The 144,179-nt window shown below is 35.8% G+C and overlaps 3 protein-coding genes, 1 non-coding gene and 3 pseudogenes across 4 annotated transcripts; 5 read left to right on the forward strand and 2 right to left on the reverse strand.

Moving 5' to 3' along the window:
• Positions 1-21,008: 21,008 nt before the first annotated feature.
• On the forward strand, positions 21,009-21,114 carry LOC132180144 (small nucleolar RNA R71). The gene has a single exon (XR_009440038.2). It is a non-coding gene; the product is annotated as a small nucleolar RNA R71 (small nucleolar RNA).
• A 20,761-nt stretch (positions 21,115-41,875) lies between these two features.
• Positions 41,876-63,056, forward strand: LOC132177420 (ARM repeat superfamily protein). The gene is made up of 20 exons (XM_059589727.2): positions 41,876-42,245; positions 42,364-42,477; positions 42,802-42,867; positions 45,991-46,080; positions 46,173-46,292; positions 46,442-46,470; positions 46,577-46,719; positions 46,815-46,909; positions 47,161-47,247; positions 47,414-47,521; positions 47,731-47,822; positions 48,025-48,106; positions 55,168-55,233; positions 57,320-57,435; positions 57,574-57,694; positions 57,963-58,124; positions 58,274-58,402; positions 60,119-60,187; positions 61,730-62,026; positions 62,598-63,056. Exons 1-20 carry the CDS (start codon positions 42,156-42,158, stop codon positions 62,700-62,702), a joined length of 2,181 nt encoding a protein of 726 aa, XP_059445710.1. The 5' UTR covers positions 41,876-42,155; the 3' UTR covers positions 62,703-63,056.
• Positions 63,057-63,633: 577 nt separating this feature from the next.
• LOC132178717 (Ankyrin repeat family protein) lies at positions 63,634-68,186 on the reverse strand. The gene is made up of 3 exons (XM_059591235.2): positions 67,672-68,186; positions 66,032-66,441; positions 63,634-64,901 (listed from the first exon to the last, which is right to left on the reverse strand). The coding sequence occupies exons 1-3, from the start codon at positions 67,979-67,981 to the stop codon at positions 64,026-64,028; spliced, it is 1,596 nt and encodes a 531-aa protein (XP_059447218.1). The 5' UTR covers positions 67,982-68,186; the 3' UTR covers positions 63,634-64,025.
• An 8,555-nt stretch (positions 68,187-76,741) lies between these two features.
• On the reverse strand, positions 76,742-77,185 carry LOC132179687 (ubiquitin-conjugating enzyme E2 11 pseudogene; annotated as a pseudogene).
• A 5,831-nt stretch (positions 77,186-83,016) lies between these two features.
• LOC132179590 (putative calcium-binding protein CML25 pseudogene) lies at positions 83,017-83,823 on the forward strand (annotated as a pseudogene).
• A 12,209-nt stretch (positions 83,824-96,032) lies between these two features.
• On the forward strand, positions 96,033-100,239 carry LOC148586401 (uncharacterized; annotated as a pseudogene).
• Positions 100,240-104,757: 4,518 nt separating this feature from the next.
• On the forward strand, positions 104,758-105,663 carry LOC132179523 (putative calcium-binding protein CML25). Its single transcript, XM_059592258.2, has one exon. The coding sequence runs from the start codon at positions 104,913-104,915 to the stop codon at positions 105,492-105,494; it is 582 nt and encodes a 193-aa protein (XP_059448241.1). The 5' UTR covers positions 104,758-104,912; the 3' UTR covers positions 105,495-105,663.
• The last annotated feature ends 38,516 nt before the right edge of the window (positions 105,664-144,179 follow it).

The raw sequence follows: 144,179 nt of genomic DNA on the forward strand, positions 1-144,179 counted from the left end.
CTGAAAACATCACTGAGCATGGCATTCATAATTCTCGACTCGTCAGGTACGGGGGCCGAAAAAGATCCTTCAACTGTTGGTTCCCTATGAGTAACAAGATCACACATCCTTTCTCCATGGAACACCCGTTCTGTGTAACCAGACATAATACCAGTTCCACCTGTTAAATGTGTGTAAACCAACTTTGGACTGAGACTCTTGTTGAATTTACATTTCTTACATGGGCAGATTATGTATTCCTTATTTGTAGACTTGCTAACTGCAAATTCCACAAATTACTTGGCTTCGTTCATATACTCTTTCAAACCCTTAAACTTTGTTATCCAACTCTTGTCCATAGCATGACTACATTATAAGTAAACAACATGTATTTGTAAAGCTATGTATGATACGCTTTTATACGAATTAAGCTATATGTCCCTATTACTTGTACATTAGCATGCACAGAACATATAGTATCTCTAGGGATAGTAATATGACAATGAAAATATTTACATATAACACATCTAGCTAGTTCGTACCAAGAGTGTATAAACGAGTTAACTACTTCAAAGTTTTGACACGTTATAAGCCTCAAAACAAAATTCATGTATGAAACTCATAATAAGGCAAGCAAGGTAAACAAAGCACTTGTAAGATAAAACCTCAAACAACCAATAACTTTAATGATCATTCATATAGCATTAAATAGCCAATGAAATTCAAATCCGATTGTCAAAGTGATAGCACACATTGACAAAATGATGAGCATCACATGAAGGAGAAGATGAGTTAAATTGGTCAAAGCCATTGGAAGCTTCGAAGCTTTCATATATAGGAAAAAAAAAAAAAAAAAAGCAACGTTAAAACTGATGAATGAGAAGCAAATGATCAAATGGGAGTGCTTTGTCCCAAACGCATGACACTTTTATGAATAAAAAATAATCACTTTCATAAATGAAATTGAAAAATGCTACTACCATTTTTACTACAATATCTCTTTGTTATACTCAAAAAATTGTTAGATGCTGCCGCAAATCAACGTTGTTACAAAACAAACCAAAAAAAATCTTTGAATTACCACAACTCCTTTGGCTTCCAAGAAGTGTGTCATTTCTCACCAAAACAAAAAACAAAAAAACAAAACAAAAAAACAAAAAAACAAAACAAAACAAAACAAAGCATGAAAACAATTGACAATCCACCTCAAATATCTCCACCCACTGCAAATGGATTAATACCCTTTTTCTTCCCTTGCTGAGCGGTTATTTATATTTAAAATTCATTTCCTTTTTATTCTAAAAAATTGAATAGTTTGCTTCATGACCATAAACAAATTTTTCAGAGATATCTGCTATTTGTTGCTCACATATGGCAGTCATCGAGTGCAATGAAAAGATGCTCGAGACCAACTTCTTCACCCTCTTTCATGCCACAATAAACAAAAACGACAACAGTAATAAATTTTTACCATGGCAAGGCTTTAAATGAAACCAAACATTCTATAGATATTCAAAACTTTTTCTCTCCTACCCAAAAGCACTTCAGCTGAAGCATAATGGGTGGGTTTGGGTATTGGGTAGGTTTTATATATGTTGAATCATATTAATACATGTTTGTATATATCTTAACCAGCAGACAGTTGACTCATCAATGTAGATTAGCCAAAACAAAACTCAAAAGATTGGAAACCAAGATAAGAAATCCACCATGACCAATCACCAACAAATTTCAACAGAGTTTCTGACAAACTACAATCCACATGCTACAAAAAAAAAGGTACTTTAGTGACATAATGTATCCTGACGATTTTTATAAATGCCAGGAAAAACAATAGTTTGTGGCATATTGAAAGATACGCCACAAACAAGAGAAAAAAAAAAGAAAAAAAAGAAAAAAAAAAAAAGCTGACATATCTTCAAATACGCCAAAAATAATAAAATACGTCAGAAAAATAAACGATAAACGCTACTAAAATTCACTCTTTTTGTGGTGTATACAAATATGCCAAGAAAGAGTATATATATAGATATATATCCACCACGACCAATCTCCAACAAATTTCAAGAGAGTTTCTGACAAACTACAATCCACATGCTACAAAAAAAAAAGGTACTTTAGTGACATAATGTATCCTGACGATTTTTATAAATGCCAGGAAAAACAATAGTTTGTGGCATATTGAAAGATACGCCACAAAAAAGAGAGAGAAAAAAAAAGCTGACATATCTTTAAATACGCCAAAAATAATAAAATACGTCAGAAAAATAAACGATAAACGCTACTAAAATTCACTCTTTTGTGGTGTATACAAATATGCCAAGACAGAGTGTATATATATGTATATATTAAGGGAGCGGGAGAGCACACGGGAACATGAAGAAAAAAAAACCCGCTAATTTATAAACTTCACTTTCCCACGTTCCCATCTCTCTCTCAAACCCTTTTATTTTGTTAAAAGTCATTCTATCTCTATGACTCTACCTCTTCTACCTCTTCTCCTACTTGGTAATCGATCAGTTCTCCTCTTCGGCAATTTGCAGGTAGTTATCCTATTCGGCAACCAGGTTCCTATTCAGCAATCAAGTTCTCTTCTTCTCAAGTGTGTTATTCTTTCCCTCTCTCATATCTTCTAGCCACCATGTATTCTTGATCTTTGAGTGAATGTTTAAGATTTCGATTTAGGCTATGAATTTGTTGGAGGAATACCTGGTTTTGGAATTTTTAGGATGCTCAATTAAAAAACCCAAAATTTTCGTATGGATTGGGTTTTGCTATAATTAACGGGTAGTTTATGAATCTCCTATCCTCTGTTTCTAGCCTATCACATATTGGGGAGACGGATGTTAAGTGCTAAAATATTTATATTTTAGCCCTTAAACTTATATGCGTTAATTCCTTAGTGTTGTTAGTATATGCCATTTTATTCCTTTTCCATATTTTCTGTGTCTTTGTAGGCCTTTGGAAGAAAATGAAGAAAAACTGGAAGTATTGAGCTTAAAAAGAAAATTTGGGAAAAGCTAAAGGCTCTGGTAGTGCGATCAAGCGCACACGGGCTGCGATTGATCGCACCCGTGTGCTGGAGAACAATGAGTTGCAGCCAGAATGCCCTTTCCTTCCATATTAGGGTATTCCAAATTCCACTTGTAATAGAACTAAACCCTACGAATTTTCTAGGTTTACTAGTGTAATAAGGACTTCTAAAACCCTATAAATAAACCTCTAAACCCTGAGAATAATCATCCTTGAATAGACACAACTTTAGGGAGAGGAATTGGAGGCTACTTTTAGTAGCGGTTTTTGGTTCTTTCTTTTCTTTTTCTTTTATTTTAATTATGTATAACTAACTCTTAAGGAGGGTTAGATTGAAGCTCTAATTATGTTTATTTAATATTTCAATATTGGCGCTTTGTGATAATCATATTGTGTTGCTTAACTTGATTAATTCTTGTTTAATTGAATTCCTTATATGTGTGTGATTGGCCATTATATGCATGTTGTATGGATTAGTTAATTAAATTAATTTGGATGACTGAGTCTAGGGTTTAATAAGAGTAACAAAAGAAATCTACACTGGGTTCTTGAGTTAATCAACATGGGGAACCGAGAGTAGACACCCATGCCCTATGCCTTATGTGTTTGTTGATTTTCACTGATTTATGCTTTCTTAAAAAACAACTTAGTAGACACCCATGCTAAATCCTTTAAGAAAGAAAAGAATTAGAGTAGACACCCATGCCTAATTCGTTGCTTAGGGAAATCAATAACTTAAGGAGTAGACACCCATACCCTTAGGTTGGCAAACATTAAGTATTCATAATATGATTGGATCATTGGCATATTGTTATATTATCTAAGTATGATTAGTGGTGGATATCAAAGCCTTGCCTTTACCTTTTCATTTATCTTTATATCTTTTTGGGAAAAGTACACTTTACCCCCCCCCCCCCCAAAGTTTGGGGCGATTTTCAATTCGACCTCCAATGTTTCAATTTTTGCAATGAACCCCCCCAAATTTGCAAATTTTTTTTTTTTTTTTTTTTTTTTTTTTTTCAATTCGACCAATGTTATCCCAAAATTCCCATATTGCCCCAATTTTTTTTAATAAAAAAAAAAATTCAGGGCCATTTTTGCACCCCCAAATTTTCTCTTTTCTCTTTTTTATTTTTATTTTTATTTTTATCTTTTATAAAAAAAAAAAAAAAAAAAAAAAATTAGGGGCAATATGGGAATTTTGGGATAACATTGGTCGAATTGAAAAAAATTTGCAAGTTTGAGAGAGGGGGGGGGGGTGCATTGCAAAAATTGAAACATTGGAGGTCGAATTGAAAATTGCCCCAAACTTTGGAGGGGTAAAGTGTAATTTTTCCTATCTTTTTATTTCTTTTTCACAATATCAATTTAGTGACAATTTGATATTTTTAATCAATTCTAAACAAAATCAACAATCCTCGTGGTATCGATCTCGTACTTGTTGCACTATACTATCGTTTGATCTTGTGCACTTATGAGTAAAACGTACAATTATTTGTCTATTAATTTAGGTAGATATTTGCACTTCAAGTTTTTGGCGCCGTTGCTAGGGATTGTTTGATTTTGTTTGGAATTTTTCCTTAAAGTTTATTTATGTTTTAATTTTTCTATTTTTCTAAAGTTTTTTCGTAGTTCCTGTTCTGCCTTTAGAGGTACGCTCGATCGCCCATCCAGGGCGATCGAGTGCATCAGTGCGAATGAGCGCACCTCATAGGGCGATCGATCGCACATTCGGTCAACAACACAGTTATTGTACGAATTATAGATCTGATTTTTTCTTTTCTTTTCATGCAGGGTCAGTTGAGTCTGCATCTTCATAAGTTTTATTTTTAACTTTGTTTTTATTTTTCCTTTTAATTTTAACTTTTAATTTTATTGTTGATTTCACACATGTGGGGAGGTATTCCGACGCCCCATGGACCATGTTCATTTTGCCATGACCCTTATCACCATGTTAGCGAATGTCCTTCAATAAGACGAATTTCTAGCAATTGTTTTAGGCATATGAACACATCGGGGAACGAAAACAATTTTGATTATTATAACCAGTCATGGAGCCATCAGTCTAATCTCTCGTGGTAACCTCAAGCTTCTGGAATTCATGCTCCACAATTTCATGGACTGCAATGTCAATCATATCCACGGTTCTATGATCAATCATATTCTTCTCCCATTGATTGGCCTTAACAATACCAAGAAGAACCACCTCCTCCAAAAAGACCTACCTTAGAAGAAACACTGCCAGCTTTTCTTAGCCACAGTAAGGCCCATAATCAACGGTTGCAATCCACATATGCCAAGAAGAAGGGCTATTTCAGGCAAATATCAGATATCCTCAAAGAAGAAAAGTGTCAAGGTCAGTTGGTGGCAAATCCTAATGGACAATATATGAAGGAAGAGTGCACTTATTATCATGAGCAAACAACCACCACACTTGGGAATGAAGAAACTGGTGAGGAAATTTTTTGTGAGCCAAGTCTTGAGGATCCAATGGGAAAGCGTTTTGATCAATTTGGAGGTGACCTAGACTTGGACAAGCTACTTGAGCATGCTGAAACTTCTAATGAGCCAAGTCTTGAGGATCTATTGAATGAGCGTTTTGATCAATTTTAATTGGACTTGGATCTTGACAAGTTCCTCAAGCAAGCTGAGACGTCTAGTGAGCCAAGTTTGGAGGATCCGTTGGAAGAGCACTTTGCTCAATATGAATTTGATCTAGACCTTGACATGATACATGAGCAAGCTGAGGCCTTATTGGATTCCACTCCTGAGAACAACAAGGTGGAAGAAGAAGATGAGCAAACTGGGGTTTTAGAGGAGCTACATCGGGAAAAGGAAGAGAGCACTGAAACTTTTTCAACATCAGCTCCTATTCCCGAATTACTAAGAATCTAAGAGAGAAGTCTACTGGGGTTATGTGATGATCAAATTGAGGACATCAAGATAGATGAATTCCCTGAGTATTATCCAGTTCATGATTCCCTCTCAGATGAGAAACTGTTGGAGAAAACTCAAAGTGGTCCTCCCCGATCTATAAACAATTGGAATCACCTTGCAATAGAAAAAAAATGCATTCCCTTTGGTGCAAGAGAAGGAAATACTGGTGCTTCAAGTTTAAAGTGCCCCAGTCTAGCTAAAGACGTTAAACTTAGTGCTCATCGGAGGCACCCCATAGTTTATCCTATTATTTTTCTATTTGTTTTTCAATTTATTTTTATGTTTGTCTTTAGTTTTGTTTTTGTTTCCCTTTTATTTGTTTTAGTGTTTTATTTTGCATGGACAAGTGTGCTTTAGTTCAAGTTTGGGGGTGTGCTATGAGACATGCTATTCCAGACAATTTCGTCCATATGCCGGGTAAATTCTATCCATGTTATAGACACATTTGGGACAATGTGTAATTTAAGTTTGAGGGTATGGGAGACACTGTACGCACACTTTGTCCCAACTTTATTTTATTTTTGTTGTTTGTGAATATATATATATATAATCGTGTTTGTCTTAAAAATTTTGTTGATCTTAAAAAATCTGATTTGATTTCATTGGTGAGCTTAAAATTTTGAACACATGATCTGATAATTGAAATTTTTAGTTTGGTTACTTGCTTAGGATAGTTGAGAATTCACATGTCTGATTTGATCTTATACAAGCACATTAGCACATAATTTGTGGGGTAGGACATGAAGCCTGATGTGTGTGTTTCTATGTCTTGGGTGAAACTGGATGATTTATTAGATGGATACTTTGGCATATATATATGTGATAAAAAAAAAATGATCATTGATAAGTTTTTCACTAAGTAACTAGACCTTTTGCCTCCAAGCATTGAGTGTTCACGTCAAAAGGTGAAGAATTTCATTTGGTTAATGTCATGGTTAGTTTGGTTTCGTAGGCTTTTTGACTCAAGTTAGTAAGTCCTACGGGTGTCTCTACACCTAATGCCCTAAAATCATCTGGTTTGGGAGTCATTGACTTAACACTCGTTACATGGGTCAATTAGAAAGCTTAAGGGAACCAAACATTGCACAATCTCACAAAGAAAAAAAATAAAAGAAAAAAGGAATATATATATGCCATTGTTGTTCATTCTAATAAGGATTTCAGTGAACTTTGAGATATTAAGACATTGCACATTGGAAATAATTGGAAGCTTCATATTTATGTGCTAGTTCACTTTACACTGTTTCGAACTTGTGATGCCTTAGCATATCTTTTGTAAGTGATTAAATTTTAAAATTCTAATTCATTGTGAAGATGAAGTTTATCTTTTCAAGCTTGCTAATGAATGAAAATCATGGTTTTTGAGTGATACCTTAATGTTTGGATAATATGAATTATTGCATGATGTTTGTGGGTAACATTCCTGGAAAACCCTCACGAGACTTTACTTGTCCTCTAAGGAATTCCTAGGGGTTTAAAAAGCTTGTTGCATATGCTAAATGCAATCGTACATCCCACGAAAGATGGATTTATCTTTTTGTTTTCTGTTTTTCATTTTGTTTTTAGTTTTGTATTGCTAAGGGACTAGCAATATGTAAGTTTGGGGGTGTATTAAGTGCCAATATATTCATATTTTAGCCCTTAAACTTTTATGTATTAATTCCTTAATGTTGTTAGTTTATACCATTTTATTCATTTTCTATATTTTCTGTGTCTTTGTAGGCTTTTGGAAGAAAATGAAGAAAACCTGGAAGTATTGAGCTTAAAGAGCAAATTTGAGAAAAGCTAAAGGCTCTGGTAGTGCGATCGATCGCAGGAGACCTGCGATCGAGCGCATACGGGCTGCGATCGATCGCACCCGTGCGCTGGAGAACAATGAGCTGTGGCCAGAATGCCCTTTCCTTTCATATTAGGGTATTCCAAGTCCCACTTGTAATAGGACTAAACCCTACGAATTTTCTAGGTTTACTAGTGTAACTAGGACTTCTAAAGCCCTATAAATATACCTCTAAACCCTGAGAATAATCATCCTTGAATAGATACAACTTTGGGGAGAGGAATTGGAGGCTACTTCTAGTAGCGGTTTTCGGTTCTTTCTTTCCCTTTTCCTTTTCTTTTATTTTAATTATGTATAACTAACTCTTAAGGAGGGTTAGATTGAAGCTCTAATTATGTTTATTTAATATTTCAATATTGGCGCATTTGTGATAATCATATTGTGTTGCTTAACTTGATTAATTCTTGTTTTCTTGAATTCATCATATGTTCGTGATTGGCCATTATATGCATGTGGTATGGATTAGTTAATTAAATCTATTTGGATGACCGAGTCCTGGGTTTAATAAGAATAACAAAAGAAATCGACACCAGGTTCTTGGGTTAATTAACATGGGGAACCGGGAGTAGACACTAGACACCCATGCCCTAGGCTTTATGTGTTTTTCGATTTTCATAAATTTATGCTTTGTTGAAGAACAACTTAGTAGACACCCATGCTAAATCCTTTAAGAAAGAAAAAAATTAGAGTAGACACCCATGCCTAATTCGTTGCTTAGGAAAATCAATAACTTAAGAAGTAGACACCCATACCCTTAAGTTGGCAAACATTAAGTATTCATAATATGATTAGATCATTGACAAATTGTTATATTATCTAAGTATGATTGGTGGTAGATATCAAAGCCCTGTCTTTACCTTTTCATTTATCTTCATATCTTTTTTTCACAATATCAATTTAGTGACAATTTGATATTTTTAATCAATTCTAAATAAAATCAACAATCCTCGTGAGATCGATCTCGTACTTGTTACACTATACTATCGTTTGACCTTGTGTACTTGCGAGTAAAACGTACAATTATTTGCCTATTAATTTAGGTAGATTTTTGTACAACAACGGATACATTTTGGGAACAACTATCGTGTGTTTTGCTTTTCTGGTGTTTTTGTTTAAAAAACTTTTATTTGATTTTAGTTTGTCTATCCCCTTAACATGTTTATATATATATATATATATATATAGACACACACACACACATACGAGCTCTCTGCAGCAAATAGGAGCGCCTTTGTGAGTTTCTCTCCCAGCACGTTTTGTTTTCGTATGGTTTTCTTAGGATTTCAATATATGTGCTCATCTGTCTCACATCGTTCTGGTAATTAATTTGGTGAAGTCGTCACTTCACAGAATTGTGTTTTCAGATATTATGGGAAGTTAATTCAATCCTTTCATTGTGTGTATAAATGAATCTAGTGCTTCTTGTTATCCCACCGAATAGATTGTTTTCTGATGTAGAAGATGTAGGTATCTTTCATGAACATTGAATTTTGGTAACCTGCCAATACAACAGCTTCAATTATCTTTTCTAGGATGAATAATATCAAATCCATCTCTCTTGCTGCAATAAAAATGATATTGCAACTAAAATAAACCATAAAACTATTTCTTTTTTCATGACATTGGTGGTTGTTTATTAAACTGTTGTCAAGGGGTAGAGTTATGTTCATTACTTGTTTGAAGGAAAAACAATCAGTTTAGTCTTTTACCAAGGGCAAATTCTAATGCTTGAATGAGCGAAGTTATATTAATAGGATGAATAGTTAAGAAGACTGGTCACCATTTCATTTATAATTAACTTATCCTTTTACCCTATATTCAAGCAGGGGTCATGCAATACCAGATATAAGATGAGCCTTAACACGTTGGGACTATTGTAAGATTGTGGCCTATGAGTAGGAAGGGATCTTGATTGGCTTATGGTATGGATTAAATACGGTTTAAGACTTCTAAGCTGTGGGAATATGCGTGTAACACCCAAAGAATTTATTAGGATGACTAAGAACACTTTGATATAATTATTGAGATCAAATATATTCAGAAAATAAATTAAATTAATTTTCTTAGTTCAATTTGAGAAATAGTGGGTTTGAACTAGGCTCTGACTAGCATTATGAATGATTTGTTATTCAAGATTTAATTAATTATACTTAAAATAAAAATGGGTTAGTTTAATAAGATATATGAGGTTAGTCCAACTAGTGGACATTAAAATAATAATATAATTTTTAAAAGAGATGGATGGTTCACGCCTATTGCAATGTTGAGCTTCTAAAATATTCTCAAAAGCTTTCCAAGCTGATTTCGACGCCTACAATGGAAAACGGCAGTTTAATCTTTGTTTTACTGTCGTAGCCTTTAGTATTAATACCAACCTTGTCCTTAAAAACTGCCTATAAATAGCTCACGGCAGTGCAGTGTTTTTCATTCAAAAAATAAAATAAAATAAAATAAAATAAGTAGAAAAATATATAGGCTTAGAGCCACTTCAAGTGGGAGTGCTAGGTATAATTCTTTTATTCTTAATTTATGTTAATTCTAGTTAGTAGAATTTAAATTATGTCGTTATGATGTCTAAATTGCTTGGGAAAGTATGGTTGAATATTTTATGGAAGATAAAGTTAGAAGGAAAATTTAGACTTAAGCGCATTTTATCTGCACTTCAGTTTGTAAAATGTCTTAACTTATTTAATTAATGTTTGAATTAGGCAATGCTTTAGATTTTGTTTTAAAATAATTAACATATATAAAGGATTCAAAACCTTGATTACTTTTCGTCCCCAAGGGTAGCTCAATCGGCTGTGGACCACACCTCATGAAGCGGAGGTCACTAGTTCGAATTCTCCCTCCCCCTCTCATTGTGTGAACATGTCAAGAAAAAAAAAAAAAAAAACCTTAATTACTTTCATTTCCCTACATTTTAGAAGCAGTTAAGCGTAATTATGTTTCATTTGTCCCCATTTTTGTATGTTTGGTTGCTTAGATAATTGCTGGAAGGATAGAAATCTGTTTAGAATTTTGTTTTTATTCTTTCTTCTATTCTAGTTCTAAATATCCATACCTGGCCTTTTGCTAAGCCTCAATATAACTTACATCACACTCCTACAATAAGGGCATGAGCTTGATTTTCACATCATCTGCTTGATTTTTATTATACTAATGGGTATTTTCGTTGTAGTTAATATCGTGTGTATTTATTTACAATATGATTGTTTATTTATAATGTAGTTAAGTTATGGACAAGAGTTGGATCACATTACAGAGAAACAATACCAAGTATAGGAATGGTGTTTTGGACTTTATTGATTTTGCATGTGATAACACAAAAACACCAGGGAAAATTGCTTGCCCGTGTACAAAGTGTTATTTTAGGAAGACACTACCTTGTCATGATGTATACAGCCATCTAATGTCGGGAAAAGGAGTGTTTATGCATAATTACACAACATGGTTCATGCATGGGGAAAAAAGGCCAACCATTACTAGTCAAGCCGCTCTGTTCAGTAGTGAGCCAATTAATGAAGGCCCCAGTGGGATTATTATGTCAAATACTACTTAAATTAATAGATAATATTTAGTACGTTTTACTTGCAAGTGTACAAGATCAAACGATAGTATAGTGCAGCAAGTACGGGATCCCACGGAGATTGTTGATTTTATTTAGAATTAATTAAAATATCAAAATTGTCACGATATTGATATTATGAAAAGATAAAAAGATAAATAAAAGGTAGGGCAATGATATCCACCACTAATCATACTTAGATAATATAATAATATGTCAATGATCCAATCATATTATGAATACATAATGTTTGCCAATCTAAGGGTATGAGTGTCTACTCCTTAAGCTATTGATCTCTCTAAGCAACAAATTAAGCATGGATGTTTACTCTAATTCTTTTCTTTCTTAAAGGATTTAGCATGGGTGCCTACTAAGCTGTTATTTAAGAAAGCATATGATGAGAATCAACAAGCACCATTAAAGGATCCATTGCATATTTCAGTTGGGCCTATTACTAGAGCAAGATCCAAGAAGATCAACGAAGCACTTAATGGGCTGATTCAAGAGATTTGGGTTGGTTCTAAAATGGGGCATTCCAAGCTTGGCCCAAAGGAAGATGAAGGCGTAATAAATTTAATCCAAACTATTGATGGGGCCGATCTTGCTTAATTGGGCATAATTTCCTTAGCAATGGCGTGGATTAATGGTTGATTATGACTGATTGACTTTCCAATTACATACCAATTAATTGGCTGATTGACTTTCCAATTACATACCAATGAATTGGCTGATTGACTTACCTATTTCAAGATCTTCCTTAAGCATGATTTCCTTGCCTATTTTAGTCTATTTGTGGCATGGAGGAGCTGCTAATTTCAGACCAAATCAACCTTAATTTTAGGCTTCTATTATTTAGTCCTTTTTTTTTTTTTTTATCTACTTTCTAATGTTGGAACCAATTTAATTTCCTTTCCATAGCAGGCAGGTAGTCTTATTTTCAGTCATGCTTTATAAATAGCATGCACTCATTGTAATGAGGAGATGATGAATGCAAATTAGAAAAAAGTGAGGTTTGCTTCTTCTATTGGTTCTTCAAAGAACTTGTGAACTTATCAAGGATTCTTCCTTGTGGCGTTCAAACTTTATACCTTCGGTTCGTGATTCAGTTATAATCATTGGGTCGAGGGTTGTTACTTTATACCTTTGGTTCGCGTTTCATTTATAAACGTTGGGTCGGGGTTTTCTATCAAAAAATCTGAATTTTAGCTTTTTTGGGTTAGTATTGCAATATTGTTTGTTGGGTCTCAAAAGCGTGTCGATTGAGGTTCGCATAGACATAAATCTGTAGAAATCGACAAACACATGAGGCCTAGGGCATGGGTGTCTACTCCCAGTTCCCTATGTTGATTAACCCAAAAACCCGATGTGAATTTCTTTTGTTACTCTTATTAAACCCAGGACTCGATCATCCAAATTGATTTAATTAATTAGTCCATATCACATGCATATGTTGATCAGATAAACACATATGAGGGATTCAATAAAACAGGAATTAATCAAGTCAAGCAACACAATATGATTATCACAAAGGCGCTAATATTGAAATATTAAATAAACATAATTTGGGCTTCAATCTAGTCATACTATGGAGTTAGTTACACATAATTAAAATAAAACTAAAAAGAAAAATGGAAAGAAAGAACCAAAAACGACTCCTTGAAGTAGCCTCCAATTCCTCTCCCCAAAGTTGTCTCCTTGAAATTGTCTATTGATGGATGATTATTCTAAAGGTTTAGAGGTCTATTTATAGGCTTAGGAATACTCTAGAAAACCTAAAAACCCTAGTAAAATCGTAGGGTTTAGTCCTAGTTGCACTAGGACTAGAAAAACCCTAATATGGAAAGCAAAGGAAGCCTGGCAGCAGCTTCTGGAATTCTCTTGCGCAAGGGTGTGCTCGATCGCAGCCTGTGTGCGCTCGATCACACCTCTGCAATTGATCATATGTCTTCTGCACTCGATCGTAATGCGATCGAGTCTTCTCTTGTGCGCACGAGCACACACCTCGCTCTTCACATTTGGACCTCTTTGGAAGTGCGCTCAATCACAGGTCTCCAGCGATCGATCGCACTGCCAGAATACTTTTGCTTGTTTCAAATCTTCTAGATTTTTTCTAAATTTTGTCCTTTAAGCCCAATACTTCCAGGAAAGCTCTTTTTTTTTTTTTTTTTTTTTTTCTTCCAAAAACCTATAAAACAAAGAAAATACAAAAAGGAAGTAAAATAGCACAAACTAACAACACTAAGGAATTAACACATATAAGTTTAAGGGCTAAAATATGAATATTTTGGCACTTAGCACACCCCCAAACTTACATATTGCTAGTCCCTTAGCAATACGAAACTAAAAACAAAATGATAAACGAAAAATAAAAAGATAAATCCATCTTTCGTGGTATGTACGATTGCATTTAGCGTATACAACAAGCCGTTTAAACCTCTAGGCATTCCCTAAAGGACGAGTGAAGTCTCGTGAGGGTTTTCCAAGAATGTTACCCACAAACATTATGCAAGAGTTCATGTTATCCAAAAATTGAGTGTCACTCAAAACCATGATTTTCATTCATTAGCAAACTTAAAAAGATAAACTCCATCTTCACAATGAATTGGAATTTTAAAGTCTAATAATTTACAAAAGACAAGTTAAGGCATCATAAGTTCGAAGCAGTGTAAAGTGGACTAGCACACAAATATGAAGCTTCCAATTATTTTCAATGTGCACTGCTTCAATATCTCAAAGTTCACTGAAATTATCATTAAAATGAATAACTATGGCATAACTTCTCTTTTTCTTTTTCTCTTTTTCTTTTTGGTCAGGCTGTGCAGGGTTGGGTTCCCTAATTGACACACCCATGTAACAAGTGTTAAGTCAATAACTCTCAAACCAGGTGATTTTAGGGCATTAGGTGTAGAGATACCCCTAGGACTTACTAACTCGAGTCAAAAAGGCAAAGAAACCAAACTAACCATGACATTAACCAAATCAAAATTCTTCACCTTTTGACGTGAACACTCAATGCTTTGAGGCAAGAGGTCTAGTTACTTAATGAAAAACTTATCAATAATTTTTATTTTATTTTATTTTTTTATCACACACACACATATATATATATGCCAAAGTATCCATCTAATAGATCATCCAGTTTCACCCAAGACATAGAAACACACACATCAGATTTTCATGTCATACCCCACAAAATTATGTGCTAACGTGCTTGTGTAAGATTAGATCAAACATGTGAACTCTTAACTGCCTCAAGCAAGTAACCAAACTGCGAAATTCTATCATCAGATCATGTGTTCAAAATTTTAAGCTCACCAATGAGAATCAAACCACAATTTTTAAGATCAATCAAAATTTTAAAACAGCATGATATATATATATATATATATATATATATATATATATATATATATATATATATATATATTTCTTTTCCAAAAATGTGACAAAGTGTGTGTAAAGTGTTCCCATGCCCCAAACTTAAATTATACATTGTCCCTAATGTGTGTATAACATGTAAAGAATTTACGCAAGAAATGGACGAACAGTTTGGAATAGTATGGCTCATAGCACACCCCCAAACTTGAATTAAAGCACATTTGTCCCTGCAAAACACTAAAGTAACAAAGGAAAACAAAAAAAAAAATAAAAAATAAAAATAAAACAAAAAAAAAAGGGATGCTGTGGGGTGCCTCCCATGAGCGCTATTAGCCAAACTGTGGCACTTTAAACTTGAAGCACCAGTCTTTCCTTCTCTTGCACCAAAGGGAATGAATCTTTTCTGTTGCAAGGTGATTCCAAATGTTTATAAATCGGGGAGGACCACTTAGAGTTTTCTCAAACAGCTTATCACCCGGTGGGGAATCATGAACTGGAATAAAGTAGGAAGAAAACTCAGGGAGCTTTTCTATCTTGATATCCTCATTTTGTTCATGTGGTAGCTCTAACAAACTTCTCTCCTGGCCTCTTGGTGTTTCAGGAATAAGAGCTAATGTTGAAGAAATCTCAGTGCTCTCTTTTTTTTCCTGATGTGGCTCCTATGGAACTTCGGTTTGCTCCTCCTTCCCCTCTTCTACTTGATTTTCACCCACCTCTTCACTCCTCAATGTGACAGCTTACTCATGATAGTAGGTGCACCATTCCTCCATGTAGTGCTCATTAGGATTGGCCACCAACTGACTTTGACACTTTTCTTCTTCTTCTTCTTCTTCTTCTTCTTCTTTAAGTGCATCTGATTTTTGCTTGAGGTGGGCCTCCATCCATTCAAATGATTGCTCTCTTTCCTTCGTGCGGCTAAGATGAGCTGCTGCATGTTTTGTAAAGTTAGCATACTATTTTCCTAAGGCAACAACTACTTCTTTTAAGGCAGACATTTTTGGAGAAGGTGGTTCAACCTAATATTACTGTTGTGGAGCTGATTGAGAGGAATATGCATGATGATAGAATTGCTGATATGAGTGATGTTGCAGTCCATGAGATTGTGGAACATGAATTTTGGGAGCTTGAGCCTGCCATGAGAAATTGGACTGTTGGCTCAATGATGGGTTACAGGAATCAAAATAGCGGTCGTTCCCCGATCTAGAGAACGATGTGTTCATGTGCCCATAAAATTTGTTAGAAATTTGTCTCATTGTAGGACATTCTCTAACATGGTGATAAGGGTCATGGCAACATGAACATGGTCTACAGGGTGTCGAAATGCCGCCACACATGTGTAAAAACAAAAATAACAAAAGGTTAAAATAAAAAGGAAATATAAAAAAAAAAAAAAAAAAAATTAAAACTTATGAAGATGTAGATTCAACTGACCCGGCATGAAAAGAAAAGGAAAAAAAAAAATCAGATCTATAATTAGTACAGTAACTGTGCTGCTGTCTGGATGTGCGATCGATTGCACCATGAGGTGCGCTCGATTGCCCTGGTTGGGTGCTCGAGTGCACCTTAAGAGGCAGAACATGAATTGCAGAAAAAACTAGAAAAACAGAAAAATTTAAAACAAAAATAAATTAAAGGAAAAAAATTCCAAACAAAATCAAACAATCCCCGGCAACGGCGCCAAAAACTTGTTGTGCCAAATACTATATAAATTAATAGATAATATTTAGTACGTTTTACTCGCAAGTGCACAAGATCAAACGATAGTATAGTACAACAAGTACGAGATCGATCCCACGGAGATTGTTAATTTTATTTAGAATTAATTAAAATATCAAAATTGTCACGATATTGATATTATGAAAAGATAAAAAGAAAAATAAAAGGTAGGGCATTGATATCCACCCCTAATCATACTTAGATAATATAACAATATGCTAATGATCCAATTATATTATGAATACCAAATGTTTGCCAACCTAAGGGTATGAGTGTCTACTTCTTAAGCTATTGATTTCCTTAAACAACGAATTAGGCATGAATGTCTACTCTAATTCTTTTCTTTCTTAAAGGATTTAGCATGGGTGTCTACTGAGTTGTTCTTTAAGAAAGCATAAATTTGTGAAAATCGACAAACACATAAGGCCTAGTGCATGGGTGTCTACTCCTGGTTTACCATGTTGATTAACCCAAGAACCCGGTGTGAATTTCTTTTGTTACTCTTATTAAACCCAGGACTCGATCATCCAAATTGATTTAATTAACTAGTCCATACCACATGCATATATTGATCAGACAAACACATATGAGGAATTCAATAAAACAGGAATTAATCAAGTCAAGCAACACAATGTGATTATCACAAAGGCGCCAATATTGAAATATTAAATAAACATAATTAGGGCTTCAATCTAGCCCTACCAAAGATTTAGTTACACATAATTAAAATAAAACTAAAAAGAAAAGGGAAAGAAAGAACCAAAAACGACTCCTTGAAGTAGCCTCCAATTCCTCTTCCCAAAGTTGTCTCCTTGAAATTGTCTATTGATGGATGATTATTCTAAAGGTTTAGAGGTCTATTTATAAGCTTAGGAATACTCTAGAAAAACCATGAACCCTAGTAAAATCGTAGGGTTTAGTCCTAATGCAACTAGGACTAGAAAAACCCTAATATGGAAAGCAAAGGAATTCTGGTCGCAGCTTCTAGAATTCTCTAGCGCACAGGTGTGCTCGATCACAGCCCGTGTGTGCTCGATCACACCTCTACGATCGATCATATGTCTTCTACGCTAGATCGCAATGCGATTGAGAAGATTGTGTGCATGAGTGCATGCCTCGCTCTTCACGTATGGACCTCTCTGGAAGTGTGCTCGATCGCAGGTCTCCTGAGATCAATCGCACTACTAGAATACTTTTGTTTGTTTCAAATCTTCTAGCTTTTTCCCAATTTTTGACCTTTTAGCCCGATACTTCCAGGAATGCTTTCTTTTCTTCCAAAAACCAATAAAACAAAGAAAATACATAAAGGAAGTAAAATAGCACAAACTAACAACACTAAGGAATTAACACATATAAGTTTAAGGGCTAAAATATGAATATTTTGGTACTTAACAGGGATGCAAGACCTTCTGCATGACACATTTCCCATGCCCGATATTCAGGTAGATGAAGGTGGGTTTGAAATGGATGTGGACGCTGAAGTTGTTCATGAAAAAGAACAAGCTCATACTAATGAGAATGCCAAAATGTTATATGACTTATTAAAAGAATCAGAGAAGCCACTGTGGTCAAGATGCACTGACCACACCATATTTAGTGCCATGGTTGGGTTATTTAATTTGAAGTGTGAAAGTGGATGGAGTTATACATCGTTTTCAAAGTTGCTTGAATTTCTTAAAGGTATTGTTCCGAAAGATGCAAAGTTTCCTAAAAACACATATGAGGCAAAAAAGTACATGAGGGACTTGGGTTTAGGGTACGAGATGATCCCAACATGTCGTAATAGTTGTATGTTGTTTTGGAAGGACAACAAGAAGTTAGAGATATGCCCAAAATAAAATATGTCGAAGTGGAAGCAGAGCGAGAGTGTGGATGATGGTTCATCACAAAAATCAAAAAGAAAATTGGCAAATGTATTATGGTGGTTTCCTTTGATACCAAGGTTGCAAAGGTTATTTATGTCACGGAAGATCTCTTCACACATGAGATTGCATGCTAATAAGCGCACAAAGGATGGGGTACTAAGGCATTCGGCCAATGGTGAAGCCTGGAAGACATTTGATGAGTGGCACCCAAGTTTTGCCTTTGACCCACGCAATGTCAGGCTTGGCTTAGTGTCAGACGGATTTAATCCTTTCGGCAATATAAGCAATAGTCATAGTACTTGGCCGGTAATGTTGGTCCCGTACAACTTACCACCTTGGATGAGCATGAAACAATCTTCTATGATCTTACCCTTGATTATCCAAGGCCCAAGTTCACCTGGAATAAAGATAGATGTATTCCTAGAGCCCCTAATATCAGAACTGAAGGAATTATGGGATGTTGGAGTCAAGACTTATAACACAACCTCCAAACATTAGTTCACGATGCATGCGGCCTTGATGTGGACAATTAATGATTTTCCTACATATGGTGATTTGTCTGGGTGGGGTACGAAAGGGCGCGCTCCATGTCCGTGTTGTATGCGTAATACTCGGTCTAAATGGTTAAAACATGGAAACAAATTTTCTTTTATGGGGCATAGGTGATGGTTGCCAATGGGACATAGGTTAGAAGATTATTTGATTGTACGCAAGAATTGGATCCTCCACCCATAGTGCCAACTGGCAAAGAGATAATGTTACAATTAGAAGGAGTTGCATCTGTTGCTGATCAGCCTTATGTAGCAAAAAAGCATGGGACTCGTCGAGCGAATACAAATGAGCCAGTAACTTTGGAAGAAGCGGAGTATATTTTTCACCTTTCCCTATTGGTAAGATAATTTGTTGCGACACAATCTAGATGTGATGTACATTGAGAAAAATGTACTTGATGATATTCTAGGGACGATGTTAAAAATTCTATCAGATCATGTGTTCAAAATTTTAAGCTCACCAATGAAATAAAATCACAATTTTTTTCAAATCAACCAAAATTTTAAGACAAACATGAACATGCATTTTTTTCAAAAATTTAGGGACAAAGTGTGTGTAGGTGTCTCCCATAGCCCCAAACTTAAATTACACATTGTCCCCAATGTGTGTATAGCATGAAAAGATCTTACCTGGGAGATGGAGAAAACTGTCTGGACTAGCATGGCTCATAGCACATCCCCGAACTTAAACGCAAGCACACTTGTTCCTGAAAAACAAAACACTAAAATAACAATGAAAAAAACAAAATAAAAAAAATAATAATAATAAGTTAAAGACAAACAAAGAAATAAAAAGTATATGTTGTGGGGTGCCTCCCATGAGCACTAAGTTTAACGTCTTCAGCCAGACTATTGTCCTACTCTTAAAGTTGAAGCACCAGTCTTTTCTTCTCTTGCACCAAAGAGAATGAATTCTTCCTATTGTAGGGTGATTCCAAATGTCTATAGATCGAGGTAGACCGTGCTGAGTTTTCTCAAATAATTTCTCATCCAGAAGGGAATCATGAACTGGAATAAAATAAGAAGAATACTCAGGAAGCTTTTCTATCTTGATGTCCTCAATTTGCTCATCACATAACCCCAGCAAACTTCCCTCTTGGACTCTTGGTAATTCGAGAATAGGAGCTGATGTTGAAGAAGTCTCAGTGCTCTCTTCTTTTTCCTAATGTGGTTCTTGTAGAACCTCAGTTTGCTCCTCTTCTTCTTCCACCTTGTTGTTCTTAGGAGTAGAATCCAATAAGGCCCCAGCTTGCTCATGTATCATGTCAAGGTCTAGATCAAATTCAAATTGAACAAAGCGCTCTTCCAATGGATCCTTCAAACTTGGCTCGCTAAACATCTCAGCTTACTTGAGGAACTTGTCAAGATCTAGGTCACATCCAATTTGATCAAAACACTCTCCCAACGGACCTCAAGACTTGGCTCACAAAAAACTTCTCAACAGTTTCTTCATTCCCAGGTGTGGTGGTTGTTTGCTCATGATAGTAAGTGCACTTTTCTTCCTTGTATTGTCAATTAGGATTGGCAACAAACTGACTTTGACACTCTTCTTCTTGGTATTGTTGAGGTCACTTGACGGAAGGTGGCTCCTCTTCATGAGCTTCTATCTTGGCAGTGGATTGCAGCAGACGGGGCTAAGAAAGGAGTATGATTGACCGTAGAACTACGGAGATGGCTCCTCTTGGTATTGTTGAGGCCAATTGATGGGAGATGACTCCTCTTCATGATAAAGTTAGGACAAATTGATGAGAGGTGACTCTTGATCTGCAATTGAAAACATGGAACAAGTCTTAGTGGTGTGGTCAATATGGGAACATTTGGCACATACCTCGACTTGTGTAACTTGTTGAACAGGAGCACTGCTATGATTAATCATTGCTTTCACAAGCATGTCCAGCTTTTTCTCCATGGCAGCCATTTGAGCCTGAATTCCACAATTGGTGCTCTCTTCATGTATGCCTTTTCCTTTGAGTCATTGTCTCCCTTTAGATGGGAATTGTTGAGAGCTCTCACTTAAGGTCTCGAAGAGTTCTATGGCTTCCTCACCGCTTTTCTCCATCAACATCCCACCACAAGCTAAATCTACAAGACTCTTGTTAGGATCATTTAAACCCTCATAGAATGGCAATACATGATCGTCATAAGATAAATTGTGATGAGGGCATCTGAGAAATAGTTCATTAAAGTGCTCCCATGCCTCGAAGAAAAGGTCTTCGTCTTTTGTTGGAAAGTCAGAATTTCCCTTTCAAAATTGCCTTGTCTTTTGGGCTAGAAAAAACTTCTTTAAGAACTTTGCGGGCATCTCATCCCAAGTACAAATAGAACCTGCGACCAAAGAATTGTACCATATCTTAGCATTATCTTTTAAAGAAAAAGGAAAGAGGATTAACCTGATTTCTTCTGGAGTTAAACCCTGAACATTCTGAGTCCTGTAGAGATCAAAGAATTTTTTAATATACCAATATGGGTTCTCTAAAGGTGTGCCTTTATAGTGTGGACCAATAATGAGTAGCTGTGGAGATAAATTGCAATTGCTCTGCACAATGGGCTGAAAATTAATGCATGATGGCTGGTTGAGGATCTGGGGACTAAATGAACTTTTCATCGGTCTTCGCACCAGATGTGTATTGTCTCTCAACAAGATTAAAACAAAAAGAAAGTTAAATAACAAAACAAAAATAAAATAAATAAATCAGATCCGTAATTAACATAGTTTCAGTGCTGTTGTCCGGATGTTCGATCGATCGCACCGTGAAGAGCGCTCGATCGCACTGGAATGGGCGCTCCAGCGCACCTCCAGAGAACAAAACAGAAACTGTAAAACTAGAGATTAAAACAAAAATAAAATTAACGAAGGAAAATAATTCTAAACAAAATTAAACAATCCCCAGCAATGGCGCCAAAAACTTGTTATGAAAAATACTACCTAAATTAATAGATAATAATTGGTACGTTTTACTCGCAAGTGCACAAGATCAAACAACATTATAGTGTAGCAAGTACGAGATCATTCCCACGAGGATTGTTGATTTTGCATAGAATTTATTAAAATATCAACTTTGTCACAAAATTGATACTATGAAAAATGAATAAAGATAAATGAGAAGGTAGTGCTTTGATATCCACCACTAATCATGCTCAATAATATAACAATATGTCAATGTTCCAGTCATATTATGAATACTTAAAGTTTGCCAACCTAAGGGTATGGGTGTCTACTCCTTAAGCTATTGATCTCCCTAAGCAACGAATTAGGCATGGGTGTCTACTCTAATTATTTTCTTTCTTAAAGGATTTAGCATGGGTGTATACTAAATTGTTCTTTAAGAAAGCATAAATCTATGAAAATCGACAAACACATGAGGCCTAGGGATGGGTGTATACTCCCGATTTCTCATGTTGATTAACCCAAGAACCCATGAGGAGATTCTTTTGTCACTCTATTAAGCCCAGGACTTGATCATCCAAATTGACTTAAATAACTAATTCATACCACATGCATATGTAGGCCAAACACATTCATATGAGGAATTCGATAAAACATGAATTAATCAAGTTAAGCATCACAATATGATTATCACAAAGGCGGTAATATTAAATATTAAATAAACATAATTAGGGCTTCAATCTATCCCTACTAAAGTAATTAGTTGCACATAATTAAAATAAAGCTAAAAGAAAAGGGAAAGAAAGAATCGAAAACAACTCCTTGAAGTAGCCTCCAAATTCTCCTTTCTCCGAAGTTGTGTGTTAAAATTGTGAGGCTTAGAGGTCTATTTATAGGGCTTAGGAGAGTCCTAGAAGCCCTAGTAATCCTAGGAAATTCGGAGTCCAGCCTCCTAGTCCAATTAGGAAGAAATCAGAATACAAATCGGAATAGGATTCGTCCAAATTTGTGTCTTTTATTGCGGAACAATTTTCGCATAGCAGAAGTCCGAATTAGAAAAATAATATTTCACAATGATTTGTTTAATTTTGAGTTAGCTTCCCAATATTACTAGAATCACTTCAATAGGATACATGAGCTAAAAGTTATGATCAAAATACCGAGACATGTGCAGAATCCAAATTTGAATCCAATCCGATTTTGACTCCAATTAGAGAAATTCCAATTTAATCATGTCATTTATTAGATTAAACTTAAACCACATCATATAGGTCCTCTATTATGATTGGTTAAGCTTAACCATATCTTCTAAGTCTTCCCAATTTGCTCTTTAAGCCTAAACTTTTTTGGAAACGCTTTCTTTTCTTCCATAACCTACAAAAACACAAAAAACACAAAAGTGAAATAAAATAGCACAACATAACAAGACTAAGAAGTCAATAAGTGTAAATTAAGGGTTAAAATATGAATATTTTGGCACTTATCTCTCGTGAGAAGGTTGAAACAGATCTGAAGGCTTCCCGGGATAGGTGCAGCCAGTTCCACCAAGGATACCTTTATTGGAAAGCTAAGGCGGCTCGTTACTTTGTGGAGTTGTCTCTTATTCCTTGGCTCTGAGATTTGCTTTGGGCACGAGGCTTTCATTGGGGCTTCGAGAATTGCCGATATTTGACTATTAATCGGGAGCAATTCAATATTGATCCGGACATGGTGAGTTCTGACTTCTTGATCCTCCCGGCAAGTGCTATTGACGAGTTGGTTGATTCCGGCAGAGATCTGATTCCAGATGCTCCGGAAGTCCACGTATATGGGCTCCAACCGGAAGTGAACTTACCCCCCGAGCCTCTTGGTCCCGAGATTGATATTGCTAATGATGATGATGATGCTGAATCCGCCCTTGTAGCTTAGTTTTTTTTTTTTTTTTTTTTGTCTGTATAACGAACATCTTTTCTTTTATACTTGCCTTGATTGATTCGTTTTGTTTTACTCTTTGTTGTGCCTTTTGTGTTCTGTGATCTGTAGTCGGTTATACAATCTTCTGTGCATCCCGGATCTTGGGATATTGCCTCATCTGTTTCGTCTGCCGAGTCTAACCCCCCTGTGCCGAAGAGGAAGGTGGATAGTGGTACGACTCCATTGGGGTAGCCCTCCAAGAAGGCGAAAGTCGACAAGTCCTTAGAGCTTTTGAGCCTGGTGTCATCAATCAGATCTAGTTCTGCCGCAGTGACCTTCGGGGCGCCCCACTCGTTTGATGGCATTCCTAATGATGTCATTCCCGAGGGTGATGTTCTCGACCTATTCCCTTCGAAGGAGACAGAAACTCTACAGGTTACTCCTCTGTGCATTCGGCCTCGGGAGTCTTGGGAGCCAGCTGCTGTTTGGAATGAAACTCATGATATCTCTTCTCCTAAGATTGGCCTTCTGAGACTTCTATTGGGCCCTTAAAACAAGGAACTCGTGTATTGAGGGCAGCTGCTGAGAAGGCATTCCGGGAGGAACTCGCCTTTGATTAGATCGTTGGATAAGGGTTTGAATGGACACCCTCTAACCGCGGTTACCAAGATGTTGCCGGTAGACTATAAACTGTTGGTACATTTTTCGGTATGATGGACCCAAGGGTAGGTTGGTAATTTTGGCTTAGCAGCTTTACTTAACTCCTGCAAAATGAGGGCACACGTTAAGAGGATGCGCCGGGTGGTGGCCGGTCGTTCCTCCTCAAATGCTTAAGTTAGTGTTTGTATAATCTTGATAGTGCATAAGTAAGAGAATCAATCGTACCTTGTCTCCTTTGCGACTAGGTCATGTTGACATAGCCATGATGACCGAGTGGAGAATCCAGGATTTGGTTGTAATAGATGGAGGAGTTAACATTCATGTACCCTGACCATTATGGTCAATATGAAACCATTATCATCATTAGTGGGATTCCGAGGATGGCGTGTAACCATCTGAAACACTTGAGCTGTAACTGCTCAAGTAATTTTGGTGTATTCGAGCTATCAATATAGTCGGTACGTGCCTTGCCCATAATGGCAGTATTTAAGTGGAGAAGATTCGACATGGTTGGTTCACGATACTCTCGAATTGAGTAAACCAGCCTAGCTTTAGGATATGACATTGTATCTATGGGTCACATATTTGGATCGTGACTATGCGGCCCATATGGATATGCTGAGCTTTTCCAGGTTGTAGGGTTCCCGGCCCACAGTCTTCAGTGATAGATTTGGGTGTAACAACACGTATTTGTGTGAGTTTTACCGCCTTGGTTGTGTAAATCTTTTGAACAACCCTCTCAACATTCAATGTCCTCAAAATCTATGAAATGATCTAATATCAATCCCCGATCTAGACAAATATACCTTTAAATATAACCTAAGGGAAAAATGATTATTCTATCTAATCATTGAATGCTCGGTTACCATATTATTTGTTCGATCTCGATCATTCGACCTTTTCCGCGATTGTTCAATAACTTTACCATACGTTCAGTAATCGTACGAAATCTCAATTTTCGACAAAGGTCCAAGCTTTCATAGTCTATCAAAACCTAAGGCTCTTTTAAGGTACTAACCATGGTTCTAACCCACAACAATATCTTCATGCATAATAATGTACGACCAACATTAATGAGAAACTAATACCATTAAACCTATGTTAAAATTCATTTTACAACATCAAACTCACAACCTAGATCTACAAGATAGCTTTGTCTAAACCACGAAAGCAATACTATCGGAAACAAAACAAGTGGATAAGATCAAACCAAACAAGTTTAAATCTAGGATATTACCTCCTTGAAGAAAATAAGACCAAAAGCAAACTTTTTCTCTCTCTAAACCTCTACTCTTTGTCACTTTAGTGTTACTGGGTAAAGAGGGCTGGAAGTATGTGTGAATTTATAGACCTCCTATGATCGTTCAAAAGAGCTAAGGTGTCCATGTCTATAAGACTCTAGAAAATAATTAAGTTTATTATTAATAACTTCATAGTAATCACATTTAATTAATGAGATAAATAGTACATGGGACCAGTTAGAATAATTGATATAATAACAATATTATTTAATGATGATATATTATGTAATGTAAGTTTTAAGTGATAAAGAGATTAACTAATAATAATGTTAGTGTGACAAACGATTAATAAATAAAATAGGTTAATGGTAAGTCGTAGTTAGAATAAATAAAAGTAGTGTGGAGAATAAAAGAGGACAATAAAGATAGAATCAATATGTAGTGGGGTAATCATGCAATTTTAAAAAAACGGGGCTTTAAAATAAAAAGGAGATCTAACTAATGACACGTGTTGGGCTACCATTGGCTATATGGGATATCCCTTATCCCCTTATCCCATATCTTTCTCCCTTCTCCTAAAACTCACACGCTCTTCTCCCCCCCCCCCCCTTCTCCCTTTGTCTCACTTCCCCTTCCCTTTCTTCTCTCCTTTCTCTTCACGCACACACACATGGCCGAGGGAGAGACAGAGAGAGAGAGACAGAGAGAGAACGAGCTAGAGAGAGAAAGAGTTGTAGATTGAGAGAGAGAGAGAGAGAGAGAGGTGCTGCTGGCCGTGAGAAAGAAAGAAGAAGAAGAAGGAGAAGAAGAAAAGAGAAAGTGAGGAAGTTTAAGTGGGTTTCGGCCATGGGTGCTTGTGAGGTAAAAGCATTAGTCTTTTCATGTAATTTTTGTTATGCTTGTGGGGACGGAAGCTATAAATTGTGAGGATTTGTGGGACTTTGATTTTGGTCCAAAAATTAGGGTTCTTGAATGGGATTTTGTTACATTGTTAAAATTTTTAGTTTCTCTTTAAGGTTTTGTTCCACCCATTGAATATCAAGCTTGAAATCATAATAATTTGGGGAATTTCTAATTAGGTCTGAAAGTTGAGAAATTTTAATTAGAAGCCTAATTTCTAAAATTAGCTTGGGGCTTTTATGTGTTATAGATTTCTATGCATTGTACAAGTTCCAGGTTATGGAATTAAAGGGTTGAAACTCTAATTTTACCTATTGGTAAAGTATGAACATAAAGCCTAATTGGTATAGTATGAATTAAATTGGGGCTTTTGGTATGTGAACACTAGGATGGCTAATTCGATGGGTTAATTGCATTTGAAGTGTTAATTAGCCTTAGGCTTTCATGGGTCTAATAGAAATTGATGAATATGGGTTTAGGTTCTAATGTCATATTAGAATCATGGTAATTATCGTAAGTGTTTATGAGTATTATAAATTAGGGTAAACGACAATAAGAATGGATATATACATGTTGCGTATGATAAGGGAGTAAATGATTATTTAATGTGATGAGTAGTAAATAGATAAGTAGATGGGTATAATGGTAAACATGTTGATAAACATAGACTATGATAAGGTTATGTAATAAAATGATTTAAGATGAGATGATTGTATATTATTGGTTGCCCAAATATGACCTTAAGGCATTAGAGTATTATATGTATAAATTGGTTATGTTGTAAAAATGCATAACTAGACTTTGGATTCACTTAGTATTGCAATTAAATATATATGTACAATAAAAGTGACATAAGCGCGTTATTGAAATTGGATTAACTTAATATGCATTTAAATTATATAAGTACCAAATATACTTTCATATCATGAATTAATAAAGTAATAAATTGCTAATGTAAAGATGGAATTCATTAAGTGTGTATTTAGTAATCAAGTTAATACATGGTGTAAGAATATGGTAACCTTGGGTGTCTTAGTGTAAAGCAATTAATTAGAATAAGGCCTTAATTGTGTTGGCTTATTTGGAGGGTCTTTGGTGCTTAGTTAATGTCTAGGAGAGTAACCGATGTAGTGAGAGATGCTTGTGGGATGAAAGTATCTTGGTGAAGTTTGTGTTGTCAGAGCCTATAATAGAGTTTAAGTATGTGTTTATCATGTAAATATATAGGTACTCGCAAGTGGGCCAAGGTTGCTAAGAGAATCCAAACGGATCAAGGTAAGTATTTTACTTACTGGGCAAAAAGATACTACGTTTTAAACTATAAAAGATGTTTTGGATGAATGATTGATAAAAGGTGTTTTGTGATTAGATGACTATTTAATGATGTTCTATGAGATGTGTTGGATGAATGTTTGATGTAATGTTTCTATGAGATTTTATGGATTTTCAAGATAATATGATGATTATGTTGACATGAGTATTTCAATGGTTCGTATGATTCTATGATTTTATGATATGACTTATGATAGCATATGAGTTCAAGGATTTACTGACATAAACATGAACATAGCATGAGCAATGGAATGGAAACAGGGTTCAACTCCGGTAGTGATTGAGTATGGTCTCACTACCGTAAAGCTGGCCCATGCATAACGGAAACGGGGTTCAACTCCGGTGGTGATTGAGTATTGTCTCACTACCGTAGAACTGGCCTCATGTATAACGAAAAACAACAAGACGGCCCCCGGTAGTGATGACAAGTCTCCTACCGCAGAGTTGGCCTCATGATGGAAATGACACAAGATGATGAACATGAGCATAAGCATGCATAGCATATGATTGCATGCAAATGATGATAAAGGCACGGTAACCCGGTCTTACTTTGTAGATGGCACAAGTAGCGGCAAGCAAAGTAAGGTTAAGGACAAATGATGTTAAAGGAAAGGTAATTGGTCTTACTTTGTAGATGGCCCAAGTAGCGGCAAGCAAAGTAAGAACGGTCCTTGTTTTGTAGATGGCACAAGTAGGGGCATGCAAAACAAGGATTGGTCTTTCTCTATAGATAGCACAAGTAGGGGTAAGCAGAGTAAGGACAGGGACAAATGATGTTAAAGAAAAGGTAACTGGTCTTACTTTGTAGATGGCACAAGTAGCGGCAAACAAAATAAGAACGGTCCTTGTTTTGTAGATGGTACAAGTAGGGGCAAGCAAAACAAGGATTGGCCTTACTCTGTAGATGGCACAAGTAGAGGCAAGCTGAGTAAGGACATGGACAAATGGTACACAGAGAAACAAGAATGACAATGATGAGCATGAATTTGCATGGCATATGAATGTTATGATGATGATGATATATGATGCTTGCATGGTTACATATGATGCTTGCATGGTTACATATGATGGTTTTTATGCTAGACGTATCGGTATGCATATGAGACGGGAGATGGAACCGTGTGTATGTATATCATTATGGATAGATGAAGAATGATGACTTTCAATATGTTTTATTGTTAAGCTAATTAAATTGTACGTATGTTTTCAAATGATGACTCTTTTAGATAGCCGGTGAGTGAGCGTCTCTATTTCATGGAGATGGCGGGCTCATGAAATCCGCCTGCATCACAGGTTGTGGTGATTCCCATGGTGGAGACGATGTTGTGGATGCAGGTACAGAGACGATAGATGAGGATCTTGTTGCCATGTATTTGGGCCACGATGTTTGAAGCCTAGATGCGTCGGGGGTTAATTTTGTTGGACTAGTTATTAGTCCTCTTTGTTAGAGCATTTATGTATATGCTTAGATGTTGGTATTTTTTCTTTGGCTCATGTCGCATGTGACACTTTGCTTAGCCATTCTTTTGTATGTAAAGCTCTACTCACATAGATGTATTTGTCAGCTCTAATGTGTTATGTAGGTCTAATGTTATTTATATTCCGCTGCAAAGATATGAACTCTGATGAATCATTAAAGCATATAGCTCTGTGACGCATTTTATACTGTCAATCAGATTAATACATTAGTTTGTGGCATACTGCGGTATCGCCATACTACTGTGACAATCTGCTTTGTTGTGGGTTGTTAGTTTTTAAAAGAAAAATTTTTAATCATGCTTTCATCAAGCGAGTCGTCACAAAATTTGGTATATGCGCGAATGGCACCAAGTTCTTTAAGGAATTTGCTACCATAGCAACTATTATATCATGAGTAGGGCTGACAATTTTGAGACTACCCGACAATCCGACCTGAACATGACACGAAATTACCGGGTTTTAGTTTATCTTAAACGGGTTTGGGTTGTAATCGGGTCGACCTCTTTATTTTGTTCTTAACTGGTCGGATCGCGGGTGACCCGCCATACCTGTTTAACTTTTAAAAAAAAAAAAAAAAAAAAAAAATTGGATGCCAGTTGCCGTTCCTTACCGCATGCCTGCCTGGTTTCCACTAAAAATTGAAAAGCTATTCACCGCTTCAGTAAAATGCTACTAGCCTATGATGTTTATATAAAAAACTAAATAAAAAAATTGATATAAAAAAACTGATATGACTTATAAGAAGCACTTCACATGCTTCAGTAGTACTAGTCTACTAATTTCTACCTTTTGGCCTTTTCAATTCCCAACATTGAATATAAAAAACTAAATTAAAAAAAAAAAAAAAAAAAAATTGATACCCTCTCATCTTCCTCTTCATCTCTTCCATTATCTGCAAACTATACCCATCATCACCATGGTGTCTCCATCTCTCTTGTGCCGCTCCGTATCCATCTCTCTCTCTCGTGCGCCGTCGTCCCTTGCTAGCCTTGCCTATCTCTCTCGTGCTACAGCCGCTCACTAGCCTCACCTCTCTCTCGTGCCACCGCATCCCTCTCACTCTCAGTCTTAGCTCGCCTCTCTTTCTCCCTCTCATTCCATCTCCGAAGACTCCAATATCTCTCTTTCTCTTGTCTCAAGCTGAGGAGTGAGGATTTTTTTTACGGGTTAAATGCGACCCGACCCGACCCGACCCGACCCATTATTTTAAACGGGTCTCATGAGTTGTGTCGGATGACCTCTGAAAATTTTCGTGTCATGTCGGAGTGTCCAACCCGTTTATTAAACGGGTCGTGTTTGGGTATAGTCTAAATGGGTCGCGGATACCCGCGGGTCGTAAACGGGTCGACCAGCAGACCCGTTTTACCAGCCCTAATCATGAGCAACTAGGTTCATAGAGTTGAGTCTAGTATTGGTTCAAGGATAACACTAGAGCTATAAGAAACTTAAAGGCTTCAAGAAAATATAATAAGACGAAACTTTTATGAGATTAGGATTGCGTTAATTGTGTGTGGTGCATCGTAGATTTGCTTTATGAGCATGTCTACGATATGACATTGCCTATGTGGTTTCTTCTGCATTGACATGAGGCTCTTGCAGAGTGATGCCACCGTTCACTTTGTGAATAATTGGAATTGATCTTTTTAGAATCTAGTTTCTCTATGATCTAAGGTACAAAGTTCAGTTTTTACCAGAGCATAGGGTAGTATTGGTCTCGAAAGAGGTGAGTTTCTATGTTTGATAATCTAGGTATTGAGTGACGTAGTCCTTTCTTAAGGGTATAGCAAGTTTGTATTAAGTTACGAAATGTAAAGGAAAATTCCTAGCGAAGATTGTTTAATGATCCTCTCTTCAGAAAATGATCTGGCTTGAAGAAATTAACTGATCTTCGTGTACTTCATTCGGGGGTAACATATCTCTCAAGGGAATAGAGGACTAGCTCATGAATATCCAGAATCCTCTTCACGTTGCGATTTGTCTGATGGAGTGGAAAGTTAACTGTCACTTACGCACTAACAAGAGAAGCAAGACTTTGGTGCCATCATCGAAGGAAGAAGTTTGCAAAGAAATTGGGAAGCGAGAAGGCAATTGCTTGCGCCCGATTCAAGGAAGTGTTTCACATTAGATACATGTTTGGAGGAACATAAATCGGTGTAACACATATGGATGATGAATTAATTAGGACACCCTAGTGATTATTTAAGTACGTATAGGAACAATAAAAATAATTCTTGAATCTTAATGGAGAAAAATGTAGGTATGTATGTGGGTAGTGTTAAAACTTTTTATATTTACTACCTATTTAGATTTTCAATGAATATTAAATGGGTGTTAAAGTGATTATGAGATAGATAAGTGTTAAAGTATATTGTTTTAAGAAATTGCTATGAAGTAGAAAGTTGATTTAAAGAAGTACTTCCTATACAATGTGTTAAAAGAATCATGTTTTGAATGATGATATTTGATGTGGTATTTTTGTGACCAAAAATATCAATTATAAAAATAACAACTCGCAATAGGACGAATCTTTGTAGGATACGGCTATAGAGAGGGTGTCGAACCTCAAGGACTGCAGGGGTTTAATTATCAAAATTTGAAAGATTAAAATTAACTTAATTAAAGATAATGATTTGTTTGTGTGAATTTAAAGTGCATAAAATAAACGGAAATAAATATATGAGAGAGAGAGTAAGGTATTGATTTCACCACTATCCGCACATCAATGGTTAACCATATTTAATTCTAACAATTCTTTCTATGCATGTTATAAATTAAACAAGAAAACATATAAAAATAATTTCATATAATCAACGGAATAGCATAATCCATCTTCGGTTGGCACGGATCGTCTACCTATATTACACTAAACTAGGGTGTAGTACGATCCATCTTTCCTAGGTATGGTCTATCTAACCCTATTGATTACATGCCAATTAAGAACCATTGTATAACCATCATTTTTATAATCACAGAAAATAAGAATGATTTGAATTCAATAATAGTAAAATAATTTCTAAGACAAGATAATAATTTTACTAATATTGAATTGGAATTAAAGAACAATTGCATTTAATATGAAGAGCAGAAATCAATTGTAGCAATCCTCATAGTTATACAATCAACATGCATAAATAGAAAAACTAGAAATTAAATACAATCAAACCATTGTGCTTGGAAAGGGTTATAATACCCCACAATTGGGTTTAGCCACTCATGATCTTCTAAGCTTCACAGACAATTTTACTAAAATTTAACTCTCAAAATCTGTGTGTCTGTTTACAATGTTTAGAGCCCTATTTATAGGGATTAGGAGAACCCTAAAAACCCAAGAAATCCTCAGAAAACCGGAGGTCAGTTTCCCAGTCCAATTAGGAGACTGAAAACCAAGTCCATGCTGGAAAAGGATTGCTGCCGTGCTGTACACACCCGAGCGCTCGATCCGAGATCTTGTGCGCTCGAGCTTAACTGTTGTGCGCACGAGCGTAGGCATGCGCTCGATCCCTGGCCGCAGACGTTCGAGAGTACCTGCGCTCGATCCTAGGAGTGCTGCAATCGATCCTAGATCCAGAATGCTCAACTTGTTGTCCTTTGAAGCCCAATTTCGAATGGTTTGTCAAATGAGACCTAAAACACAAAAAAAAAACAAAATCAAACAAATAACAATGCTAAGGAATTAACATATGTAAATTAAGGGGCTTGAATGTGCAACATTCGGCGCTTATCAATATTGAAATAAATAGTTGGTTTAAGTATGTTTTATAAAATGTGTTAAGAAACCAATGCTTCAAAGTACAACTTTAAACAAGGAATTTTTCCGAATATGAGATTTCAAATATGTTTTATGGTTAAAAAAATAAATAAATAAATTAAATAAAATAATAAAAAGGGTGTATTTCGTTACTCTATCTTTTGAGGATTGTAGTAACTATGCTTAAACAAGAAACAAATCATGGTACTATATAAGGATAGGTACCTAGATATGAATGGAGGAAATAAAAGTTATGGAACTAGTGAAATTGATTGATAAGTATATAGAAGACAATTTAACTATTGAGGTTAGATAAAAGTTAAGTTATAATCAAATTGGATTAAATATAAGGATCTAAGTAGTTTACCTCTTCGAGGGTTGTAGTATCAATATTTGAATAAGGAATAGATCATGGTGTTTTATAAGGTTAGAGAGGCTCAGAATAGTGGAAGATGGAAAGAGTTGCTTGGAAGATATAGATATATTGATTCGTCTTTTCTGTTTTTTTTTTTTTTAGCCAATGAATGTTGAGATATAGATATATTGATTCGTTAATATTGAGGACACTTAGTAAGCCCACGTAAAGAGCTTTAATGTTTTTAAAGTATTAGGTGATAACACAAGGGTATTGATATTCTTGACAAAACATAATGTGAGGCTCATAGGAAATTGATAATCCATATTGATTGATGACAATGTAAATGATCTATTGATGAAAATCAAATATTATTGAGGCTATTTGATGAATGAATGATCAATATTAGAGCCTAGACTAAAGTGTAGAGATCATCTATTGGTGACAGTGTGAGTGATATAATCTGATGTCATTAAGGTTGTTTATGGATAAGTGTACTTATTTAAATTTTGGGGATTAGATTCCTATTGCAACCAAGGATTGATTACTAGAGGTAATGAATAATTGAAGAGATCTATGGGAAATAATATATCAAAATTTACTGAATGAAGAGATTTGGTTTAATCTCCATTAAGTCATAGAATGAATAATGAGCTTCGAGCTAAGGAGGGGAGGCCCATGATAGTGTTTGTTTGGAGTCAACAAAATACTCATGGAATGATAAGTGACTAGTAGGTAGTCCCAATGGGAGTATTAAGGTCAAGTGATCAATGTACTATACCAAATGTTCCCTTGGGATCGAGAGATAGAATCATATTAAGTTTAAAGGATGATAATTAGCATTGACATGCAATACGAAGTATGCTTGGGTTACAAAACTCAAAGAATTCTAGTTGTCAACTATATATTGCATACAAGTTGATAAATTGGAGACCTTAGAAAATAGATGGATATACATTAGGATGATCCAGAATAGTAATTGTAAGAGGGATCAATAGATGTGAGGAGTCACCATAATAATAATGATAGTGGGATATGCGGTATACCAGTAGGCGTTTGATTTACTTTGGGAGTTAGTTGATAGATTTGAAGCTATAATAAATATATGATGACCTTCACAAAGCCATATGTGATATATGATGTGATTCAAGATTATATGTACCATATTAAATACAAATCACTCAAGTATGTAGTGGAATAGACAATATGAGGTATTACAAAAATGAAATGTCAATGGACCAAGTGTAAGGACTAGATATGGCTTTGAGATTAAGGATAGTATGTGTAGTGTTGATGATCTTTAAGGTCTATTGAGGAAGTGATGCGAGCGCAATAAATCAATACAAGGAGTACAAATTTCAAGGACGAAATTTAATAAGGAGGGGAGGATGTAAGACTCGAGAAAGTAATTAAGTTTATTATTAATAACCTCATAGTAATTAGATTTAATTAATGAGATAAATAGCACATGGGACCAGTTAGAATAATTGATATAATAACAATATTATTTAATGATGATATATTATGTAATGTAAGTTTTAAGTGATAAAGAGATTAACTAATAATAATGTTAGTGTGACAAATGATTAATAAATAAAATAGATTAATGGTAAGTTGTAGTTAGAATAAATAAAAGTAGTGTGGGGAATAAAAGAAGACAATAAAGATAGAATCAATATGTAGTGGGGTAATCTTGCAATTTTAAAAAGATAGGGCTTTAAAATACAAAGGAGATCTAACTAATGCCACGTGTCGAGCTACCATTGGCTACCCCCCCCCCCTTCTTCTCCCTTCATCTCACTTTCCCTTCCCTTTCTTCTCTCCTTTCTCTTCAGGCACACACACATGGCCGAGGGAGAGAGAGAGAGAACGAGCTAGAGAGAGAAAGAGCTGCAGATTGAGAAAGAGAGAGAGAGAGAGAGAGAAAGAGGTGCTTCTGGCCATGAGAAAGAAAGAAGAAGAAGGAGAAGAATAAAAGAGAAAGTGAGGAAGTTTAAGTGGGTTTCGGCCATGGGTGCTTGTGAGGTAAAAGCTTTAGTCTTTTCTTGTAATTTTCGTTATGCTTGTGGGGACGGAAGCTATAAATTGTGAGGATTTGTGGGGCTTTGATTTTAGTCCGAAAATTAGGGTTCTTGAATGGGATTTTGTTATATTGTTAAAATCTTTAGTTTCTCTTTAAGGTTTTGTTTTACCCATTGAATATCAAGCTCGAAATCATAATAATTTTGGGAATTTCTAATTAGGTCTGAAAATTGGAAAATTTTAATTAGAAGCCTAATTCTTAAAATTAGCTTGGGGCTTTTATGTGTTATAAATTACTATGCATTGTACAAGTTCCGGGTTATGGAATTAATGGGTTGAAACTCTAATTTTACTTATTGGTAAAGTATGAACATAAACCCTAATTGGTATAGTATGAATTAAATTGGGGCTTTTGGTATGTGAACACTAGGATGGCTAATTGGATGGATTAATTGCATTTGAAGTGTTAATTAGCCCTAGGCTTTCATGGGTTTAATAAAAATTGATGAATATGGGTTTAGGTTCTAATGCCATATTAGAATCATGGTAATTATCGTAAGTGTTTATGAGTATTATAAATTGGGGTAAACGACAATGAGAATGAATATATACATGTTACGTATGATAAGGGAGTAAATGAGTATTTAATGTAATGAGTAGTAAATAGATAAGTAGATGGGTATAATGGTAAACATGTTGATAAACATAGAGTATGATAAGGTTATGTAATAAAATGATTTAAGATGAGATGATTGTATATTATTGGTTGCCCAAATATGACCTTAAGGCATTAGAGTATTATATGTATAAATTGGTTATGTTGTAAAAATGCATAACTAGACTTTGGATTCACTTAGTATTGCAATTAAATATATATGTACAATAAAAGTGACATAAGCGCGTTATTGAAATTGGATTAACTTAATATGCATTTAAATTATATAAGTACCAAATATACTTTCATATCATGAATTAATAAAGTAATAAATTGCTAATGTAAAGATGGAATTCATTAAGTGTGTATATAGTAATCAAGTTAATACATGGTGTAAGAATATGGTAACCTGGGGTGTCTTAGTGTAAAGCAATTAATTAGAATAAGGCCTTAGTTGTGTTGGCTTATTTGGAGGGTTTTTGGTGCTTAATTAATGTCTAGGAGAGTAAGCGATGTAGTGAGAGATGCTGGCGGGATACAAGTATCTTGGTGAAGTTTGTGTTGCTAGAGCTTATAATAGAGTTTAACTATATGCTTATCATGTAAATATATAGGTACTCGCAAGTGGGTCAAGGTTGCTAAGAAAACCCAAGCGGATTAAGGTAAGTATTTTACTTATTGGGCAAAAAGATACTATGTTTTAAACTATAAAAGATGTTTTGGATGAATGATTGATACAAGGTGTTTTGTGATTATATGACTATTTAATGATGTTCTATAAGATGTGTTGGATGAATGTTTGATGTAATGTTTCTATGAGCTTTTATAGATTTTCGAGATAATGTGATGATTATGTTGTCATAAGTATTTCGATGGTTCGTATGGTTTATGACATGATTCTATGATTTTATGATATGAGTTATGATAGCATATGAGTTCAAGGATTTATTGACATAAGCATGAATATAGCATGAGCAATGGACTGGAAACGGGGTTCAACTCCGGTAGTGATTGAGTATGGTCTCACTACCGTAGAGCTGGCCCATGCATAACAAAAACGAGGTTCAACTCCGGTGGTGATTGAGTATTGTCTCACTACCGTATAGCTGGCCTCATGTATAACGAAAAACAACAAGACGGCCCCCGGTAGTGATGACAAGTCTCCTACCGCAGAGTTGGCCTCATGATAGAAATGACACAAGATGATGAACATGAGCATAAGCATGCATAGCATATGATTGCATGGAAATGATGATAAAGGCACAATAACCCGGCCTTACTTTGTAGATGGCACAAGTAGATGTAAGCAAAGTAAGGTTATGAACAAATGATGTTAAAGGAAAGGTAACTGGTCTTACTTTGTAGATGGCCCAAGTAGCGGCAAGCAAAGTAAGAACGTTCCTTGTTTCTTAAATGGCACAAGTAGGGGCAAGCAAAACAAGGATTGGCCTTACTCTGTAGATAGCACAAGTAGGGGGAAGCAAAGTAAGGACAGGGACAAATGATGTTAAAGAAAAGGTAACTAGTCTTACTTTGTAGATGGCACAAGTAGCGGTAAACAAAATAAGAACGGTCCTTGTTTTGTAGATGGCACAAGTAGGGGCAAGCAAAACAAGGATTGGCCTTACTCTGTAGATGGCACAAGTAGAGGTAAGCAGAGTAAAGACATGGACAAATGGTACACAGAGAAACAAGAATGACAATGATGAGCATGAATTTGCATGGCATATGAATGTTATGATGATGATGATATATGATGCTTGGATTGTTGTATATTATGGTTTTTATGCTAGACATATCGGTATGCATATGAGATGGGAGATGGAACCGTGTGTATGTATATCGTTATGGATAGATGATGCATGATGACTTTCAATATGTTTTATTGTTAAGCTAATTAAATTGTAAGTATGTTTTCAAATGATGACTCTTTTAGATATCTCAGTGAGTTCTATACTGCTGAGCGTCTCTATTTCATGGAGACGGGAGGCTCATGAAATCTGCCTGCATCATGGGTGGTGGTGATTCATATAGTGCAGACAGTGTTGTGGTTGTAGGTACAGAGACGATAGATGAGGATCCTGTTGTCATATATTTGGGCCGCGATGTTTGAGGCCTAGATGCGTCTGGGGATAATTTTGTCAAACTAGTTATTAGTCCTCTTTGTTAGAGCATTTATGTATATGCTTAGATGTTGGTATTTTTTCTATAGCTCGTGTCACATGTGACACTTTGTTTAGCCATTCTTTTGTATGTAAAGCTCTACTCACATAGATGTATTTGTCAGCTCTAATGTGTTATGTAGGTCTAATGTTATTTATATTCCACTGCAAAGATATGAACTCTGATGAATCATTGATACATATAGCTCTGTGTGGCATATTATACTGTCAATCAGATTAATACATGGGTTCGTGGCATACTGCAGTATCGTCATGCCACAGTGATAATCCTCTTTGTTGTGGGTTATTTGTTTTTAAAAGAAAAAATTTTAATCATGCTTTTATCAAGCGGGTCGTCACAATGTCTACAAAAAAATTCCAGACTAGTATTGAATGTTTGGCATACAACTTCAAATGTTTGGAATCCAACTTAATTGTTCGAGATCCAATGTCAAACGTTCTAAATTCAACTCAATCGTTTGAGATCTAACGTCGAATGTTTGGCCCATGGCCCATATTCTTAAAAAATTCAAGATCTCACACTTTACAAACTGAGAACCAACCATAACATCTTTAAGTTATAATAGCGTACTTAGCCATAATAATATTTGGAGTATTACAGGTCTAGTTGTCTAGATGACAAACATTCTACTGGTGGTTATTGTATTTTCTTGGGGTCTAATTTAATTACATTGAGCTATCGCAAGCAATTCACTGTCTCTGGATCTAGCATTGACGTTGAGTACCTTACCTTAGCATCAACAACTGTAGAGATTACTTGGCTTCTATTGTTAATGTGTGAACTTCAGATTTTTTAGGAATGTCAAGGTGGTTACGTTTATTGGTTATTGGCAATAACAGCTAACCGTAACCGCCTTAGCGGTTAGTAGATTTCACTAATCGCAACCGCTAACCACTGAGCGGTTAACAGTTAGCGGTTAATGAAATAGATAACCGCCCGCTAACCTCTTTTTCAAAATTGGGCTTTTTTTGGGGCTTTTTTTTGGCTTTTTTGGGCTTTCTTTATGGCTTTTCGGGCCTTTTTGGGCTTTTTTTTACTTTTTTTTTTGTCGTCTTCTTGGGCCTAATTGCTATAAAAAGAGCCCATATTGAAGAATCAAAAATATTTGACCCAAAATTTACATTTACTTTTTTTTTTTTTTTTTTTTGTCGTCTTCTTGGGCCTAATTGCTATAAAAATTGCCCATATTGAAGAATCAAAAATATTTGACCCAAAATTTACATTTACTTGTTTTTTTTTTGGTTAAAAAAAAAATTCAACACAACATATAAAAAAAAGTTTAGAATTCAAACAGCTGTCACAACATATAATGATAATATATTAATACTTAAATTTTATTTATAAGTAATAAATTAATTGGTCATTGTTTAATCCAATGTCAATTACTTAATTTGATATTATACGAATCATATCATCATTGTACATTAATAATATGATTCATTTGAAGTCTTGAATAAAATATTTGAATTGTCATTGAATCATATGATTAAGTATTAATATTATACATTTATATTATTCATATGCATATGTAGACTTATATAGACTTATACGTTTATAACATACATTGGAAAGTCTCTAGATATTTAATTGTTGTATTAGTATGAATTGGTATACTTATGAGTTATGTCATATTACATATGTATAATTTGTTATTATATAATCAAATGATTTAATGATCAATTGATCATGTGATATAATCATATAAATTCTAGTGATAATATATTAATACTCAAATTGTGATTTAATTATTATTATTTTTTTAAATTGTGATTATATGATATAATCATATAAATTATAGTGATAATATATTAATGCTTAAATTGTGATTTAATTATTTTTTAAAAAAATTGTGATTTAATAATCAAGTGATTATGTTATATGTATAAATATTTTTATAATTATAGTTATAAAAATATATTATATAAAAAAGGCGGTTAGCGGTTAGACGGTTAGTAAACTCAATAACCGCTAACCGCTAAGCGGTTATAGCGGTTAGCGGTTAAACGGTTAGCGATTTTTAACCGCCCACATTGACACCCCTAGGATTTTTCTTCCTCATCCACCCACATTATGGTGTGATGATATAAGTACTACTTACATGTCTGCCAATCGTATGTTTCACGTAAGAACAAAGCTTATTGAAATAGATTTTTATTTTGTACACAACAAGGTTGTGTCTAAGCAATTGGTTGTTAAGTTCATCTTTACAAAGAATCAACTTTCTAACCCGTTCACTAAAACACTTCCAGCACCACGATATCTCAATGTCAATTTCCTACTATTGAGCTTGAGGGGGCGTATTATGACTCAAATTCATTAACAATTGTTTTTTTTTTTTTTTGACATGTCTACATAAGGGAAGGTGGAGGAGAGAGTTGAACTAGTGACCTCCGCTTTATAAAATGTAGTTCACAGCTGATTGAGTTACCTCTTGAGGACAAATTCATCAACAGTTGTTGGATACAAATCAACAACAAAACGTGATAAACATAAATATAAAGATGCTTAAGAAGATCATGCAAAAAGATAAATGATAGAGTTTGAGATTACTTAATACTTATAACTTGTAAATAGTAGAAGCAAAATATGTCTATATGTAGTCTTTATAACCTTGTACAAATTCTACAACTTGTATCTATTAATACAACACAAAGTCTACCATCAAAAGTGTAAAGCCAAATATTCTTCCAACGTGTGCTTGTTTACTTCTCCAAGTGGTCATTGCTCAATTGGGAAAATGCTTATCCATCCTTTACGTCTTGGTTACCCTAAACACTTCTTTAATAAGGAAGTAATGATCTCATGATTGTCGTTTGTGTTTGCTAGTCAAGGATTCACACAAATCTTTGAGTGATTATTATTTTCTACGGACACAAAGTTCCACTTGACCTTTCTTGAAAATGAAAGTATACATCATAAAAACATCGCAGAGAGAAACAAATTATTAAATAAGAATAGGAAAGAGATAAAAAAAAGCCAACATTTTTATTTCAAATGAATTAAAGATAAGACTCTACATTGATTTTCATTATCATATTATCAAATTGTATAACAATCATATAGGAATCTCTTAAATAATATTACTCTTAATAATAGTTTCGAATTATCAATCACTCGAACTTCAAATCGTCAAAATTGGCAACATGCATTCACTTGAATTCCAATCAATTTTAAACCAAAAAAAAAAAAAAAAAAGATTACCATATATTAGAGATTTTCTTAGTTTTTTTTTTTTTTTGGTAATTTAATTTTAATTTTCTTATTTTTAATATGTAGATCTAAAATATGTAAGGTTAAAAGTTAATATTAAAAAAAAAAAAAAAATTCACTCCTACTTTTCTTACATAATAGACGATTAGTCTTGGTTACTGTTGAAGAATTCTGATTATTTCTGAGGATGAAAATGCATCGAGTTCCTTGAAAGACTCTTCCCTCATATAATTCGGTTTATTCAGGAGAAGAAGAAGCAAGAAAACAAAAAAACAAAAACGATCATGATGTGTCCCTCGCGAAATACCAGATATGGACATGCTCAATAGACACAAAAATATACAAAGCGAGGACATTTTCGTCAGTACATACCGCTTCCAAGTCCCAACTTCACTTAGCACCTACCTTCGCACAAAGAACTCTGAGAGAGAGAGGGATTAAAAAAAAAAAAAAAAAAAAAGGAAAAAGAAAAAGAAAGCAAAGACTAAAGTTTTAACCAAAATTCGTAGATCTGATTTTTGTCCAAATAATCCAAATTAGGTCAAGTTCCAAGTTCCTGGTCCGATTTCATATTTTCATTACCAGTTACGTCGATTCCGAGATCTTTGGGAAAAGAGAAAAACCCTAGAGAGATGTTCCGACTGGAGCAGGAGAAAGATCCGGAAACGACTTTGATGTTTTGAGTTCTGAGCGGAAATTCATTCAGAGAGAATTCGAAGGGGTTCGCCATGGCCGACGCGCTCTCTGTCATTCCCGCCTCTGTGCTTCGCAATCTCTCCGACAAGCTCTACGAGAAGCGCAAGAATGCCGCTCTTGAGGTCCCTTTTGTTTCCCACTTTGATCGGTTTTGGTTTCTAGGGTTTTGGGTGGGGTTTGTTGGATCTTGAAGGACTTGTGTGTATATCTATCTGTGTGTGTGCGTGTGCGTGTGTATAGGTCGAGGGAATCGTGAAGCAGCTCGCGGCGGCTGGGGATCACGACAAGATTACGGCGGTGATCAATTTGTTGATTATGGAATTTACGCTTTCGGCGCAAGCGAATTACCGGAAGGTATTTCAGTGAATTAGAATCAGTAATTATTGACTGCTCATCTCTGGACAGCTGCTGAATACCATGATTTTCTTGTTCTTCTTGCCCTTACTAGTTAGGTGGCTTTTCTTGTATACTTTTCTTTATACTTTCTTGTTACCTTGATTTTCTTGGTTTTTCATGCCCCTACTAGTTAGTTGGCTTTTCTCGAATACTTTCTACATGGGTGCCTTACGTTTTTAATGATATCTCGATTTGGGGAAATTGTTTGCAAGAGGTTTGTGGAGTTTGGTTTTCTTTGCGGGAAAATTTGAAGTTTGGTTGTATTATTTTTGTTTGATGTAGGGAGGATTGATAGGATTAGCTGCTGCAACAGTTGGATTGACTACTGAAGCGGCTCAACATCTTGACGTAAGGGGTTTGACTCGTGCACATTACTTTATTGATGTCATTCATTTGTGTCAATTTTGGGCCTAGTTAAGTTTAACTTTTACCAGTTGCTCTTCGTGGCCGGGATTACATTTAAGATTGGTGCTGGATCAAAATGACTGAATGTGTCAAATATCACTAGAAACCTATAAGCTTCCTGTGGCAGTATGTTCTAAGAATATAGACACGCTCTTAGTTGAAATGTTAGTAATGTAATTCAGTGGTTCACATGGATCACAACAGTGATTCTGGATGACTAGAATATTGACATTTTGATCTGCAGATAAACTTATTACAATGTGTCCAATAGGTGGAAATTAGTATCGTACATTTGATCTCGTTAGGTGATTCCGTTGTATACTCCCAGTGTACTTTGGGGCGCCTATACGCTTTTAATAAAACTTCTTATTACTTATCAAAAAAAAAAAAAAAAAGTATTGTACATTTGAGGAGGTGTGCTGGTTCTCTTACTGATATTGCTTAAAAGCTTACTAAATTTTTATGCTGGTAATGAATGACCAAGTGCATGTACATAGAAGCCCCTCTTTATAACTTACTCTGAGAGCTGTAGCTCTTATATGGTTGTCAGCTTGCTTTATCAATTATCATTGTCTCATTGATTGCATCGGTCATTTTTAAGTTACATTTCAACTGAACTTGTCAAACTTTGAATTTGTATCACTTAGGGCCACTGCCGCAAATCCCCTTGTACCACCCATATATTCCACTTGAAAATGCTGTAGCATAATATTGCATTTTTCTATAGATTTATTATTCTTGTTTGATCATATGTGGGATGGTAGTTGTTAGATGTTGCTTGGCATCGTAATTAAATCATTAGCATTTTGTTATTTATTTGAGTCCTCTCTCTCTCTTGCAATATATATATATATATATATATATATATATATATACACTGGAGTGAAATATTGCAGTTCTTTTGAGTTTATTGTTTCAATAGTAAACTTGGATTTCCTGTCCTAATTCATTAAAGATTTGGATTCATTACTGTACTCAATGATGAGGCTCACTATGCCAAAAGCTAGAGAAATCCCATCCTTCTCTCATTTTATTTTTTGGTTCATTTTCCTCTCTCCCTTCAAGATGTGAAAGATAAAAAGAGTTTTATTTATTTATTTTAGACCCTTTTTTACTTTAAGTCTTTTGTTTTTCATTTCTTTCTTTTGTTTTTTTTTTGTTTTTTTTTGTTTTTTTTTTGGTGAATATACATTTATTTTTCTGTAAAATGTAGTTTGGAATGTATATTTTTCTGTAAAAGAGGCAACAAATTTGGAACACATTCCATTATGTGTTATGTGTAATATATGGAGAGAACGCACAATTATGCTTTTCTTTTTCTAATATCACAGATCTCCTTAATTTTAGTTTATAAATTTTGGAGATCCTCTTGTACCCCATTTATAATTTTTTTTTTTTTTTTTTTAATTTTAATTTTTTTTATTTAATGAATTTTTTACTAATGAAAGAAGTGTATATGCCTGCTTACAATGGTTTTGGAGGTTGCATGGTCTGCCTTGGTAGGCTGGTTCCGGTCATGAATTAACAAATGGAGGCCTTTCATTGATGTTTCTGTAATTACCTTAGCCAATTTGACTTGTGGCTGCATTTTCCTTTTCCTTTGAGCCAATGTTGCAGTTAGATTGCAACGACATAGGGGATGGTGGCAAAGCACCAAAACCACATTATTTCTTCAACCTTTGTGTCTATTTGAGGTTCACTTGTGTTTGTTACATATGTGCTCAATAGAGAAAATTTGCTTTCATCAGATTTGAAGCAAGATCTGAACTTGCCTTTGGATGCTATGGTTGGATTAATTATCGTGCTTGTAGGAAAGCAATTTTTTGAAATAGTTGTGCTCTTTGTTTTAAGATGATAGGAAGTTGATTACCTTACCAGGGCTAGAAGAAAAATGCAAAATAAAAGAAAAAAAAGAAAGGGGACATGCACAATATCCACCATTAAATCTCCTTGTAGCCTTTTATCTTTTAATTATTTTCTTTATGTATATTGGTATATTAGAGCATTCCCAATGGAGGAGCCATATTTTTATGTAAAATGGCTTCTCAAAACTCCTTTTTATCTAGTTTAGCTAAGCCATTTTTAAATGTCTCTACATCCGATTAGCTACATCTATTCTATTAAAATGTTATTAAAAGTAAGAAAAGTTTTGAGAAAAATAGAACATGTGAGAGGAAAAATGGGAAAATTTTTGGGAAAAAGAGAACATGCAAAGAAAAAGTAGGAAAATATTTGGGAAAAAGAGAAAACAGGTAAGAGAAACAATGAAAAATAAAATAGCTCACTTGAAAAGTGCTGCTATATTAAGCTTTTTTTTTAGCTCTTCCAATCAAATATCTATTTTACATTTTTTTTTTTGTTAATCCAATGTAAGAGCTTTTTTAAACATTTGAAGAGCTATTTTAGATAAAAGTAACATTTGGCTCTTCCATTGGGAATGCTCTTATGGGGTAGGAGTTACATAAGAGTGCTTTCTTCTTGGCCAATTATAGTGATAGGCACTCATTAAAGAAATGGAAACTCCTACTTTCTGAAGCACCATATTTTGACGACAGAAAGTGGGCTACCTAAAATTAGTGGTTCTTGGAATTCATGCTTTCAAATGGTGGCCATACTATTCTTAGCATGCTATAGATGCTGATACTTTAGGGAATATTTTTTCCAGCCATAAGAGCTTACGTTATGATTTTTACTAATTTAATTTGGTAATAAGAAGTGAGACCGACCATAATCATCAACCATATAATGTGTTTGTGAGTTCTATTTTTTCAGAAGGAGAGGATCTATTTTTGTCAGCTGTTTTTAAGTTGTCCTTTGGAAGTTTTTGGCCATGCGTATTAGATTCAAATCATGGGCAAGATTGTACAGTTTAAATACTGAAGAGGACCAGTGTACTGTTATTCATTGTTATGGAATCGAGTTGTAGGGGTGCTAGTCTTCTTAACAAGGACATAACTGTCTGTTATGCATTGCAAAAATTTCTGCACATTTAGTTCTTCTGTTTTACCCATTCTCTCATTGATTTAAAATTCATAATTTGCTTTTGTTTCTGATTCATTATGCCAGCAAATTGTGCCACCTGTGCTTAGTTCTTTTTCTGACCAAGATAGCAGAGTTCGCTATTATGCTTGTGAAGCTCTATATAATATTGCAAAGGTGAGAGTGGATCTGCATAATTATATATTAGCATTCTTCTGGATGTGTAGTGGGCTTTATACATTAACGTTTGTTGATGGCCTGATGCACAGGTTGTAAGAGGGGATTTCATCGTATTCTTTAATCAGATTTTTGATGCCTTATGCAAGCTGTCAGCAGACTCTGATGCCAATGTTCAAAGTGCTGCTCATCTTTTAGATCGGCTTGTGAAGGTAAACAATTATTCTGGGATCCTTCCCTTTCCCCCAATGCATGTACAAACTAAAACACCAACATATTGTTGGCTTGTTCCCTATAGTTGTCTGAAAATAGGCTTTCTCTTTTGTTAAATCAAATCTCAGATTTTACTATAATGAAACAGGACATTGTTACTGAAAGTGATCAATTCAGGTGCGCCATCTTCTAATTCCTGTTTTAGACCTGTAACCTTATTCTTAAAAATTAGAGATAATCAGAAGAGTTTGTGAACTGCTTTACGATGTTCTTTCTTCCTCAGCATTGAAGAGTTCATACCGTTGTTAAGGGAGCGTATGAATGTCCTAAATCCTTATGTCCGGCAGTTTTTGGTTGGATGGATCACTGTATTGGACAGTGTTCCAGATATTGATATGCTGGGTTTCCTTCCCGATTTTCTTGATGGTAAGTTTTCATTATTTGAAAGCCGATAAACTTCTTCTATATCTGATCTTCTCTTTGAATGCATATGAACGTATCACATCCTTGATAAATCTCAGGTTTGTTTAATATGTTAAGCGATTCTAGTCATGAAATACGGCAACAAGCTGATTCAGCTCTTTCAGAGTTCCTACAAGAGATCAAAAACTCTGCAGTAAGGCTTCTGAATGCCAAATTTTGTTGTCTTTTCTACTCTATGCTGTCGTACTTGCCATTTCCAATCTTGTGCCAGGCTTTATCCCTTTTTCTTTTTCTACGACTCTGTTTGAACCATAAGATTGTCTTGTTTTGACTTAGGATTCAAACAAAGAAAGGCTTTGTAATGCACCAGTGCCAAATATTTTGACATAGAAACAAAATTTGTTCATTTGTAATTTTCTGACTCGAGCAGTGCTACTCTTGAAGTCTGTAGATTATGGTCGCATGGCTGAAATACTGGTGCAGAGGGCAGCTTCTCCAGATGAATTTACTCGGTTAACGGCTATTACATGGGTAAGTGGAACCACAACACACAAAGTATTCTGCTATTTATAAACATTGTCACTCTCTGATATAGTTATCCATCTGATTGTAGATTGAGTATTGACATCTTTTCTAGATTTACAGGCAATTCGCTGCCTCATTGTAATCTAATTTTGTTTGAGTCTTGGCTGTACAGATAAATGAGTTTGTAAAACTTGGTGGAGACCAGCTTGTTCCTTATTATGCTGATATTCTTGGAGCCATTTTGCCCTGCATATCTGATAAAGAAGAGAAAATTAGAGTGGTAGGTTGTTTTAGCTTTCCTTTTCTCTTTTCTCTCTCTTTTTTTTTTTTTTTTTTTTTTTTTTGGGGGGGGGGGGGGGGGGTGGGGGGGTTCATTTTCTTGTTATTTTTCTATTATTGTTATTTTTAATATTTACCGTGTTGCTAAATAGTGCATGCAACGAAGTCTTCATTTCTCCTAGTCGTCTAAATACATTATATTTTTATAAGGTTGCTCGTGAAACAAATGAAGAGCTTCGATCAATCAAGGCTGATCCACCTGAAGGATTCGATGTAGGACCAATCCTTACTATTGCAAAAAGGTGTTGTTTTCAAAACCTGGAAAAAAAGCTGCGTTTGAAATGTAACTAGAAATTTGTACTTTTATGGGTATATGCTGTCTCCTCTTGAGGAGCCAGAGAAGTGCTTATAAGAGTCCCTTCTTTAACTGTTACAATGACTGGGATAATCGGTTTACCTTGTAGAATGATATGATGGTGATTACTGGCTATTTTGTCTGATCAGGCAATTATCTAGTGAATGGGAGGCTACTCGAATCGAAGCATTGCACTGGATTTCAGCCCTTCTAAACAGACATCGAACTGAGGTAATTGCATGGCATATGAGTAATATGTATGTCGGGTTGCATGGTTGTTTTCCTGTCATGTGACATGCATGTTAACAGTTGTATTCTGTTCAAGGGATCTGCCAATTGAACCTTTTTCCAAAATATGGTGTTCAATCACAATTGATTCCCCCAAAAGGTCTCTTGTGGATCTAAAGTGATCTAAACCTATTATCTCTGTACCTTTTGGTTTGTCTAATTGCCCATCTATACGCTCCTCTTTTGTATAATCTCATCATATGGTTCTACAGATAATTTACTGTTAAATGCCCACTACCAATTTTGTTGGAGGCGTATGCAAGTTCTACATAGGACTCCTGATTCAGTTGACTGAGGGGGAGTGTTAATTTTGTTGGTGCCTGATGATGGGTGGCCATATAGGTCCCTGCTGGGATCTACCTATGCTTCCCTTTCTACTATATTCATTACCAATTTCTTTCTATTATATGAATTAATGAGAAAGAAATGATAGAAGTTTCGAGAACCACGAGAGGACGGTAGTGGAGCTTAAGTCTTTTTTCTTCAACACTCTTTGCCTTTGGACAGCTGCGTTTATCTTTCCTAATGTGCTTAGCTTTCATGATTTTTTTGTTCTTTTTTCTCCTACTAGCTAGGTGTTTTTCTTGTATACTTCCTTTGTACTTGGGTTGTGCTTTTCATTTTTTAATGATATTTCAATTACTTATAAAAAATGAATTAATGAGAAATTAATAATTTGAATATGGTGACTGTGGAATTTGTGTCTAGATATGAGGATTGTTGAAAATATAAGGGTGGAGGAAAGTGGGCTAGGGCAGGTAGAAAGGGGTTCTGATCTAGCCCAATCTGTCAGGCAAAGATGTGAGCTGAAGGGGAAGGATCGGGCTGCTAGGCAAGGTCCACGGTCGCGGGCCGTGGATTATACCAATCTGCTAAGGAGGGAAGTGTACAAAAGGGGAAGGAGTGGGTTGAAAGAAAAGGCACATGGCCCATGAGAGGCTTCAAGGCTAAAAAGGAAGGTGTTTGTTTATAAGTTAAAATCTGCTGTGGGCTCGGGTGTGGGCCAGGACTGCCAAGGTTATTCTAGAGCAAATGGGAAGAGAACACATTTTTCTCACCCGACACTTACAAGCAGTTCGTTGATGGAATGGAAAGAGGGTTGGACCGGAGACCCAGGGGCATTGTCATCGGAAGGAGGCACGCGCTTAGTGACGAGGTCGCTGACAGCCGCGGATGTCTCTGCCGCCGCTCCTATAAGTCTCGTGAACTTACCTGGAGCTCTTCCCACCGGCGAGGTCTCGAGAGGTGTAATCGGAGCTCCTCAGAGTTCTCCGGCGAATGCTTTGTTGGCCAGGGAAAAGGCAGGTTTGCCCCAAAATTTGACAAAGAAGCCATTGCTGGTAGCTCCCACTGCCGATCTAGAGCTGGCCGTGTCGGGAAAGGATTATGGTGGTGTGGGTTCGTGATTTAAGGCCGGTGAATCCCTGATTTCGCCAGAGATTGTGTCGTTGGTCAATGGGGAGGAAGCTTCGCTTCAGGCAACTTCGGCGATGTCATCTCTAGTGATCGAGGTTAGAGATTTGGTGCCTTGGTCTCACGGTGATGGCAATCAGGAAGGTGTTTAGGTTAGTGAGGGGCTGGGTATTCCTCAGGACCAAGGATTCTTTGTTGGTTATCCTGGTTACTACACCTCACTCAATGGGGTACATACGAGTATTGAACTCGGGTGTTCAAAGGTAATGGAGATGCGTGAAGCTGGTCAATTTGTTGGAGAGGTTGACTGCGGGGTTGAGACACGAGACGAAGTTTAGGTTCCTTATGATGTCAACGTGCCTCCTCCTTTGAATACATATGGTCCTACTGCTGGGGGTGCGTCGGGCTATTCGGACTGGGTTATTCAATGTGCTAATGAGATTTATCTGATTGTAGGGATTTCGTATATGGGTCATAAGTTGCAATTGCTAGCTCTATTGACTTTTTTAGAAGAGGAACGAAGGAATAATGCGATGATTATTAATACGAGTAGCGGCACTAAGGGCAAGAGGGAGGTTAGGAATTTGGAGTGCTCGGTGAATTATGACGCTAGAAGTGCGAGCTCGAGCCATGGCAATAGAAAGGGGAGGGGGCATGTAGGGGCCTTATGAAGCTAAGCATTCAATCTTGGAATGTGAGAGGGTTGAACAAGAAGGACAAACGGTTGAGGGTGGGTAATATGCTCAGAAATTGGAAGACAGATATTGTTTGTCTTCAAGAAACCAAGATTCAGGGTATGTCTTGCAATATTGTCCGTAGCTTATTGGGGCGGAGTCATTTGGATTGGTGTTGTTTGGATTCTAGCAGGGCTTAGGGTGGTATTTTGATTATGTGGGATAACAGGGTGGTGGAGAAGGTTGATGTTTGTGTGGGGGCTTACACCCTAATGGTGTCTTTCAGAAATATTGGGGATCGTTCTGTTTGGGCTTTTGCTGGGGTTTATGGTCCGAACCTCAATAGGGATAGAAGGCTCCTTTGGGAGGAGTTGGCTGGAGTTATTAGTTGGTGGGACATGCCGTGGTGTATTGGGGGTGATTTTAATGTCACTCGGTTCCCTAGCGAAAGATCAGGTGAAGCTTAGTTGGTGGGACATGCCGTGGTGTATTGGGGGTGATTTTAATGTCACTCGGTTCCCTAGCGAAAGATCAGGTGAAGCTCATCTAGATTCGGCCATGATGGAATTTTTTGACTTTATTTCTGAACAAGGGCTAATGGATCTTCCCCTGATTGGGGGTTCGTTTACTTGGTCGATTTCTAATGATCCCCCTTTGTGGTCAAGGATTGATTGGTTTCTTGTTTCCCTAAAGTTGGAGGCCTGGTTTCCAAGGGTTAGGTAGAAGAGGCTTTCCCGCTTGTGCTCGGATCATTTCCCAATCATTCTTGAGCTGAGGGATGTGTCAAGGGGGAAAAGGCCATTCGAATTCTAAAATATGTGGCTTAAAGTGGAAGGGTTTGTGGCCCTAGTGAAACAATGGTGGGACTCCTATGTATTCCATGGTACGCCGAGCTTTGTTCTTGCTTGCAAGCTTAAGGCCCTGAAGTTGAACTTGAAGACATGGAATGAGGAGGTGTTTGGCAACATTGGTAGGAATAAGAGAATGCTTCTTGAAGAGCTTAGGATGTTGGATGTGAACGAAGAAAGTAGGGCCTTCGATGCGGAGGAGGTTATGAGGAAGGCGGAAGTAGTTCGAGAGTTAGAGAATTGCACTCTTTTGGAGGAGGTGAGTTGGAGGCAGAAATTCAGGGTGATGGGGTTGAAGGAAGGCGATAAGTGTACTAAATTCTTTCACTCCATAGCCAACTCTAATAGAAGACACAACTCTATAGATACTCTTATGATTGGAGACAACCCCTCTTCAAATCCTACCAAGATTAGTGAGCACATTGTTGAGTTCTATTAAAAACTTTTTACTGAGCAATGCCGTTGGAGGCCTATGGTAGATGGTATTTCCTTTGATTCCATTTCGGAGGTGGAGGCTAGTTGATTGGAGAGAGACTTTGAAGAGCACGAGGTTAGAAAGGTGGTGTTTAAAATGAATGGCAATAAGGCGTCGGGCCCCCGATGGGTTCTCTATGGCTTTCTTCCAAACTTGCTGTGAGGTTGTGAGGGCGGATATTATGAAGGTGTTTAGTGCATTTCATGCAGGAGGGATGTTCAAGAAGAGCCTCAATGCATCTTTCATTTCGCTTATTCTGAAGGTTACCGGCGCTATTAATCTAAGTGTCTTTCGGCCAATTAGCCTTGTGGGAGGTATCTACAAAATCATAGACAAGGTTTTAGCAAATAGATTGAAGGTAGTTCTGGATAAGATTATTTCCCAGTCCCAAAGTGCTTTTATTAAGGGTAGGCAGATTTTAGATCCTATCTTGATTTCTAATGAATGCCTTGATAGTCGGTTGAGATCTGGGGAGCCAGGGGTTATTTGCAAAATGGATCTGGAAAATGCTTATGATCATGTGAATTGGGATTTCTTGTTATATTTGCTAAAGAGGTGTGGATTTGGTGGGATTGGTGCTCTTGGATAAAACATTGCATTTCTTCAGTGTGGTTCTCGATTTTGATCAATGGTTCTCCTAATGGTTTTTTTAGCAGTTTCAGGGGTTTGAGACAAGGGGGACCCCTTTCTCCTCTGTTGTTTGTTGTTGTGATGGAAGCCTTAAGTATGATGATTTCGGCAGTGGTTAATGGGGGGCTAATAGAAGGTTTCAAGGTCAGTAATATTACGCTCTCTCATCTTCTGTTTGCTGATGATACCTTGATTTTTTGCAATGTTATGCCCACCCAGTTACGCTATTTGCGAAGTTTATTCTTGTTGTTTGAAGTTGCCTCCGGTTTGAAGGTTAACTTGGCCAAGTTGGTGTTAATTCCAGTGGGGAATGTGGAGCAAGTGGGCAGGTTAGCAGGTATTCTAGGGTGTAGGGTTGCTTCTTTGCCAATAAAGTACCTTGGTCTGCTGCTGGGGGCCTCTTATAAGGCTAAGCATATTTGGGATGGAGTTATCGAGAAGATAGAACGTCGGTTAGCCTGTTGGAAAAGGTTGTATTTGTCGAAGGGTGGTAGGATCACGCTTATCAAGAGCACTCTCACCAATTTGCCTACTTACTATTTGTCTTTTTCCCCTATTCCGGTTAGTGTTGCTAAGCGGATTGAGAAGCTGCAGTGGAATTTTTTCTGGGGTGGGCTAGGCGAAGAGTTTAAGTACCACCTGGTGAAGTGGTCGAAGGTTTGCACTCCGGTTAAGGAGGGTGGTTTGGGTATCAGGAACTTAATGGTGTTCAATCGCGCCTTGTTAGGGAAATGGTTGTGGTACTATGGATCAGAGAGAGATACTTTGTGGAGGGTTGTGGTGGATGCAAAGTTTGGAAGTTTATGGGGAGGGTGGTGCTCTATGGAGCCGGGTGGAACTTTTGGGGTGGGTTTATGTAAGAACGTTAGGAAAGGGTGGGACACTTTCAAAGGCTTTACGCAGATTGAGGAGGGGGATGGGACTAGGGCTCGCTTCTGGCATGATTTGTGGTGTGGTGATACGGCTCTTAAGATAGCTTTCCTAGGTTTATTCAGTATTACTTGTGTAAAGGACGCCTCAGTTGCGGCTCATTTGGAGGTACTGGGTGGCTCTATTCAGTGGAAGGTTAGTTTTTCTAGAGAGGCTCATGATTGTGAGGTAGATATATTTGCCTCTTTTTTTCAAGTGTTACATTCTGCCCGAGTGAGACAAGGGTGTGAAGATAGGTTGTGGTGGATCTCCTCTAAAAGAGGCCGTTTCAAGGTCAAGCTCCTCTATGCTTCTTTGGCTTGTACTGAAGGGAGGCGATTCCTTGGAAGAGTGTGTGGCGAATACAAGCTCCTCCAAGGGCGATCTTCTTTGTGTGGTCGGTGGCTTTGGGCAAAATGTTGACCCTAGATAACCTCAGGAAGCGACATGTCATTGTGACGAACATATGTATGTGCAAGAGGAGTGAGGAGACGGTGGATCATCTTCTTCATTGCGAGGTAGCTTATGCTTTGTGGAGTGCATTTTTTGGTCAGTTTGGGCTGTCTTGGGTGATGCCGAGACGGGTTTCTGATTTTATCGCCTTTTGGTGGTCTTTGGGGAGGAGGGGGAGTGCCGCGGTTTGAAAGATGGTGCCTACTTGCTTTTTTTGGTGTTTATGGAGGTAGAGAAATAATAGGTGTTTTGAGGACTTGGAGGGGTCATTGGAAGACATCTTATCCTCTTGCTTTTCTACATTGTACCTTTGGACCGTTGGGCTTGTCTTTCCGGTGTCAATTAGTTGCGATGATTTTCTTGTTCGCTTTTCCCTTTCTAGTTAGGTAATCCTTTTGTATACTCCCAGTGTACTTTGGGGCGCCTTTACATACTTTTATTAAGACTGATTAATACTTATTATTTTTTATTTTTTTTTTGTTACAAGTAAACGAACTTCATTAAAATGCAAAAGGGCGCATTACATATATTAAAAAGAAAAAACACTATTCATCATATATTTACATTGGGAGTTGTGGGGAGGCTTCTCTAGAAAATTTCATTAAAGAGCTCCTATTTCCTATATGCTCTTCCACAAAAATAAGCCGTTTACAATTAGCTAGGGCTTTGCTCGGTAGTTTGTTAAATAAATCAACCTGCGCCTTATTGTGAGGCTTGGTTATGGAAAAGGTGCTGAGCCTGAACTCAACATTCTCTTTCTTGGAAGTTTGTGAGCTGGTTTGTCATGAGTTGACTAAAGGCCTTGTGTCAACTGAGGGAAAGAGGCATGTAAATACCATATTTATCATATATACACCTGGGGTTCCCTTTTTCGAGTAGCTTTTAGTTGGACAACATTTTGCCTCATAATAGTAAATCCCACATTGGAAAAGAGTGCAATTTGAGGTGACATTTGCTGTCTATGAATTACCTTTTCCACCTTTGCAACTTCCTTAGACTTCCATGGAAATGAGGGTGTATCACATGGACTTGTCAGTGACCAGACCAGTGGTTGACATATTAAAGTTTAACTTTTAAGTTTCAAAAAGTCTTACTCAAAACTGTTGCCAGCAACTTCTGTGGCAACTTGCTTGAGATTATATTTAATGGCTTTTGCTAGAGTGAAGCTTCATTTTTCTGATAGAGGCGAGTTTGGGTAATAGGTACTTGGCTCAGGTCATTTGCAACATTAAGCGTAGGCATTTGGCTTAAGCTCAGTTGCAGCTATTGGAATATGTGAATATGAGATTTAAGATGCATACTTCGACCTGAAATATATACAACAATGCGGCCTCTGGCATGGTCATGCTTAAAAGAATACAAATGTATCCCAACCTGGTTATATGGTAATTCATTAATTACCATCTATAATATATATTTTAGGAGAAAAGAGAGAAAAACAAGTGAAGTACCAAATCAAAGAAAGGGATGAAAAGCTGTAATCAGCTCAGTTTTACCAATTAATTTTTGGGCCATTTCTCCTTGTTTACTTGTTTTGCTCTGAATTTCTGTTTGTAGATTTGTCTGTTGAAATGTTTAAATTTATTCTTCTACCTGGAGCAGGTCTTAAGTGTCCTTGATGACATATTTGACACCCTTCTGAAAGTGCTATCAGATCCCTCTGATGAGGTAATCCTTTTATCCTGATTGTACATTTTCATCTTTGATTATTTTATCAAGTTGCATTTTCTAATGAATTTCATTGTCAACATTAGTGCAATTAGAATTACTTTTATTTGTGGCACTGCTGTCGATCTCTGTATATGGACCATGCCACTTTTTCTTTGCTTGGATCTCTGGGCATCAGCTATTAGTTCATAGTGAGATAATGCTGCAAAGATGATAGTTGAAAAAACAAATGTTGTCGAGGGAGAAAAGCGAAGAGGATAGAATATATTATCTGATAGTGAGGAGTACATATACTCGGCTATTATTGAATTCAAGGCACTAACAGTTCTTTGTTTTTAGTTATTCTTTTCCCCTATTGCTGGGCAGACCTTTAAGTGTGAAGAGAAAATGTTGTAAAAAATGAGCAATGGTTTGAAATCGGACCATTGCCTTTTGGTCGCTTCACACTTTGATAGTGTGAAGAGTTTTGAATCAATCTTCCAGCAAAGATGACATTTGGTCTATTTATCTGAGATCCATGCTTTAGTTTTTACAAGAATATTTTGTAAATAACATCTTTGATAGTAGACTTGTGAAACAGTATCAATTGCTGGTATCAGTACCATTTGTAGCCTTAGGGTTAATCCTTAGTCCAAATTCTACTTCAATGAGTACCTGAGACTGCATCTGGTAGCGTTTGTAGTTACCTAGCTATAAGGAAATTTGTTGGCATGAGTATCATGCTTGAGACATTCTTGTTTGGTCGTATCATGTACCGTAATAAGTGGGCTATGATGGACCACCCAGGAGTGTCTATTTGAGTGCTTAGAATGGGTCAAGAGATGAATCTTTGGGGTAGAAAAATTCTTGGGGGTTTCATATGAAGGTTTTGAATAGGAGGTTTCAAAGTTCTCTGCAATTGAATCCTGTCGTAAGGGGCACTAAGGAACATTGGGCTTTTTCATAAAGGAGACTGGGAGTAGGGTTAGAGGAGTTAGGGAACTGCTCAATTTGGCTTGCAGTGAACTATAATTCCAAGAGGAATCTATCCAAATCCTGTCCTCGATATCTTGGCAAGGCTTTAACCCCATTATGAGTCTGAAAATTATTAGCTAGAATGTTTGAGGACTTAACGATGAATGGAAAAGGCTCAACATTAGCAACTTATTGAAAATTAGAAGCCTGATATAGTTTGTTTTTAAGAAACTAAAATGGAGCAGACTTCAGCTAGTATTGTCCAAGGGATTGGGATCTCCTGAAATTTCGAGCAGTCTAATTTCAGGGGTTCCCCATCCTTGTCCAGGGCTTGTGGGGTGATCCTTTCGGGTTTCATGGGCTATGTCAAGACTCAAGGACGGGGACACTAACAAGAGGCTATCTGGAAAGTTATTCTCATGCTTTTAAAGTGGATCATTTGGAGAGAAAAATCGGCACCTCTTTGGGGACTGCAAGTCCAATGTGCTCAGATTAAAATTCTCTTTTATGAGATCTCTCTTAGACTGAGCTATAATCTATGTTCCTAATTTTTCTTCATTGAATCTTGTAGATCTTGTTAACTTTCTAGATTGTAGACACCTTTAGGGTGATTGTCTTTCTTGTATACTTTTTGTGTACGAGGCTTTTCCCTTTTCTCTTAATAAATTATTTTTCATAAAAAATAATAATAAAAAAAAAACTGGAGGAGATTGGTGTCATTTTACTTTTTGGTGTTGCGTATGTTTGGAGGTATGGATATTGAGTTCAGTGGTAAGAGGAGATTTGTTTCAGGACAGCTTGTTTGCCCTTGTTGAAGAAGTCTTTAATGAGTGCTTTTCTGAAGGATTTTAAAGCTAAGAATGGCTCTTTACCTTTCCTTTCCACCTTGATCTCCTTTTCTTTATATACGTTTGTGTGCTTTGTTGTCATATCCTTGTAATAGCCTTCCTTTGAACTACAACTTTTGTGTAAGATAGAAACATAAAAATGAAATTGATTAATTTTGATTTATGTGTTTGTACTCCATTTATTGGTTTAAAGCAAATGAATAATCCTTGCATGTATAGAGTACCAAAAAGCATCAACCTTTGGCTTCTATCTATAATTGTTTGGCAATGATGGATCTCTCCAGGTGGTGCTCCTTGTTCTTGAGGTTCATGCGTGCATAGCAAAAGATCCTCAGCATTTTCGCCAGCTTGTGGTTTTCCTTGTTCATAATTTTCGGGTAGATAATTCTCTTCTGGAGAAGTGAGTTTCTGTCCTTATCTCTTTCATGCTTTCTTATAGCTACTCCTCGTACTGATGCTTTATCAGTAATAATTTAAATGAATTATTTCTTTCTTCTGGGATTAATTCTCTTCTTTTGTTCTTTATTTTATTCCTCAGACGTGGTGCTCTGATAATCCGCCGGCTTTGTGTACTTTTAAATGCTGAAAGGGTCTATCGTGAACTCTCAACCATACTAGAAGGAGAATCTGACCTGGATTTTGCGTCAATTATGGTTCAGGTTCTGTCAGTTATCTAAGAACTTGTTTAACCCTGTTGTGTATGAGTAACCAAAGGAAACAATGCTTTGTTTTATTACAATTTTTTTTTTATAATAAAATGAAGCAATTATAAAACAGACCATATTTTATTAAAATTGTCTCTCTTTTTTTATTATTCTTTTTTTTTTAGCTGTTAATTTTGTTTTCTTTTTGCCTATGTCAAATATTTAGCCACTTAAGTGAGGTGAATTTTTGTTTATCCATTTGATGCTTTTCTTTTTATTTCAGGCGTTGAATTTGATTTTGCTTACGTCGTCTGAATTGTCTGAGCTTCGGGATCTTTTAAAACACTCACTGGTGAATCCTGCTGGGAGAAACTTATTTGTATCTTTGTATGCTTCATGGTGTCATTCACCCATGGCAATTATAAGTCTTTGCTTATTAGCACAGGTGAGTTTTGATTTTTTTAATGGAAAACCATTTCATTTTAAATTTCTTTCTCTCTCTCTTAACCCCACCACCCCCCCTCCTCTGTTTGTAGATTTTTGCTGCATTTGTTTTTGTTTCGTTGAGTGATCATCTTTTATCTTGCTTGACAGACATACCAGCATGCAAGTGTGGTAATACAGTCTCTGGTGGAGGAAGATATTAATGTCAAATTTTTGGTTCAGCTGGATAAGTTGATTCGCTTGCTGGAAACTCCAATCTTTGCTTATCTTAGATTGCAGGTGCATGAATGAAAGACAAAGTTCTACCTCACCTTAAATACTTGGTCCTTGTATTGGCATATATTCATACTTGATCTATTCATACTTTGATCTAATCTGGGGTTTTTCTCTTAGCGACTCCACCAAATATTTCCTGGAGGAGTTATTTCTTATGATGTTTTCACAACTGCTGATGTTTTTCTTTGAAAATGTGGTGAGGAGAATACATTAGGCAAGTGTGTGGAGAACAATTAGGAATAGGATGGCTTGAGTTTGTGGAGTATATTTCCTTTAATGGGGTGAGGAGAATACATTAGGCAAGTGTGTGGAGAACAATTAGGAATAGGCTTGCTTGAGTTTGTGGAGTATATTTCCTTTAAGGGGGTGAGGGGACAAGTATTATTCTCGTAGGATATGTGGTGTGTAGAAGTGTTTTTGAATTAGTTTTTCCTGATTTATTCTCCTGTTCCTTGTGGCTAGCTATATAAGTTGGTCAGGGAGTGTATCATATTGGAATTTGAGGATTGTTTGGCCTGTGCACATTTGGGAAACACGGTCAGTTGGTTCTCTTTGTCTCTTATACCACAGTAGGAGAAAATGTTCTGTTGGAGATCAAGTAGGAGTTGCAAGTCTGAGGTGAGAAGTTTTTATTTGTTTCTGTGCGGTAACAGGGGGGATGGCAGATGAGGTTTCTTGGAGGAGTATTTGGCATGTAAGTGCTCCCACTGAAAGTGGTATCCCTTGTGGAAGCGGAAGAATTTCTTGGAATTATAAGAATTTTGTCTTTAATTGCTGTTACACCGGCAAACAGGGCAAGGAAACAGTAGACCATTTTTTTAATCATTGTTGGGTGGAAAAGGTGCTTTCGACTATGGGGTTTTTTTTCTTCTTCTCTCTTTTTGTATATATTGCGTTATTCCTTGCTCGATGATTGATTGCTGGCTTCTTGGATCTGGAAATTTGATAGTAGAATGCGATTTAGTTGCTTGGAAAGAACTTTTATGTCTTTGATGTGGAATGTCTAGTTGACATTTCAATGAGAGGAACTATTTTTCTGGGAAATAACAATGAGGTTCCTCAATCTTGTTTTCTTTGGTTTCAGTTATCCATCTTATGAAGCCTTGTGTCTCTTTTGGGAGCTTATTAATCACTTGAACTTTAGGATTTGGCTTCTATCTCCTTGGAGAAGGGTTTTATTTTTATACTTCGTGTGCCCCCTTTTGGATTCTTATGAAATTAAGAATATTATTGTTAAATTAGATCTGTAGGTTAGTTCCTGATTTTTTATTTTTTTATTTTTAAAGGGAAAGAGTGTAGCATAAGCAACCTTTTTGCTAGTATCCTTTTAAGAAAAAGGTGATGTTAAAATATACTGTTTAAGTCTGGCTAATATGGGAAGTATGCCTTGTCGATGAACAATTTTTTTTCCCCTTGTCTGTCTTACAATAAAATCCTTTGTACATGGAAAGATTATTTATGCCTTTGATGTACTGGTTGAACACTTGCATGATGCATGACCATCTCTCATATAATATTCTATGTATTTGGTGTTGGATTAAAAATGGGGTTTTTGCATTCTCGATATATTATGTTACTGTTGTACAAAGTGTTTAATGGTGGATCTTTTTTTTGGCAATTAAATGGATATATGTATATATTTTCGTGTTTCCTGTATCTGTCTCTCCAAGTCACAGTTTATATGTTGGTTGTGTCTGACCCATTTTGTGATTCTTGCAGCTTCTTGAACCTGGAAGATATATATGGCTGTTAAAAGCCTTGTATGGCCTTCTAATGTTGCTTCCCCAGGTGCGGTTCTTGAAGAGTCTTATTTTCACTAACATATTTGCCTGCATTAAAACTGACTATACACTCCAATTATGTAAGTGGGTTTGTACTTATCTATGTATATGCACATCAAATTAATCAATCACAAGTCTTTATTTTACTTTTTTTCTCCCTTTATATTTCCTGTATTTTATAATTTTTTTAATAAATTCTTATCCAAAGATCTCTTCTTTATTCAATAATGATGAACAATCACAAACACAGTACATTGGGATTGTCACTCTTGGTGAATTGGAATGTGGAGTGCCACAAATCAGGATGCATGATCCTGTTGCCATTCGTGGGTTTGCTAGGAAATTTTTTTTTTTTTTGATAAGTAATGAAAATTTTATAAAAAAGCGTAAGGTGCCCCTAAGTACACGGACAATATATACAAGAAGCACCTAACAAAAACCCAAAGAAAAAAAACAAAAAACCACAAAACCACAAAACCCAAGAAGCCCTCAAACCCGACAAGCACACCAACCTGAAACCCACAAAACACGAAAATCCTTGACCTGAAACCCACACGAAGCACTCAACGCGATAGCATGAGAGCCTTGCCTTTCCAACACCTAGAGGACGTGCATGCATTGTCATAGGTTATGGAGCATTCTAAGATCAACAGCTCCCTTCTACCTCTATCCTTAGAACACACACCCTTTACCTCCCAAAGATGATCATCTTCAATGGCTGTCAGGAGCATCAAATTTACTAGGAAAATCCGGTACCTCTGTGCTATAGCTGCAAATTTAAGGGACCGAGAACAAAGTTTGTCAAAAAATATATAATTCATCTAGCTATAGTCAGTTTGATGCTCTGTTTAGGCATAAAGCACTTAAAAACTATTGTCCATATCAAATTTGAGCTGCTCTTTTTCCTTGAAATCTGCTTAATATTGTGGATTTTTGACACCCAATTAAAAAAGCGGGATTCACATCATCGTGATTTACCTGATTGTTATCGTAATTGGTCTTTTTGATACTAAAATCTTAAGGTTACCGAGCAGCTGTTGTTTCATTCTCTAATGAAGATGAATCTAGTTGTTTACACTAGTAATAGTCGGGACAAGCAATACTGTTTCTCCTTTTTAGCCTTTTAAATTCCTGGAAGGTCATGCTAGTAGTTAAAGTAAAAACTAGGCAGTGCCCTTGGTTTCCCCCTTCTGTGGCTCTTTATCATTATTTGTTTATAAAGTGTGCAGCTAAGAGAGCTTTTCTGTCAGAGTTTTGGTTGGGAAGGATTGTTCTCAAATTTGTTTTGAAACCTTGTTTTGGCTTCTTTCTGTTTCCTTGTTCCTCTTCAAAATATCAGAAGCATGATGGTTTCTTCTCTTAAGCTCTCTATAATTTGCGATCAGCCTTATTTGCAGTTGGGGTTGTGGTCTTAAAATTCTGAAGGAGATTAATCTTGCTCTTGATGTTAGCTGCTGGCTAGTTTTAATTCCATAGTGCAATATATTTTTTTGTTTCTGCTTTAATTATGTTAGTCATTCATGTTTACCTTGCTGATACTTTAATGCAGCAAAGTGCCGCTTTCAAGATACTACGAACTCGTTTAAAAACAGTACCTTCATATTCCTTCAATGGTGAGCAACTTAGGCGTACATCATCAGGGAACCCCTATCAAATTCTACATCACATGCCAAGTGGGTCACAAATCAACGAGGATGGAGACGGGATCCAGGATGGCGGAAATTCACATAATGGAATTAACTTTGCTTCAAGGCTACAACAGTTTGAGCAAATGCAGCACCAGCATCGTATGCTTGCGAAAGCACAGGCACAGTTGCGCAACAGTTCTACCACTTCATTTTCAAAGGTCCGTGGCCGTGGGGCTTCTCTTTGATATTCAAAATATCATTTTAGCTATATATACATCTGAATTGAGTTTGTTTTAGGTAAAAATATTGAGATGAGTAAATTTAAAGAACTGGAGTGAAAATTTTGAATGTGGTGCCATGTTTGTCATGTTCTTGTGCTTACAACAAAAGGAAAAGTAAAGAAGGGAAAAGGTGAAAAAGAGAAATAATCCACAATGGTCGGGAGGGAGAGCCTCTTTTTAGACCCTTGGGCTATAAAAAAAACTCTGATGGCAATCACAAAATGTGAATTCTAGGGGTTAGAGCAGAAGACTGGACAGAGAAGTGAAGTGCCTGCCTCACTGCCTCAAATATTTGGACAAGGCACTGTTATTTTTATATTTCATCTGCACTATTTAGTTTTCTTTCTTTGCCTCGTAAAGCGGACGTCAAGAGTTTGAATTTCGCTTTCCCCCTCTTGGGGCCCAATTACTTATAAGTTTTCTTCTTATTTCAACTTATACCTTCAGTTTGCATTTAAGGATGCTATTGCTATTCCTGCAATCTCATTGTTGCATTCTGTGTATGCAGGAAATTGAAAGACCCGAAGAACCACGGCACCTGTCTGCATCAGACATGAGTGGGCCTACTTCAAGATCGTTCTCACAGAAAGGCCCAGGACAGTTACAACTATGATTGATTATGTTGCTGCTTCCTGCCCCTAGTCAAACCCAATTGTATACTGGTCTCAGCATGTGTGAGATCTGGCATCATTTGTATAATTGTATATCGTAGTAGTTTGTTTTGTTGTTATAAAGGTTGGGACGGTGAAAAGGGTTTTGGATTAAAGATAAGATAGGGTTTTTCTGAGCTATTCTTTTGACTTTGTAAGCAAGATATACCCATGTGGTTCTGTTGTTTTTTCATTGAAATCCACGTGGGTTAGGGGGAGATATGCAGTTTGTTTCTTTACGTTCATCTGTTACAGAAATCTTATAAAAATAAGAAATCACTAATTCATGTATACAAATTCTACAGAAAAATTATCCATGTCTTGTTTGTTTATTGATTTGTTCACCGTTTCATCCCTCCAATATAGTGTGTGGATGTATAGATAATGCTGTTCTCAGTTCATTCAAGATGCAATAACAATAAATTTGGTCTAGAGAGAGCAAACAACTTTTACGGACATTACTGGATTAAATCTTTCCAATTCTACTCTGGAAAGATTAAATCTTTAGAGCGTTGTGCTAACTTAGCGATGATGTTTCTTTCTATTTCTATGCTCAGTAAAAGCAATTAGTCTCAAATGCTTTAAAACCTTCCACCATGGTATCAGCGAAGAGTATTACGCATCTCAAATTTTTCTTTCAAAAGTAAAACCTCTCACCATGGTATCAGAGAGAAGGACTGCTACGCATCACAAATTTTTTTCCAAAAAGTTAGTCTTCAAATAATGTGTTACCATTTTATAAGGTTTGTTATTTTGAGAAGTGTGTCACCAACTCATGAGATAATAACACATCATTTGATAACTTTTGAGAAGAAAGTCTTGGGATGTCTTAGCAATTCCCATAAGAGAAATAATAATTGGTGATATTACTGATTCACTTAAAAGACTCTAGCAAAAGACGCAATCTAATTGGTTCTATCACAATCAGCAAGCAATTTGCTGGAAACATATACATACTCACATACACTGAACTACATAATACATTTCAGTGCGCCTAAATAAGTAAATATACATCATTCTTTGTCTTTGAACATGAAGAGTCCAACTGGTCCTGTCACAATCAGCAAACAATGTGGTGGAAACATGCAAACTCTCACATGGACTGAACTAACATAATACTACAATGTTTGTGAATATACATCATTCTTGGTTGACCATGATAGGGGCGAAACCAACCATCGATTCCTTGAGCGGCCACAATATCGAAATTGCATACCTCACACTACTTGCATTCAGATGAACATTCAGTGGTATTAGACGTTGTGCAGATAAGATAACTCAACAGTCTAAAGAGCATAGATTTTCTCAAAATCAGAGTTATGGTCATCAAGATCTGATATATTTGCAGAGTACACGGACCATGAGAAAGACTTGCTCCCACTTGCCCTTTTGATGCGTCTCTGGGAGTCACTGCGGAAACTCCCAAAGCGTTGTCGGAAAACAAAGTAGCACATGCTTGCAAGAGTCCCCACAAGAAGCGGTGCTCCCATAAGCGTTATAGTAATAGCCATCCACTTTCGGTTTCCAACAACTACAAAAGCTATTGATAGAAAAGCCCCACAAGTGCAGGCACAGGCAGCCCACATTAGTTTGTTAACAACTGACACAACCTGCTTCTGAGCCCTAGTGTCCCAGGCCACCAAGGTGATTTGAACCACAACAACGGCTAGAGAAATGAAGAGAGATGTAGCATTTAAAAGGCAGAACACTCGGAAAGCAACATTGTCAGCTATTTTAGCCTTCCCCACATTTGATCCATCCGTAAAGTATTGGCCGGGCAAGTTGAATATAGCCAAGAAAGCGATCGAGGCAAAGAGAACAGCAACAACTGTGATAGAATTAGTGGTGTTTTGAACAGCCTCTCTGTGAAGTTTCTTTAACTCCTTGGCAATACCAGAAACTCGGCGGCGGGTTTGTTCATTTTCCTTGAGTTGCGAGTGCACCTCATGCTTTATATCACTCACAGTCCTTTTGAGTTCCATTGCTGCATCCACTTGGCCAACATGCCTAGCAAGCTTGGCACCAGCTTCTTCTAGAAATTCCTTAATTTCCAATGCTGATTCTCCATAATTCAGTTTATTGGCCAAATCCATAGCGGTCTCCTGCTGACTGTTAATTGTGTTGACATGAACAGATTTATAGCTCAGCAAAAGGCCTACTATCTGAAAAATAGAGAACAATATTTAGTACAGGAAAAAAACCAACAAAATTACATCGGGAACAACAAACTCATGTAAAGGCATCAAATTTTCAACATAAAATTATTCTAAGATATGTGATCAAGAACAAACTTAAGAGGGAATGCAGTCACACTCCTAGGATAAAACTTAGATATGTACACATGGTAGTGGAAATAGAGTAGATTTTCAAGAATTAGAGAGATTTAAATAGGCAATTTCGTAGTAAATCTAGCTACTACTTACTACTATGCAAAGCTAATGGATGAAAACCCTTTAAGTTGCTGTAGTCTAATGATGATTGATATTAAAAATTTCCTAATTTCTCATCCTCCAATCCAATTAAATCAAAATTTATTTCTTAACACTGATGTCCCCTTTTTCAACTGATCTCATTCATACAGCAAGATAACAGAGTTCCCAATATCTGTAGCTCAAGCACTGATATGGTTTTCAACAACCAAAAGGTGCACAAGAAACAAGAAAAGATGGTAATGCACCCAACACCATGTGATGCATCTAGTTATTTAAAATCCACTTTCGTGGTTCAACGGTAAATGCTAAATAACGTAAGAGGTACTCTTTTGATTTATGATTTGATGCCTTGTTAGTTGTTGTAGCCACCACCATGCAATCCCAAATATGTTTAAAGCTCCCAATTTTCACATGATGCATCTACTCAGTTAAATCCACTTTCAAGGTCAATAGTATATGCTAATTAACATAAGAGGTATTCTTTTCAGTTATGATATTAATACCCTGCCCCCTTGCAATCCTACATATGTTAAGGAGTGATAACTTTATGCTTTTCCTAATCCTCTTCCTGATCTTAAATTACTACCAGGGCCATACACATCTGAAAGGGGTGATACAGATGTCCTGGTAGGTAAGAGGTGAAACAGACATCCCAAGCAGGTAGTGTGAAAGAGTCCATGGGAAGGTTCCTTGGCAAGTGGCACTGATGCTACAAACTGAATCCTCACAACAATGAAATGGCTCTGATAATGTTAATACTCTTTTAAGGATCATTTTAAATGAAAAGAAAAAAATGGAAGAAAAAATTCTTGGGAAAACAAAAGTGCCGTGTTCTCATCTTAAAGTTTGTAGAAAATTACCTGTGAACGGCCTTTCCTTGTGGCTATGTGCAAAGCTGTATTGCCCTTCTTGTCACGTTCATTAAGTATAGAGCAATCGGCAGACAATATCTCCTCGACAACTGAAGGACACTGACCTTTAACAGCCATATGGAGTGCTGTTTGTCCCTTCTTATCTTTGATGCTGACTATTCCTGGATCGTGGTCTATAAGTGCTTTTACAATACGTAGGTAACCATACCTAGCAGCAGTGTGCAATGCAGTCTTCCCATTTTTCCTTACTATCCTAATTGAGCTGGAATCAGCATCCAAGATGGCATTCACCACTTCCAAATGGTCCTTAACAGCAGCTGAATAGAGGGGGCAAGTGTTTGATGAATCACACAACTTACAAAGCTCCGGCCAAATGCCCAAAAGTTCCTTCACAATCCCTAAAGAAAATAACAGTTAATGCCATACTCCAGAAAAAGAAATCCTTTTTTTCTTCAATGCTATAACAAATGTAAAATGCAATCCTTTAAACACGATCTAGTAAATGTAAATAATTCAAGCAAGATGGACCACTAGGTTACTAATAGTGAAGTCCTAGAAACATGATGCTCAATGTTGATGGCCAAATTGTAGTTACTTTCTAATTGATCATACAAATGTCTACAATTAATCGTAGGTGCTTTAGCAGACTACAACACAATATGCTTTTAAAGTAAACAACCATGAAGATTTGTTGATTGAGTGCAATTTACATCAGTTGCTACCCATGCATAATTCCAAGGAGCACTACAGGCCTTCATTTTCATAATGACTTGGGAAGACTCAAATTTACCATGAGCGACTATTTTCTACTTTCCAATCTCAACCTTCAAAGTCAGAAAAATGCTCAAAGTAAGGGCTCCTTAGAAACCATTAAAAATCATATTTTTCTTTCCTTTCTTTTTTTGTCCCCATGTCTGAAATAAGTCATGCTCTACTTCTCTATTAAAAGGGTAACAAGATCACCAAAATGCAAAGATTAAAGCATTTCACTACAGATAAATAATCTCATTTAACAGTTTAAGTTGAAGCTAGATTAATGAAGTCATTTAACAACGACTTTAATGATTCTATGGTTCATTAAATTCACTCGTATGAAACAAAATATGGAGCTCTTCCCTGCAAAACAAAAGCCAAATTACTACATGAGCTACTTCCTCACACGGTCACACCCAAGTCCAGAATAGATATGCTTCCAATCAATGAAATTTCAATCTCCGAAATTTCCAAATATATGAAAGCAAAAATTTATTAGATCAAGAGCAGCAGTTATAAGCAACGAATATATGCCTGATAAATGAGCATATAATTAGACATCGCTTAGTTAGAATTCTCAAGCACTTTACTTGCTTCGGGAAGCAAAAAATTAATCTGCGTTTAGCCCTTGAAAACAAGAGTAGTACTTCCAATCAGCTGACAAACAGTAACTAAACAAACTATAATTAGATCATCCCTCTTATATTCCCAGAATCAATCATCAATAAATCAAATACAACCATACAAAAAAAAAAAAAATTTAGCTAATTCCCAACAACCCAATTGAAATCAGACAATTCCAAACACAACTACATATTTATTAAAAAAAAAAAAAAAAAAGCAGCTAAAGCCTAGCAACAGTTCGAGAAGAATACCCAGGTGGCCTTGCTTAGCGGCGACGTGAAAAGCGTCCATATCAGACTTGGACCTGATCATTAGAGTCTTCATATCAGAGAACTTGAGCAAGAATCTGAAAAGTTCCAGCAGATTATTCTCAGCAGCCACGTAGAGGGCGGTCTCGCCTGCGTCGTTCTGCAGAGCCATAAGATCGGCGACCGCGGACCCATCTGAGGGGTTGTCTCCGGTCAGCTCATCCACGAGGCGCTTGACGGAGTCGAGGTTGCCGGATCGAAGGGCAGAGAAGAAGGAGTGGTGGGTGATAAAACGCAGAGAGTGAGAGTCCATGATACTCCCCAAGCTTCAACTTTTCATGGATGTGATGAAGAAAAAAGCAGAGAAAATATGGACAGTATTGGGATTATCAGTAATCATTCAATGGAAAAAGACAAAAAAATTTCTTTTTTTCTCCGGAAAGTTTTCCTCGCGTCTTTGAAAGGAGAGAGGACCCGGGTGTGTCATTTCTGCGTTGGGGTGTAAAGGGGGAGGCCAGGTGCAGATAATCATCGTATCATATCATCATATGGGACTATCTCAGTCGTATGATACTTCCAATTTGTTGTTTTTTTTTTTTTAATTAATGAGTAAAAATAAGTACAAACAAACTGTAATTACACAGCAAAAACAATTACAGACTCTAAAATATAAAGACACAAAAAAATCAAAAAGATTTTTTTTTCTTTTAAAGAAGAAAAAGGTAATAAAAAAAATGCTGTTAGCAAAATTGATTATAATGATAATAGGCAAAAATTTCTTACAAATTTGTAGGTAGAAAGTTCTTAGACCACTAGCAGCAAATATCCTACTTGCCATTTGCTTTTTTATATTTTTTTAAAAAAAATTTCTTAAAAGGCACAAAAATAAAATGACTGGCAAAACAAGTATCTGTCAAATAAATAGGTATCCGTTTATTCTATACATGTAATTATTTTTTATGATGTCTAGATAAACTTTATTATAAAAAAACATGCATAGGATAAACGAGTTGTAAATGGGTCATGTCAAGTATTTGTTTTGCCAATCCTATAAAAATCTACTCACAGCAGATTCTTTATCTTTAACCAACTTTCAATTGTTGCTACAGTATTTCTCTATGTTTCTCTTCCATCTTTCATATTTTTGTATTTAATTGGGGATTTTGATGAAATTTGGGAAAAAAGTGAAGCTTGGTAGAAAATTTGTATTTTGTAAAAATATAATATTTTTAATGATATAGAAAAAAGTAAGAAAGTTATTATGAAATATATTTTCAAAAAGTAATTTTGTACCTTAAACTAAAAAAAAAAAAAAAAAAAAAAAAAACTGCTGCTACTGCCATTACAAACTAATTTAATAAATAAACAATTTAAAATATAATTTTCAACTTCTTCTTAGTTAATAAGAAACACTGTCACTTTTAAAAATTGGTCGGTAATAATTTCGAAATTTCGGTTCATGGATAGTGCATGATCGCGGCCACTTTGATGACGTAAGAGATGAATGGGTGGGTCCGTCTTGACAAGAAATCCATGTGGAGGCGGTTTGACTTACACGGCTAGTCAGGATGTGTGAATTCTGAGATTCTTCCCATCACACGGCAATCATTTTGTTTTATTATTATTATTATTATTATTTTTTATTCGCAAGAAGCAAGAAAGTAAGAATGATTCGAACCGGAGAACACCATTTCAAGAGATATGGTCACGAGTCGATTGAGTTATTTTTTAAGGACGTTTTGTTTTATTTTTAGAGAATATTTGAGATTATGTTTGAGAACTTAAAAAGTACTTTTAGTATCTAAAAAACTGTCATCTTTGATAAAAAAATTTCAAAAAAATGTTTTTTACTTTTACTAAAAATGATTAAAATGCACTTCTGATAAAAGCTTAAAAATAAAATTTTTGCTAAAAAAATTTTTTTTTTTAACTTAAAAATTCTATTTTTCAGTTACAATTTTAAAGAAACTCTGAGCCTGTTTGAAATTGCGTTTAAAAAATAGAGTTTTTAAGTCAAAAAAATCGTTTTTGGGCAAAAACTTCATTTTTAAGCTTTTGTCAAAAATATGTTTTAGCTATTTTTAGGCATTTTATATAGGCCTGGGTATCGGTCAAAACGGTCCGGTTAAGGACCTTATCGGTTATTAACCGATAATTTTCGGTTAAACGGTTAATTAACCGATATCAAACCAATAAGAATTTTAACCGATAATTTCGGTTAAAACGGTACACGGTTAAACGGTCCGGTTAAACCGGTTAACCGATTAATTCCCTCCTCCCCACAGGTCTGGTTTTTTTGGATCTCGTCAGTTTAATTTGGGATTAGTTTGTTATAATTTATGGTTTTTGTAGAATGAAATTAAATGTGTTGAAGCCTGAAGTCTCCCGGTTTTGAATTAAATTTGGTGATTGAAGAGCCAAGAAAGATGTTTACCACTTTACCATGTGGTATTGTACAAAGATTCTGGAAATATTCATGTTAGGAGCCAAATTGAAAATTGATCATGTGAAGGCCCATGAGATATAGAAATTCACCAGAAAAAGAAAGCCAATATATACACCAGCAAAAGAAATTCTTACAAGAAAAATTTCAAAACAGGAACTCTATCAGGTTCCATAATCCAGCGCCAACAGAAACCATCAAATGCAAAGAAATCTCATCAAATGCCAATGCCATCACTTAAAAAAAAAAACATCAAACCTACCCAAACTCAAATTAAAATAAAATTCAGTAATGAATAATAAACAAAGTATTAACTAATTAAAGTCACTTAGCAAAAGGAAAATAAGTCATGGGCAACACCATTACACAAATATAAAAGCGAGAAAACATAAAGATAGTGATCAATATGGAAAAACATCAACATCAACACGGTTACACAATAATTTCCTTGAGCCACCTCAAACATAGATTATCTTCAATTCCTTGAATTTGCTTCCTTCAATAATCCAACAAATCAAAACATAAATAAAGTGAATCGCTATTAGTAATTAATATTAAAGAATAAGAAATAAATATCAAATAAGAAAAAAATAAGATGCAAAAAACTTACCAAATACTTTAAACAAAACATTACCCCGCAAAGTTCATCCATTGGACCATTAAGCCTTAATTCGCGTCAAATGTGAGGGAATTAGACAAAATTTCTACCACAATGAAATTTTTAAAGGATTAGTAAAAATAATTTAATCAAATAATTAGAATAATAAATAAATTTGAAGTTAACAAATATTACCCGACTCAAGCTTGTAGCTTTCTTCATCTTCAACATTAGGCAAGAGTGACTCAACGTACTGAAAATTGGGAGAAGATCTCAACCAATTTTGACAACAAATAAGAGCTTCCACTGTTTTCGGAGCCAAAGAACTCCGAAAAGGATCTATGATGCGACCTCCGGTGCTAAAGGCCGACTCAGAAGCAACAGAAGTAAGTGGAATTGCCAGGACATCTCGTGCTATCTCGGCGAGAACCGGAAACTTTACCTTATTTACCCTCCACCACATTAAAATATCAAAGTTGTCACTTGGAGTCTCCACCTCTTCTGTATAATATTGCTCTATCTCTGTCCGACACATCATCACATTTTTGGACGCCCGAAATGAATGGTAAATAGCTAAAGCATCTTTCTTATTAGTACCCACACACACACCTTCGGAACTTGTGCAACTACGCTCTTCATTTCCAAACCTAGCCCCACTTTCATTATTAGCATATTGCTCATATAACCGGCTCAAGACATTCTTCAATTTGATAACAATTTCTTTTGCTTTTTCTAGACCCACATTCGTTTGGAACCAAAATTCCAAGACATTTATCTTGTAACGTGGATCAAGCACCGAAGCAACAAACAACAAGGGATTAATAGCCAAAAAATTTCCCCAATACTTATCATATTTCTCTTTCATTTGCATTGCCATGGTACTCAATGAATAATCATTACTTCCACAATACTCATCCAAACAATGATAAACATTTTGAAGAATACCAAAAAACAAGTTAGAAGTTGAGTACAAGGAACCCGACATTTGAATTGTTTCGTCATAAAACACACGCAAGAATTTAACAATGTGTCGAATCTTATTCCAATCATCTTCATTTGGAGCCCCCAACACATCCTTCCCTCCACAATCATCATTCAAATAATGTACAAAATTCGAATCTTCATCTAACATAAGATTAAATGCCCTTTCATACTTTTGTGCCGCCTCCAACATGGTGTAAGTAGAGTTCCATCTAGTGGAAACATCAAGAGTCAAGGAAGACCGACACCCAAGATTCTTTCTTTCTACACAAGACTTAAAGAGGGCTAATCTTTGGGGGGATCCCTTCACATATTTCACCATATTTCGGACCCTTTCAATTGAATCATGTGCACCCTTCATACCCTCCTTCACAATTAAATTTAGAATATGGGCACAACACCTCACATGAACAAACTCATGGCGACAAATAACATCATTATTGGACATATTTCTTTTACCAAACTCACTAATTGCTTTATCATTAGCACTTGCATTGTCAAGTGTTATCGCCAACACACGAGTAATCCCCCATTCCACCAAACATTGCTCTATTTCCTTAGTAATCGTTATTGCCTTGTGATCCGACACTTGGCGAAATGCCAATATTCTTTTTTGATATTTCCAAGTAGAGTCAATGAAATGTCCTGTTACAACCATGTAATTCATATTCTGAATTGAAGTCCAAGTGTCAGTTGTCAAACAAACCCTTTGACCAACCATCATCAACTTCTTTTTGATTATTTCTTTTTTGGTCATAAACAACTTAACACAATCCTTCATCACTGTATAGCGAGAAGGAAGCTCAAAACGAGGCTCAAGAACCTTAAACATTTTCCTAACACCCATCTTCTCCACAATTGAAAAGGGAAATTCATCAACAATGATCATTTCACAAAGAGTCTCCCTAATAAGTTTTTCAGAATACTTCCCAACAATTAGGTTATTACCAATACTACCATCACTCTGACTCTGCCCAGCCATAAAGGTGAATTTAGATTGAGAGCCATCTGTTTTTGCTTTTAAGCTCTTATACTTTTGGCATTTTTTGAAATGGTACAACATGCTAGAGGTGCCATTATTTGTCCCATGACATTTATACTGAGCCCCACAATAGTTACAACTTGCAATAGGAGCCTCTTCAGAACTATTTGCATCTTTAGTAAAATGGTCCCATACTGAAGATCTTTTTGTTCTTAATCTTTTTTTACAAGGGATTGGGGGTCGTCGACCACGAGTACGACCATGAGATGCTCCCCTTAGTCCCCTAGAACTCCTAGAACCCCTAGAACCAGAACATCTAATCCCTTGGGTATCCAACTCATCGGATTCATCAATATCATCAAAGGTCTCTTCATCAAAGTCTAAGTCTTCATCAAAAATTTCTTCATCATCTATGCCTATGGGACAAGAAGAAGTAGCTGATGTTGGAGGTCGAGGTGCAGCCATATGAACTTCTGAAGTAAAAAAGCAATGATTGATTTTAATTAGCTAATGTGACAATGTTTGACCTATGGGCTATGACTAAAACTCAAACTCAAACTACAACTAGACAACCTATAACATTCTATCTCTACCAAACATTCAATCATAGGTATTATAACCTCAATTTCATAATAGAACAAACAATTTGAATAACCTACAACTGGACTGAAAATCCCACAATTCATGCATACTTAAAACCCCAACCTCAAACTTTATTCAATTAACAAGAATTCAAGAGAAAAAATATAATCAGCCAGGCTAGAGTAGAGACGTCAAAATTCAATTGAATTTCAGCTCATGACAATAAAAGAAAGAAAGAAATAAAATTTAAAAAAAAAAAAAAAAAAAGAAACAATTTTCATTTTTCACAACATGGATTTTTATTGTCACAGGACAAAACCCAATTGGTATGCCAACACGTGAATGAAAGCACTTTGGATTTGAGTTTAGGCTTGAAGGCGCATGACGAAAACCATGGTCCTGACTCAAAAATTAATCAGACCAGAGGTGGGCAGTAGAAAAGAGAAGGCAAGTAATGTTGGGACAGGATTGAAGGCTGCCTTGGGGTTTTGGGATGCTGAGGACATGAGAATCTGCAAAGTGGCATATGCATGTACTTTACTTTTCATTTTATGCTCCCTTGCTGAGCTGATTGCAGTTTGGTTTTACTGTTTTAGGGGACATGCGATACCTTCTTTTTTTCCCGTCATTGGACAACTGAATATTTTTTCATCTTTCCAGCTTTGTTTGACAACTTCTAATCTTAGACATGGCGGACTTACAAATTGAATGATTTATCTGGTTGGCAAAGTGGTAGTAATTGTATTGATGTTCTAGTATTGCTTTGCATCATGTTGATGGGACTGACATATATAATTGCTCATCAAGATGGTAATAGGTGAAGTGCCTTAAAAGTTAAAAGTAGGACAAAGGCTTGATGGATTTATTTATAAGAAGTTCAGAGTAAGGCTTTTGGTTAAATGATGGCGATTGTTAAAGCATATGGAGATTGGGCCTTCCGTCTGTTTTAAATCTCAGCAGAATACCATTTCACATTCGAATGTTTCTCTTACATCCTCAATTATCTACCATTTCCTATTGTCTGTTATAAATATTAATTCTTTCAAAATTTTATCATTCAATTCGGGAACATTGGAGATTCTGAAAGTGAAAGTGAAAGTGCTTACCGTGAGAGAAGCTGAGATTCTGAGAAGGTGAGTCTGAGTGTGTAGAAAGCGAGAGCTACGGCCTGCGAGACCACGACTCCACGAGGACCACGAGAGACCGAGAGAGCTGCGAGACCACGACTCCACGAGAGACTGAGAGAGCTGCGAGCCTGCGAGACCACGACTCCACGAGAGACCAAGAGAGCTGCGGACCACGAGAGACCGAGAGAGCTGCGAGAGGACTCCACGAGAGACCGAGAGAGTAGAGACTGAGAGGTTGAGAGCCCAAGAGACTGAGAGGCAGCAGAGGCTGAGGCCGTGAGGAGTGCTTTCTGATTTTAGGAATTTAGGGGCTTACTGGCTTAGGGTTCGAGAACTTCGTTCGAGTGGGTGAAAAATGAAAATGGGTTTAGATAGATACAGGTACAGCTCTAAAGTTCTAAACGGCGCCGTTTTTGGGTGAAAATGGGTGATAAAATACAGCTCTCTAAACGGCGCCGTTTTTGGGACTAATAATGCTTATCGGTTAAACCGGTTAAACCGGTTAACCGATAAGCAAAAATTAACCGGACCGGACCGGACCGGACCGATTTCCGGTATAGTTTTTTTAACCGATAACGATATCGGCATATCGGCTACGGTTTATATCGGTTCGGTCGAACCGGTAGACGGCCGGTTAAACGGTAACGGTTAATTTGCCCACCCCTAATTTTATACACTTAAAAGTGCTTTTAATATTTTATCGAACCAATACTTTTTTTTTCAAACAAATTTTTTAGTATTAAATATATTTTTAAGCCCTTGAAAATTCTAAACATGCCCTAAATCTGGTGGGAGAAAATAGAGAGCGGTCATATTGAGTTACGCGTTGCTTAAAAAACAGAAAGTTGGGGCAGCACTTTGTTTATGACCTGCGCATTATTTCATCATATTTACGCGTTACGACAATTTCAGCTGCCACCACTTTCTTTCTGACCTGCGCATCATTTCATTTTCATCATACTTTACACATTAGAATTTCAACACATCAGAACTTACCATTTAATTAAAAAAATATATATATATATTATTTTTTGTTTTAATTATTTACTTCTACGTTTTCAAAACACTTCCACGTTTCTTTTTAAAAAAATGTTGAATTCGTTTTTTTTAAAAAAAAAAATTCTCACGCGAAAAGCTTAATAAACTAATTAATTTTTTTTTGGATAAATACCTTTTGTCCCCATGAATTACAGCATCTTGACACTTTCTTCCCATGAACTACCAATTATGACACCTGACCCCATTAAACTACTATCTTATGACAAAAAGCCGCATTCCATCAGTCAAAGAGGTTAAAATTGACAGTCAACGGTCATGTGCCATTTTAATTTTTTTTTCTTCCACTTTTGTCCTCATTTTAAATTGTTTTCATGTGTTGGATTAGGGTTTAGGAGGGTACGTATAAGTGTCATTTTTTTGATCTAAAGTTAGGGCAAAAGTGGAAGAAAAAAATTTTTAAATGACGCATGACTTGCATATGACCGTTGACCATCAATTTTAACCCATTTGATTGACTGAATGGGCCTTTTTATCATAAGATGGTAGTTTGATGGGGTCAAGTATCATAGTTAGTAGTTCATGGACAAAAAGTGCCAAAACGCTGTAGTTCATGAGAACAAAAGGTAATTACCCCTAATTTTCTATGAGAAATCATTAAAAGAGTAATTTTATTTGCATTATTATCTTATCATTACTTTGCACACCCAATAAAGAAAAGTGAGTTTTTTATTAGAGGAGAAAAAATCAAATGTATTTTTTTATTAATTTTTTTTTTTTTTTTTTTAGAGCTATAATGTTCAACAAATTTGCCTAACACTATAATAGCCAGCCAAAGTGGATTTTTTTTTTGTTTTTTCTACAAAGATGGCCAAGAAAACCATGTGAATAGTTTAACCTATCTACGCCCAACATTGGGTCATTCTAGTTATATAGTTATTAACTTATTAAGGTGACGTGTTCAAAATTCATATATTTTGGACACATGTTAGACTGAGTTGTAATAATTTGTTCCAACGCATTTTTAAACATGCCCATTTCCATTTTTCATAGATTTTGGAATAGCAAACATAATTTATACAAGTACTTTAGATGTAAGTGTACACTAAGACTTGCACGGGTGTCTGGTGGAGATTAAGATTAATTTTCTGTTGTGAGTGCACTTGTGAGTGTTTAAGTCCCACATTAAAAAAATATTAAAAATATATATATATATATATATATATATATATATATATATATATATATATAGTACTTAATATACTTAAGTGAGAATTTAGCCAACACTGAAAAATAACAATAACATCTTCTTTGATTTATTAATTAAAATGGGATAATTTGAAAGTGTAAATAACAATATTTAATTATGACATGGCAAACTTGGCGGTCCATTTGCGGGCTTCCTCCTCGTACTGGACTTTGTTTTTGAGGAAGACGGCGGCAATTTGAGGTTCGAGAGGATCCTCCGGGTTTGGGGAGGAGAGCAAGGAGCAGAGGGATACCAACACAGCAGAGATAGTGTAGGCAGGGGACCAGTCGTCTTTGAGAATGTTGAAGCAGATGTTTCCATTTCTGTCGATGTTTGGGTGGTATATTTTGGTCTTGAAGGTTACTTCCGGTGGCTTCATAGGGTACTTGGGCGGGAAGGTGAGGGATAATTTGAATATTCCACCTACAAAAGGAGTCCCCGGTGGCCCTATAATTGTTGCTTGCCACCTTCTTATGTCGCCGCCGACCATACCTGCGCTACAGAAATCGGGGGGGTTCTTTTCGATCTCCTTCAACTCCTTCTGGATTCTTTCTGCCATGTCGTCTCTTGATAATCACCAGTACTCACCAGGATGCATACGTTGCATGTGGTATATATATATATATATATAGGCATGCACAAATTAAATCACTTTACATGCATGCCATGATCGGTATATTTTGTTTTCAGAATTTAAAGGTGGTATACATGCATGTGTATATTATTAGATGTACAAATTTTAAATTATATATAACTATAAAATAGATATTTTTCATTTAAAATGAAGAAGATGGCCTATTATGTTTTTAAGGGGTTTATAATGTCTACCATTTAAAAAATAAAATAAAGGTATAAGCAAATTAAAATATGTCATGACATGAATGTGATAAATGATCAGTGTAAAGTGTAACATTATTTTTGATATTTTGTATTTACATTTTTTTAAAAAATATTTTTGTTATGAGAATGAAAAAACAAGATTTTCCCGTCAAAACCCAATTTATCTTTCATCTAATTCAATATTGCTGAGATATCATTCACGCCTTATAATAATAATAATAATAAAAAATAAAAAAATAAAAAATAAAAAATAAAAAAACAATTTCATTCATGTCTTTCAGTCTCATCATCCATTTATGTTACGAGTAATAAGTAGTAGTTATTAGAATAAACTTCGTAGTGTTCCAATTGTGATGGGGCATGAATAATAAGAATCATATTTATATGATTCGCATGGGGGCATAAATACACGTAGGCGTGGATCTAGAATTAAATATTAATATGAAATCTCCGAGAAATAGGATGCCCCATGTCATCGACTCATCATATGTATATATATATATATATATATATATATATATATATTTTTTTTTTTTTCTTTCCCTGAGCATTCAACGTCATTGATTATTCAAAGAGACAAGGGCCCGCCATATATTTGAAAAGATCGAGCTAATCAGTGATTCAAAGCACACGTAAACGGTATACGTACCCACCGTTTCTCTCTCCATTAATTTCGCTGTCATTTTCCCAACTCCTCCTCCACAAGTTTCGCTCAAAAAAAAAAAAAAAAAAAGGTTAATTCCACTTACACGAATAACGATAAGTCACACTTTGACTCTTTAAACTATTATTTCTTGAAATAAATAAATAAATAAAATAAAGTTTACTTAACCACTTAAATGACTATCTTAACGAGAATCTACTCTTCAAATTATTAATTGTAATAATTTATTCTCAAATTATCAAAACAATGACAATGTACCCCCCAATACTAAAAAAGTGATAATTTTAACATTTTGTTAAAAGTGAGAGTATATTGTCATTGTTTTGGTAGTTTGGGATGTAAATTGTCGCAATTGATAATTTGGGGAGTAGATTGTCATTAGGGTGGTAGTTTGAGGGAGTTAAGTGAACTTTACCCAAAAATAAAATTCCGTTAAGCAAGCTCATCAAAATAGATGAAAAAAAATAAATAAAAACACACACACAATTGAGATGCATCATGCATGTGATTTTTTTTTTTTTTTTTTTTTTTTCTATGAAATCACAAAAAAGCTCCGAGAGAAGAAAATTTAAAAAAAAATACATAGAACTTAAAAATGAAAAAAATATGAGCAAAAGAAGAGTGGTCGTCGAACTATCCTTATTATTATTATTATTATTATTATTAATTTAACATTTATTATTTATTTTTTTATCATTATTCTTAACTTTAAAGATATTTATGTAAATTTAGTTTCTAAACTTAAGATATTTTTATCATTTTAAAAATGAGCATATGCTTGTTAATTGTTTTTCTGTTTGATTGAATGCGCTGTGTCGCAGGCCTAACAGAAGGGCTTTTTTGCTAAGTCGTGAAGGCAATGTGTAAATTAAGTGGTAATTGAGGGGGTTTAGTGTAATTAATCCAAAAGAAATTAATACTATTTCAGGGGTTTAGTGTAATTAAGTCTCTAACCTTCAGAATGTATGAGCTATTTCATTAAATAAACTTTGTCCTAATCAAAATTTTTATTTGAATTTACGTACCTCAACTTGATTCATTTTTCACCTAAAAAAAAAAAAAAAAAAACTTGATTCATTTTCCATGTTTAAACCAAAATTCTTTACTAATGTCAAAGTTTATGATGAATGACATTAATCTTAATATGTCAAACTAGTCTCATGAAGTGAAAGTCACTAGTTCGAATTTCACCCCCTACTTTGTGCAGACATATCAAAAAAATAAAAAACAATGAATGGCATTTTTCACTGTGAACAAAAGAAGCAATGCAACTCCAGGCCCTAAATTTGGCGGAAATTGTAGAATGAATAACTTGCAGAGATCGGCCAAGAACAACAGCCAACTCCCTAGGATCCAATAAACCAAAATTAAATTTAGTTCAATTATTGCAATTCCCGCCCCCCCCCACATTGATTAGGACAAAGATTAGGACAAATATATAAGAAAAAAAAGGAAAAAATATACTTTACCTTTTAAAGTTTTACTCAATTTTTAATTTAACCTCCCATATTTAAAAATTAACATTGTACTATAATAAAGTATCAAAAATTTATAATATAAAATTTATCATCTGCTAGATATTTCCATCATCCATCATCTAAGCAACTTATTTTGTTGAGAGTGGCCGTATACAACTCCCTTCTTCTTCTTCTTTTTTTTTTTTTTTTTTTTCCTAATCAAATGCGGGAAAAAGTTACAAGGGCGGATCTATAAATAATTCTTTGATTCACTGCCACACCCATTTGACCAAGGTACATTGTTGCGACCATGAAGAGTACGTAGTTGCCGTTGTTTTTTTTTAATAATAATAATAATAATAATAATACTAAGAATAACATAATTATATGTTTGCGTCATTTTTCATATTTATTTAAGAAAAAAACATAGATAAAGCTTTTAGACTTAAAACCGTCGTAAATATGAGCCTTAAATATGTCAAATCATGCAAAGCACGTAGCATATTTTCTCCTTATATTATTGAGATTAGTATTAGGATTGTGAATAACTTGTGGATTAATTAGTGCTTCGGCTCTTGTATTTTGTTTTGTTTTCTGTCTTGTATTTATGTTTGTTTTATTTTGTACGTTTTTTTTTTTTTTTTTTTTTTTTTGGCTTTGGCTTTAATCTCCTTTACCTTCCCTAGTTTGATCTTTTTGTGGAAATTATTTCATCAACCCGAAATCATTATTTATTTTCAACGGATTCAGATGGAAATTCAATGCCTCTACTTCAATAACATCATTTCGGTTGGTGTTGTTGCTTCAAAGCTGGTTAGTTCTTTAGCTTGCTCCAAACACCACTTTGATGGTGTTATTTCTTGGTTTGTTGACTAAGATCTAGAGGATCGGGCAATTTTTTAGCTCATTTCCTATTTGTTTGTATTTTTCGTATTGTATTACTATTTCGGGTTTATTTTTAGGGAGCCCAACCATTTTTTTTATTTTTTAATTTTTTGTACCCTATTCTTATTTGCTTTAAAAAAATAAAAATAAATAAAGTAGGTTTAAAAGTGTGTTTTTGTCGGTTATGTTAACAAAATTTCTGGATTCGACAAATTGTTTCTTCCCAACACGTCCCTCCGAGAGCATGTCGCATGCATGTCTATCACATTGGCCATTGGCCGTGACAAGACAATAACCATGGTAGCACACAGGCTTTATGAGTTAATTTCTGTAGCTTAGGAATTGAATTATTTTTGCCAAGTGATAATCCATAGGCAAAGCGATGGAGCGAGGCAAATGACCCCTCATGATCTACCTAGCTTTCAGGCCAAAAATGCCTTCCTTATATATATATATTCAAAAGGGTAGGTCCAACTTTGATTACTCTACCTGAACATGACTATGGTAGCACTTGCTCATTGAAAACTACTCAGCAGTGGCCAATTTTAGTCATAAATAATCCAGCCTCATTAGGACATTAGTGGGAACCAAGACCACTAATACTAATTACGTGTATGTGGGTGAAGCTATACCCTAATACGTGCCCAACTACTTTAGTGATTTTTTTAGATCACTGAACCAACGTCACTGGTAATCGTACTTACATACTTACATATAGAAGTTTTTTTTTTTTTTTTTTGGTAAGTATATAGAAGCTTATTTATAGCTTGCATGACAGAAAGTTGTACATTGTGACAAGTCACACCATGGTTACAGGTGTAGACGAATAATATTGGATCCAACCGTGACTCTTTGTTTCCTAATTCATGATGCCACACGTAAGCTTTGAAAAAAATAATTTAAACTATAAACTTAGAGTATGGTCCAAAATATCAGGACAGTGATATGTCCCACTTGCTGTGTAACTTTCCAGGAGGTAAATAAATACACTTTTAACTAAAAAAAAGGTAATACGTAATAGACAATAAAACCTAGAGAGATATTAATTTTATTATAAAATAGATTAAAAAAATTGATATTAGTTACTGAGTTGTCCAAGAGCATTGTTGATATTTATTATTATAAATATCGCATATTATTATTATATTGGTTATAAACAAGAGCATTGTTGGCACCCTAGATGTATTAGTATCAAAATATTCAAACTCTATTTTATGTTTAGAAGGTGGACCTCCATTGAAAGTCAAGAACAACAAATACAGTTTTTTCGTAGTTTCTTATGTTCTTTAATGGATGCTTTTGGGACACTCATACATAGTTACCATGTGACATAAAGACACTTGTTAAAATAGATATTAAATTATTTATTTACTTCATTAGCTATATTTTTTTTAACATTCTTGTTGATTCTATCTTTTAATCTTGCCTCCAGTGACCGTAAATCAAAATCCTAACTTTACCGTTGATAATTATGAGCTATAAAGTATATGCAATTGATTTTATAGCACGTTTTTCATATAGTTTATTGGTCATGAAAAGAGAAAATTATTTATGTGATTAATTTCATCAAAGCATTGTTCCATATAATTTTTCTCATTATATGTTAAGGATTCACAAATTCCTTATAAATTTGCTTGAATCAGTTGCAAACGTTAAACATGATGTTTAGGTTTGAAAGTTGTGATAAGAGAAGTAGGCTTAAGAGTAAAGTTGCTTGCCGTAAACAAAAGCTTAAGATTAAAGTAGAAGAAGCATTTGTGATATTAACCTATTTAAATTAATGGTCTTTTATGAATTAATTAGGGTAAAGTTCACTTGATCCCTTCAAACTACCACTCCAATGACAATCTACTGTCTCAAACTATCAATTACGACAATTTACCCCAAAACTACCAAAACAATGACAATGTATCTCCCAATGCTAGCAACATGACGAAATTACTCCTATAGAATTTTCAATAAAACAAAAATACCCTTAAAATTTTGAAAAAAATTAATTTTTAGTATTTTTGTTTTAGGAAATGGTAGGTGTTTTCCAACTGTGATGTGACTTTTAAAATTATTGTTGAATTTGAGATTATCATTATTGACTTTTAATTTATTGGTGATTTTAAAAACCACAACACAGTTGGGAGGGCACTAAGAGAATACTAGAAAAACATATAGCATTTCCCGTTTTGTTTTTATTTCAGTAAGGGTAATTTCGTCATTTTTTAAAAATTGGGGATTACATTGTCGTTATTTTGGTAGTTTGTGGGGTAAATTGTTACAGTTGATAGTTTGAGAAGTAGATTGTCATTGAGGTGATAGGTTGAGAGAGTTAATGAATTTTACCCAATTAATTAATAGTATTATTGGAAAAAGAAAAAAAAGAAAAAAAGAAAAAAGTTTTGTACATGTGAATCAGTGAATGTTTCATCTAAAAGAGGACTGACATTAACGTGGTGGCATGCATGACTTTATTGCAAAATTCAAAATTTAATAAAAATAAAAATAAATAAATATTACTCTAACCACCCAAATCCCATGATTGTATCACGCGCATTCGCTCTTTAAATTTGGTACTCACATTTTCCCACACATTCCCACTGATCATTTCCATTAGCATTCTTCTGCTTCTCTTTCCTCTATTTCATTTTCTCTAATTTTCATTTCCATTTTCTCACCTAACAAACACAAAACAATTCTCTTTTTCTGATCCAAATCATGAATTTGAAATCCATTTTGGGCCGGAAAAAGAAATCCGACCCCTCCGCTAGTTCATCAACCACGGTCACCGCAAACCCAATGGCGTCGCGCTCGCAGTCCCAGAACAGCAAGGCCCAGCTCGTCGCGGAGCTGGAGGAGGTCTTCCGGAGGTTCGACGTCAATGGCGACGGCAAGATCTCGTCGTCGGAGCTCGGATCCATCCTGGGCAGCATGGGGCACCGGGCGACGGAAGAGGAGCTGGACAAGATGATCAGAGAGGTGGACGGCGACGGCGACGGCCACATCGATCTCCAGGAGTTCGTGGAGCTGAACACCAAGGGCGTGGATTCGGAAGAGGCGTTGGAGAATCTCAAGGACGCGTTCTCGGTGTACGACATCGACGGGAACGGGTTGATATCGGCGGAGGAGTTGCAGAGGGTGTTGAAGAGCCTGAACGACGATTGCTCGCTGGCCGAGTGCCGGAAGATGATCAACGGCGTCGATAGGAATGGGGACGGAATGATTAATTTCGAGGAGTTTAAGGTGATGATGATGAAGGGTCGCGCCTGGATTTGATAAACAGATCCCATTGATCGATCATCTTCCGTCATAGAAATAAAAGCTGATGCATATCCAAATCCCCTGCATTTCCCAATTTCTATATGAAGCTATAATTAAAAACATAAAATGAACAAATAAATAAAAACAACTCGATCTACAACCAACAAACCCAAAGTTGAAAAATGAAACATATAGAAAAGAAAATAAAAACACCAAATCAAACAGAAACACCATCAAACAATCAGAAATTTAACACCGGAGTGTCAAATACAATCAAAACAGAGCATCATCTATAATCAACAAGAACGTCAAATAAGCAGAGCAGATCAACCGAAATAACCCCAAATTTTGCTCAAACCAAATCAAAAGTCAGAGACCCGTTCTAAATACTCAATACTACGAAAATCAGCCACTTCATTTCCCATCAATTATTTTTGTGCAATTGGAGTGACGCGGAGTGCTTAAGTGCATTTTATAAGTACTTCACATCAATCAAGTTGTTTGTAATGGAGTTATATAAGAGTTGAGTTTTTAGTATTATTGGATAGAAAATAAGAAATTAACCTTTTACAGAAGAAGGCTGTCGGAACAAGCGGGGCTCGTGGTGGGGGCAGAACGGCATCGGTGGTCGATAGAGAGAGATAGTATAGAGAGAGAGTATAGCGAGTGTGTGCAGGCTGTGAGAATGTTAAGGGGTAATCCTCTTGATTAAACCATGAAATAACGCAAATATCTTAAGCTTAGAAACAGAATTTACATAAAATATTCTTCAAATTAAATAAGTTAAAGAATAAATAAATAAACAAAATTTGAAGATACAAGATATTTTATAGGGGTTGCTCAGCCACCCTAAGTGTTGTTTGGGGGTGAGTTTATCGTCTCCCAAAACTCATAGGGGCTATTTGAATTACCCCAAAAACATGTTTAGAATTTGATCGATCACCCTCAAATGTCAAAACCTAGGGGGGTTGTTGAGCAACCCACAAAAACATTATTCAGAGTGGCTCAATCACACCCTATGGGTTTTGGGGTGACCGTGCCACCACTTGGGATGTGCTTTAGCCACCATAAACCATGTGGGATTTTTTTTTTTTTTAATATATATATAATAATTGTTTTTAATTTTAAAGTTTAAGTTTTCTTAGTTTTTATTTAATTATTAAGTATTAATTGTTTATTGGGTTTTTTTTTTTTAATTTTGGTACTTTTTTAAGGTTTTAATGTTTATATATAGTTTTTTATTTGATGGTATTTTTGCCCTTTAACAAGATTTAATGTCTAAAAATGAAATATTTTGTCTATTTCCTAACAACGAGGGTTTTTTTTTTTTTTCTTTAACAAAATGATAATTCAATGTGGTTGAGCGTGGGTAGCCGGCCCTAGGTTTTCTAGAGAGAAAACCTAGGGAGAAAAAACATGTGGGGAAGAGCTCCCTCCTCGTCTCCCCTCTTCTTTCCTCTCCCTCCCCTGCTTGTTTTTTTTTTTTTTTTTTTTTTTTTTTTCAACTAGTTCAGTTGTTTCGCTCATTCCTTTGCTTATGTTGCACTACCCTCGTCCGCCATCCACCATGCTGCGTCGCTTTTCGCTTCTCTGGAATTGGTTGGGCTTTAGATATAGTTTTTCAAATTTAGATCTAGTCTCCTCAATTGGTTTCGTTCAGCCACACGCCGGCCCACCGTGCTCCTTGGCTACTTAGGTGCTTATCGGTGCAAATAACTCGATCTCATCCACCACGTGCCGGCTAGTGCGCTTCATCTCCCTCGCTCTAGTTGTTGTAGCTGCTTGCTGCATTTTTTTGTTGTTGTTGTTGTTTTTTTTTTTTAATAAGGATTTGACTGCTCCTTAAATCTACTTTCATGAGTGATCTTCTGGGGGGAATGTTTTTATCCTGGCCTTTTGGTCAAGGAGGATTAGTTTTGGTGTGAGGGTTTTACTCTTATGGCCGAGAAAATAAAAGTTGAGAATATGGGCTACCTATGTATTAGATTGAGTCTACCTAGAGTAGATCTATTCTATAACTGTAAATTTGGACAAGAGTTAGCGAATATTGAAGTCATAGATAGAACTTGATTGTAATATTTTTGTATTTGTCTCTATGGCGTTGTATAAAAGACAAATTACTAAGGATGTGTTTATATAATGTTTTTGCCTTACTTCCATCAGAGTAGGCTATCATTTATATAATGAAAATTGGGTTACAATAAATTCCCTACAACTATGTAACGTCTGCAACGTTTGGTATTGTAACAAGTAATAAATTAAATAAACAATTGTAACTTCAAGTAATACAAACAGATGCAACTTTATCACTTGGACTTAAAATGTTTGAGTGAACAGCCATTGTAGGAAATTGACTTGCTGCAGAGTGTAAAACCTTCTGAGAATCTTGTGCTCTGACAGGCCCCCTCAAACTAAACGGTATGGGAGTAACATTGAGTTTGTCACGAAGAGAAGCAAACCGAGAAGAAGAGATTGGTTTGGTAAAGACATCCGCCAACTGATCTTTGCTTGAAAGAAAACGAACATCAAGAGATTTGCAATGTACCATATCACAAACAAAATGAAAATCAATCTCAAAGTGTTTGGCCCTTGCATGAAACATGGGATTGGAAGATAGATAAGTGGCACCAATGTTATCACACCGAAGAATAGGAAGCTGGGAGAGTATCAATCCAAGTTCAAAGAACAATGAAGTAAGCCAGATTATTTCTGTTGCAGTGTTAGCTAGAGCTTTATACTCTGCTTCGGTGCTTGAGCGAGCTATAGTAGGTTGTTTCTTGCAACTCCAAGAAATAAGATTATCATCAAGAAAAATGCAATAGCCGTTAGTAGAATGTCTATCATCTCTACTTCCAGCCCAATCAACATTACAAAATGCTTGTAAGCACAAGCTATTAGATGGTTTAAGATGAAGCCCAAAATGAAGAGTTTGCTTGAGATATCGAAAAAGCCTTTTAACAGATTGCCAATGGAGGACTGTGGGCGTATGCATAAACTGAGAAATCTTATTGACAGAAAATGAAATGTCAAATCTGGTAATACATAAATACTGTAAAGCACCCACAGCACTGCGAAACAAAGTGGGATCATTGAAAATCTCTCCTTCAAAGGCCGATAAGTGAGTAGAAGCAGCCATAGGAGAACCAACAGGTTTGGCTTCAAGCATGTTTGATCGCTTTAAAATATCCAAAATGTACCTTTGTTGAGACAAAATAATACCCTGGGTGCATTTAACAACCTCTATGCCCAAGAAAAAATTAAGACTCCCAAGGTCTTTGACAACAAAGTCTTTGCGCAATTCAACCAATAGATCCTTAATCGCAGATGGCTTGGAACATGTAATCAGGATATCATCAACGTATATTAAAATATACATAGTGAAAGCAGATGATTTATAAATAAAACAAAGATGAATCTGATTGAGACCCCTTGAAACCAAGAGCAAGGAGTCGTGTACTAAGTCTTGAAAACCAAGCTCTAGGGGCTTGCTTTAACCCATAGAGAGCTTTTTGAACGTGGCACACATAATTCGGGTATTGAGGATGAACAAAACCGAGTGGTTAAGACATGTACACCTTGTCAGATAAATGTCCATGAAGAAAGGCATTTTGGGTTTCTATGTGGTGAACATACCAACCAATAGAAATGGCAATAGAGAGTACAAGATGTACCATGGTAGGCTTAACAATTGGGCTTTACGTTTCACCATAGTCAATACTTGGTTGTTGATGAAAGCCCTTGGCAACCAATCTTGCCTTGTAGCATTCAATCGTGCCATTAACCTTGTGCTTGACTCGAAAAACCCATTTACAACCAAAAATATTTTGAGCAGAAGAAGAAGGAACCAATTTCCAAGTCTGATTCTTGAGCAAGGCGTCAAATTCGACATTCATAGTTTTGCACCAATTTTCATCTTTAATGGCAGAAGCATAACACGTAGGTTTAATGGTAGATGAACCAACCTCATCAAGAAAAGCTCGTGGAATAGGATAGCGAATGGTACCATCATTGACTTGGGTTTTGTGATTTGATTTTTTGACCGAATTAACATGGGATGAATGGAAGGATGAAATTCAGGTGAAGGGGAGGTTGTATCTGAGGCTTCATGTGGCTGGTTTGAAGTTAAGGCTGAATGGGTTTGGTCAAAAGTATGGGTACTCACAGATGTATCACGTGAGTTAGCACAAAGGTTTAAATGCAATGGGTCAAGAGTTGAAGATGTAGGAGGGTCACATGTTTGTATTGGAAGATGCGGAGATGCAGATGGCTCATGGGTGTGTAAGAGACCACGTGTGGGACTAGAAGAATGTGTACTTACAGGTGTGAGGGGAGTGGGTTGAGCTGGTTGTTTTGCTACTATGCACGGGCCAATTTGAGTAACCATCAAGCGAGGACAGATAAAAGGAGAAGGGTGAGATGTCTCTTGCATTGTGGGAGTCGTAGAAGTTAGAGCGAAAGGAAAACTGGACTCATTAAAAATAACATTTCGAGAAATATAAACACGACCGGTGGGTACATGAAGACACTTATACCCTTTATGAAGAGGACTATAACCGAGAAACACACATGGGAGAGCCTGAGATTCAAATTTGTTTTTATTGTAAGGACGCAAATTTGGCCAACATGCACAACCAAAAACTTCTAGAAACGAATAGTCAGAAGATGCTTTAAGAAGGACTTCGTATGTGGATTTATTTTAAAGAACAGAAGTGGGCATGCGATTAATTAAATAACATGCTATGATAAAGGCATCGTCCCAAAAATGAGAGGGAAGATGTGCATGAGAAAGTAATGTGAGACCAGTTTCGACAATGTGTCGATGCTTACGTTCAATTTCATCATTTTGTTGGTGCGTGTGAGGGCATGAAAGACGAGGAACAATTCCTTGATTTTGGAGTAATTTATGTAATGAACGATACTCCCCACCCTAATCAGATTGAACAACTTTGATTTTAGAGTCAAAGAAACGTTCAATTTAAGAAACATGGCATTGACATCACTTTTGCAAGCAATAGGATAAATCCAAGAATAACGACTAAAATCATCAAGAAATGAAACATAATATTTGAATCCATTTTTTGAACAAACAGGTGCTAGACCCCATACATCACTAAAAATTAATTCAAGAGGAGAATTGGAACGAGTGGTGGATACACGAAAAGCAAATTGTTTGCTTTTGGATCCCAAACAAGCAGAACATGAATAGGATCCATTATTTCTAGAGACAGGAAGATTAAAAGATGACAAGACGCGCCGGACGACCTTCAAGGCTAGATGCCCAAGCCGAGAATGCCACTGAGATCCAGAAACACGCTCACCCACAAGAGTAGAAGGAGGATGACTTTTATTGGAAGCAGAGAAAATGGAATATAAGCCCTGGTTACTCGGGCCGTGAAGTAGCGCTTCCCCGTAGCTCAATCCTTCAAAAGAAAATGAGATGGGTGAAATTCAAAATATGTGTTAGTGTCTTGAGTAAATTTATGGACAGAAATAAGATTCTTGCAAATATTTGGAACATGAAAAACATCAAGTATATGAAAATTAAAGTTGGATGTGGAGAGATGGGCAGTCCTAATGTGTTTGATAGAAATGCCACTCCCATTACCAATTTTGATATGATTTGCTCCGGAGTAATTATCTGCTTTAACATTGAGATTAGCAATATCAGAAGTCAAATGATGTGTGGCGCTTGAGTCCGGGTACCAATTGGAATCGAAGGAAGTGTGGGAGGAAGTAAGATAAGCCTGCATATTTGATGAAACTTCAATTTGATATGCATTATCAAAGCGGTGATAGCAGTTTAATGCCACATGACTGGGCTTTTGACAAACTTGGCAAATGGGGCGCGAAGTCTTCGAGAAAGATTGATTGTTTCTACCTCTACCCCTGCCACGAGTGTGTTGAAAATGGCTGGATGAGGAATTGCCATGACCAGCAAAGTTGCCAGTTGGGTGGATTACGTCCACGTCCACGTGCAGATGGGCCTTTTGAAGCCAAATTGACACTTGCATTTGTAAGATCAAGAGAAAGATTCTGATGCTCTAGTCTGTTTTCATGAGCAAGTAGGCGACTATATAACTTTTCAAGAGAGATTGGGTCAATGCGTGTGGTAACCGAAGTTACAAAAGCATCATATTCACTGCCAAGGCCAGCCAAAAGAAATGAAATGAGATCACAATCATTTAATAGTTGTTCAACAGCTGCTAAAGTATCAACAAGGCTAGTGAATTTCTGAAAATAATCACCTATGGACAAATTGCCCTTTTTTAGGGTTGCCAACTGATAGTGAATCTGCATGGTACAAGCTCTAGATTTAGAGGTAAACATTTTCTCTAGAGTCAGCCACTATTCCCTCGATGTTGTACATTTAACAACATGAGTGATAATATTCTCCATGAGGGATGAAATTAAGACACTGAGCAGGAGTTGATCCTGCATATGCCATTGCAGCCAGGTAGGATTTTGAGTGGCAGTACTGTCATTGTCAGCTTCAGAGGGAACAGTCTATGGAGGACAGACAACCGAACCGTCAATGAAGCCATAAAGGTCCTGGCTTTTGATGAAAGGACAAATAGCTATCTTCCATACGAGATAGTTGTCCTTAGTGAGCTTGTGGGGAAAAGAGGAAGGGATGGTGAGATGGGTGGTGGGATTGTGAGTTGAGGAAGAAGATTGTGAGGATGATGAACTGATAGTGGAAGATGAAGCCATGGAAAGAGACGTTGGTCACTAAAAATGCTCTGATACCATATAGAAGACAATTACTAAGGATGTGTTTGTATAATGCTTTTGCCTTACTTCCATCAGAGTAGGCTGTCCTTTTTATAATGAAAATTGGGTTACAATAAATTCCCTACAGCTATGTAACGTCTGCAACGTTTGGTATTATAACAGCTAATAAATTAAATAAACAATTGTAACTTCAAGTAATACAAACAGATGCAACTTTATCACTTGGACTTGAAACGTTTGAGTGAACAGCCATTGTAGGAAACTGACTTGCTGCAGTTTGTAAAACTTTCTGAGAATCTTCTGCTCTGACACGTTGTAACCTCATAGCTTTAGCTATGATTTATCAGAGCTTTATACTCTTTAATGTACGAGCTTTATGCTCTTGATTCTTTTTCAAAGAATAAATATAAAAGATTCTCCTAAAAAAAATGTGGTTGAGTGTGACAAATGTCAATTTATTGGGACAACTTATAAATAAGTTATAGTTCATGAGAGTAAAAGGTAATTATTTAACGTTTTTTGAAAACGCTAAGAATTTTAGGGTTTTTGTCGTTTAATAACAAAACGACTACGAATAAACATCATGAATTTTATGGTTCTCATCATTTTATATCAAAACGATGAGAAAAATCCTATTAGATTTCCTGATGTTTGTTACTCTAGGGTTGGGGTTTTATAAATAAATGACGAGAATTTTTTTTAATAGTATATCACTACAAAAAACAGGATGGTTATTGATATGGCAAACAGTAACCAAATTTTGCCACGTCAGTAATTATTGACGTGCCAAAAGTGGCACGTCAATACTTTTTTTTTTGACATGTTGAATATGACACGTCAATATTTATTGACGTGTTACATTCAACACTTCAGGATTTCCTTACGTGTCAATATTTGACATGTCAGGAAATTTAAATTTAATTTAATTTTTAAAAATTTTATATAAATAAATTAATATTTAAATATTTATTGATGTGCTAAAGTTAGACACGTCAAAATTTAATGAAGTGTCATTTTGACATGTCAATATTTCTTAATTTTTTTTTAATATCAGGTTTATTTATATTATATATATATTTCTTCTTTTTTTATTTTATTTTTATTTTTTTATATGTTAGAAATTTCTGACGTGCTATTTTTAGCACGTCAGAAATCTGATATATTTATTTAATTATATATATATATTCATTAATGAAGATTGGGAGCCTAGCCCACTGCCAACCAAGAAGAATTTCATTTTCTATCTTTCACAAAGGAAGAAAATCATGCATCCAGGTTTCATCTTTCTTTACACAGTCGACAGTTTTACATTGACACTTCCTGCAAGATTAGCTGAATGAGATACATTATTTGACAATGTCTTTTGTATATATATATATGTCGGATACCTGACGTGCTAAAAATAGCACGTCAAAAATAAATAGATGTATATATATATTTTTTATATCTGGTTTATATGTATTATATATATTTCATCTTTTTCTTTTTCTTTTTTAATATGTCATATTCCTTACGTGCTAAAAATAGCACGTAAGAGGTTTCTGACGTGCTATCAGAAATAAATAAATAAATAAATAAATTTTTTATATTAGGTTTATTTATATTATATATATTTCATCTTTTTATTTTTTAATTATTATTTTTTTAATTTTTTTATATGTCAGATTTCTGACGTGCTAAAAATAGCACGTCAAATATATATATATATATATTATCAGGTTTTATATATATTATATATATTTCATCTTTTATTATTATTATTATTTTTTTATTTTTTATATCAAGTTTTAGCACGTCAGAAATTTCTAACGTGTTAAATGTTGGCATGTCACAAAAAAAAAAAAAGAGCGGGATTTTCAACTTTTTCCCTCTTTGTCCCTATCTTCTTTCCCTCTTCTTTTCCCTTTATAATTCTATTATATATTCAAATTCTTTCGTCCCTTTTCTTTTATTTCCAGACTCGGCTCTCTCTCTCTCCTCTCTCAATCTCCCTATCCTCTTCTCTCTGCACATGTAGCCGGCCAGCTCCTCTAGAGGGAAGAAGAAAAGGAGAAAAAGAAGATCGAGGAAGAAGAAGAAAAAGGGAAAAAAAAAAAAATGGGGAGAAGAGAAGAAGAAGAAGAGAAAAGACAAGAAGATTTTTTGGGTTTTTGAAGATTTGTTAGGTTTGACGTTTGGGTTTTTGATTTTTCAGGTTGATTTTTTGATTTGAGTTTTTGAAGCTTTTTTTGGGTTTGGGTTTGGGTTTTTGAAAATTGAGTAAAGAAGAGAGAGACAGAGAGTGAGAAAATGGAGAAAAGAAGAGCAGGGAGAGAGCTGGGAGATCTAAAGCAAGTCGTATGTGGATTTTGACAAGAAAAGGACTACAAGAAGAAGAGAAGCAAAAGAAAAGAAGAGCTGAGAAAATGGAGAATAGAAATGTAGACGGTAGTGGTGAAAAAGAATTATATATATATATATATATATATATATATATATTATTTTAATTGAAAAATAATTTAAATTAATAAATTTTTTAATTGAAAAAAAAAATTCCAGAAAAAATTTAAGAAAAGAAAAATTATTATTTTTTAATAATTTTTAAATTACTGACGTGTCAAATTTGACACGTCAGGAAATTTCCTGACGTGTCAAAATTTGACACGTTAGAAAATTTTTTGACGTGTCAGAAAGTGACACGTTTGAAAATTTTTTGACGTGTCAGAAAGTGACATGTTAGAAAATTTTTCTGACACACCAATTTTGACACGTCAGAAATTTTCCGTTTCTGACACCCAAAATGTTAACGCCCCACACACGTCAAAAAAGCCTCGTCATGAAGGTTTTCTGACGTGGCAGACCACCTGACGTCAGAAAACCCATGCCAGCAAAAAATTGGTTTTTTGGAGTGAATTTATAAAAAGGCCGAGAATATTTTAGCTGCGTTTGAAAGAAACAACGAAAATAATAAAATAAGCTGCTTTAAAGTGTAGATTAAGATTTTTGCTTAGAACCTTGGCTAATAATATTAGGGGAAAAATATAAAAAAGCCCCACAAACTACCAACCGTTTTCGATTTAGCCCCCTAATGTTCCAAAAGTGATAAAGTAGCCCCCCAAACTACCAAACTTTGCATTTTGGCCACTCCATTAGTCAAAACCGTCAGTCTGGACGGAAACTGCAAAACGCCGTCGTTTGGATGGGGTGAAGTTACTACAATGCCCTTGTATTTTTTTATTTTTATTTTATTATTTTGTTTTTTTTAAAGAAGGAGCAAAACGGCGCCGTTTTGCTTAGGGTATAGATTAAAAGTGCTTCTTTCAAACATATCTCCCGATCGTCTCCTTCACACGCAGCCCAGCCGCACGGTCCCGTCTGCTCTGCCGTTCATCTCCCTCACATCTGCCGCATGGTCCCGTCTCCTCTGCCGATCGTCTCCCTCACGTCTCCCTCGCACAGCCGCACGGTCCCATCTCTATTTCTTTGCCGATCGTCTCCCCCACGCAGCCGGTCGGCCACTGAAGGTAGCCCACTAATTTCCCAATTGAGTTGTTCCTATTTTTTAGGGTTTGTGGAGAATGGTTTCGGTCATTTTGTAGATGTATTGATGTTCTGATTTAGTGTGAAGGAAAATTTGCTTTATAGTGTCCGAAAGTGATATGGGTCCCTATGTTTAGAAGATTTTTGTTTGTATATTTTTTTCCTTGTCTGCAGACCCGTTGTTTTGTATTTTTTATTTTGGTATAATATTTGAAGTTATTGGTGGATGGGTTTGTTGTCTGCTTATTGTTGGATGGGTTGGCTCTATGCTTTGTTTTTTTTGCATTCTGCTTTCCCTTTTTTCTGTGGTCCCCCTTGTTGTAATGCATGCCACCTGTGGTCCCCTTTGTTGTCTGCTGTAAAGGAAAAGAAAGAAAAATCTGAAGAAACCATGACAAGCAAGACATCGTAAGGTGACCGAAAATTAACAAAAAAGAAATCAAATTGTCCAAATGTAGAGCACCCACCCTGCTTCTTTCAACCTACAGCTTGGGTGTCAAATTTTGATTTTTCTATGCTACAGATCACCATTTTATTTAAAATGCACTCCCAAATGAGAAACTTTCAACAATTTTATTTAAAAACACATCTTTGGCTTGCAAAATCTTAAATGAACTTCAATAGAAAATAGACATTAACAAAGAACCTTAGAAGTTGTATATATTTTGGCACGAAAAAAATCGTTAGATGTCGGTTGGTTGTTGTTCTAACAGTAAAATTCGGACATAAAATGCTTTTTTATTTTTTTCTTACAAAAAATGATCGGAACCACTCTTTCGTAACAATGTTGAAATAAGTTAAAAAGAAAGTGAAAATGTCATTAAAAAACACAGATGTTGACGAATTAGTTGCATCCTCCGGCCATGCTTGACTAGCTCCAAAAGGGATATCTAAATATATACGGTTTTCTCCCTTATGGTGTGAGAGTTTGAATATTCAAATATTACTATTTTCTTCTCTTCTTTATCTTTATCTTTTTCGTTTTTCTTTTCATTTTATTTCTCCTTAATTATATGCATCATGCATGCATGGGAGATGACAAAAATATGAATATGTCTCACTTTCGTGATATTTTGTTGCTACTTGTATGCTGCAAGTGTTTGAGAATGTCAAGTTGACAAGAATGATAATTTTTTTTTTTTTTTTTTTTTTTCAGGGAAGCTTTCATATTCATTTATTGAAAAAAAAATCAGTTAAAGTTACAAAATTGTGTGGTCATTTTGTAACATAAAAAAAGTTATCTTGGAAAAAAGGGAAAAATGCAGTTTACCCCTATGAAGTTTCAGGAGTTTTTTAATTTTAACCCAAAGTTCAAAAATTGGCAATCTACCTCCCTGAAGTTTCAAAAATTGGCAATTTAAACCCACCGTTTAATTTTTCCGTCAAAATAGACGAAAATCTATGAAATTACATCATTACCCTCAGGCTTTTTTTAAAAAAATTTCATCCAATTTAACGGAAAAATTAAACAAAAGGTTTAAATTGTCAATTTTTGAAACTTCAGGGTGGTAGATTGCCAATTTTTGAACTTTGAGGTTAAAATTGAAAAATTCCTGAAACTTCAGGAGGGTAAACTGCATTTTCTCCTGGAAAAAAATATGTATAGCACTTTATTCATTTTTACTATAGTAACGTAAATATATATTCTTGATTTATTTTTTTATCTCACATATAAAATCATGATAATTAATTTATAGTGTCGAGTAACGCTACATCCCATCACTATTTCCAACCTCCATCTGCAATGGGTGACGTGGCCATATAAAATAATGTCATATAAAATACTCATATGATCATATAGAGTTGCATGTGCCTTTATAATTGGGTGTACATAATTAATGACCATATATTGTCTAGATTTGTTTTCGAGATGTTCCCTTGCTCTAGATTGCATGCATTGTACAATTTAACGTTAATTATTATTTTTATTTTTCCTATGAAGTGACTTTAATTAATTAGTTAAAGTTAAATTGTACTTAATACTAGTTGATATTTACGTAAGCTTGAATTTTTTTATTTTATTGAGTTGTTAATTTTCTTTAATTCTTTTATTGTTTATGATGACTATACGAGAGCTTGTGTTTGAGGTGCATTACGATGATAAGATTAATAGGGGGTTTACGTGCACATATGTGGGGGGTGATGTAGATGTGCATGATGAGACGTATGACGAGGACAAGTTGTCATTTTTTGAGATTGAGGGTATAGTAAAAAAATATGGATACAAGTCAGGGATCTGATGTGTTACTTACAACCTGGTTGTACTTTTTAAGGTGGTTTGAAATTAATTTTATCAGATCATAATGTCTTGGAAATGGTTGCTGCACATAAATGGGTTCCGGTTATTGAGTTGTACCTTGTTTCATTTGATGAGCCTGCAGTTAATGATGATGAATATGAAGACAATAATGATGATGATGATGGTGAATATGGTGAAAATAGTAGGATTGATCGAGATGATCCTTATTGGGAAGAAGTATTCGAACCGAACTTGTTTGATGAAGATAACAACCTCCCTGGACCATCCATGGCAGGAGGAAATGTTGAGGAGGGTGGTGTTGAGGGTAATGAGGAGGGTGATGGGGAGGGTAATGAGGGTGAGGATGTGGATGAGGATAATGATGAGGAGGAGGAGAGTGATGAGGCGGCGGAGGATGATAATCAAAATGCAAATGCAAGGGGAGCTAAAAATGAGAACGGAAGGGGTCAGTGCTATGGTGATGAGGTTGATGATGATGATGCAAACTCTGCCATGGCCCGAAGTGATATTCTTGTATCCCTTCCTATAAGTGACGAGGAGAATGAGGTTTCATCTGTTGCCAGATGTGTAACTAGGCGAACAAAGTTTCAACAAACTGACATGTCGAATTCACAGTTGAGGAATGGGCAGATGTTTCCCTCAATCAAAGTCTTTAGAGAAGCAATTAGGGAGAACAACTTGAAGAAGGGGAAGGATATAAGGTTTTAAAAAAATTACCTAGCCAAATGTATTTTCGTATGCAGGGATCCAGGTTGTAGGTATCGGGTTTACGGTCGTAAATGCAAGGATCAAGAGTCATTTGAAATTAGAACGATACAAGACAAACACACTTGTACAAGACAACATATGAATTTGACTGTGAAATCTAGATGGATTGTTGATAAATTTATTGACAAGTTTAGAGTGCAGTCTAACATGCCGTTGAAGGCAATTCTTGGGGAAGTCAAAGACAAGTGGGGCGTTGATGTTAATAATTGACAATTGTATTGGGCTAGAAGAATTGCAAAGGAAATGCTTCAGGGCAAAGTAAAGCTGCAATACAATAAACTTTGGGATTATTGTGAAACCATTAGACAAACAAATCGGGGTAGTTGTGTGATGATGAAGGTTGATAGACCTTTACATGACCATCTAGCATGTTTCCAAAGGTTGTATTTCTCATTGGCTACCATGAATAAAGGTTTTCAAGGGGGTTATAGGCCTATCATTGGGTTGGATGGGTGCTTTTTGAAGAGGACTTATAAAGGACAGCTTTTGTCGGCCATTTCTAGGGATGACAATAATAACATGTACCCAGTGGCTCTTGTAGTTGTTGAGGCAGAAACCGAAGACAGTTGGATATGGTTTCTTGAGACTTTGGTCTCAGACCTTGGCACCCCCTGCACAAGGATGGACATTTATTTCTAATCTTCAAAAGGTAACTATATTATAAGTTCTTTATGTTTATTTCTTGTTTCTTTTTCATTGTTTTCATCAAAAGATAACCAAGTGTTGTGTATTATGCATTGTGGTTGTAGGGGCTGCAACCAGCGTTTGGCGTGGTGCTTCCTGGGGGTGACCATCGGTTCTGTGTGAGGCATTTGTATGCGAACTACAAAGGCACAGGTCATCGTGGTCTTGCATTGAAAGACAAGTTATAGGCTGCGGCTACAGTATACACTGAAGCTGAATTCCATAAGGAAATGGATGAATTGAAGCGTATAAGCGAGGATGCATACAACTACTTGTCAAATGTTGACCCAAGCTTATGGTCCAGGGCTTGGATCAATACATTCCCGAGGTGTGATCTACTTATCAACAACCTCTGTGAGTGCTTCAATGCTTACATCCTGAATCCATGTGACCTGCCGATCATATCCATGCTGGAATTCATAAGGAAGAAGTTGATGAAGAGATATCAAACGAAGAGGGATGGCATCCGCACGATGACTGGTAGGCTATGTCCAAGGGTTGTTGCCAAATTGGACGAAATTGGACAGGTTGCTGGGCATTGCTACAGCACATATGCTGGGGCTGGGTTATACGAAGTAACCCACAATAATAAATAATATGTTGTGAAATTGTTGAGGAAAACTTGTGGCTGTAGACAATGGGACATGACATGAATCCTTTGTGCACATGCAATGTCTGCAATTTGGTTTTTTAATGCAAACCCCGATGATTATGCAGATGATTGGTATACTATTGAAATGTATAAAAAAGCCTATGATGACATTGTGTATCCAATACTTGGAGAGGACTAATGGGTGAAGACTGACTATGACCAAGTGGACCCCCCCCCCCCCCATAAGTAGAATACAACCAAGGAGACCCAGAAAAGTAAGGACAAGGGGTCAAGAAGAGCAGGTTAATCAATACCGTATGAGAAAGGGTGGAGTGAGGATGAGATGCTGCAAATGCAGAAGGATTGGACACAATAGCAGAACAAGTCCACGGAACAGAACAGAGGCAGTGAATTACAGGAGAGGAAGCAATAGTGCAAGACAACATGAGGTGAGTTACTACATGTTTTTTTTTTTTTTTTTTTCCTGTTCATTATATATATTGTGTTATTTTAATATTTGAAAAGTTTATTATCATAGGTACAAGATGATAGTGGGCGAAGTTTACATGGTCAGACCCCAACTCCCTAACCAACCATTGATGCTGAAACAGTAAGTCATAAACTGTTTAAATGTCATTACTCATTGCAATTAGTTCATTATATTTGATTTACCAAGTTTACATCATATTTGTAGATTTCGCAAGATACTGATGCATCTTTTAGAGGTAGAGGGAGTACTAGGGGTAGAGGTAGAGGTAGAGGTCAGTTTCAACCTACTCCAGAAAGGTCTACTGTACTGAAAATAGGTGGACCAAGGACTAGGGGAGGCCTACTGGACTGCAAAGAGGTATACAGAGGACTAGGGGAGGGCCTATTGGACTGCAAAGAGGTGGACCAAGGACAAGGGAAAGGCCTACTAGACAGCATATTAGTGGACCAAGGACTAGGGGTGGAGGTATAGGTCAGTTTCAGGGTACAATCCACACAGTCAGATTGTATGGGCCTTCTCAACATCAAACACCACAGTCTCAGGGCAATGCTAGTGTGAGCAAACTCTTTCGATGCTATTATTTCCTTGTGGTGTATTTTACTTTTGGATGACACAATAAAATGTTATTTCAATTACTTAATACTGTGAAATGTTACAAAGTTTCAGGGTACTGTCAATACCGTAAGGTTGTATGGACCTCCTCATACACAGTCCGCACAATCTCAAAGAAATGCTAGTGTTAATGTGAGTACTTCATACACTAAGTGTTTCTTTTGTTAAATTATTATACAATTCAATTTAACATGAAGAATGATGTTAATTAAATGATATTATTATGTTTAAAAGAATCGATAAACTACTCCATCGATTCATTTGACACGTGGATTTGTTGGATTTTTTTGTTTAGACTGTAATAAGAGTATGAAAGAAGATAATGAAAGCTAAAAAAAAAATGATTAATTTGAATATATATATATAGGTTAAAATCTGTGATGGGAAAAATGGGCGATGGGATAGGGAGGACAAGTGTCTATTACCAAATGTTGAGAGAGTTAGGTGGTTAATGTGGTAGGAGGCTGTTTGTGTGATTTATGCATGTGATTACCGATGATGTAATTATTACGATTCTATGTAATAGGGACTTTGATATTTAGTTGGAAATTTTCAGATTTAGCCTATATTGTTTTATGTGATTTTTCAATTTTGATAATTAGATCTTAATTTTTTTTTTTCCCTTTTCAATTGAAATATTGCCAGTTAAAAACAATAGCTGTTGTCATCCAAACTAGCTTCACTTTCTAGACAGTAGAAAAAAGGATAGTTGATTGCATGTGGGTGCTTATGCTTTTATTCATTTGAAATTGATAGTTGGTTAATGTGAGCCCACATTCCTCGACGCAGGAACATGGAACATCGCAACCAGGAGGTCTGCTCAACTATGCGGATCTTCTCAGCCTTCTCAACAACAGTTAGGGCGCACTACTGTATGTACATCAACGCCTGGAAGAAGAGGTAAAACTATTGTACAGATCGTGAAGAAGACAATTGCAGTAATGGAGGCTAACAAGAGAAAAAGGAAGAAGCTGAATTGACAAAAATATTAGACTCCAAGGAAACGGATTACTATAGAGACAATTGATCATTGTGGATGTGTAAATATGTATATGGTTAATGCTACAATTTGGTTGTTTTGGATGTGTAATATGTATATGGGTAATGGTAGACACATTTACCTTGTCAATGCTACAATTTGTTCATTTTTTATGTGTAATATATATATGGTTTAATGTTTAGACACATTTACCTTGTGTATAAAACCATTGTAATTTGTGATAGAAAATTGAACTTAATTTCCCAAAATCATTTCCTTATATCATAAACAAACTCTTAACTACAATTGCACAGGAAAAACACCAATTACACGAGGACTAGGTGTAAACACTGCTTTATATAACACAAGCAATGCAATTTGGTTGGAATAGGTGAATGCACAAACAATTGAAACTCATCAAATTTTCATATCAAGAAACTGAAACATCTCAAACATATACCTACTAACACATAGGTTTCGCACTTTAATACAACCCACTAAATAATAGTCCTTAAACTACATAGGTTTCTCCCTCTCATGGCAACATTGCCCTACTAACAGTGCAATGACGTTTCTCCCTATCATTAACAAAACAAGACAACAACAAAAAAACTAAGATCAAACAAGTGGCTAATGACATCCTTAAGTTTTTTTCAATGTTATTATTTTTGCACTTTTCAGCAGCAATCTGCAACGTCAACTTTGCCAGTTCAGTTTCAAAACCTTTCTTCTGATCAGCTATTTGGGCATCAAACTGTGACATAGGGAGTATAGCTTCTTCGTCAACCCACATAAAATAATCACAACCACGATTACCTTCGTTCTGCATATTTCATAAATGATAATTACTAACCAATTCACAAACAGAGTGTAATATAATTCACAATGTAATTCTTCAATGTTATTTGATTTCAAAGAGTCAAAAAGAAAAGAAGAAAAAATATAACAACAAAATGAGACCTTCCGAGCTTTCAAACTATTTCTATTTCTGGAGTGGGAAACAGTTACATCTATATACATGGTTTTCCTTCAATTTTCCAATACTCTATACTATTTGATTGTAGCATTAAAAAGATAAAAACACATGGGTGATGTATTGTCATTGAAAAGAAAGAAAACATTCTGAATGCAATAGAAGAGACCCAAAAACTTCGTCAAACAAGGCCGGCCTTATTTGGTAGTGATAAGCTAGTTAGAAATTTGAAAATAATGCTAGCTAGGACTTTGACCTTGAACTTTATTCAACACATTAAAGAATCACGTGGCAAAATTGGAGGGTGAGATCATTTTTGTTTTTGGTAAGTAGAGAGGGTCGTTGGATCATTCTATTGAAACAATCAACATCTAGATTACTAGGTCACTGAATATATGTGCCTTTATGATGGGTGTAGCCTGCCCTAGCTCTTTGTCTTTGTCTATAGTCTCATTATTATGGACAAACATGTGTGACAAAATCTCCATGTAAATTTATCATCTTCAATGCTACCTTTACAAATGTCAATAATATTTTTGACTTTTACTAGATTTGAATTAAGCCCCCATTAAGAGTACTTTAATTCTCAACGTACGTGCCTAATATCTCAAGCACCTAATGCCTTATCTCTTTAGCCACATAACATAATCTCATGCTAAAAAATATATTTGAGCAAATTGATCTGTGATGATTAAATTCTTTCATTCTCTCAAGAAAAGAAAACAAAAATAATTCTTTCAATTTATTCGTATATCTAGTAATAATTAGTACGAGAAGTACTTTAATTTTGAATAGATGCTACGTACTCTATTATGATATGTTCATCAAATATCTTTTTTTTTTTTTTTGGCAGCTTACCTACTCAAACAAATTCATATTATTGGAGGCCTAAGTCTTCTATTCTCATCACAGAATCAAATGAAAAACATCTAACATAAGTAGTCATCATCAAAAACATCAAACACATTGGCTACACAACATGGAACACATCTCTTAGAAGAGACCCACAAATCCAAACCAACAATCACTGTACAGAATTCAATCAAACGGAGAAAAGTAGAAACATAGAAAGAAAGAAATCGAAAACCCCTAATTTTTAAAACCTAAATTCGCACCTTGTATTTACCGCATCCAATAAACCTTCTACCAAGATTTTTCTACATGCAAGATGTCATCACTCGTGATTCAATTCCGCATAGGCATTTCGTACACGTAGAGGTAGACTTCGCCGGCGAACTTCCCACTGACAGTACACAGCCACTCGCATCATCTTCGCCGGCGAACTTCTCCATCGTTGACGACGGGACCAGCTGTGTGGGGGAGATGATCGGCAGAGAAGTAGAGACGGGATCGTGCGGTTGCACGAGGGAGAAGTGAGGGAGACGATCGGCAGAGAAGTAGAGATGGGATCGTGCGGTAGACGTGAGGGAGACGATCGGCAGAGGAGACGAGACCTTGCGGTAGACGTGAGGGAGACAAATGGCAGAGTAGACAGGACTGTGCGGCTGGGCTGCGTGTGAAGGTGACGATCGGAGCAGACGGGACGGGACCGTGCGGCTGGGTTGTGTGTGAAGGAGACGATCAGGAGATATGTTTGAAAGATGCACTTTTAATCTATACCCTAAGCAAAACGGCGCCGTTTTGCTCATTCTTTAAAAAAAATAATAAAAAAAAATAAAAAATACAAGGGCATTGTAGTAACTTCACCCCATCCAAACGACGTCGTTTTGCAGTTTCCGTCCAGACTGACGATTTTGACTAACGGAGTGGCCAAAATTTAAAAGTTTGGTAGTTTGGGGGATTACTTTATCACTTTTGGAATATTAGGGGGCTAAATTGAAAACGGCTGATAGTTTGGGGGCTTTTTTATATTTTTCTCTAATATTAGAGTATAATACACGGTAATGAGCCTGTAACTTCGTAAGAGGCTCACACGGGAAGTTGTAGCACTCGAGGTAAGTAATCGTCCACAAAAAATAAACAATTACCATCAAGAACAAATATTTTCTCGTATAGACTTGTGCATTTTAACGTACATGTTTCTCATAAAAATATGTCATGAGACCCTAATATTTTCATAAACGTTAATTTGTGTTCTTTTTTCACCTCTAATCTAGCTATGAGAAAATAGGTTAATGTATCCAATTGGTTTTGTAGCACCGTTTACCTGCAATTAATCTGTCACAACTTTGAGAAGAGAAAATTGTTTATGTGATTGATTTCATGATAATATAAAGGGGAAACTACCTTTTGCCCTTATGAACTGCAATGCATTTTCACTTTACTCTCATGAACTACCAACTGTGACACCTGGCCCTATGAACTACCATTTTATGCCAAAAATCCTCATTCCTTCAGTCAAAGACCCCTTCCGTTAGTCAAAGATGTTAAATTAGACGGTCAAAGTGACTATGTGTTGTAGTTCATGGGAGGAAAATGACAATGCGTTGTAGTTCATAGGGCAAAGTGATAATGAATTGTAGTTCATGGGGGCAAAGTGACGGGTAAAGTACCGTATAAGTTAACGCATTTGACTGACAAAATAGGCATTTGACTAACGGAAGGGAGGTTTTGGGCATAAAATAGTAGTTCATGGGGGTCGTGTGTCACGGTAGTTCATGGGAGAAAAGTATCAAGGCGTTATAATTCATAGGGGTAAAAGGTAATTTCCCCTAATACAAAAGAAAGAGGAGAGGAATTGTGGCCAACATTTTGGGTGACAAACTTGTCCGTGTTCCATATAATTGGCTCATTATATATATATATAAGTTTGTTAAAATAATGATATTTTATAAATTAATAGTAGAGGAAACTTCAAAAAAACCCTTGAACTTCAACTTGTTTTGATACTATTATAAGTTTTAAAACTCTCAATTAAGGGTATCGAACTTTAAATTATCCTATTTCATTAGAATTTTTTGTTAATTTTTGTCAAAGTCTCCAAAATACACCTGCTTCTTTTTATAAAAAAGAAATTGCATACATGTTGTAAATATATGTTTTTTTATTAAAAAAAAAAAAACAAAATAAACACTTAAAAAAAGAGGTATTTTGAGAATTTTAACAAGATTTAACAGAAAATTTTAATAGAATATTATAATTAAAAAAAATTAAAAGTTTAATACCCTTAATTAAGAACTTTTAAATTTCAAAAATGCTTTCAAAATCGGTAGAAGTTCAAGTGTGTTTTAGTTTTGTGAAGTTTTTCTTTAATAGTAATCATTGAAGAAAGAAAAGAAGGACTTATTAAAAAAAAAAAAAAAAAAAAATTTTGTAGCGTCATTAACGTGGTGGAATGCATGACTTTATAGCAAATATGTATATTTCTATTATATATATGGCTCTAATCTCCCAAATAACCCGTGTTTGTTCACGCGCCTTCTCTCTTTAAATTTCGTACTCACATTTTTTTTTTTTTTTTTTTTCAACTTTTTCCAAAATGAGATGATACCGTTACCAACTAACCGTTCTCATTAGGATTCACCTTTCTCTTTCCTCCATTTCCGGTTTCCCAAATTCCCCATCTCTCATTTTATTTTCTCTCCTAACAAACACATAAAGTTTCTCTTCTCCGTCCAAATCATGAATTTGAAATCCGTTTTCCGCCGCCGGAAAAAGAAATCCGACTCCTCCTCCAGTTCCTCCCTCGCATCGACCATGATCACCACAAACCCAATGCCGTCGCGCTCGCAGTCGCAGAACTGCAAGGCCGAGATCGTCGCGGAGCTGGAGCAGGTCTTCAGGAGGTTCGACGTCAATGGCGACGGCAAGATCTCGTCGTCGGAGCTCGGATCCATCCTGGGCAGCCTGGGGCACCCGGCGACGGAGGAGGAGCTGGACAAGATGATCAAAGAGGTGGACGCCGACGGCGACGGCCACATCGACCTCCAGGAGTTCGTGGAGCTGAACACCAAGGGCGTGGATTCGGACGAGGCGTTGGAGAATATCAAGGACGCGTTCTCGGTGTACGACATCGACGGGAACGGGTTGATATCGGCGGAGGAGTTGCACGAGGTTTTGAAGAGCCTGAACGACGATTGCTCGCTGGCCGAGTGCCGGAAGATGATCAGCGGCGTCGATAGGAATGGAGACGGAATGATTAATTTCGAGGAGTTTAAGGTGATGATGATGAAAGGGTCACGCCTGGATTTGATGGACCAATGATTTCATCCCCCTCTAACCATATATTCTGCATCGTCGTTTTCTTTCCTTCTTTTCTTGAGTTTCTAGGGAGATTTCGTAGCTTCTTGATGATGAAGATTTGTGAATATTTTAAGCATTCAATAATTTTTTCTTTTTCATTTTTTTAATACTCAATTTTTCTTTGCTTTTATTCTTTTCCTATTATAACATCAATTTTTGGCTATTTATTTATGCACATAGGAAATCACGAAAGCATGTATGGATATGGGGAGTGGACTGTTTTCTCTTGGAATAATCTTTTTGTTTGATCCTAGAAGAAGTTGAAAGTCTTCCTTTTCGGCAAAATAACAGTTCCATTCTTAATCACATAATTCAAGGATGAGAAAAGAGAATAGTTTCAATCAGCTTGACGGGGTGTTTTATACCTTCGATTAATAAGAAGCAATCACCCAAGTTTGGATGGTGGCTCCACCACCCTCCTTGCTGCTGTAGCTATTTTTTTGGTGTTTGGTTGTATTTTTGTTGTTTGTGTGATGTATTTTCGCAGCTTTTTTTGTGTATAGATATGGGGAGTGGGCTGTTTTCTCTTGGAATAATTTTTTTTTTAGTAAATTCCTTGATCCTAAAGAAGTTGAAAGTCTTCTTTTTCGGCAGAATAACAGCTCCATTCGTAATCTCACATAATTCAAGGATGAGAAAAGAGAATAATTTCAATCAGGTTGACGAGGTGTTTTACACCTTCGAATAAGAAGCAAACACCTAAGTTTGGATCGTGGATCCACCACCCTCCTTCGCTGCTGCTGCTGTTTTTTAGTGTTTAGTTGTATTTATGTTGTTTCTCTGATGTATTTCTACAGTGTTTTTTATTTTTTATTTTTATTTTTTGTATATATATGGGGAGTGGGCTGTTTTCTTTTAGAATGATCTTTTTGTTTTTAAGTAAATTCCTTGATCTTAGAAGAAGTTGAAAGTCTTCTTTTTCGGCTGAATAAAAGCTTCATTCATAACCACATAATTTAAGGATGAGAAAAGAGAATAATTTCAGTTAGGTTGTGTTGTGGTGTAAACAGGGTATTTTACACCTTCGAATAAGAAACAAACACCTAAGTTTGGAACACTAAAAAATGATATAACTTTTTATACTAAATAATTTTATTTCTCTTGACAAAATACCTCATAAACAAACTTACCAACAAAACTATCGAAACCACTGTCTTAGTTAGTTTCGAGAATTTTGGTGTTTGGAGCTCAGAGGTGGGTGGAGAGTTCAATGGTAGATGGTGAGTATTGTGTTAAAATGAATAGAAGAATGAAAAAGTCCATGAGATTGATTTGCAATTTTGAATTAAAGATATAATATTTTCATCTTTATTTTATTTGATATTTTGACTTGATGTGTTTTACAAGAACTCTCATTAGCAAAATATCAATGATTTTTACTTGAAGAAATTTATCCATGTTGCCTAGTATTTCTGCTCAGAGTTGAATGTGATTTCTCCCAAGACTGCTATATATTTTTATGTATGATATTATGTTGTTGTTCTCATGCAAAATGAGTAGAATGTCCATGGGCGGTTTGTATTTAGTTGAGATGTAGGTCATGCACACATAAGAAGCCCTTTTGCCTCAGAAAAGAAATGAAAAGAAAAAAAAGAAAAAAAGAAGGTACTTTTAGCATGACAGTAGATTCTGTAAAATTAGGTTTATAATTGAAATAATTTTAAAATATTTTCTTCTTTATGTTATCTACACAAAAGATGAAATTGTAATTCAAATCTCCCGAGGGCTTTGCTGGCCTCATCACACCCATCTGATTGAATTTGAGTGTGATTCAAACACCTTAATCATGGGTTGATTGGCAATCTTAGTGCTTTTTTTTTTTTTAAGAGATAAATATATAATTTCATAATGACCCCGACGAACAAATGGTGGGAATTTGTACGGATGGAGGAGCATCTCCAATAAGGTTATCTAAAATATCTATCCAACGAGCACAATTCATTATTTTAGCAACTCATTTTTCAATACACACTTCTATTGATTCTGTATTATCTTTCTATACTATAGTAGATTCTGTAAAATCAAGATTATAATTAAAATAATTTCGAAATAGTTTCTTCTTTATCGTTATCTATGCAAAAGATGAGAATAATCGCTCCAAATTGTAATTATTCAAATCCCCCAAGGGCTTGGCTGGCCTCATCCCCTCTAATTTGAGGGTAATTCGAACACTTTAATCATGGGGACTTGTAGCATTCCTCTGGGTTGATTGGCAATCTTAGTACCTTTTTTATTTTTTATTTTTATATTTTTTAAGAATAAATGTACAATTTCATAATGACCCACGAACTAATGGTGGAAATTTGTAGGAGGGAGGAGCATCTCTAACAAGGTTATCTAAAATTTCTATCCAAAGAGCATAATTCATTATTGATTGATTCTTTATTATCTTTTTCATACTATTTTAAAAATATTATTCTCAACACTCATATTTTCAAATATTCATCTTTTTTAACTTTTTCCAACTATCAATTTATTTTTTTAGCTGTCAATTTTATTTATTTATTTTTTTGTGCAAATAAATCCTCAGAAACATCATGCTAAACCCACATACACACGTGCACATAAGTCATAACAATAGAAGATTGATCACAACCCATACATAATAAAAGAAGGGAAAAATACATTTTACCCTTCCTGAACTATTCACTCATTTGCACTTTTAATCCCAATGTTTAAAAAGTGACACTTTACCCCTTCAAACTTCCAAATTGTTACAATTCGACTATTCTGACTTCTTCTTTTTTTTTTCCCCAAAATGCCCCCATCCCAAATTTAAAAAAAAAAAAAAAAAATTAAAAATTAAGGGGTGGCTGGCCACCCCAGTTGGGCCGAAGCCACCCTAGACCGGTCACCCCTTAATATTTAATTTTTAATTTTTTTAAACTTGGAATGAGGGCATTTTGGGAAAACAAAAGCAGAATGGTCGAATTGCAACAATTTGGAAGTTTGGAGAGGTAAAATGTCACTTTTTAAACATTGTGGTTAAAAGTGCAAATTGGTGGATAGTTCAGTGGGTAAAGTGTATTTTCTCCATAAAAGAACTCACTTCCAAAGATCATCAAATCAGATACGAAAGTAACTTTTAAAAAATAAAAAAAAATTTATCTCCAATCTTATCAATAACCAATGATAAAATTGAATATTAGATATTTGAATTTTGTATTTGTGTTTTCAAGTGTTTTAGATTAGTAACAACTCTTTTCTTGTAAAGCCTATATAACATAATCAAACAATAAGAAATATTTTCTCCATCAACGTGTACTTACCGATCTCTAACAAAGCATGGATCCACAGTTTTAACTCAGCAGAATCCGTTACTATTTAATACTATATTTGCTTCATCCCTCTTATATATGTCATTCTTCAATTACTTATCAATAAAGAATTAAAAGATCATATATGATGCATATGACAAGCTATGTGGTATTCATAAGCTATTTTCTTGTATAAGCGTTACAATAATGTGATATATATATATATATATATATATATATGGTTTCAAATCACTTAAAAAGCTAAATGATAATTTTACCCTTGATACCTACATTATATATAAAAGGTAAATTGCTTATTAGTGCAAATGAAAGAAAGTTATTTAATTTAAATTGATGGAATAAAGAGGTAAAGGAAGTCTAGCTTAATGCTATTAGGAGGGAATAAATGACCTAATTTGTGTCAAGTCCCTATATAAATTATTCTCAAGCTTAAAATAGCATAGACGAAAGTAGTTAAAGATATTTTGAATAGGGAGGCAGCAAATAGCACAATTTTGGATACTACAGAATGATAGAAAAATTACATGTTCCCCAATTAGTTGATGGAGTAATGATATAATTGTTATATAAATAGAGAAAAATACAAAAAGGAAAAAATGCTCCTAAGGTGTGTTACAACGTCATTTTCCTTAAGAAAATATTTGCCCCCACCAGAATTGGTATGCAACAGGGTTTACAGCAAATTTTTCTCCAGGATACAATGGAGCCCAGAAACCTCTGTGTTTTAACTGCATTCCGCACAAATGAAAATAAAACCCGAAAATGCCCTCAGATTTTCTATTCCAATTAGAGACCAAAAAGGAAGGATAATGCTAATTTTAAGAATTTAAAACAAAGATATTCAAGAGAATTGAATTGTCATACATAATTATCTATTCTCAGATAATTTCGAATTTCAAAATAAAACTGTGATTTTGAATTTTGCAAATAAAACTGCTGTTTTGAATTTCAAAATAAAATTGCTATTAAATTGTTGTAAACCGTTAATCCAACTGATACTTAAATCTAACCGTTAGATTAAATAATTATCCTTAATTATTTAATCAACAGTCTAGTAGATCCAACCATTGGATCTACTTAAGAAGCATCCTATGGTTTAGATCAAACCACTAGATCGAACGATCTTGACTGTCCAAAATGAATGGTCATGATCAGATCGCTCCGAGCTCCGATGCTTCGTGCCAAGTGCGCCATCAAGGCGCCACGCCACGCGCGCGTCCACTATAACATGCATTAGGGTGTATCCTAGCATAGCTCATTTAATAGCTTAATTTGTTGGACCTTATAAATGCCAACAAAATCTTCACGCTTTTCAATGTGGGACAACTTTCATTCAATGCTCTTTAAAACCTTCCATTTAAAACATTCTCAAGACACACACACACACACACAGACACACAGATATATATATATCTGTGTGTGTGTGTGTGTGTCTTGATATATATATATATTGAAAATATTTCAACAATAAGGACTAGAGTCTTCCTAAATGATCATTGTTGAATTTAGAATTAGTTGTGATTAAGAATTAGTTGAGTTGAATCAAGTGTTAATACTCTAAAACTCATTTGTACATAATTACCATGCATGTGCAAACTCCCATGTGCCATATTTGATCTCCACTAATTGATTGTTCACAAATTTTGTGGATAGAAGAGCCAAACTAACATTAAAAATTATAAAGGATATTATTTCCGGAGGAAGTTTAAGTGATAATTAACATCAGGAGTAGAGTCCAAGGGATCTAGTTTTAAAATTCCTTTATTGGTTCTTCTTGTAAGGTTTTTAAATTGGCTAATTCATACTATTTAAGGTTTTTAAATTGGCAACGTCGGGCACACTCATCCCCCTCTCTACAATGATATTGTGGGTGCTGTAAAGAGAGTTGTATCAACGCTCCGCCTTGGCAACCCTGAAGCGAACACGGTCGTATATGAGCAGGGCGTCATCCTTGTCGGTGCTAGAACTAACCTCGGTAGAAGCATCCTGATCAGAACTGTGAGTCGAAGACTCGTCCGAAATGGCCTCCTCCTATGCCTCCATCTCAAAATCAGAGTCGGGATCTTGGGCCTCCTGAAGCTGGGCTTGAGTACTACGGAATCGGTTTGGGTAGGAGGAAGATGAAGTTGCCGCACTTGCCTTTGTCCGTACCATTGTCCTGCATCGAATCAAAAACCATCACTACTAATTCTATGTGCAACCTTAACAATGATTCATCTAACTACAAAAGTGGTAGGCTAGTCCTAGAAACTGAAATGCACCCCCTAGAACCCCAAACCCCCCCCCCCCCCCCCCCCAAAGTGTCAGGAAAAATACAAGAAGGCAAAAAACATGGGGAAGTCTAAATCTTAATGAAAGCTTTAGCGGAGTTGTGAAGAGGCCAGTTCATGGTTTAAAAATTCGGTTCAATTGCCCAATAACATAGTTTTAAGCATAATAGGTGGGCTTCAGATGTCAAGTCTGGCTTCAATTTCAAGATCAGTCAAAGGGGTTAATAAGAACACCCTCTAAGAGAAAAGACAATATCGGGCTATCAGGGGTATTTTAGTCACTTCAAATTCGGGCAAAGATGCCGAACCCGATTGGGTAAGGTTGAGGGCTTAAGGAATTTGGTGCTATCGTAAGGTGGTCCAATTTAGTGGCGACCCTAACATGTGAGGGTACCGAGGTACAGAGAATTCGGGTCTTTGAGGCTTAAGGGTATTTTGGTAATTTTCCGTTGAAAAGTTAGCACCGAAATGAATGGTGCCATTTCATGGCTAGTCCAATACAACGGTGACCTCAAGATGTGAGGTCCAGTGAGGATACCAGGGGTGAGTAGTTAGAGAAATTAGGTTTTAGATCTCAGGGGTATTTTAGTAATTTTTTGAATTCGGACAAAATACTGAAATTCGTTTGGGTTGAGGCTGATGGTTCGAGGTGTTTGGTACTGCTCCAAGGGCGAACCCTCATAGTGGCGACCTCAAGGTGTGAGGTTACCAAGGTATGAGAGTTAGGGACTTAGGGCTAAGGGTATTTTGGTCATTTTAGGGTTTAGACAACATGCCAAATTTCAAATGGCTAGGTTCATAGGTTAGGCTTTCAATTAAAGGATGGGAGGATCAATGGTTAAGTAGACCCAACCTTTTAGTAAAATTTGAGTATGCACAAATTTGCCAAAGGGGTTAGTGGGTTTTGTTCATGGGTCATTGATGATAGGGGCATTTGGGTTACAACCCATGCATCAATTGCACAGTGAGGTCAAGAAAAAACAAGGATTTCATATTTAGGGTAAAAATCCTCAAATCCGAATATGTGGTGATTTGAAGGGGAAAATGATGTTTTAAACAAAAGTGCCTATCCTAGAGTATGATCCTAGTACACAAGCAACCAGCTATATGCGCCATGAAATTCAAGGAAATCAAAAACCCCAAATTTAAAACCCTAGGTTGCGAAAATGGAAATAGGAGGTAAAAACTCCGCATACCTTGTTTAATCCGTGTAGAAAAGTGGAAAGGTTTGAAAACCTTGAGAGACTTGGCCGAAAATGGTGTTGGAGGTGTTTGGCTTGAGAGAAAATGAGAGAAAATCAAAGTGAACAGGATTTAAGAGCATCGGTCGTTTTTAAAGAGAAAACGCATGGGGCTTTGAGCGAGCACTCGACCACGGGGGCAAGTGCTTGCTCACTTAAGTGCAAGCATTCTTTCCCGGCATACGAGGGCTTGGCCCGAGACCATTTTTTTTTTTGAAACCAGTAATTCAAAGGCAAGGTATTTTCTTAAAACAATTGTTTGAAAAGTGGAAAGGTTTGAAAACCTTGAGAGACTTGGCCGAAAATGGTGTTGGAGGTGTTTGGCTTGAGAGAAAATGAGAGAAAATCAAAGTGAACAGGATTTAAGAGCATCGGTCGTTTTTAAAGAGAAAACGCATGGGGCTTTGAGCGAGCACTCGACCACGGGGGCAAGTGCTTGCTCACTTAAGTGCAAGCATTCTTTCCCGGCATACGAGGGCTTGGCCCGAGACCATTTTTTTTTTTGAAACCAGTAATTCAAAGGCAAGGTATTTTCTTAAAACAATTGGGGATATCAAAACACGAGCTAGTTAGGGTTGACACGAAAATGGATTTTGTGAAATTCGAGGTACGAATGAAATTCATTTTCTTTTCGAAATTCATTTTGGGAAACACATGAGCATCTAATACAAAATGTACTGCTAAGTACAATGCGTAGCCTAACTACCTCGTGGCTGTCTACTCAAAAGCTACCCAACCTCTAAGTCTAGCATTCCCCAGTTGACTCTTTTGACAGGTCTTCTTCGTCCTTGACCAACGCCTCATAGTCCTTGTCAATGTGGGAGATAAAGCGGCCTTCTGTCTCTTAAACCCAGCTGGCAAGGCTTTTGCCTTCAGTAGTTGGATTTATTCTTGCTCCATCTTAGCATACTCATCTGCGATCTAATTCAGGTGTGTGTGCATCACTTGCTTCCTTTCCATGCTAAGGTACGGATTATATCTTTCGGGGACAGGTGGAAAATTCGGTACCGCTCATACACTACGAAGCTTCCATTTTGCTGCTGTCCGGCCATTCTTGGAGTCTGTTTGTGCTTTCCTTCCTTGAATCTGATCCGGTGGTAGGGACTTCGGCCTCCAAAAGGGCCGGATTGAAACCTTGTGAGGCTTGTACCCTGGTGCATAAGGGTCGTACTCTGCTGGCCATTGTCGAACAGTTGCCAAGTGTTGACATCCATTGCGCATCTGAGTGAACAGTAGGATCAAGTGCCTGTAACACAGAGGATCTTGTTCAACCTAATATTAAGCAATCATGAAGGCTGTTACTCTAGCCTGCACCTCGGTCAAACAAAAGTTCAACGAATCTAGGTCTATCCTATGCTCCAGTCTTTTAAGATTTACACCTAGTGTATTGCACCCTATTCTCAGATTGTTTGCTACGGTCGGCAAGACCGTATGCTCTGATACCATACTGTAACGCCCCTAAAACTGGTCTTGACCAATCTGGCAGGATTGTTGGCAATTATCCCAGTTTAACTAGCTGGTGGCTAAATGGAAAACCGCCCCTCTAAGCATTATCAAAGTTAATGAATAGGAAGGTGAAATAAATCTAAGAAGTCTATTAATCATAATAGGGACAAGTATAATCCACAAATTAAAGACACAGAGCAACTAACAATAATATAAAGCTAACCTAATAACAACATGAACATTTTTCTTAAGCAAGGTTTGTAGTGGCAACCATACCACTTTTGGGTTCTAGAAACTGGCTTCCTATAAGAGTAATAACCACGTAAGTCTAATGACTTAATAAGTAAACCCAACAATTAGGTATGACATGAGCCAGTTATTATTCAGTAGAAATAAACATGTAATGTTGGCAAAAATTTAAAAAAGGTGTTGTTTCCTTTAATACACTGTAAAAGTATTGTTTAGTTAATAAAATAGTGGTGTACTTCCGGTGGCAATCGCCTAGGTGTTTTAATGCAGAAAACTAATGTTTTATAGGTCATAACTATCATATATGGTCAGGGGCGGACCTACTAGTATCACTGGGGGGACGAATGTCCCCCCAAAGTTTTTGAAATATTTTTTGAAGTAGGCTTATTTTATATATTTATCCCAAAATTTACAAATTTCTACTCCCAAATTAAAAAAATGTCCCCCCAAAATAATTTTTTACTCCCCAGACTTTCTCGATTAGGGGCGAATGTCCCATCTTCAACAAAGGCTTTCTCGATTAAAGAAAAAAACTCTCTCACCAGAGACTTTCTCTTCTCTCAAACAATCTTTCTCTCTGTCTCACCAGACTTTCTCTTCTCTCAAACTCTCTTTCTCCATTTAAAAAAAAAAAAAGATCTCTCTCTCACTAGACTATCTCTCTCGGAAGAGGTTTTTTTTTTTTTTTCCTCTCAAATTCTCTCTCTCTCTCTCTCTCTCTCTCTCTCTCGGACCAGTCTCTTATCTCTCTCAGGCTGCACCGCTGCTGCATGAAGTCTTGCTGAGTTGCTGTTAATTTGTTACTCCCCCCCAAATTCATCTGAACGAAGTCTTGCTATTCAGCGTTCACCTCATTTCTCAACAAATAATTGTTCAGGTTGTTTGTCTCATCTCATCTCTTGAAGGTTCCTTTAAATCCTTTGTCTTTGTGGCTTTGTGACTTAAATGCATTGTTAATTTGTTACTTTGTTGGTTAATTTTGTTTTGTTGGTTAATTTGATGGGTTTTAATTAATTTATTTATTTAGCATTCTTTCACTTGTTAGTGGTATTAAGAATTATAATAAAATTCTAATAAAAATCTTATACTTCTAGATATTTTAGTTAATAGTTATTAGTAGCTGTGGGCTGTATGGCTTAGTTGTTAAAGATTAAAACTAACATTTTGACTTATCTAATTTGAGATTTCATAATATTAAAATTTGGGTTATCTTTATTATTGTTGGTTGCAGCATTGTTTTGGCTTGTCTTAAACTAGCATTATTGTTGGGAGCTTTAGGGGTTAGGGCAATTTGTTAGGAGAAACAATTCACGCTCAAATGTACAATTTATCTTGAACCATGTAGATTGTGCTTAGTTTATATTGCTAATAATGTATGTTAATGTGTGTTTGTAATGCCATGAGATTAAGATTTTGAATAAGTATTTATTGTATTTTGATGTAGAAAAATTATACAAGTTTTATTTTTAGCTTTCATTGTTGGTTAATTTGATGAGTTTTAATTCATTAATTTATTTGGCATTCTTTCACTTGTTAGTGGTAATAAGAATTATAATACAATCCAAAAAAATGACTTGTGATTTACTATGAAATTATATCTCATCATATGTATCTATGTATTATATAAGTTTGGTAGGTGTTACTATGGTCACGCCTTGGTAAGATAGCCACAATTAATTTCTCCGGCCTACCCATTTAATTAGAAAAAAAAAAAAAAAAATCGTCCCCCCTCACTCAAAATCCTGGTTTCGCCCCTGTATATGGTCTACTCAAGATATTACCCCTTCTCAGGAAGGTTGATGTTGTCCCGAGGGACCTGTAATACAATGCCGGTGCCTCGACCATTGTACGCTTTCGTCCATAACACTAGCAGCCCAACCGAGTCCGACATCGGATGGCCTACGTTATTAATAATGTACGTCCTATAGTGACCCACCCATTAAGGCTGCACCGGTCACAAAATAATCATTGGATCCAAGGCCCATTTAACACATCCATACCGTTTGACTATAAAATCAAGTCTATATAGTAATCACATGGCCATTATACCACACGTACCGATGTACCATGTCATACAATGTATCTTATCAACTAGTTATTAAGCAGTGACCAAGTTGTACAAAAATATAGGCATACTCATATCATACGTGTGCGTAGTTAGCTAAGATATCACACATTTTTAAGGAAAGTGTTCGTAAGTATTTACTTACTTCGTGTGCTCGCTCAAGTTCTTCGACATCACGAATTCCTACTATAACGAAACATGACTCATCGTTAGAAGCAGTACTAGAGAACTCTACGAGGTTCCATCTAACAAAAAAGGTTGCTAAAAACCTTCGTACCACATATTAGGGCTATGGGGTGTGTGTCTTACTCTCTGGGTGAGCGCTCACTCCCTAGGGTAAGCGTTCGGCCAGAAAGTTAAGACTCGACTAGAAACTCCCAAAATGTGTTTTAGGCTTCTATCCAGAACTATTTGTTGGTACATCTCTTTCTAGGCCCTAAATAGACACATCTAAGTGCAAAACATACGATCATGCAACTTTAAAGGAAACAAGGATGGGTTGAAAGCTTTTCGAAATCATTCTTGGTTTTGTAAGAAAATGGGTACAAGAGTTGGCCAAGGTATACTTTAAAAGTGTGTAACACCAAGAAAGCAATAATAACAAACATGAAGAATAAGAAATAAGCTAGAAATTACCTTGAGGGTGGCAAGACGTCACCAAGGCTTCCTCCTTCTCTCTCAAAGATCACTCCTCACTCTAGGGTTAAGATTTTTGATGTTTAGGGAGGTTGAGGGTCGAACGGTAACGCATATTGATAAGCGCCGAATGTTGCACATTCAATCCCCTTAACTCATATATGTTAATTTCTTAGCATTGTTATTTGTTTGATTTTGTATTGTTTTAGTGTTTTCAGGCTTTTAATAAAGACACAAGAAATACCATTGATTTTGGGCTTACAGCACACTTTGAGAAGACCTAATACATGTCTCAGTACTTTGACCATAACTTTCTACTTGAGTATCTGATTGAGGTTAAACGAGTGGTCGTGGAAAGATAACTCAAAATAATACAATTAATTGTGAAATACAAATTTCCTAATTCAGACGTTTGCTATGCCAAAATAGTCCCTCAATATAAGAGTGCAAATCAGCCCATGTGCGTAGGTGCGCTCGAGCATACCACAAGTAGGATCGAGCGCACCCTAGCCTATGTGCGTAGGTGGGCTTGAGCGCACTCAAGCTGAAAAGTCTGAAAAATGCTGAAATTGATAAGGAAAGCTATTTTAGGTCTTCGAATCCGATTAGGAGACTGGATTACGATTTTTCTGGGATTCCTAGGTCTTCTAGGGTTTGTTTTACACCCTATAAATAGGCCTCTAAGCCTTGAAGGGAGGTGTGCTTGGTTTTTGAGAAATAATTCACACAAAGATCTTCTTGGAGGCTTGAAGAGTTGAAAAGAAAATGAACATGACAGGAGGCCTTCTGAGCACCAGCATAAGCCACTAATTCTGTAATAGGTGTTGATGTAGCCATTTCCAAGTAAGAATAGTTTATTTGTGTTTTAAATTAGATTTTTTATTTTTTATATGCATGATGGTTGTATAACTATGAGAATTGATCTTAACGTTTATATTCAATCATTATGAATTTCTTTTCTTGTCTTAGAAAGTCTTTTATATTGAGTGAACTCAACGCTTCATATTTTCTGTGATTATATGAATGGTTGTTATACAACGGTTTTAACTGATACATGATAAATCGGATTTGATAAGCCATGCCTAGGGAAGACAAATTGTACTACACCATAGTTTAGTGTAATTTAGGTAGACAGTTCGTGCCAATCGAAGGTGAGTTATGCTTAATCATTGATTTTGTGTAGCCTATTAAGGAATTAGATAATCCATACATAGGGAAGATGGATCATACCGCATCTTAGTGGTCAGGTGGACGGTCCGTGCCAACCGAAGATGGATTATACTTATTTCTTATTGATGGTAATTTCTTGACTACTCGAGTAGACGAGCCCTATATCATGCATAATATGAATTTCCCTTATTAATTTATGATTGACCATTATTATGTGGTTAGTGGTGAAATCAACCCCTATTCTTTCTCTCATTACTATCTATCCTTACTTTTATATATTTATTTTTTGAAAACAAGAATGAAACAATCATCTTCTGAATTGAGTTATATTTGAACTTGAAAAGCTTAATAACAACGCATGTGCAGTCCTTGAGGTTAGTCACATTCAATATAGCCCTATCCTACAAGGATTCATACTATTGCGAATGGTTATTTTATTATCGATATTTTTGCACACAAAAAGACCACATCACTTATATAGAGGGTGGAGGCGTGCTTTGGGTCTGAAAAGTGGAGAATGGGTTAAAATTACTTTTCAGAAATGATAGTGGGCGCTCAGGCATATTGAGCAAGCGCTTGGGTACTATTTACACAATAGGTAAAAAGGTTCAGGCGTACGTTTGGGTTTTTCCTAATGGGTTGAAGACTAGTCAACAAGTGATCGTATGGTCCCCGAGCGAGTGCACGCACCTAGGCCAAGAGCGAGTGCCCGTGTGGTCCCCTAGCGAGTGCTCGCACCAAGGCCAAGAGCGAGCGCCCGTGTGGTCCCTTAGCGAATGCTCGGCCAGTGAGGGTCATTTTGGGGTTTTTACTTCTAAAATTATCAAGCGGTTTTGGGTTATTTGGAAAAGGTTCAGGTCTCTTGGTTTAAGGCTTTGTTCTAAGGAAACATTAGTCGTTTAAGTAAGAAATCTATGACCTTTTAAAACGAGTGTTTTGTCGGGGTATTACATATAGGTAAGATTTATTTTATTGTGTAGTTTTATGTTATCTGGTAATGAAAATGGAAAGGAATAAGATGAGCCAAATAAAATCATCCAAGTTTATGTTGTTTAGATAAACAAATCGAAGTCTCCTTACGTAGATAAATGGGTGTATGAATTTTTTTTTTTTTGGTCATGGCTGATTAGGTGATGACTTAATATGTTTGTTTATTTTTAATGTACTTAAGTTATGGACAATAGTTGGATCTCAATGCCTAGGACTTCCAAAGAGTTTAGGAATTGCGTTTTGGACTTTATTGAGTTTACACTTGAAAACATAAAAACACTTGGGAGAATTAAGTGCATGTGTAAGAAGTGTTATTTCCGCAAGAGCTATTCCTCGTGATGTTTTACAACCATTTAGTGTCGGAAAAATGAAGATTTTTACAGGATTACACAACATGGGTCATGCATATGGACCAATCGCTAAGTGTTACTAGCTAAGTCACGCTCTCGTTATCAACGAGCCAATACATGAAGGCTGCAGTATAGCTCCTGTCAATAAGGAGCCAATACATGAAGGCTGTCCTATTGCATGATTTTTGCCATATGCAAGATATCCTAGGCCATGAAGTTGGGTTTCAAATGGGTGTGGAAGCTAAAGTTGTATACCAGGATGAACAATGTCCTACTAAGAGCACTCACAATGGTTTATGCAAATTTTTTATGCAAAATGGATACCTAAAACTCACGTTATCTAGTTTAGCTAATGGATTTTTAAAGGCTCCATGCATCTGATTAGCTATATTTTTATTTATATCATTTAAATATTCTTTCTTTACTCTTTATTGATTCTATCTTTATTTCTTTTTTAAGAATCGTATTTCTTTCTTTATTTTTTCAATGGTAATTATTTTAGCACAATAATTTTTCAACGGTTTTCAAACGATCAATTTTGCATATCCAATTTGATTTCTTTTTTCTTTTTTCCTTTTCAAATAATCAATAAGTTGCATTCACAACCAAATTTCCCTAATACATCTATGTCTGAGTACATATAATGTACACAAACTTCAATTAAGCCATCATACAATTAACACCAAAAAAATCTAAATGATTATGCAAGCTTCATAAATGTACTCAGTTAAAAACAAAAGAAGTAGAAATACCTTCTCTGTTAGATCTTTGAATGCCACATTCTTCTGTACTGCTTCATTGATATTGCATCAGGGGTATATTTTATATCAAAATCAAAACACCGAGCAATTCCTCAAAATCAACTCAATTTTTCACAAAATACCATTCCGCCAACCCAAAACACACAACCAAAAAATTCATCCTTAAGCAAAGAATCACTCTACAACAAAAACCGGGCTATTTATTTCTTTCTAAAAATCGTATTTCTTTCTGTATTGCTTAATGTATATTGCATCAGGGGTATATCTGATATCAAAATCAAAACACCCAGCAATTCCTCCTTAAAATCAACTCAATTTTTCTCCCCTTCTCACAAAATACCATTCCGCCAACCCAAAACACACTACCGAAATATTCATCCTTAATCAATATGGTAGACACATTGGGAAAGATGTGCAGGAGAATCCTAATATAGATTGGGAAGAATTTATTGAATGGAGAGTTTTTCAAGTTGTATTGTGTAAACTTGTTTTGCGAGTAGTAGCATATCATGTTTAGAGATAAATGAATGAAATAAAACATGGTAATTTGATGAAAAGATAGAAACAAATTGTGAAGAACTGATTGGGAAGTTAGGAGCTATGTGATGGGTGTTGCAAGATTTAAGAGTATTGGAAAAAATAGATAATTGTGTAACAGATGGGGGATACAAGATAAATTTTTGTTGTAAAGTTACAGAGTTTGATTGATTGTAAATATGGCTGTAAATGAGCCAGCAAGCCCATGAACCCACTTGATTCCCCCTCATAACTATAGAAACCCGCTTGATTAGCAAATGATACATACCCGGCTCACCCGACCAAACTCAATGGGGGACTCGTGAGCTTGACTCATTTAACACTTGACCTGCTCGGCTAGCCCGACTCATTTAGGGCTCGTGAGCTTGACCCGCCCGTTTAATACTCGACCCGACCGACTCGCTCGACTTCTTTATGGCTCATGAGCTCGGGTCGAATTATGCTCGTCTCAGCTGCTCGACCGACTCGTCTATGGCTTGTGAGTTCGAATGGAATAAAGCTCGACCCCCGAATCGCTTGTCCGACTCAGTAGTTCGAATAATTTATATATATTATAATATTTCATTACTTCTTATTTATTATAAATAATCTCATAACATATGATATTATTTTTTGAATTCATAAGTTATAAGTATAAATATAATACTATAATCAAATAATGCCATACAATGTCATACAAATACAATATATAGTTAGTACCATAATGTATGTATGAATGTATTTAAGTACAATGGCAATGTGAGTTATATATTATCTAGTTAAGTGATTGGTATTGAAGTAACAAATGTGTTTGTTATAAATGTATAATTACAAGTAAAAACTTATCATTCGAATTTAGATCGTATTAGTGTATCATTATTATATGAATGTAACTATATAAGCTTATGATCTATGCATTATCATTAGATACATCATTATATGTGATTCATGTAGTCTAAAATTATGTTATTAGTATAATAATATTAAAAATTAAAATCAACAATGTGTTTGTTTAGAATCACAAATTAAATATTATCATAAGTATTACCAATTTATCATTATAAATTTATAACTTCCATAATTAGTATAATGGTATAATATAACCCCATGGCCTTTTCGTACCCAAAATAACCCCATCCCTGTTTGTTCTCCCTTTGCCTTTTGAAGCATCTATAGATGCTCTGTTTGCTTCCCAAGAAAATGTAAGAAGGAAAAGCAAAAGGGATTCATCTTTTTATTTTTTTTCGATTTTCTGGATTCTTGGTTATTAGGATTAGTTGGAAGTTACTTTCAACTTACACTTTTTGGCATTGATTTCGTTTCTCATTCACAAGAAATAAGATTTGTTTGCTTCAATGCTTTGTTTGTTTTCCGAGAAAATGTTGGAAGGAAAATCAAAAGGACACTGCAAAACCCAACTCATACTTCTCTCAAAATTCACGACGGGGAAAAGCAATCCATACCCACCTCAAGAATTCACGAGAAAGCCATACCCATTTCACTAAATCTACCCGAATCCAAAGTGAAACCTGATAATAATCAATCAAAACAATGATGGACAAGGTGTTCTCGAAGCTCTCCGACGACATGGTGCTCAACATCTTCTTCAAGCTCGAGGAAGACCCGCGCAACTGAAATACAGGGCAAGAGCCTCACATCCCCACACCCTTCGCAAACACCCAGACCTCTCTTCTTTGAAGGCCTATCAAGAACAAATTGATCTTATGGGCATTGAGATTTCATGGTAAAATTCTGTTATACTAGATTTCACTTGAGATACAAATCCCATTATTGGCCTCTGTTTTGGTTTTATAAAACAGAGGATAAGCAAGAAGGGAGGAATGGGGATGTTTCACAGTGGCCATTGGAACCCATTGACGATGATGAAGCTTTTTCTCTTCATTGACAAGCATGCGTGCATTTAGAAGGGATGGGGGTATTTTGGGTACGAAAAGGCCATAAGTGATCACGTGCACCGCACGTGATTACTGTTCCGTCAGTCAAAACGGCTTTGACTAACGAAATGGCTAAATTGAAAAAATTGAAACTTTGTGGGGGTAGATTACAAAAATTGAAACTTTGGAATTTGAATTGAAAATCCCTGCCAACTTTGAGGGAGTAAAGTGTAATTTTCCCTAATTAATATGTAAGTATGTTACTTGTTAGTGTGTGACATTATATAGTATATACAGATTTAAAAGTTATATTAATTAATTGTATAACATTATATTTTATTATAACATTATATATATATATAATTTGCCGTTAAAAAAAAAAATTATCAACAAAAAAACACTTATCTTTTAATTGTGGAACTGGTCTGTGGAAGTTAGAACTGTAGAACTTGAAAGTCCGGAAGACAAAATTAAAATGATCAATTGATTTGTTAGTTTTTATATTCTGTTTAGCACGCACATCATGTGATCAAAATCAACGGTTAGGAATGAATCATCAAACTAGGGAATTTAATTGTACGGTCAAAATCCTTTATTGGTTAACATGGAACCAAGCTCATCTTTAATTGTGCATATACCAGCTTTTTTCGCATTTGATATTTTTACATGCAAAAATACTTTAGCGTGATTTGTGTACATCAGTTTTTGGTTATTTATGTACATAGATTTCCTACGATAGGAAATCATGAAAGCGTGTATAAATATGGGGAGTGGGTTGTTTTATTTTGGAATAATTTTTTTGTTTTGGAGTAAGTTCCTTGATCCTAGAAGAAGTTTAAAGTCTTCCTTTTCGGCTAAATAAAAGCTCCATTCATAACCACATAATTCAAGGATGAGCAAAGAGAATAACTTTAACCAGGTCATGGTGTAAATTGAGTATTTTTCACCCCTCGAATAGGAAGTAGACACTTAAGTTTGGAACAACAAAAAAAATATAACTCTTCACACAAAGTAATTTTATGTCTCTTGATAAAATACCTCGTAAACAAAATACCCATCGACAAAGCCACCACCAGAGTCACCATGAGATTGATTTGAATTAAAGATACGGTGTTTTCATCTCTATTCTATTTAGTGTATTTACCTTATGTGTCAAATTTCTATTGAAGGTTGTAAAATATAATTTTACACCACATCCTAATAGAAGGGACTCTCATGAGAAAAATGTCAATGATTTTTACTTGAAGAAATTCATCCCTACTACCTAGTATTTCTGCTTAGAGTTGAATGTGGTATCTGCCATATATTTTTAGAGATATGATGGGTGCTCAATCGAGCCCCTTCTAAGACCCAACTTTTACTTACGTGACACAAAGCCATATAAAAGTTGTATCAGGTTCGAAATTGAAATTTTAAAAAACAAACAACTTAAATCATAGGACACTGAGGCTCAGTTGAATCCCTATCATATCTCATCTTTTTATATATGATAGTATGATGTTGGTTTCATGCAAAATGAGCAAAATGTGCATAGGCTGTTTCAGCCTGTTTGTGTTTGGTTGAGATGTAGGTCATGCCCCTAAAAAAAAAGTATTTTTCAGCATGATAGTAGATTTTGTAAATTGAGGTTTATAATTGAAATAATTTCAAATTTTTTTCTTCTTTATCATTATCTACGCAATTTTTTTTATTATTTATTTATTTATTTTTATAACATTATTATCATCACTCCAAATTGTAATTCAAATCTCTCGCATTGAATTTGAGAATAATTCAGACACCTTATTCATGGGTTGATGGGCTACCTAGTCCATTTTTTTTTTTAAAAAAAATAAAATAAATGTTTTTAAGGATAAATGTATAATTTCGTAATGACCCCAACCAAAAAATTAAAAAAAAAGTCAAAATTTATATGAAAGGAGGAGCATCTCCAACAAGGTTATCTAAAATAGCTATCTAAAAATTACAATTCTTTATTTTAGCAACTCAATTTTTTAATAAACACTTTTATTGAATCTCTATTATCTTCTCTACTATTTTTAAATATTATTATCTATTTATTTATTATATTCTTGCCAACACTCATAATTTTAAATATTCATATATTTTTTAACTGCCAACTTTTACCAACAACCACATTTTTCAACTCTCTTTTTCTTTTTTTTCCACCCCCAAAATTTGTATTAGATCAAAGATCCTAATTGATAATAACTTCAATGAGTACGTGGTGTAAATAGAGTGTTTTGCACCCTTGAATAGGAAGCAAACACCTAAGTTTGAAATACTAAAAAAATAATATAATCCTTTGCACCAAATAATTTTCATTATCTTGACAAAATCACATTAGACAAAATATTCATCGACAAAACCACCAGAGCCACCATCTTGGTTGGTTTTGGAGACTCTATTATCGAGGGCTCAAAGGTGAGTTGAGGGTTTAGTGATGGGCATTGGGTTAGAATGAATAGAAAATTCTATGGGATTGATTTGAATTAAAGATACGGTGTTTTCATTTCTATTATGTTTGGTGTTTATACTCAATGTGTCATATTTTTATTGAAGGGTGAAAAATGGGTTTTACACCACATCTTGATAGAAAGGACTCTCATCGCGATTATACTGAATTGAAGCACAGCTCTAGAGACAAAGAAAGAGTCTATGTTATCTCAACTTTATCAATAACTAACGATAAAATTTAAGATTAATGATATTTGAATTTTGTATTTCAGAGATATTTGAATTTTGTATTTGTAATTTCAAGTGTTTTATAACAACTTTTATCTTGTAAAGCTTATCTATACAATCTAAGTGATAATTTTACCCTTGATACCTACATTATATATCAAAGGTAAAGTTGCTTATTTGTCCAACACAAAGAAAGTGATTTGATTTAAATTGATGGATTAAAGAGGTAAGGAAGCCTAAAGAGAATAAATTTTATAAGTCTTTTGTGCCATCTCTACACAAATGATACGTTCTTAAAACTCGCTTGGGCAATAAACGCTTATATGCCTGGTGTAGGATTTGGAATGTGATGAGTGTCAAATATTGCATATTTGGACCCCTTAATTTGCATTTGCTAAGCCTTTAGCTTTATTATTTTTTGATGTTTTGGTTAGTTTTGGTGTTTTAGTGATTTCCAGGCTATTAAGAGAAAAATGCGGCTTTAGGGTGAAATTTGCAACTTATTCCATTAATTCTGGGGCCTAAGACACTTCATGGAGCATTGGCAGCAAATTGGGATCGAGCGATAATTTGTACTCAACAAGTCCCACTAAAAAGACCATATCTAGAGTTTTATAGCTTGGATTGAGGTGATCTTGGTGTCATTGGAAAGCTAACTCAAATATCTACAAATTCATATTTCACAAGAGTAGGCTAATTCCGACTGGAAGTGCACTCGAGCGCACTCGCGCCCTGCGCGTCAGAAAACACGTTGCCCGAGTGCGATCGAGCGCACCTAGAGTGCGATTGAGCGCACTCAGCCAACCTGGCAGCGCTGAAACCCTAAAATTAGCTTATAAATATCATTCTTTTCCATTATAAACGGACGAAGATGCGCCTAGGTCGCCGTTCTTGGTCGTTTTTCGTGTTTTCTAGGTTTTTGTAGCTTGGAACTCGAATTCTTTTGTAAGTTTTTAATTTTAATGAAGTAATTTAGTTTCTTTATGATTTCTTTTGTCATGAGAGGCTAAATCTTCAACTAAGGTTAAAGATGAAGCCTCGCCATTGATTAGTTTTATATTTTTATGTTTTGCTCGTACAAATCCGTCGTTTAATGTAATGTATGTTCGCTTCAATTTAATTGTATGACAAAATTGTGATTGATTGTTGTTTATAAATCGTGAAAACGTTGGATATTCATTATGTTTCATCCAACGAATACATCGAATAATTTGATTGAGACTTATATCCATTGTGATTTACGGATACAGTGGATGATTTGATCTCAATTGGATATTCGTTGTGATTTGTAATAGAGATGGATTCATCGAATGATTCAATTGGTTTATAAAAAACAATAGAACATATATAGGGTTTAATTGTTTGTCAGATGCATGAATGAAAGCATGAGAATGTATGCTTTGATTTGGTAAGGTGAATTCTAAAACCTTAGTCATTTATCTTTTGATTATTTTTATTTTATTTAGTTTATGTTTGTTTATTTTCAAAATCAAAATCATTCGGAACTAGGTTAAGATATAATTGATTTAGATAAAAATTAAATTTCACAAACACAATTCCCTATGGATCGACCTCGCACTTGTACAGACGCTATATTGCACACGACTCGTGCGCTTGTAAATACAATTAAATTTGTACACCAAATTTTGGCGCCGTTGCCGGGGAGTTATTTATTTTTGTGAAAATTGATTTTATTTTTCTACTAGTTTAGGTAGATTTTTGTTTCATTTTCTTTTTGCAATTTTTGTTTTGTTTTGTTTTGTTTTTGTTTTTGTTTTTTTTGTTTTTTTTGTTTTTTTCTGTTTCTGTTTTGTTTCATCTAACCATTAAAAAAAAAAAAAAAAAAAGAGTTTGGTTTTTGTTTTCATTTTTCCTGCAGTTCTGTGGAATCTACTCCCTGCCAGTGTGCTCGATTGCACCCCACTCGCACTCGAGCACAAGGCAGCAGACGAAGTGCGCCTATGCTCGATCCTCCCCAGCTGCGCTCAAACGCACAGCAAACATACGCTCGAGCGCACACGCGCAACAACAGCACACCTGCCGGACCAGCTCACACCTATGCTCAATCGCTCCTCACCTGTGCTCGAGCGCACCTCCGTAGACTGCACCAAAACAGGCCAGCACCTGGAATTTTGCCAAACTTATGTTTGGTCCGTTTTGTGAGTTTTTGTTTTTAATTTTTGGTATTTTTGATTATTTTATTTTCAAAAAATAAAAAAATAAAAAACACAAAAAATAAAAAACATAGAAAAAAAAAAAACAAAAACATTTTGGTTAATATGTGGAAGTGTGTTTTGTTTAAAGAGTGAGGATAAGCATGAATTTTCCTTAAGGTAATTTTAATGCTACCCCTAGTTGTAGGACACCTGCTCCTACCAACTATCCTCACCATGTTCACCTACATGGACCATGTTCATACTGCTTTAAGCCTTATCATAGTTCAGGTAATTGTCTATCTTGGGGACAATTTTTCAATTTATCATATGAGCAGATGAACACCAATTTCTCCAGTCCGGGGTCTGAATAAACTTCCAATTTCTACACCCTAGACTAGAGCAACCATTCTGATTTCTTATGGCAAGCTCATGCTACGGGAAATTATGCTCCCCAATCTCATGAATTGCACCATCCTGAATATCCGTAGTTCAATAATCATTCTTCCATGCCTTCACCTTGCAATTACCCTCTTCAAGAGTCATTAGTGCAACATTTTACAACAACTCATGTCTATGACTTAGAGGAGAGAGTAAACCAGTCATGGCAGCTAGGCGTGCCCATACCCAACCTCTTCACACTCACGAACCTCATAAGTCATGCTCATACTGTTATCCTCCTCCTCATCAGATAGATGATTGTCCATTCATTAACCATTACATGATTGATGAGGAAGATGCTAGCAAGTCTGTACATGAGCATGTTCAAACCACTATCATACTTGGGAGTGAGGAAAAAGATAAGGAGGCTATTGATGAGCCATGTCTGGAGGACCCATTGGGAAAGTGCTTTACTCAATTTGGATATGACCTAGACCTTGACAAGTTACTTGAGCAAGTTGATGCTTTATTGGGCTCCACTCCCAAGATACGAACTGAGAATGGGGAAACCACTGAGGTATCATTCCCTAACTCACCCTCATTAGTAGCTGAGCCTTTCATTGTGGGTAACCATGAGGAGAAAGAAAAAAAGAGGAGCAAGTTGAGCAAATTGATTCCCTGCCAACTCCAAGTCTGTCCAATGACAAGGAAGTGAGTACTGAAGCTCATTCCTTAGTCACAATCCTTCTTGAGACACTCCATGGCCAAGCTCCAGTTATTCAATGTCTCAAAGAGCCATTTTATGCCAAGACTCTCAAGGATCTTTGCAAACAAGCGAGCAAACCTAGGAACCATCGTCCCAAGAAGATCCTTCGGAGCAAGCAAGTTGGCTACATAAGATGGCGAAACATCATTCCAGAGGGATATCAAATTCTTAAGAAGAAAGGGTGGAAGGGATTGGTCGGACATCCAAATGATCGGGGAAAGCACTGTAAAATTTCTTCCCCATTTTAATTTCTGCACATTTTCTTTCTTTTTTATTTTTATTTTTATTTTGTGTCATTTTCTTTTTGTTTCTATCAGCAATTAATCTTTTGATATTTTTTTCTATGAGGAAATATTGCTGTTAGATTTTGACAGGTGTTTTGGTGTTCAAGTTTGGGAAACGCCCTGGCCTTTGCACACTCGAGTTTCCTCATCCCACGGTATTGTATCTCTTGCCACATTGGGGACAATGTGTCATTTAAGTTTGGGGGTGTGGAAAAACACATTGTCTTTTTGTTTGTTTTATCTGTTTATTTTGTTAAAAAAAAAAAAAAAAAAAATTGCTATGTTGTTGATTGGGCATGAGTTACATCATAACTGTGGTTTGCATGTCATTAGTGTGTTTAACTTTTTGAACACTGCATGTCATTAGAAATCTGAGTCATTTGACTCATTTGGTGGATTAGAGAGACTTCACATGTCTGAGTTGAATCACAAGCACACTAGCATAAAGTCTATGAGGTATGAGATTTGAATTGATTAGGGTGTGCCTTGCGATTTGTAGGATGAAGTGTTGATGAAACCTTGGCTTGAGGATAGATAAAAAAAAAAAAAAAAGTGTCATCATCAATTTGAGCTTTTCATTGAGTAACCGGACCTCATGCCTCACTAAGCATTGAGTGTTCACGTAAAAAGATGAGAAATTCAATTTGGTTGATTGTATGGCTAGTTTGGTTTCGTAGCCTTTTTGACTTGAGTAATTAAGCCTTAGGGATGTTTTATATCTAGTGCCCTAAAACCATATGGTTTGGGAGTCATTGGCACAACACTCGTTACATAGATCAATTATAAAGCTTAAGGGAGCCGAACATTGCACAGCCTACACAAAATAATAATAATAATATATATATATATATATATATATATATATATATATATATATATATATATATATATATATATATATATATATATAAATGCATGTCTTGATCTAAGCCTTTGGTGTTTTCATCTGTGTGAATTCCTATGAATTTTGAGGTACACCAAACTTTGAGAAAAATTGAAGCGTCTTAACTTTGTGTTAGTCTCACTTTGCTACTATTGGAGCTTGTGTTGTCTCAAATTTTCACCTTTGAGTTGAATGATTTGTGGTTGGCTTAATGATTTGATTGTGGTGTTTACTATGTTAAACTTGCTCATGATGTGAGAACCATGTGTTTGTGTGGAAATTGTGTTTGTAAATGACATAATGCTAAAAATGTTTGTGGGTATCATTTCTGTTAAACCTTCACGAGACTTCACTCGTCCACTAGGGATGCCTAAGGGTTTAAAAGGCTTGTTGCATATGCTAAATGCAATCGTCTCTCCCACGACAGCAGACATATGTTTCTTCCTTTCATTTTTTTTTGCTAAGGGACTAGCAAAATGTAAGTTTGGGGGTATTTGATGAGTGCCAAATATTGCATATTTGGACCCTTTAATTTGCATTTGCTAAGCCTTTAGCTTTATTATTTTATGATGTTTTGGTTAGTTTTAGTGTTTTAGTGATTTACAGGCTGTTAAGAGAAAAATGCGGCTTTAAGGTGAAATTTGCAACTCATTCCATTAATTCTGGGGCCTAAGACACTTCATGGAGCATTGGCAGCAAATTGGGATCGAGCGATGATTCGCACTAGACGAGTCCCACTAAAAAGGTCCTATCTAGAGTTGTATAGCTCGGATTGAGGTGATCTTGGTGTCATTGGAAAGCTAACTCAAAGATCTACAAATTAATATTTACAAGAGTAGGCTAATTCCAACTGGAAGTGCACTCGAGCGCACATTTAGTGCGATCAAGCGCACTCCCGCCCTGCGCAGCAGAAAACATGTTGCCCAAGTGCGATCGAGTGCACTCAGCTGACCTGGCAGTGCTGAAACCCTAAAATTAGCTTATAAATATCATTCTTTTCCATTGTAAACCAATGGAGACGCGTCGGGGGCGCCGTTCTTGGTCGTTTTTTGTGTTTTGTAGGTTTTTGTAGCTTGGAACTCGAATTCTTTTGTAAGTTTTTAATTTTAATGAAGTAATTTAGTTTCTTTATGATTTCTTTGGTCATGAGAGGCTAAATCTTCAACTAAGGTTGAAGATGAAGCCTCGCCATTGATTAGTTTTATATTTTTATGTTTTGTTCGTACAAATTCGTCGTTTAATGTAATGTATGTTTGTTTCAATTCAATTGTGTGACAAAATTGTGATTGATTGTTGTTTATAAATCGTGAAAACATTGGATATTCGTTGTGTTTCATCCAACGGATACATCTAATAATTTGATTGAGACTTATATCCATTGTGATTTACGGATACAGTGGATGATTTGATCTCAATTGGATATTCGTTGTGATTTGTAATAGAGATGGATTCATCGAATGATTAAATTGGTTTATAAAAACTAATAGAACGTATATAGGGTTTAATTGTTTGTCGGATGCATGAATGAAAACGTAAGAATGTATGCTTTGATTTGGTGAGATGAATTCTAAATCCTTAGTCATTTATCTTTTGATTATTTTTATTTTATTTAGTTTATGTTTTTTTATTTTCAAAATCAAAATCATTCGGAACTAGGTTAAGATATAATTGATTTAGATAGAAATTAAATTTCACAAACACAATTCCCTATGAATCGACCTCGCACTTGCACACACGCTATATTGTACACGACTCGTGCGCTTGTGAGTACAATTAAATTTGTACATCAGAATGCAAAGCCCCTCCTACAAGAAGGGTTGATTTGAAGAGTAAAAGATGGTAATTCTATTAATACATGGGAGGCTAAGTGGATACCGTCGGCGACGACACATGCAATCCAAACTTTAGTTTAAATTCTTGACAGAACGACAAAGGTGTGCGAATTGATTGATAAGGATATGAATTGGTGGAATATTCCCCTTATAGAGGAAGTCTTTATACCGGAAGAAGCCTAAAGACTTTGATAATCAGACGTATTTTAAAATGTACTGCCTTACCTTAACATTGGTATAGGCTTTGTATTTATAATTAAAGTCGTTACAATAGATAATAGTTTACAGATTTGAGAATACATTTGAATTCTAAAAGACATGAAATACATTTGAATTCTGAAATATATAATTTAAATTCTAACTCCTCTTATAATCTTTTATAATCTTTATCTTGAGAAGCTTTATCTTGGAGACTCTTGAATTTGAACTTGGATATAGATCATCAATCGTCATAGGAGTCACACAGGTGGTAACAGATGTGACAAACGAGTCATAGTCAGACCCAAGGTCGGCAAGGAGAAATGCAGTGAGCTCAAAATCATTGAGTGGTTGATCAACGGCAGCAAGAGTATCCACGAGGCCTGTGAATTTCTAAAAATAGTCCGAGACGGAGGAATCACCCTTCTTGAGGGTAGCAAGTTGGAGATGAACTTGCATAAGGCGAGCCTGAGAGTGAGAGGTGAACAGGTGTTCAAAAGTAAACCAGAGATCACGGGAAGTGGTACACTTGAGCACATAAGTGAGGATGGACTCCGTTAAGGAGGATGTAAGAGCACCCAGGATTAGTTGGTCCTGCTGGTTCCATGTCGTATACTCTGGATTTTGTTTTTTGTCGACAGTTTCAACTCCATCACTGGTGGAGGACACAACTTCAATGGTTTGGGGTGGAGGTTTGATAGTGCCATCAACGAAGCCATAAACAGAGTGGCCTTTGAGAATGAGCACAATAGTAGCCTTCCACAAACGATAATTGTCTTTTGAAAGCTTGTGAGTAACTGAAGTGTGGATAGTGGTGGCTGTAGTGGTGATGGTAGCATGCGGGGTGGGAACCACAATGGAAGATGATGCATCAGTCATTGCGGTTGAGAGGAGTGAGAAAAAAATTTGAATAGAATTGGAAGGGAGATGGGAAAAAAAATGAAAATGGGTGGCAGGAAAGAAAAAAAACTGACGTGAGTAAAAAAAAATAGCTCTGATACCATAAAGACTTTGATAATCAGGAGTATTTTCAAATGTACTGTCTTACCTTAACATTGGTATAGGCTTTGTATTTATAATTAAAGTTGTTACAATAGATAACAATTTACAAATTTGAGAATACATTTGAATTCTAAAAGATATGAAATACATTTGAATTCTGAAACATATAATTTAAATTCTAACTCCTCTTATAATCTTTATCTTGAGAAGCTTTATCTTGGAGACTTTTTTGAATTTGAACTTGGAGATTATCTTGAGACTTATCTTTATCCTTAACAAAGCCAAACTGATATATGGTATGGCGATTTCCCCAAGAACACAAAATGATCAAATTGTATGGGGAGGTACCAAGTCTGGTGTATACACGGTTCGCAGTGCTTACCACTTAGCCAAGGATGTATGGATACGGGCTAGGGGGGAAGCTCAACATCAAACTCTCTGACTAATCTATGGAGACCAAGGACATTTAAAATGTTCTTGTGGGAGGCCTACAACAACATCCTTCCCACTTAGGAAAAATTATTCAAGCGCAAGATCACGGAGGATCCTCTTTGCTTGATATTCAAGCTTGAAGTTGAGACAGCTGGTCATGTACTATGGAGCTGCTCCTCAGCTAGGGATGTTTGGCTTGAATGTGACAAGATGTTGCAAAAGTGTACAAGTGATGAAGATGCTTTCTTGAACATTTTTGACAAGCTCCTAGGACAGTTGGAGGAAGGGGAAATAGAGTTGGTAGCTTGTGTGACTAGGCAAATTTGACTGAGAAGGAATAAGGTGGTATTTGACGGGTCACTGAAGAAAATAATCCAACAAGCCACAGACTAGAAGGAAGCATCTGGAAAGCAGATCAAGCATCATGGGCCTGCTTAGCAAGGAATATACCACAAGCACGGGACTTCTGGAAGGCACCTCCGCAGGGGATCATTAAATTTAATTGGGATGTTGCACTTGATACAAATAGGAAGAGGATGGGGGTCTGGATAGTGGTACGCAACCATGCAGGTGAAGTGATGGCAACGATGTGCTTGACGAAACCCTATATCTCAGACCCCACGACGGCTGAAGCTTTAGCGGCGTGGACAACAGTAGAACTCGTAAGGCATATGGGGCTCCAACATGTCATTATCGAGGGTGATTCTCTAGAGGTTGTTATTTTGCTACGACAAGAAGATCGTTGCTGGACAAAGTATGGCCACCTGCTGAAAGATGCTAAGATAGTCTTACATAGCTACCTATCATGTGGGGTTACTCATGTCTAGCGAGATGCTAATGAAGCGGCACATAGGATTGCTACGATGGCGCTGCAGATTAAGAATTTTGTTCCTGAGTGTATTCGGGAGGTTGTAATGACTGAAAAATGTCCATTTGTTGAATGAAATATTTGAGCTCCACTTAAAAAAAAAAAAAAAAAAAAAAAAAAAAAAGAAGTCTTTTGTGCCATCTAATAGCATTAAACCATGTCATTCTAGAGCACCAAAGCACTTCTAGACAAAAACACCCAATCACATGTATTCTATTAATAAACAAACAAGATATGAAACCTATGGATCAAAACAACATCTGAATCAAAGAGAGCACTGCTATTTGAAAAAAATTCAAAAGCAAAGAAAATTCAGTTTAGGAACACTAGCGTAGGAAAAAATTCAAAAGAAAAGATTAAATTTATTTTTGTCACATTTCTTGACTCAAAATCTCTATATGGGAAAAGTTCATATACCCATTTCAAACTACCACCAAATTGGCAATGTTCCTCCCAACACTAGCAAAAAATAAAAAATGACTATAAATTTTTTTCAATAAGACAAAAATATTTCAATAAATTCGAAATAACAAATAAATAACAATTTATTCCATGATGTCATACACTGTCAAAAACTTATAGGATTCTCTTAGTGTGCTACGTAAAAGCTAATAACATTACGATACGTGTCACTTATAATAAACAAAAAAATATATATATATTAAAATTTAAAACTAAAAATTAAAAAGTAAGGAGTTGGAATAGGTGGCGGCCGAGCTGCCCTCAGAGGTGATTGCATGCCATCGCTAGCCACCTTTGGAGTGGTTGATTGGCCACCCTTGAAGAAGGGGCAGACTCTAAGTGTCACCAGGGTTGACGAACTGTAATCCATCAACCTGATTCCTTCGTTGTCTATAAGCCAATAAAGGCTAAGAAGAGACTGGTACCGGTAGAGGAGCTGATTCGGACGAGTTTGGAATGAAACCCTATTGCAAAAATGACCAATAATATTAGGCCTTCAATGAACACGGCAACTAAGGTGCTCTGGTAGGAGACACTACTTGTAATACCCCGATAATTTATTACTTTTAGGAAATAGTTAAAGATTTCTTAACTGATTAATAATTTCTTAAAACAAAGCCTTAAAACACGTGGCCTAAACCCTCTTTGATTAACCCAAGATCTTAAGTCCTTTTAGCAAGAAAAAGCCCAAAGTACCCTCACTGGGCGAGCGCTCGCCCAGGGGACCACACGAGTGCTCGCATAAACAGTGCAATACCCCTTGTGCAATAGTACCTCTGAACATTTTTTACCTTTTGTGAACAGTACACAAGTGCTCGTTGTACAGTACACGAGCACTCGTGTACCAATTTTCAAACCTTTGGACAATACCCAAATCGCATGCCTAAAAAGCACTTTTAAAATAATTGTGAACAGTACACAAGCATTCGATGCCATAGTACACAAGCGCTCGCACCTTTTCAGGATTTTTCTTGCAGCGTCCTTAGCTTTTTCCCCTAATATAAACCCACACCCACTCGACCCTTCAGCCCCATTTTAGCCTTTGTTACTCCCTAGAGTTGCTGTGTGAGTGTTGTTGTGAGCCTTGAGTATCTCCTAGGTGTTTTTGAAGGAAGAAAGGAGGAAGTGTGAAGCCTTGCTATCTTTTAAGGTGACTTCTTGATCCTTATTTTATGTTTTTCTGCTCTCTTAGTGTTACAAGTTTTAAGGATGCCATAACAAGTTCTAATGCCCATTTTCTTGTAAAACCAAGAGCGATTTCAAAAGGTTTCCAACCCACCCTTGTTCTCTTTAAAAGTTGCATGATAATATGTTTTTTACTTGGATGTGCCTATTTCTTAAGAAAGCCAAGAATGTTTTTAAAAGGCTTTTAAACACCACTTTGATTCTTTGTGTTGTATTTTCTTTTGATGATTGTGTTTATTTTAAGCCTAGGAAAGAAGATGCCAACCTCTAGCCTTAAGATAAAAGCCTGGAATCATTTTGGGATTTCTAGCCAAAACCGTAGCCCCTTGACGAACGTAGCCCTTTTCGTTAGATGGACCCTTGTAGAGTTTTCTAGTACGATTTATAACAATGAATCATGTTTCATTATATCAGGGATTCGTGATGTCGGAGGATTCGAGTGAGTGTACGAGGTAAGTAAACACTTACAAACACTTTCCATAAAAACGTGGGATATGTCAGCTGACTAACCACGCGTATGACATGAATATGTCTACATTTTTGTAATAACTTGGTATCTACTTTAATAACTAGTTGATAAGATGTATTGTATGACATGGTACACCGGTACGTGCGGTATAATGGCCGTAGGATTACTATATAGACTTGATTCTATGGTCAGATGTGTGAGTTGTTATATGGGCCTTGGATCCAATGGTTGTTTTGTGACCAGAGCAGCCTTAACGGGCGGTCACTACAGGATGTACATCATTAGTAGCGTGGGCTACCCGAGGTCGGACTCGGTCGGGCTGCTAGTGTTATAGACGGTAGTGTTCAATGGTCGGGGCATCGATATTGTATTATAGGTCCCTCAGAACAGCGCCAACCCTACTGAGAATATGTAATATCTTAAGTAGACTATATATGATAGTTATGACCTATAAAGCATTAGTTTTCTGCGTTAAAATACTTAGGTGGTTGCTGCCAGGAGTACACCACCCTGTATAAAACCAAACGATATTTTTAAGGTGTATTAACGGAGACAACACCTCTTTTTAATGTTTATCAAAACTGCACGTTTATTTCTGCTGAATAATAATGAGCTCATGTCATACCCGATTATGAGGTTTACTTACTAAGTCGTTAGACTTACGTAGTTATTGCTCTTATAAGGAGCTTGTTCCTAGAACCCAAGAGTGGTATGGTTGCTAATGCAGACTTTTCTTGAAAATCTTCATGCTGTTATAAGGTTTGCCTTATATTATTGTTAGTTGCTCCATGTCTTTAAATTGAGAATTATACTTGCACCTGTAATGATTTATAGATTTCTCATATTTATTTCACCTTCCTATGCATTAATTCTGATAATGCTTAGAGGGGTGGTTCCCATTTAGCCACTAGTTGCTTAAATTGGAGTAATTGCGAGTAACCCTACCATGTTGGCCAAGGTCAGTTTTGGGGGCATTACACTACCCGACTCGTGAAAGTCAATGATTGTGTTGGTGAAATAAGTGTTAGTACCCATACTCGGAGCCAAGGCTACATTATGGTTTGTAGAGGCACCCATTATCACATGGTCAATGAGAGACGAGGCAACAGTGGCTACTGTAAGGTCCTTGTGTGTTCTCTCAAGGAAGGCCGCATAGCCCTGGTTGAACTTGCAAGACTTGTTGGGTTGGATGATCCAGAGGTTAAAGCCGGAGCAGTTGGAGATTGTAACCAAGGAGTCGGAGCAAAGAGGAACACAGTCAAAGATAGAGCAGGTGCAGCTGGAGTTGGTAAGGATGGAGGTGTTCACGGCAAGGCTGTAGGCCATGGTGAGGAATGTGGCGGTGTAACGTCTTGAGAAATTAATTAACTTCACGATTCCCCTCTCAGCTCCATTCCACAAGGAATAAGATTCTATTCCTCAAAAAGAGAATACTACACAATAGAAACATTATGATTTTTATTATTCTATCAACATTAATCATTACAACTAGAAGAATAATTGCATGACCTGAAATTATACTATACATATTATTGTTACAAAAGATTCAGACTATACCTTAATATACAAGCATATCTCAAAACTCTAAGTTTACAGCATCATCTAAAAGCACTAATTATCATGAGTAGCCAACCTAATTTCGCAATAAGTCCCCAAGCTTCAACCGAATTGATATTATGTCAAACGGTCACATCTACCTCAAGGTCCATCTCCAATCCAACATCTAAAAGTAGTCCAACTATAAAAAAAAAAAAAAACATATAATTCATAGGTGGAAAAGTGTAACGCCACAGTGAAATTAGTTAACTGGTAATTGACCCCATGGTTCACCTCTTAGCCTTATTCATATCGAAACAAGACTCAGGGATTTTATCATATCCAAAGAGAGACTGTAGTGGAAGACTTTGACTAAGGGACATTGTAGCGCTCCAGAATTTTCAAAGTTATTTAAATAGATTATTTTGATGATGATGTTATTTTAATATCCATTTTAGCCATTGATTTTAATTCTTGGGAAAATTATGGTGTTACAGAGAGTGAAAATTAGAGAATGGTAATTGGTAAAATAATATGATAGTAAATGGTAGGAAGAATTGTATTGGTAGGTCGAATAGTAAGGGAAGGTAGAATGGTTAATGATATGTATAATAGTATTGGTACAGTAAAAGGAGGGTAGAATTGTAAATGGAATGTAGAATAGTCAATGGTAGGTATAGTAGTGTTAGTAAGTGGAATAGTAAAATGAGGGTAGAATTATAAATGGAAGGTAGAATAGTATTTGGTTTTTCCTATAAATAGAGCTCTTCCCCATCACAAATCTCACCACTCCTCTTCCTTCTCTTCCACATATTCTTCTTTCTTCTGCTTTCTACTCGGTCTTTCTTCTTTTCTGAGAGTGTTTACACAGAGCATAGAGAGAAAGGGTGAGACAAAGCGCTGCAAGAAAGAAAGAACACGAGAGAGAACGGACTTGAGAAATTAGTTTCAAAAGATATACCAGTGGTGTTAGTCAAATTGGAGCAACTAGATCCTTTAGACCACTTTTAGCTTCAGTCTAGAAGTATGTAAATTCACTACTCCTTCTAAACTTTCTTCATGTCATGCTATTTATACATTATTGTATCAAACTATAAATAATTATTTTATTTACTTGTCATGGGGATATGTTACATGCGTGAAAGATTTCTAAAAGAATTATTTAGAAAGCTTCTATTTCTTTAAACGCTTTCTAAGTACAACAAGTTTATATTTGGAAAAGTTTCCATTTTTTAGAAAAGAAAGTTGAGAAATGATGATGATTATAAGAAAGAAGAATGATGATAAACCCTCCTACATGTTGCCCTAAGATGCATCAAAAGAAGTACAAGAAATGAGTTAAATGTTTATGAAATGAGGGCACATGTATGAAGGAGAGTATTTTTGGCCTCAAGATAAGTAAGGATGAGCGGAGTTCAGTATCGATACTCGGATGGAGACGAAACCACTGAAGGAGACTATGCAAGAAGGTGGTATTCCATCAACATGACCGTTGAGTGCACCAAGAAAGAGTTAATTGACGGTCGGGCATGGCTGAGGCCACAGTTTAGTGCCATGGTCACAAGGACTCGCAACCCTCGTACACAGGGGTAACAGTGTACATGGGCCCTAATATGAGAAAATGATAATATAATTTCAACGATGATATACTATGATGATTTACAATGATGAGTTACAATGATGATTTATAATGATGCATTATGATGATGATTTATAACGATGATTTATGACGATGATTTATTACTAGATGTAATAGTTTGTATATACTACAGGAGATGCAACCGTACATACATATATTATTATGGCTGGATGTATATATATTTGTGAAAACATTTTTTTTTTAAACGGAGGACAAGGAGTAAAACTATTTATGGTTGTGGACTTTACTTGTTGGGCCCCTTTAGGCTCATTCAGTTTTATTTTTTGTTTTTAGGTAGAAAGGACACTGGAATAGGAGGCCGGAATGGGGGCGGGGATAATTATTAATTTTCAAAGTCTTTTCATATCAGTTATTGTAATAATATGATATTCCGCAACTAAAATTTAATGTTTTCTAATTTCCCTTGTAATAAAATCTCTCGAAGAATGTTCTATACATTTATCGTATCATTTAAAACCAAGTACTTTGATAGACCTTATAGATCTTTGCAAAAGCTTTTGTTGTAAAAGAAGAAAAGTGGCAAACTCAGCTTTAACGGGCTGGGGATGTTACAATTTTAGTATCAGAGCAAAGGTTATAAGGTTTTGCAGACTAGTAGAGTATCTATTTTTGTGTGGTCTCTGTTAAGTGCCAAAATATTCATATTTAACTTACATGTTTTAATCCTTTAGTTTGGTTAATTTAGGCCATTTTACTTCCTTTTTGTATTTTCTTTATTTTATAGGTTTTTTGAAGAAAAGAAAGCGTTTCCGGAAAAGTTCCAAGCTTAAAGGGAAAATTGAGAAGACCTAGAAGATATGGTTAAGCTTAACCAATCATGGTTAAGTTTAATCAAATGAAGGAAATGATTAAATCAGAATTTCTCAAATTGGAGTCAGCTCAAATATCCCATTGGAAAGCTAACTCAAAATTATACAAATCATTGTGAAATGGCATTTTCCTAATTCAGAGTACCACAATGCCAAAATCACCCCGAAATTTAAGACCACAATTCTGTGCGAATCCTATTCCGATTTAGACTTAGGTTTTCTTTATCCTAATTGAACTTTGACTTAAAACTCCGAATTTCCTAGGATTACTAGGGCTTCTAGGACTCTCCTAAGCCCTATAAATAGACCTCTAAGCCTCACAATTTAGGAGACAATTTGAAGGAGAAAATTTGAAGGAGACAACTCTGGGGAGAGGAATTGGAGGCTACTTCTAGGAGCGGTTTTCGGTTCTTTCTTTACCTTTTATTTTTCTTTTATTTTAATTATGTGTAACTAACTCTTAAAGAGTGTTAGATTGAAGCCCTAATTATGTTTATTTAATATTTTAATATTGACGCCTTTGTGATAATCATATTGTGTTGCTTAATTTGATTAATTCCTATTTTCTTGAATTTCTCATATGTATGTGACTGGCCATTATATGCATGTGGTATGGACTAGTTAATTAAATCAATTTGGATGACCGAGTCTTGGGTTTAACATAAGTAACAAAAGATATCCACACCGGATTCTTGGGTTAATCAACATGGGGAACCAGGAGTAGACACTCATGCCCTAAGCCTCATGTGTTTATCGATTTCCACAGATTTATACTTCCTTAAAGAACAATTTAGTAGACACTCATTCTAAATCCTTTAAGAAAGAAAAGAATTAGAGTAGACACTCATGCCTAATTTGTTGCTTAGGAAAATCAATAGCTTAAGGAGTAGACACCCATACCCTTAAGTTGGCAAACATTAAGTATTCATAATATGATTGGATCATTGGCAAATTGTTATATTATCTAAGCATGATTAGTGGTGGATATCAAAGCCCTACCTTTTGCTTTTTCATTTATCTTTATTATCTTTTTATTTCTTTTTCACAATATCAATTCAGTGACAAGTTGATATTTTTAATTAATTCTAAATAAAATCACAATCTTCGTGGGTACGATCTCGTACTTGCTGCACTATACTATTGTTTTGATCTTGTGCATTTGTGAGTTAAAACGTACTAAATATTATCTATTAATTTAGGTAGTATTTGGCACAACAAGTTTTTATAATAAATGATGCATGGGCATTTTTCTAAGGGTTAATTTTTGTTTTTTTTTTTTTAAAAAAAAATCATCTTAGTGTGAATAATTTGGAGGATTTTATTATTGTGATCAAGGTAATGACGAAGATGAATTTTTTATTTTTATAGATAGGTTGTGATTTATAGTATCTGCCCATTTCGATTTGCAGCAATTTTCTTGAGTATCGATCGATAAGAGTATGTTTTAAGATGTCTCAAGGATTTAGAAAAGATTATTGATCATGATTTAAAAATCGTATGATGATTTTATAGATTTAGATTGCGAGATGATTTGTGTAATTAACTTGGTGACAAAATGGTTTTATGGATTTAGGTTGTGAGATAAATTGTGTAAGTGACTTGGTAACGAATGGTCTTATGGATGTCGGTTGTGAAATGATTCTTGAACTGAATTAATGATATAAGAGTTTGTCTGAGTTTTTGGTAATGACTAAGGTTTAGTTGATGACAATAATGACACTATGATTAATGTTGTAATATATGGATTGATGAATAGGGATTACGTAGTGACATGAAGTGAATGCCTTAGTATTGCAGGGATAAATGCAAATGAGGTATACGCTAGAATCTATAAGATATTTTGATATTTACATTTGTGGTTTAAGGATTTTGATATTTTCAAATGATTGTGATGACTTTAAGGTACAATTCATGAAATCTTTGAGGTGATTCTTAGAATTTGAGGTGTTAGGTTTTCTGTAATTGAGGTAAACTATATTGAAGTGACGCTTAAAAGGATGAATTGGTGCTCCTAGGTTGTGGATAATATTTAAATTTTGAGGCATTAGTGGGTATGGTATTATGAGAATTTTAGTTACATGCCAAAGCTTTTGATATAATTTTCTTTCACTAGGTAAAGATGATGGATTATTATTCTTGAGGTAATTTGAAGCATAAAAGTAAGAGTTGAAAGACAATATACTATAGTGATATGATCTAAATCTCTTTTATAAGATATATGTTCAATCCTATTCAGGTATTTTAGAGGTTGATAACATGTGATTGTGCATATTTAGATGTTTTATTGAGTGATTAACTTGTTAAAAAGATTGTTTGTTTAAATGAAGTTATTACAATGACAGAATGATTACATAATGAATATTGAATGAGTACTGAATGATTACGAAAAGAAATGTTAGGAGAACAAGCTCCTTATAATATCACACACTAGTGTCCATTATTAATAAAAAAAAAAAAAAAAAATTGTTGCATAAAGAGACATGTGGTAATGATGAGCAAATGATTCCTCAGAGCTGCTACAGGAAGATTATTTTTGCACAAAAAAAACCTAGTATGAGCAGAATCGTATATATTTATATAATTGAATTATCAAAGAGAATATTTATTTCTAATGAGGTACCCGACTCGAGCTTGTGCGGAGAGACGTGCAACACCCTTGGACATCGACCCAGAGTTTTTCGTGCTATCACTAGAGACGTTCGGTATTCTTCTCCATTTCTAGCACCTTTGGCCCCAAGTATTCCGTGTAAGATAACACCAGCTTTTTCAGCTAAATATTCTCCTGCTTCAAATCCACGTGTTTTCGTTTGTAGTAATTGAGCAGTCGCTGTAAGACCCCAATTTGGTTTCTTAAGACTTTCAGCTCAACATTTCTGGCACTCAAACGTCGTGCCATGTCAGAAACTGAAACAGCACCTTGGATACTAAATGCCAATGAATTATTAATGGTATCAGTATCCGACCTATCAGTTAACAATGTTTGATCCTGTGGAATTACAAAACCTTTGGCCACCGCTATAGCAGTAGAATCATGGAGCAAGACAGAATTATGAATAGTGATAAGACGATTGTCAAAGACAAAATTTGGTTACCATACGTCAGGATGTGCAGCAGGTTCATTAGGGTGTGCAACAGGTATGACGGGATGTATAGCAGGCACTTCAGGGGGAACAGTAGGCACGTCCGGTTGCATATTAGGCATAACAATGGGTTGTGCTACAGGAGCAACATTCAAATCGATGTTGTTAACAGATGATGATGATGCTACCATATTTAAGAGTGTAAGGAAAATAGTTGAGAATACGAAGAATTTGGGAGAGATGAAGTATTGGGAATAAGTGTGCAGGAGAGACTGAGCGTCAGAAACTGAAGAGATTTTTTTTTTTTTTTTTTGAAGTTTCTGGAAGCAACAGACGAGTGGCTTTAAAGAAATTTTACACTTCAAGTGAAATAAATAGTAAACAATAAACGTTAGGCGACCTTAGGCCGCGAAGGATTTTTGTCAAAAAATCCCGTTGAAGTAGGATCTGGTCTTCTGTCATAAATTTGATTGACACCATTAGACTTTCGGTACTCATTTTTCAAACTTACTGTTCACTCAACGACTTTGAATTCCATGCGTGGGCAACCGAATGAATTGTCACGCCAACGCGCACCACACGCGCTCGTTCATTATCCAGAAATCCTTCCTATAAATTCATACCTCTTTCTCCATTGCAACACATGCCTTCTGATTATACCCCTTCACCTGAGATCTTCTACTAATAGCCTTCCATACAATGAAAGCTTGACTTTTCTCCTAGTTGAGGGTATCCTCAAGAGAAAAATGTAGCATCACGACTTGATTCACAAACCCAACACCTTATACTCTCAGTAGCAAACCATTGAAGCAAGATTATCTTTGATCATGTTCTCATGAAGCAAGATTATCCTTGATCATGCTTCTCAGGCTAAATATCTCTCTTTTCTTCAAGTCTCCATACATGATAGAGGAGAGAGAGCATTTGATGTGGGTATTTTGAAAGTCTTGGAAAGGAGTCACATGCATATCATGTCCTGAAATACTTATCAAATCTTCATTTCTAGAAAACAACAGGACTATCTGTCTATCTTTTTCTTTTCTTGACCTTGCAAGACCCAAGAGAGATAAATTATAACATGAGTGTTTTGGGAT

Source organism: Corylus avellana, chromosome 4 (genome assembly GCF_965113065.1).
Source record: "Corylus avellana chromosome 4, dhCorAvel1.hap1.2, whole genome shotgun sequence".
NCBI lineage: Eukaryota > Viridiplantae > Streptophyta > Magnoliopsida > Fagales > Betulaceae > Corylus > Corylus avellana.

What these genes read in the sequence shown, in the direction of transcription:
- LOC132177420 (XM_059589727.2), top strand. Translation starts at nt 42,156, where the DNA reads ATGGCCGACGCGCTCTCTGTCATTCCCGCCTCTGTGCTTCGCAATCTC. An exon ending in TATCAGATCCCTCTGATGAG is followed by an intron (nt 55,234 to 57,319) that starts GTAATCCTTTTA and finishes GGATCTCTCCAG; the next exon opens with GTGGTGCTCCTTGTTCTTGA. An exon ending in CTACCACTTCATTTTCAAAG is followed by an intron (nt 62,027 to 62,597) that starts GTCCGTGGCCGT and finishes CTGTGTATGCAG; the next exon opens with GAAATTGAAAGACCCGAAGA.
- LOC132178717 (XM_059591235.2), bottom strand. Translation starts at nt 67,981, where the DNA reads ATGGACTCTCACTCTCTGCGTTTTATCACCCACCACTCCTTCTTCTCT. An exon ending in CGCTAAGCAAGGCCACCTGG is followed by an intron (nt 66,442 to 67,671) that starts GTATTCTTCTCG and finishes TATTTTCTTTAG; the next exon opens with GGATTGTGAAGGAACTTTTG. An exon ending in CAAGGAAAGGCCGTTCACAG is followed by an intron (nt 64,902 to 66,031) that starts GTAATTTTCTAC and finishes TCTATTTTTCAG; the next exon opens with ATAGTAGGCCTTTTGCTGAG.
- LOC132179523 (XM_059592258.2), top strand. Translation starts at nt 104,913, where the DNA reads ATGAATTTGAAATCCGTTTTCCGCCGCCGGAAAAAGAAATCCGACTCC.